At 38.7% G+C, this 144,179-nt stretch overlaps 3 protein-coding genes, 2 long non-coding RNA genes and 1 other non-coding gene across 11 annotated transcripts; 3 read left to right on the forward strand and 3 right to left on the reverse strand.

Moving 5' to 3' along the window:
• Positions 1 to 33,260: 33,260 nt before the first annotated feature.
• LOC131240920 (uncharacterized) lies at positions 33,261 to 56,803 on the forward strand. Of its 5 annotated transcripts, none has more exons than XR_009168899.1 (4): positions 33,261 to 33,397; positions 33,657 to 33,902; positions 35,407 to 35,486; positions 56,422 to 56,803. It is a non-coding gene; the product is annotated as an uncharacterized LOC131240920 (long non-coding RNA). The 5 variants fall into 5 exon arrangements; XR_009168901.1 differs by lacking the exon at positions 56,422 to 56,803 and adding an exon at positions 52,171 to 52,344; XR_009168897.1 differs by lacking the exon at positions 56,422 to 56,803 and adding an exon at positions 45,773 to 46,055.
• Positions 55,884 to 55,990, forward strand: LOC131241798 (small nucleolar RNA R71). Its single transcript, XR_009169365.1, has one exon. It is a non-coding gene; the product is annotated as a small nucleolar RNA R71 (small nucleolar RNA).
• Positions 56,804 to 57,435: 632 nt separating the features above from the next.
• LOC131239109 (alpha,alpha-trehalose-phosphate synthase [UDP-forming] 1-like) lies at positions 57,436 to 83,207 on the reverse strand. Its single transcript, XM_058236666.1, has 20 exons — positions 83,020 to 83,207; positions 82,749 to 82,871; positions 80,730 to 80,947; positions 80,562 to 80,569; positions 80,155 to 80,358; positions 79,561 to 79,952; positions 74,859 to 74,973; positions 74,370 to 74,471; positions 72,515 to 72,665; positions 69,805 to 69,893; positions 68,351 to 68,399; positions 66,384 to 66,484; positions 64,010 to 64,197; positions 62,560 to 62,677; positions 59,321 to 59,500; positions 59,120 to 59,242; positions 58,939 to 59,026; positions 58,702 to 58,832; positions 58,142 to 58,240; positions 57,436 to 57,953 (listed from the first exon to the last, which is right to left on the reverse strand). Exons 1-20 carry the CDS (start codon positions 83,205 to 83,207, stop codon positions 57,624 to 57,626), a joined length of 2,997 nt encoding a protein of 998 aa, XP_058092649.1. The 3' UTR covers positions 57,436 to 57,623.
• Positions 83,208 to 98,277: 15,070 nt separating this feature from the next.
• LOC131240921 (uncharacterized) lies at positions 98,278 to 101,557 on the forward strand. 2 transcript variants are annotated; one of them, XM_058239457.1, is made up of 2 exons: positions 98,278 to 98,838; positions 101,356 to 101,557. In XM_058239457.1, exons 1-2 carry the CDS (start codon positions 98,347 to 98,349, stop codon positions 101,404 to 101,406), a joined length of 543 nt encoding a protein of 180 aa, XP_058095440.1. In that variant the 5' UTR covers positions 98,278 to 98,346; the 3' UTR covers positions 101,407 to 101,557. The 2 variants fall into 2 exon arrangements, with proteins under 2 accessions (XP_058095440.1, XP_058095439.1); XM_058239456.1 differs by lacking the exon at positions 101,356 to 101,557 and adding an exon at positions 99,249 to 99,889.
• LOC131240922 (uncharacterized) lies at positions 98,678 to 106,459 on the reverse strand. The gene is made up of 3 exons (XR_009168902.1): positions 106,326 to 106,459; positions 104,726 to 104,958; positions 98,678 to 98,836 (listed from the first exon to the last, which is right to left on the reverse strand). It is a non-coding gene; the product is annotated as an uncharacterized LOC131240922 (long non-coding RNA).
• Positions 106,460 to 119,617: 13,158 nt separating this feature from the next.
• Positions 119,618 to 119,983, reverse strand: LOC131239110 (vacuolar protein sorting-associated protein 32 homolog 1-like). The gene is made up of 2 exons (XM_058236667.1): positions 119,859 to 119,983; positions 119,618 to 119,773 (listed from the first exon to the last, which is right to left on the reverse strand). Exons 1-2 carry the CDS (start codon positions 119,946 to 119,948, stop codon positions 119,618 to 119,620), a joined length of 246 nt encoding a protein of 81 aa, XP_058092650.1. The 5' UTR covers positions 119,949 to 119,983.
• Positions 119,984 to 144,179: the final 24,196 nt, after the last annotated feature.

Here is a 144,179-nt window from a genome sequence, read left to right on the forward strand (position 1 = left end):
AAACACTTCTGGGTCTAACTAATGTGGCACATCTGATGGTTAGATTGATCTGAATATTAAGGCCCTTGTATATTTTGGCCTTAGGGATCATATGATCCGTACAGACCAAATCTAATTTGATCAGATGCACACCAACTACAATTACATAATTTTAGGTTCACCTCACCTTTAAAGGGCCTCCACTCATAATCCAATACAATGAACATGTAATCAATCCACACCGTTCATTGCATTCACCGAATCAAATTATATTAGATATATAAAAATACTAAAATGAGGACGATATACATACCCGATGTAAGCACTCCAAAGTTTTCTTTCTCCCTTTCTCTGTTGTCGCAGGTAGCCTTTTTGTTAATATTTAAGTTTAATTAAAACTCTTTTTATCTTGAGAGATGCAGGGAGGGTTTAGAGGTACATTTATATTAAACGAGTTAAAGATTTAGATATGATATGAGATCATTAGATTTAAAATAAATAAATAATAATAAAAATAAGATAAAAATATATATTTTTTTTTATTAATATTATTAAATTATTCACGGCCCTTACAACCTTTGTAACGCCAACTGGCCGAATCTCAACTGACCAGCTACCTTGGACAATCTCAACTACTGCATTTGAAATTGGGCCTATCCATAGATGCTGCAGCATATCCCTTACTTGAAGCCTTCCAAACCCATAACTAGGGTCAAAGGAAAAAGGGAGTATGTATACTGTTGGAATTTGTGCTGCAGAATTACACAGATTTGGATCTAGAATAGCAATCCAAGAGCATCAAGCAATCACAAGAGAACACAAAGATTTAATGTGGAAAACCTTTATGGGAAAAAACCACGGCACAAAGTGATAGATTTTCACTATGAAAATAGAAATTATAAAGAGAGATGACTTACCCGATTCGAAAAACCTCGAATCTCACCCTTGTTACACCCTTTAGAAACCCTAAAACCCTTTTAAGAACCTTTAAAACCCCTTTATAAAGCCTTAGCATTACTTAGAAAGACCCTAAGGACCCCTATTTATAGTTTAGGAAACTCCACTTACGCACATTTGTAAAATCGTCTCAAATTTACATAGTCCGCACAAAATCCGCGCAGCATCTCGTAACCCTCAACTGGTCAAAGGAGGGCTTCGACTGGTCGAATGACCCCTTCGACCGATCGAGCCTGACCTTCGACTGATCGAGCACCACAGAACTCCAAAAAACTTGTTCGCTGGACTTTGAGTCGAACGGGCCTTGACTGGCCGAGCAACCCCCTCGACTAGTCGAGCATTAGAAGATTTTAGACATATTTTTCTGACAACAATTTCTACCATGTCTTCAATCTTCAAACGTGTAGCTTCTCAACCTCTTCTCTTATCTCTACATTATATTATAACTTTAATCAATACTTCTCGTGCATACTCTATCCTCCTTCTACGCCATCGCTAAGCCCAGAGAAGTTACACAGAACTTGAACTTCGCTGCAAGAACGTTCTACGTGAGAATGTTTGCCGTATCAGAATCCATGTGCCCAACCACCTTTATTCGTATCTTCACAAAAATAAAGACGTAGTCTTCTTATCATCTCACCGCTGCCCAATATTGTTTACCGGGGTATTTGCTCACAACACCGATAGCTTGTGAAATAACTGGTCTAATACAGACCATGACATACACTGTCAACCGCATTCGAATAAGGCTCATGAAATATATCCTATTTTTCCTCATCTGTTTTGGGACATGTCTTAAGGAAAACTTGAGGAGAGACGTTTTCACACCCCAAGTATAAGGTTGTAATGTAGTAATAAACTCGGTGAGACCGAGGTCGAATCCCAAGGAACTGAAACCTGTACGTAATCTGAAAATAATCAGAACTAGAACTAGACTAAGATGAAATCTAAATCGAATGAAATTGAGGGAATACTTGTGAAATATTTATCTAAAACTTAGAGAAATCAGAGGTAGGAAACTAAGGATTCAGAGGACTCACTTGTAGAGATTAGGGAGATCTTTATGCTTAATTCAAGAACTCAACTGGACTTAGAGTCCCATCTTCATCCAGTTGAAGGATGTAACAATGAATATCAAATTTGAACTTTCTTTGATCTAGTTTTCAAGAGATGAAAGGTATAAGAATTAGAATGGATTCCATCACCAAACCATGCCCAGGAGACAAAGTAAACAATGGAATTAAACCAATTAATAACCAATCAACAAGATATATGAAGTTTAGGAAGGGTTTTGTCATCCAACCATGCCCAAGAGACGATGGTGAACAACAAAGCTTCCTGACGTCATAATCAAAATAAGGAAAGGAACATGCTCAAAGCTATCACAGACCCATTGTAATTTCAGTCACAACAGACCATTAAAAACTGAAAACATTCCCCATAATTAAACTAAATTCAAGATCCATTCAGTCTAAACAAAAAGTCTCCCCATCACGCTACAAGCTTCACCTCTTAGCCCTAACTAAGAAGTTTAGCCCAATATGATTGGACTAGATCTCATATAAAAGTAATAAATAAAAACAAAACACTAACTAAACATAAAAAATACTCTATCTTTCCCTCACTGACGTTCCCAGCACTGGATTGAATCTCCCAGCCGTCAATTGAATGAATGCTCTCTCTCACATCCTTTCTCTTTATAAAAGACGGAGGTCGGTGACTGCCTGTAGAAGCATGCAGTCGGTGCTGTTTACGCACAGTGTCGGAAGTCAATGCGGAAGTTCTACGCACTCCCTGCGTAAGTCAATTTACGCAGTCAAGAAGCCAGTGCACCCAACTCCCTTCTTTCCTTGCCGATCAGCGAAACAACTTCCAGTTCTTAATTGAATTTTCCACTCCCACAAGATGAACGGTGCAAATTTTCAATTACCTTCGAGATAGGGGCCCACAGCGATCCGCAATCACCGACACCCGACCATAACGCGAATCGCGCAGACAGAGTGCATAGGTTTTGCGTTGGGGATAGGTTTCCGTCTCTGTTGATACAGATGGTAAAAAGAGCCACCGTCCAGTTGGTTTTTCGTTCTGATCAAGATGGATGGAATGGATCGTCTTGAAAGATCTTGTGAGTGGCCCACAAGGATCGTCCGCAGGCTCTGCTGCGAAACAGACCTCGCGCAGATGCTGTGCTGGGACCCATGTGTGAAACTTTCTACGAAATCCAGACCGTTCATTGGGTTTCCCTTGAAAATTGGGTGAGATGGACGATTTTCGGTTTGAATCAGTGCGGCCCACAGGAATTTTCTTTCCTGCCGTCCGTCAGACGCAGTGAACAATTGGGACACATCCTGGTCTGTTTCAGACTGAGTCCGGGCAGGTCTTGGACGGTCTAGATCATCCTGTTGAATGATCGTGGTGGCCCACATCGATCGTCAGCAAGTTCGTGTACAGGGACGTTCACAGGCAAGAGGAAATTTTTTAAGATGAGTCGGGTCAGTGCCTGTTGACTCAACTTGGTGCATTCGGTGTACGGCGCCCCTCGTGTACATGGTGTACACACACCTCAACATGGGGTCCACTGAGATGTTCGTTAAAATTTCGATCCGTCCATGTGTTTTTTCACCCCATTTAAGAGGTTGAGCCTTGAATTGAAGCATATACAGGTATCAGTGAGCCCCAGTTTGACAATTTGTGAGTTGATCTAACTTTTGGGACATTTTCACAAAGATCTAATGGCTGATTTTTGACATGTACGGTTAATTTTTGGTCATTAGGCGATATATGAAGTTTCGCACCGAGAAGATGGTGGGAACCCTATGATCTTGCATTCTGGACTACTTTCAGGCCTCTTTAGCATGAAACACATGATTTTCTTGAATCTCGGCCGTATAAAATCATCGTTCTCGGTCCCCTAGAGTCCTTCCCTTGCTGTGGTGACTTCAGAGCATCAAATTCACACATTTAGTACCCTTTTTCAGTCCAAGCTCCTAAATACACCCTGCATCACAAACACAATTAAAATAGGCCGTTAAACAATAGCATGTTTGTAATTTCAGGAAATAACTAGGGTCTAATATGCAATATTCGACCCTCAACAAGAAGGGTAGGGAATACTTTCCGGCTTTGCATGGTCCATTACATACTTGATCAATACCTACATAAGGTATTCTACCTGTGATTACTAAAACCTGCTCCTCTTCCCGTCTCAATGCCGAGAACCATCTTTGCAGCCCCCGATCCTTCATCTTAAATGTCTCACTTAACCGATTCTTCAGTGCATGAATTTCAGACATGTCATGATTGGTGATTTACATGTCATCAACATACAATTCCTGACTCACCATAAAAGAATTAAATTTTATACTACTTCCTAGGCGACAGGTCGTATCAAGACCTCCTACAAACTCTTTTTCTCAGCTCCTTTAACTTCGAACCGTTCTGGTTGCTTCATATAGATCTGTTCTTCCAATTTCCCGTATAGAAGTGCAGACTCTACAACCATCCTTCCAGCTCAAGATCACATTGGCCAACCAGTGCGAATATGAATCTTATAGACACCTGTTATACAGTCAGCGTGAATATCTTTGAAAAGCTGATCCATTCTCTCTGAGCATGACCCTTCGCTATCAACCTCGCTCTGTATCTATGTTATATCCTCCTAAAGATCCACCTATATCCTACCACTTTCTGGCCACTGAAAGCTCCACCAGCTTCCATGTGTCGATCTGGTACAACGAATCCATCACATCGCCCATAGTTACCTTCCACTTCTCAACACCAGACTCACCTAGAGCCATTTGAATAGAGAATGGATCCCCTGCGATATCGGAGTCGTCCATGTACCTTGTTGATATCCTACGATTATACTATGTGATTATTCTCACAGGTAGCTACTCCACCTGCTTTGTATCCTTGTCCTTACGTCGCAGCCTTCATGCCCTGCTCGTTCATGTGACCATGCCTAACATGTCACACACATGCAAAGGTGGAATCCGCTAAAGCAACTGCAGCTCCACCTTTTGAAGTACTCTTAATTAACCTGTAAACATTGTCGAGTCATCGTGCTTTCATGATTAGCCATGCTCCCTTACATACTTTAAGGATACCATCAATACTTGTGAACAAGCACCCTATAGCCTCGAGTGCACCGAGAGAAATCAAGCTCTTCTTCATGTCAAAAACGTGCCTTACCCCAGTTAGGGTACGCTTTGTCTCATCAAACATCTTGACACGCACATTACCAATAGCCACAACATTACAGGCACTGTCATTGCCCATAAATACCTATCTACCATTGCACTCCCTATAACTGGTGAACCTACTCCGATGAGGAGTCATGTGAAAAGATGCCCCTGTGTCTAGAATCCATTCGCCCCTACGATCATCGTATGGGCATCTGATTGTAGACACGGACAAGACGTCACCATCACATCTACTCGATTCATCTGATATGACAGCATTGACTTCCCTATATGAAGCCTTAGATTCTTCTCTCTTAGATTTGGGATTTGTACAATCCTTCTTCACATGTTCATCTATCCCATAGTTTCAGCACTTTACCTTTCCTTTGCCCTTACCCTTGGATTTAGATATAGAACCTGAATATCATGTATCTTGTTCAGAATTCTTACCCCTTATAAATAGTGCATCAGAAGATGTCCTTATGTCGTCGTTTAACTTTCTCATGGCCTTCCCTTGAAGGGCTGAGATAACGATGTTGACACTCAGGGTTTTATTCGTAGTGCACATATTGTCCTTGAATGACTCATACAACTCCAGAAGAGAATTCAGCAACATACATTCTTATTCTTCATCTTTTATCACTTCCTCCATATCCAGCAATTTGCAAATCGATTTATTAAAGTTGCTGATGTGAGCCTCCAGATCTCCACCCTATGACATCTTGAAGTTATACCACTGTTGCTTCAAGTGTAGGTGATTTTTAAAGAATTTTTTCGCATAAACATCCTCTAACTTTGCTCATAACTTAACCACAGTTTTCTCCCTCATGACATTCTAAAGAACCTCATCCGCGAGATATAAACGGATTAACGATAAGACCTTCTTATCAAGAGTATTCCAATCATCATCAGTCATAGTAAACTTTTGCTCCTCAAGAGCATCATCTTCGCCTTTCTTGATTAAAGAACTGATAATCTTGATCTTCCATAACTTATAGTCATTTTTCCCTGAATACTTCTCAATTTCATACCTAGTGTTTCCCATTGATGCTTATCCCTCATATTCAGATTTGTGCCCCAACGATTGCTCTGATACCACTTGTTGGGATTTGTACCGCGGAATTACACAGATTTGGATCTAGGATAGCAATCCAAGAGCACCAAGCAATCATAAGAGAACACAAAGATTTAACATGGAAAACCCTTGCGGGAAAAAACCAAGGCACAAAATGACAGATCTTCACTATGAAAATAGAAATTACAAAGAGAGAGGACTTACCCGGTTCGAACAACCTCGAATCTCACGCTTGATGTACTCTTTAGAAACCCTAAATCCCTTTTAAGAACCCTTAAAACCCCTTTAAAAAGCCTTAACAATACTTAAAAAGACCCTAGGGACCCCTATTTATAGTTTAGGAAACTCCACTTATACACCTTTCTAAAACCATCTCAAATTTACGCAGTCCGCACAAAATTTGCGCAACATTTGCATAACCCTCGACTAGTCGAAGGAGGGCTTCAACTAGTCGAAGGACCCCTTCTACCGGTCGATCCTGACCCTTGACTGGTTGAGCACCACGGAACTCCAAAAAACTTGTGCCCTGGACTTCGAGTCGAATGGGCCTCGACTGGTCAAGCAAGCCCCTCAACCGATCAAACATCAGAAGATTTTAAACACTTTCTGACAACATATACAAATAAGACACCCCAACGAATAACACATAAGCCTAACACAAGTAGTATGTATGATCAAAGCAATGTGCTCGATAAGTCTATAAAAACCCACTGAAAGAGGGATCCCATCGCAAATTGTATATGCTTTGCAAGGCCACCCTACATAATCTTGTTAAAATGGGAGATCCTCCCAAAGATGATATGTGCTCTCGCAGTAATTACGAAGGTTTGAGAAGCAATTTTATATATATATATATAAAACAAAGAGAGAGAAGGAAATCAAAGACATCATAAAAAAATCCATATCCAAAGAGATTGATCCTGGACATAGATCTCTGCAGTCATGTTGGCAAGAAGATCTGAAAATCGTTTCAACCATAATCTCCTTGGATCTCTTTAGCCAAGCTGGGATGATCAAAAAACAATTGTGCACCATAATCACTAAGGATCCTGGACCAATAAGGAGACCTAAGGAGGATTTGTATCCTCTTAAGCTACATATATAAATATAAGAAGCACGCGATGAAGAGCTCGGGCTCCACGCCAAATGCAATCTCTCATATATAAACGCAACATTGCTTATCTTAGTTTAGATTCCTCCACTTTTATCCAGCCACATTGTTAGATGTTCGAAGTTTAAGGAGTATTATAAATATCCATGACCTACCGTCATTTGATCTTAATCAACTGAGTCCTTAAAAGATCAAACCACTAGTCACATCCTGCTCATCATCCACACCTCGATTGTTTATCCACATGGGCAATCGCAAGTATATCTTTTGTTTTTGTGCTTATTTTGTTTAATTATCCGTTAACTATACTATACTGAGCTTCGAATACAAATTAATAAAATTGTCATTGTTAGCCTTTTTAGTCTTTAAATATTTTATCCATTATTGTTCAATTGAGAAATACCAAACCTACTATCATTGTTGAAAGAAAAAGTTATTAATGCATGGTAAAAAGAATCCATTCGGAAGGACAAACATTAACACTACACTTCTAAAATCACCAAATCATTGTACCTATCAAAGAGGACCCTACACTGAAATCCCCTTTTTTCATTTCTCTTTTGATTTTTGAGTCTATATCGGCGATATTTCGTCAAAAATGATTATTTGAATTTTTCGCAATAAAAATGCCTACCTACCTATTCATAATTATAGCCAACTACCTCTTTTCACAAATTAAATTGATAAATATTAGGAGTTTTAACTAAGTTATCGACACAATTATCAAATGACGACTCTTTGTAAATATAATTAAAAAATAAAAATAAAAATTAACACCCTAGATTTCGACAATCCAACTTCATATCTTACTTGGGGAGTCGATTACAGCACGTCCATGTTTACAGGAAATGGTTATTACGGGAGGGTGCTTGAGGCGGCTGAGTTAGGGTCTTGAAAGAGTGCTTTCCTTGGGTGCTTTTTGTTTCTAACTTTACTTTGAAGTTTGGTTTACAATGTGAGTTTTGTACCATTAATAAAAATGTTCACCACCACTTTACATTAAAAAGCACTTTTAAGCTATCTTTTAAAGTGTAAGTTTTCCACCACTAATAAGAATAGTTCACCGCCTCTTGGCATAAAACCTTAACAATCAACTTATCTTTTACGTTATTTCAAACTATGAGTTTCACACTATTTACTTAGAACTTGTCACCGCCATTTTATATGAAAAATTTACATTTAAAAAAAACCCATAAAAAAAAATATTAAAAAAAAAAAGAAAAAAAAAAAAGAAGGATACAAGGTAGATAGATGGATGGCGTGGATATACAACACAATCATCATGGTGAGGGCCCAAGGCCAAGGTCGGCGTAACACCTAATCCGCTCCCTTTTTTATGACGTTTGATAGGATAAATCTACAGCCTACAGGTACATTGTAGCATACGAGTCAGGTTTTATCCTTTGGACATGGGTCCTCTTTGAATGATCCAAACCGTTTACATGGTGAGCCTTATCATGGTCAGGAAAAATCTAAAATATAAAATCTGACCTTTCGACTCTTCGTTGGAAAACGTACACTTAGCTTTAAGTAATCAAATGGTTGAAATATTTCAATGGGAGTTTTTATTTTTGTTTTATCTTTTCCCTCCATCATATGCTATGTTGTAAGACCAATCATATAAACGGTTGGGATCATTGAAATGAATTCCGATCGAATGACAAAAGTGAGTGGGACATGAGAGGTGGACCTCAACCAAGGAGGAAAGATTTCTGAAGGGGACTGATCATGCACAGTCGTAAAGTTCGAATGTTAGTTTAGAACAGGCTAAAGCCTACTTGAGAGTTAGACTCTTTAATCGTACACATGCAACAGTTGCACGGAAATCTGGACCATTCAAATCACTATCCATATCAATAAAGCATTACAAAAAATTACATTGAATAATATTAACAACCTGATTTTTCCTTTTGAATTTGGCACTAGATAATTACTTATAACCATGTATTTTTAGCCACTAAAAAATGGATGGTTAAGGCCTCTTAACATGCATGATTTTACATGTATGGTCCATCCACGATTGGACCCATGATTTCAGTGGTTTTCGTAGATTAACTACACGTGAAAGGAGGATGAGCCACCACCAATTTAGAAATGATGCAAAACTAACAAAGGAATCTAGACTACGAGGCAAACACGTGTACACGCAAAGGAAGGAATGCCGATTATGCAGTGAGGAACTCACTACACTCTGCGGTAGCCACCCTGATGTATGTGTCATCATCCACACCGTCCATCCATTTTTTTCAGCTCATTTTAAGGATGGAACCAAACTTGAAGTATATCCAAGGCTCAAGTGGAACACATCACAGAAATTTCAGCTTGATCCAAAATTTCTATGGCCTCCGACGAGTTTTCAACGGCAGGCATTCAATTTCCACTGTTTCCTGTAGTGTGGTCCACTTGAGCTTTGGATATGCTTCAATTTTAAAATTATGCCTAAAATGAGCTGGAAAAACAGATAGACGGTGTGGATAAGGACACATACATCACAGTGGACTACACAATCCTCGTCCCAAAGGAAGGTAACAGCGGGAAATAAAGTAAACGATCTAAGCCGTCCACATCATGAATATCCTATCCTACAAATCGTTATGCAATGAAATCGGGCACATCAGATCGTCGGATTGTCCTCAATTTGTAAAAAGAATCAATATTGAGAGCATGATTGTCAGAATTCTCCACGGGTAGCATCTCCATCCCTTGGCCCAGATCAGGTCAGTACATGAGAGAAATCGATTGCTAAGATTTTATTTTATTATTATTATTATTTTTTTTTTTTAAAGGAAAAGGAAAGGTAACGGCCAATAATTTCATGTACTAACATAACATAGTGGCCTCTTTATTCACTAATGCTGTTATTTCATTAAAGAAGAGAAAAAGCATACACCCAACCATAGTATTGTATTGTATGCTCCAAAGCATCAGTATAATTTGTAAGATTAGATGGCCCACTCCCACATAAAAAGCCAACCATAGATCCTATGAAGATGGGCCCACCAGAAAATTGATTCAACAAGTAGGAATGGGGACGTTGCATGCTTGGGACACCCTGTTGGCACTCTCAGGCTTGATGTATGCCTGAAGGCTAGGATCCTTGAGGTACTGGCAAAGGCATGGCTGCTGTTCCTTCAGCTTGCTGCAGCACGTATCAGATGGTGAGGCCGAGAATAGCATCGCTGGGGCACACGAGCTCAGCTCCGTTACATTGCACGTGACGTCCGACATCGAGACCGGTGCATGGTCCACCAGCAACAGCACCATGAAAATCGCTACTAGGTAATTAGACAGCTTCATCCTCAGGCGACGATGGCTAACGAGATGAGTCTCTAGAAGAGAAATTGGCACATTCGCTAGTGTGTGAGGTCCCAATTTATAGACACTGCTGCGTTTAAAAGGTACAAAAGTTAAGAGTGTGACACTAATGCGTTTGAAAGGTACATCAGTTAAAGAGTGTGCATTTGTCGGCACGGTTACAAATCTCGTTCTCGCCAATTTCTTGGCTAAGAATTTCTCATGAAATTTAGTTTTGATGTTTTTCTCCTGATATATATATATATATATATATAGAGAGAGAGAGAGAGAGAGAGACTCACACGCAACTAGTTGGACCGTCCAACTAGCTGTCGGAATTAAATGCTAATTAACGTTAATAAATGATGTCGTATGGAAAAGTTAATTAAAGAGGGAGAGGAGTTGCTGGCTTGGGATGGCCCTACTATACTGTTTATGTAAAATCCACCCCATCCATTAGATAAGTTACCGCATGTTACATCAGCGGCACGAAAATCATATCCATGACCACACCATCGAAAATAATGTGCAGGAAAGCTAACCTTCAAAACTGTTTCCTTTGGCATGGTCTCGAATCATGTATGGCCCTGTATTTTAGGCATTAGGCCTAGAATTTGGTGTGGCATATAATGGATGGAATGGATTTTACATGCTCATCACTTTGGGCCTGGTAACAATTAAGGGTGGACGTCTCTCTCAATTGTTTCCATTGGTATGGCCCACTTGAATCACATATCAGTCTGAATTTTTTTCCTCTGAGCCTTATATAGAATTACACACCCAATGATCGGAGTGGATCTAATGGTAGACATCACGATAGGCCCGGTACAAATATAGGGTGGGCATTGCTACGGCGGTTAGTTCTCATGAACGTGGGACCTTACCGAGAAGGTTCGGACTGGATCCGTATTACCCTAATGACAAATAGTGGGGCGCTTTCCAGCCTGTAGAGCCCACCTTCATGTATGAATTGTATATCCACACCATTCACCAGTTTTACCACATCATCTTAGTGTATGGTCTGGAAAATGAAACAGATGTAAATCTCACGTAGACCACACCACAAGAAATAATAAACATTGAGAGCCTGCCATAAAAAAAATTCACAATGACCATCATAATGATTTTTTTACCATCCAACTTGTTATTGATAAGGTCAGAGATACAAGGATAAGGGAAAACATAAATATCGGCTCCATCCAAAACTTTTGTAGCCCCTGCAATGTTTTTAATGGTTAATCACCCATGTTTCATTTCATGTGGTGTGGTCCACTTAAGATTTGGATCTACTTCATTTTTGGGATTATGTACTAAATTGATATGGAAAAACTAATAGATTAATTTGAAGCCCTCTCTAAGTTGAAGAGTCTATTAATTTCCATTCTTACAATAGAGGAGAGAGAACATCAAGAAAAGAGAAAAACATTTAATAGAAAGAGAGTAAAAAAAGGAAAATGATTCTTTCCAAAGAAAATGAAATGATTAAAAAATTGTACACATGTGATGTATTTTGATGAAGTACCACGTATGTAAAAAAATCTGATATGTTAATTAAGTAAGGTCTATTGTAAGCAAGTGAATACAATTTTTTATTTTTATTTTTGTGATAAAAAATGTGATATTTTTCTAAAAACATTTAAGCCATTAGAAATCCATTCCACTGGTCCATATTTAACTTACATTTATTGTAACAACCCTAAATTTTAGTGCATTAAAAAAATTAAAATAAATATTTAAAGATTTTATTTTTAAATAAAAAATAAAAATAAGTTAATAGTTGAGTTGGTAGAGACATATTTAGTTGAGAGAGAGGTTTATGGATTGATTTTGAAGTAGTAATAATAAAAAAAATTTATCAAATGTCAAAAAAAATAAATTCAGGATAAGGGAGGATATGCTCATCCTATTAAGTTTCTTTAAAAAAAGAGTTACGGAAAGGTTTCTTCTTAATAGAAAAAATAGGAAGCTCTTGAGAATAAGGGAGAGGAGATTCTAAGAATGCTCGATCAGGTAAGTTATAATCGTTAGATCTTTTTAATTTTTTATTATGTTGTTAATTTCTTCTTAATATATATAATGGATGGTGTGGATCATCCACATGATCATTGTATAGGTGTGTAGAGTCGATTTTAATAAAGTGATGTTTTTATTATTTCAAATCTGGTTAGTAATATTTTAGGAATAAATTGAATGAATGGAATCTGATTGTGTTAAGATAGATCTGTATACATCATATGATCCCTAAGGCCAAAATATATAAGGACCCTAATTTTCAAATTAATCTGACCATCAGATGGGCCACATTAGTCAAATTTAAAAGTGTTTAATAAAATATTCTTAATTTTAGTGCAAGTATTAATATCACTTAGCGTATAAGGTCAAGATGAGCTATCGGTGTATGTGTGGTTAGATCTACACCATCCATCTTATGTGTAGAGGCAAAACATGGTAACACCTCAAGAATCTGAATGATTCAATCATCCGGAAGGCCATCCCGATTAATTATTTGACATTCAATTTTAGGATCTTAAAAAGAAAATCTTTATAATTAAATTTTATATAAACATATAATTTTAATTATTTGATTATTTAGAGTTTGGTCACTTAGGACGTATATCAAAGGTGAGCCCCACCATGTAAAATAACTTGATGAATAATAATGTTGTTGATATAACTAATAGGATCTCTAAATTCAAAGCAACCCATTTATCTTGTGGATTCTACACTATCAGACTCAAGTGAGTAACCCAACTTGTCTCATAATTCATTAAAATTAAAATAAATCGTTTGTGATTGTTTGATTAATTGATATACTGATTTGAGTATTTTGTTATGATAATTGTACACTAAATTCATATGTTAATATTCTGATCAAGACAACTATGTCAAATATGAAAAATATGCATTTACATATCATCCATCATTCATTGCATTAGCATAATGCATAGTCGATCCTGGTAAATCGTTACCAGATGCGAGTTATGCTTAAGCCCACTAAAAGGTGGAAGCTTACTCAAGGGGTGGATGCGGGTTAACAACCTCCAACCCAAGCAGATGAACGATCATCCCATGCGATGCATTCATATATCATTTGCATCCATATCATTGTACATCCATTTTTATGTTATTTTAATTGTTATGATTATGAACTATACTGGGTTATTTCACTAAGCCTGGCCAGCTTACCTTTTTATTGATGGAAATATCGTACAGAGGAGTCATTCGCAGATGATGTGGCGTAAGAAACGGAAGGATCATCGTATCTGAACATGATTCATGTAAAACATGGCCATACTTATCTGAAGATGAAGTGGCGGCATTAGACCATTTCTGATTACTTGCCAGCATAGTTTGATTAACATAAAATACATATCGGTATTGATTTTGAGATTTTAAGAAATTATTTAGATTTATTTCATTGAAACAATGTTAATATAGAATAAACATAATTATAGTATGATAATATTATAAATGAATTATTTTTAAGGTTTATTTTATTTTAAGGGTTGTCAAAATTTACATATGATTGGTTGATCGGTGCTAAGTGTTATGTATATGTGATTGAGATTATGGTGGAACTTAGAATGAATATAATATCATTTCTGATTAAACTGATTAAGGAATTAAATTAGTACACTTTGTGTACAAGTTACGAACTGAAACTCGGGTCTGAGGGTGTACACTCTGTACCCGGATTTCGGGGCATGACATGTATGGCTGCAGATATGAGAATCATTTACTAATTTTTAGTAGATAAAATTTAATTAATGGACTTTATTTGATGAACGGACTGGATCTTTAACACACAATTTCCATTACACTTATGTAAGACTTGAGGTCACATAACCTCACGTGATGCATTCCATTGAATTGAAATAGAAATTTGTGATATTTAATGCACTAGTTGGACCAATTTAAATTTTCCAACTAGTTGTGTGTCTCATATATATATATATATATATATTATTGGACGTAGGCTAGTGGGGCCCACTGGTGAGCAATCACTAGTGGGTGAGTCCCACATGTTTAGGCTTTCTCCAGCCTTTTCCATTCGATTGAGATTTCAAATTCAACTTTTAATTTGAAATATGATAAGAGATAGGGATTTGACCGGATAATATGGTTTCATCCTATCTCATCCGATCTCTCCCTCCTTTCCTATAAAAAGGCATGTGCTCTCTCTCGCATTAAGAAATACGATAAACCGAGAGTATACAGAGAGATACTGTGTGCGCTATAGTTTGTCCATCTTAGCTTGTCCTTGGGATGATTTGATCCATAGATCGCAATTCGGGGCCACTATATACCGTAGGATCAGAGGTGTGAATAGCTCCATCTGCTCCAGTAGTAGATAGGCGGGCCGTTGGAGCACCGTTCTTCTGCTTTGTGAGGGTCCCAAAACTCGTGTAGACCGTCAGATCTTGAGGGCTCACCTTCTGCGCTTTCCAACAGTGGTATCAGAAAATATTTAACGGCGGATCTCCGATTATATTAATCTAAAAAGGTAAGTGACCCAACCTTTTTTTTGGATTGGAATCTATGACTTTCGAACGGTATTAGATCAGTATGTGTACGGTGGATTAGATTTTGGATACACGCATGAGGATACATGTAGCATATGCATGTATCCTGGCTTTAAATATAATCGGCATAAATGTATACACGTATGCCATATGCCTGTAAGCCCGATTAAGTTTCCATACACATTATGCATCATACCACATGCGTGTACATCACAAATATGCATCACAGATATGCATCATACCACATGCTGTGCATCTCACCAAAAAAATAAAATAAAATACAGCAATAGTTGTTGTATTGAACTATACCACTAAAATTATAGCTGGTGACGTATCTCACCATACATGAATGATTGGTTGATGTACATGCACGTGTGTTGGCTTCTGTACATACACGTGTCATGTGTCACGTGTGTTAGCTGACGTGTCACATGTGATGGCTGATGTACATGTACGTGTGTTGGCTCATGTGCACGTATAACACATGTGATTGGCTGGTGTACAGCATACCATAAATGATTGCACACTTGGGAATCAAATTGGCTAGTGTACATTAGTGACGTACACAACTAAGACACGTTATGTGTTTTATTTACGTTAACAGAAATGGAAGTTGTATTCACATGGGTTACTTGATATGTACCGTGATATGTACTGTATCCAATCCGACCATCCAATTAGACCCACAACATCGTGTTGGTGGCCCACCGAATAAGATGGCCCATTCACGTTGATAGGTGCAAAGAAGTGCATTCACATTGACAAGTGCTTGTGAATGTGGGCCCTATGGACCATGATCATAGCACATTAACGTGTCCTTTTTGAGTCTTTAAAAGAAACAGATATATTATTGCATGGACCATGATCAGACCGACAGGATACAAAAACATAGCTACTGTGGATTGGCTGATGTGCATAAAACTAGCCATGTAGTTGTTGTATTCAAATACACTGCTAAAATATAGCTGCCGTATGAAGAAGAAGCGGATTAGCTGCTGTTCAATCACACCAGCTATATTAACGTCAGCAACATATGTAGGTCTGATCACATGGTATGAGTAGTATCCAAACCGTCTATCCAACAGGCGAGCTCGGATATAGGTTAAAACAGGCAAATATAATTATAAAATGGGCCACATTGTACAATGAACATCTACCATTGTGGTGATGAGGGTGGCTGACTTGGGTCCGTAGGATAGAGTCCTGTCAGTGTTGCTGGCTCGGCTGTTCTAAAATGAGTGGTTGAGTCATGTAACTTGGGCGAAAGCCTAGGCTACTTGGTTCCTAGTGTGGACGGTACTACATTAACATGGGCTACGGGTCCGTGCTGGCTCAGGCCCAAAACGCCCAACGGTTTTGAATCAGGCGTACCACCATTTTTTTTAAAAGATGGCTCTGAGCCATATAAGCTAGAATGGTGTGGCCCACCTGAACTTTAAATCGATTTTTTTTCTCATTATTTCATGCTGCTACTTTATACTTGATTTTTAGATTTGATCAATTATACATGCAAATGAACATTTGTTTCTTTTATAAAATTTTCTTCATTGTTAATCAAGAGTTCATTAGTGATCGAAATGATCATCAACCATGATGATCAATGTTGATGAAAGGATCCATCATCAACAATGATCATTAACGGTGATGATCAAATCCATCACTAATGATCATGATCACAGGTGAAGAAAGAACTTTCCTGATATCTTAGCACTTCATTTTTCTTTCTGATGATGATGTTTATATATGAGAAAATATTTGGCTTGATGTGTTTAGATCTAAGCCCCATATTTATTTATTTTTTTATTGAAAATTGTAAAACTTAGTACTTAGATACTCCCTATACACATAAAAATATGTTGTGCCTAACCTGAGTGGGAGTTTATTCTCCTCCACCAAATGATGCATGCAACTAAGTAATGGTAGGTTGTACGTTACATAAATTTATTCTTATAAAAGCATTAAATCTCATCTTAAAAGGAGAACTTGATTGTTCTACACCAAACATTCGGGTATGTGGACTTTTAGATCTCATTAAGATGCGTTTATTACTTTTATACTTTGAAAATTTGTATAACACATAGAAATACTAATGATTAGTGTCAATACTTTAGATCATAGCTAAGTAGTGATACTCATGCAATGTACAGATGACCACCAAAGCGTTAATCGCTGAATAACTGAAAGGACAATATTTCGACAGTAACAACTACGAACACTGGTCCCGCGCGGTGCGATACCTTCTGGACGAGGATGACATATCTCACACACTCGATGTAGTTCAAGAGGAACCCATCTTAACTGAAAATAAGAATTTATAAGAACATAGGGTTGCGATGATTCGTTATAATAAATGGCGAAAATAAAATCGATCAGCCCGTAATGTCCTTCTTAGCACTATGCACAAAGAACTCATATCTACGTATGAAGTGCATGAAACCGCTGAGGGAATCTGGGAAGCACTGACAGATGCCTGTGCGCAGAAGTCAAATGCGAGATTTAGGGCAATGGAATTAGAATTCTAGGAGTACAGGATGCCTTTCAGCTGCCCCATCAAAGATCTTATTCGTAAAATGGAGCAAATGATAGATGTCATTAGGAATGTTGGGTGCAAATTGACTGAAAATCAAAAGATTATAGCCATGCATCGTTCCTTGCCTGAATCTTGGGCCCAAATCAAAAGAATTCTGAACCATACTGATTCTATCACTACGTTCAGAGACTTTTGTGGTCACTTGGTACGTGAGGTTGAAATGAATGCAATTCAGCCAGGTTCGGCCAAGGCCTTTGTAGAAGAGACCCATAAGCGAAAAGCTAACAATAAACGGTCCAAAGCTCACAAGAAGGCGAAGAAGAATAATCAACAATAGAAGACCACAACACCTCCTCCAAATCTCAAGAAGGGGAATAGAAAAAAGAAGTAGAAAAAGACAAATATAATATACTTTGTCTGTGAAAATTTCGGCCATTATGCTCGGCAGTGTGCCCACAAAAAGACGGTAATTTCTCAGTCACAAGATACTTTGTATGTAGGCGTTTGTTCTGAAATCCTTTCCGTTGATTCTATATCTAACGAGTGGATTTTGGATTCACGCGCAATAAAGCACGTGACACAAAGTCGTCGAAGACTCGAGAAATTTTAGCTTGTAGCCAAAGGAAGTTACAAACTGTACATGGGCAATAACGCTGTTGAAGACGTACTAGGGATTGACGTTCTCCATCTCCGTAGGCGCATAGGGCAAACAATAATCCTTCGTGATACTCTTTTTGCACTAGGGATGCGTCGGAATTTAATTTTTGTTTCTAGGTTATTATTTGATAGTTTTGATATTTGATTTTCCGGGACTAGAGTTTCTCTGAGACTAAATAACCTCATCTTTGCATGGAAAAATTTAATTTCAGATTTATTTATTCTAGACGTAGATTGTGATAATGCCCCTCTTGCTTTATCTACTATGTCGAATAAAAATGTAGTATCTGAATCTCAAAAATGGCACGCGAGGTTAGGCCACATCGGAAAGGATCGTATGACAAGACTAGTACGTTCTGATCTATTAGACTCCTTATCCAAAGTTGATTTGCCATTTTGTGAACATTGTGTGTCCGGGAAGACATCGAAGAAACCATTTCCCAAAGCGGCTAGGTCCAAGGGCACACTAGAGATAATCCATTCAGATATCTATGGACCCTTTAATATACATGCCAGAAACGGATGTCAATACTTTGTCACTTTCATTGACGATTACTTGCGCTATGGATATGTGTATCTCATCTCACACAAATCTGAGGCTTTTGATTGTTTTCTTAAATATAAAGTTGAGGTGGAAAATTAGCTTGAGAAAAAAATTAAAATCCTTCGATCTGATAGAGGTGGCAAGTATACATCTGAAACGTTTAAATCATATTGTGAAAACGTTGGAATTGTTCGGCAGTAACAATGGCTTACACTCCACAACAAAACGGTGTTGCAGAGAGAAGGAATAGGACACTATTGGATATGGTTAGATTGATGATGGCACAAGCCAATCTCTCTACCCCATTTTAGGGAGATGCACTGTTAACAGCCGTCTACGTCCTTAATAGAGTCTCATCCAAATCCATTCCTAAAACTCCATATGAGATGTGGTCTGAGAGGACTCCTTCTTTGGCCAACTTACGCCCTTGGGGATCTTTGGGATATGTTTTGCTACCTACTCAACATAGAGGTAAACTTGATAGTAAAATCATTGAATGCATGTTCATTAGGTACCCTATGCATTCAAAGGGATACGTTCTAGTTTATGAGGACCATGGACGATGGATTGAGATAGAATCCCGAGACGTGACCTTCGTTGAAGATAGATACCCAAGCCAAATGAAGCAAAAGGTTTCAATAGAACTTTTTGAAATACCCGATGTATCTCAGGAGAGTGGGAGTTCTGCTCCTCAAGATGAAGATGCTCCTATAGTTCACCAGGACAGTAGGAGGACATCTCAGCAGGCTCCTGAGTTAGTCGAAGTGAAAGAGGATTGATTCCCCGAAGATACTTCGATATTGAGGGGCAAACATTCTCTTGTGTTGCAGTTGTTGATGATGAACCTGATTCGTATCAGGATGCATTATTATCTTCTAACTCGGTCGATTGGGTAAATGCTATGGACGAAGAGATCGCTTTCATGGAGAAGAATAAAGTCTGGAAACTTGTTAATCTACCTTCCAATCGCAAAGTGATAGGTAATAAATGGGTACTTAAGATCAAAAGAAAGGCAGATGGTACAGTGGATAAGTATAAAGCACGATTAGTTGCTAAAGGTTTTACACAACAAGAAGGCATTGATTACGAGGAGACCTTTTCACCTATTAGAAAGTTCTCCTCAATCCGCATGATCTTGTCCATTGTCGCAAGTTTAAACTTAGAGTTATATCAGATGGATGTAAAGACCGCATTCTTAAATGGTGACTTGGATGAAGAGATATACATGCAATAGCCCATGGGTTATGTGGACAAAAAGCATCTAAAGAAAGTCTGTGAGTTGTTAAAATCTATTTATGGGCTGAAGCAATCTTTAAGACAGTGGTACATGAGGTTCCACTTGGCCATCACCACTTTTGGATTCACGATGAGTGAAGAAGATCATTGTGTATACATGAAAAGGTCTGGAAGATCTTTTCTGATACTATCTCTATATGTAGACGATATCCTGTTAGCTGGTAATGACATGCAATTGTTGATATTAACTAAAGATTGGCTATTCTCGAACTTTGAGATGAAAGACCTCGGTAAAGCCAACTTTATTCTTGGGGTAAAAATTATCAGGGATCGCTCCAATAAATTTTTAGGCTTGTCTCAAGCAACCTATATACAAAAGATCTTAAAGCGGTTCAGGATGAAAAATTCAAAAGCTGTTGAAACCCCTATAGATAAAACTACCAAGCTAGACAGAAAATCGTGTCCCCAGACTGAAGCTGAGAAATTGGCTATGTCCTCAGTACCTTATGCAAGCGCAGTAGGGAGCTTAATGTATGCTATGCTTTGCACTAGACCGGATATTAGCTATGCAGTTGGCATAGTCAGCCGTTATCAGAGTAACCCGGGACAGTCTCATTGGCAAGCCGTCAAACGTATATTCCTCTATCTCAGAGGAACAAAAGACCTAATGTTGTGTTATGAAGGCACAAGCCTCGAGCTTAAATGATATTCAGATGCTGCTTGGGGTAATGACGCCGACGAGGGAAAGTCTACTTCAGGATATTTATTCTTACTCAGAGGAGGAGCTATCTCATAGTCGAGTAAGAAACAGACATCCACAGCTTTTCCATCTATGGAGGCCGAGTACATTGCATGTTGTACTGTCGTTCAGGAGTGTGTATGGGTTCACAGATTTCTATTGAGTCTGGGTGTTGTACCGAGTGTTAGTCAGCCTATATCGCTGAAGATAGACAATACTTCTGTCATTGACTTGGCAAAGGACCCTAAACACCACCAGAAATCTAAGCACATTGAGATCAAGTATCATTACGTCCGTGATCAAGTGAGAGATAAAAAGGTCGCCCTCAGCTACATTCCTACTAAGGAGATGATGGTTGATCTCATGACGAAACCTATAGCTAGAGATCTATTTCAGGTTCACGTCAGGCAGATGGGATTGAGAAAAGTTTGACTGATGTATTTGTTTTGTAGTACCTTTGATCTTTCATTAATGAATATTATATTCTTTTTTATTCAGTATTGAATACTAATATAACTAGGTATGAAGATCATCAGCATTTACCTTGAAATCATGTAGGATTTCTATTTTTTGTCGGCAGGCCGGTCACCCACTCGCACGGGTTGACCAACCTTGAATGTACAAGAGAGGTACATTTAGCGTTATGTTTATACATTGAGGTATGAACTTCCCTATATTGTGAATAATAAGGGATGAGGATATGAGTGAGTCGTATCCGCCTACAATCTTATAAAGATTGAAGATGAGACTGATAAAGTCGAATAACATAATCGCACCATTCCGTTAGATGCGATCAATGTTATGGCCTGAAATTAAAGCCAGATTATGAGGTTATGAGGTTATGAGATGAGTCGTTCCTTATGTAGAATGACCTGCGTATTGTAGACCCGACATTCACCTAGTATTGTCTACTTTACGACTTGGATTGTAGCCACGTGCTGAGACCTATTACCTACAGATTGCTTTGATTCGATCTAATCATTGGGACATGCGAGTAGCCAGTCCCGTAGGTGACTCTTTGTGTCCTTAGCTACTCTCCTCTTATGTATATGAGGATGAGATTGAGTGTCATTACTTTAGTGTACTATGACAAAAGGTCCTTGATTGGCCAGACTCAGTTACGCTAGGAAAGCGGCTTGATTAATTCCAAATTACACATCTGCGTGGAGAAGATCCCGTGACAGCTACACCAAGTTTCTAGAACTATAAATACGCACTTGAAGACTTATCCGCCGGCAGTATCGAGTTGTTTTTATTAGACTTTTACAAACAATATTTTTCTTAAAAAGCATATATATATATATATATATATATATATATATATATATATATATATATAAGTATTGCTTTAAATTGGTTTCAATCGAAGTTTGTGAAAAATCAAGTTTTCAGAATAACTCGATAAGTTGGATAAGTGCGTATGTTGGCCGAGTACTCCAGGTCGGGAGTTAACTCTATCCGGTGTGGTCATACGGACTAGGACAGGCATTGCAAAGCTTGAGTTATTGAGTACTAGTCAGGTGGTCACTTAGTACTTAAGCACCTGTGAGAAGATTACGGTGATCCAGCTGGTCCCACGCCTCTGATTCTTTTGATCGCGATGTTTGATCTTTGATTGTTATTAGGTGAGTTAAATGGATAAATTTTTGTGCATATCCCACAGTGTGATTGAGTGGGAGATGTTGGACGTAGGCCAGTGGGGCCCACTGGTGAGCAATCACTAGTGGGTGGGTCCCACATGTTTAGGCTTTCTCCAGCCTTTTCCATTCGGTTGAGATTTCAAATTCAACTTTGAATTTGAAATATGATAAGAGATAGGGATTTGACCGGATAATATGGTTTCATCCTATCTCATCCGATCTCTCCCTCCTTTCCTATAAAAAGGCATGCGCTCTCTCTCGCATTAAGAAATACGATAAACCGAGAGTATACAGAGAGATACTGTGTGCGATATAGTCTGTCCATCTTAGCTTGTCCTTGGGACGATCTGATCCATAGATCGCAATCCGGGGCCACTGTATACTGTAGGATCAGATGTGGGAATAGTTTCATCTGCTCCAGTAGTAGATAGGCGAGCCGTTGGAGCACCGTTCTTCTGCTTTGTGAGGGTCCCAAAACTCTTGTAGACCGTCAGATCTTGAGGGCTCACCTTCCTTGCTTTCCAACATATATATATATATATATATATATATATATATATATATATGTATGACTCATTTTCAGGGTGATATGAGCTCAAAATTTGAATAGTCTGCCTGATGCAGCACCCCATGAAACTCCTAGACTCAACTTTTACTATGATCCAAAATTTTGGAGGGCCATGACGGAAGAGAGGCAAATTAAGGAAGGGAGTTATTTCCTTTTGTCATGTCTCACTGAAGTTTCAAATCAAAGTAAAAGTTAGACCTTGAGAATTTCATAGAGTGCTGCATTAAGGGAATGAATCAAATTTTGGGCTCCTATCACTAGAAGCGATATATATATATATATGGGAAGTTCCCATTAGGTTGAGCTGTGTGGGCCCCACCATGATGTGCGTTGAACACCAACACCGTGCATTTGATGGGTTCCCTATAGTTTATGGGATGTCCCAAAAATAAACTGTATACGGAACTCAAGTGGACCATACCATCCATAGCCATGTGAAGATATGCCTAAAACATATAAAAGCACTTGGTGGGGCCCACCTGAGTTTTGAATGTGGCTGAAACTTAGTATGACCCCTCATTATAGTGGGACACACACAATGGATGGGCTGGATTTGTGAACCATATCTTGGTGGGCCGAATAAATGATTATCAAGATTTTAATGGGAGGATAACCCCTCTCAACTATTGTATGTGGTGTGGCCCTCCCAAGTCATGGATTGACTTGATTTTTAAGCATGTGGGCCACCATGGAATGGTGGATCTAACTGATGGTTTTGATGTTTGACACACATCACGATGGGCGCACATAGCTCAACTTCATGGAAAGTTCCCATGAGGTCGACCTCATGGTACCATTTCATATATATATATATATAGTTGTAAAGTGAATTGCCCGTGGCTTTAGATGACTTTTTACATTAAAATATGATAATTTCTTTATAAAATCTCAAGAATTAATGAATTACCATAATTAAAAAATTTAGATTTAATTATTGCCATAGGATTCTCACCTCTCTAGTAACCTTGGTACTTCAAGGCTCAAAATCTTGGCGACGGATGGTTAGACTTTGATTAAGACATGAATGTAGAAATAATGATGATTGTCGGTATCTATCTATCAATGTAGCAAGTCTTTCCCATCTATTCTACATGAAAAGAGAGTACAGTGTTTCCTATTTCAATCCTGATATAAAGGTAAAAGTGCATACATCCATGAATGTAGAAATAATGATGATTGCCGGTATCTATCTATCAATGTAGCAAGTCTTTCCCCAATCTTTTCTAAATGAAAAGAGAGTAGAGTGTTTCCTATTTCAATCCTGATATAGAGGTAAAAGAGCATACATTCATGCCAAGTGGACCCCACACATCACGTGCAATAGAAATGGATGTAAAAATAAGAGAAAATCTCTCTTGGCGGTTTCTTTTCTTTAATTTATGCATAAGCAGTGAGGCTTTCTCTATAACATATCTCCTCCTTAGAATAGAATCTTATTTATGAGGTGTCATGTACTCACCACAATACAATTGTTCATATGCCCCACATCATTAAAATTTTATAAACCTACCTTATACATGCGTATACCAATGATCCAATATTTCCTTGCCATGACCATGGACCAAAGACCCATAGCCCATATAATTAAGTAGTAAACTATCAAATCTAGGCTCTTATATAATTACCAAGTGCGATCAAAGTAAATTTAAACATCAAAACAAAATTTTAATAGTTAAAAACTTTAATAAAACTTTTAAAACCATTTAAGTATTAGGTTTAGTAGAAAAAATCACTTAATGAACTTCTGATATTTCTCTTTGCCATAAATTAGTTCGTAAAAAACTAGTAGTTACCTTATTGGCCATATAAGGTTCAATGGATTATGACAGATGCACCAAGTACACCCACTTTCGTTGGCCAAGTGGGAGCCTTGTAAAGAGAGCACATATAGTCAATACTCTGGTCCTCACACATCCTTAAGTCTAAGGATTAATCAGATTTCAATGCATTATCAAATTTAATACAATTCAAGCTATGGGCCTTAAACTAGTGACTTAATCACAATCTACTAATGCAAGTGCCCAACAAGTCCATGAGGATTTTATGCTCATTACGCACCCACACTTCTATGTAGGATAGGGGAATGCATATGATACCCACTCAAGCCTAATGGTTAAGACTTTTCATCATGTCCCAAGTTAGCCCCCTCACACATGATGATTATACATTTTATTACATGATGATAAGGTTTTGAGATATATAGACCATAACTCTTCCTTGGTTAATGATTGTTATGTATAATTTTGAGTTCCCAAGGTCAACCAGAGGAATCACTCCTCTACTTAGCCCATGATCATATATGTTTAGCATAACACTATATATTAATGAAGGCATAGCAATCTATCTGCCTTAGACACCTTGTCATCAAGATTTATAGTTGAGATCATCATTGTTGCATCCACATGCCATTGCATTGGGCTAACGCTAATTTTTAAGAGCACAACTCGAACACTATTACTCTTTGACTTAACCCACTAAAATTCATCAAGCTCAACCCAATGAGACCTAACCTATTTAATTGTAAATAAGCCTGACTTGACCTAACTTGCTTCAACCGTACTCAGGTTTAGGAATGAAATATAACACTAAGGCTATGTATAATTTAGCCGACTAGCCCAGACAATAGATCCGTACATACATGAGAAAATTTATTTGTACTTTTCTTCTTAATAGAATGTGGTTTTGGGTTAGGTTTTGCCAATTCATCTAGGCGAGCTTACTGATTACTTGAATGGGTGAGTCGAGTGGGGTAGGGCTTAACCCAAGATCACTCCATTTACTTAAACATGTTACACTTATAGCCTGAGCCTGACCCAACTTGCTAGTCATTTAGTTTGACCTAATCCCACATTGAAAGCACATCAGGCTAGTTGACTCGTATGTGAAGTACCCCAACCATTGCCACTAAAAGTGGCTAGTGGTTTTCACTTTTAGGTTTGCTACAATGTATCCCCAACATACATTTATAGTTCAACCAGTGGATCAAGGTCTTTCTTTACAGTCAAAACTGTTTATATGATAGGCCTCGTCATTGATGGGATACACAAAATAAAATCTCATATCAAAATTGTTATTATTCAATTTGACCACACAACTATACATGTAATGAATGACCTGATTTTGATTAAATGTGTGTAAATAGATTAAGTTCGGATATGCCATGGTCGTGTGTGACTCGAATCAAATTGAACGCTTATGACCCTATGTGTCGAATTAGCCGGATCAAGACCAAATGTGTAAAGATTAGCATGATTATTTAGCCACCGATTGTTAAAAGCAATTAGGTAATTTATAAAAGGAGAGAGTTAGTCCTTTTAAACGAGCCATTTTTTCCCTTGAAGACAAGGATTTTTCTTTTAATGGTAAAAGCTTTGGGTCATATTTCTTCAATAAAAAGTAGTAAAAGATAGAAAAATTATAAATAAAGATAGAAAAATTATAAATAAAAGCTTGATTATTGGTTATATTAATTGGATTATGAATGCAATATAATTGACAATAAGAAATATAAATAAGTAAAAGAAATTACCAATGACTGTCTTTGATAATTGAATGGTTGTGGACTTGACAATATTTTAGACCTATATGGTAGTGGAAAATCTCAGACGGTTGTGAGACAATCATAATGTACGATCAACTGGATGCGACCAGAGGGTTACCATGTAGAACTCAATAATCTGGTGATCCAAAGATAGGTTTGTGGATATTTATACTAACCTACTCTCCTATTGTAGGAGTGAGCTAGACAGCAACGGAAACTAAGTTAAAAAGCTAAACTAAAGGCTTTAAGCCTATTGCAACATAGTGCTGGACAAAGGTAGATGAAACTAAAACAAGACTAATTTGAATAGATGTCCATGAAGGGCGTGTTGGAGTTAACCGACTCTTATCTCACACCACTATGATGTAATTTTGAGCCACAACAAATATGGATCAACCCTATCAATTAAAAATTTGGATCTAATACCACTGTCAATTCAAGCACTTTGTGGAAGCACATTTAACAAAGAACAATCACAATATTGAAATAACCAAAACAATCAAGCAAGCAAAAATAGAACACACCGATTTACATGGAAAACACTTGAGAAAAATCATGGCACAAAACAATAGAGATCTCCACTATAATCAAAAGCCTTAGAGTTTACATCACTCATCTTCTTTGATTACAGGATCACCTGATCTCCTTTTACAATGCACACTAGGAAAACCCTAGCTCATTGAGAAAAGTCCTTCCCAAGCCCTTACAAGTGTAGAAAATCCTCTCACATTGCAAAATCCTTGTCTTTAGAGAGAAAACACTCGCAATTACCAAGCACTAATCGTAATTAGGCTTAAATATCCTGATTTGTACAAAATTGTGTAACTTAATTGGGGTCCGTTGGTCGGACTGACCGCATTCTTGGTCAGACCACTTCAGATCGATAGAACATGCTCTGCTCTTGAGAAAACTTGCACTCTATTGGTTAGACCGATAAAACTCTAAAGAGTAGAATACAAGGCACTTCATACAACAATTTCTACTTTGACTTATATTTTACCAAGTTATCCTTAAGATCTCCCGTGCTAACCTCCACCTTGAGCGTAGACCACTCTCTGCATCTTCCACCTGGAATGCAACTCCATCTGTACCCCTATGTAAGGGTGTCAAATCTCATTAATGGCTAGTGACATTGATTAAGTGCAATCAGTGCTTGAACTTTTTTGTGGTTACTAGCTTTGTCAATATATTTGAGGCATTCTCATTTGTATGAATCCTTCTTAAAATGAATCTATCCTGAAACAATTAGTTCTCGTATATTGTGAAACCTCATGTCAATGTGCTTGGTTCTCACATGATACACTTGATTCAATGCTAGATGGATAGCAATGACTATCGCAATACAATCAAATCGCCTCTCGCTTCAACCAGAGTTTTCCTATCAGACACTTCAACCATAATACCTCTTTCGCAACAATATATTTCAACTCGGTTGTAGACAATGATATTGTAGATTGTAGCGTTGATCTCCAACATATTTGTTTGCCTGCTAATGTAAAAACATATCACGTAGTGGACCTCCTGTTGTTCAGATCAGCTGTATAATTTGCATCCACATAACCTACAACTCCACCTAAAGCTCAATGTCTCCCAAACATGATCCCAGTGTCAACTATGCCCCTAAGATACTTGCAATCCATTTAACTACTTTCAATGCTTTTTTCCTGGATTCGCCATATATTTGCCACCCACACTAATTGCATATGAGATATCCAGCCTCGTGCCAACCATCACATACATAAGACTCTCCACTACACTCGCGTACGACACTTGTGACATGTCTAAAATCTCATCTTCAGTTCTTGGACACGACTTGGCTAACAACTTAAAGTGACCCATTAGAGGCGTGTTAATTAACTTAACACCCTCCATGTGAAACCATTCTAGCACCTTCTGAACATATCCCCTCTGAGAAAGCCAAAGCTTCTCAAACTCCCTATCTTTGTGTATCTTCATACGTAGGATCTTCTTCGCAGTGCCTAGATCCTTCATGTCAAATCCCTTGCTTAGTAGAGACTTAAGCAAGAGTATTTCCTTCTTGTCCTTTGTAAAAATCAACATATTATTAAAAGAATGCATAAACCTGAATTGAGGACAACTGCAAGAATGCATCTCTTAAAAGAATCGTTTGTATTGGATAACGATCAAGTTCAGTATATGAGCATAAACTTGGATTATAAGTAAGAAATTACTGCTGCTAAGATTATCAAAACTCATAAGATAGACTGAGCTAAGATAAATTGATAGATTTGATTTGTTTGTTGGATTTGGTTGTGCATCTTCATTTATTTCATTCTTTATTTATAGACTCCTTTGCTACGTAGATGCTTTGTATCCATCCCTCTTTACTTCAAACGTTACAACAAATGAATCGTTGCCACGTCAGTCTTCCAAATTCTTTTGTCTTCATTTCATTGGTTATATCAGTTGAACCGTTGCTACATTTGGTTTTCCATATCCTTATGTCTCTTCTTTTCTTCTTGACAATTGGTCTTCTGTATCCTTTTTTTCTGACTGTTTCCCTTCTATCGAGTTTTATTTTCTGGTCTTCTTGGTTGCTCGACCGCACTTTCGAGCTTCTCGATCTCTTAGTAACACCTTGTAGATCTCAGCTACTCTTCGAATCTCTAGGCAGCTTGAAGGTTTTTCACTTCTAAATGTCTCGATCGCATTTCACTCTTGAATTCATCTAATGCTAGTTATACTTTCATGTAATGTCACATGTCCATTCCTTATTGGCCATCACTGGAAGAGTAAAAAATAAGGTACAATAGTGTGGGTGTCATTATCCCTCTTTTCCTATGGTGTAGCCCACTTAAACTTACAATCTGCCTCATTTTTTGTTTCATGCCCTAAAATAAGATTGTAAAATGGATGCACAATCACATGGATTACAAGCATAGTCACGGTGGGACCTACGGATTTTAAAGGCATCGGATCCTTCCCCAATTTCACACATTTTGAGGTAGTTTTTTGAGGCATAATTATTAAGGTATTTTTTTCTATATAATTATTAAAGTATTTTCCTCTCATTTAAAACACCCTTGAAATTTCATTATTATTTATTTACAATGGTAGTTGGAAATATAAACAGCCCTTATGTTTTGGTGTACCATCACTAAAATGGATATGTGCCCATAAAAATGCTCAACCTGTTTAATGAGAAGCTTTGATACTCTCGGTAGCGTGCGATGGGTGTGATAAATAGATTAGGAAGGATGATACATGGATACTTAGAAATTGCAAATCCAAATTAAACCGTCCAAATTATGCGCCTATTTTAATGAAACAACATTTATTTTATTATTTGACCATGGAAATTTCATGGATGGTAATAAATAAAACTACTTAATGGTCCTATTTTAACGAACAAGTGTCCACAAACCATTAGGACTATAAAACCATTTGGTTTTGTGACCGTGCCTTAGCAATAACGAGGTGCACAATTTAGCCGAAAACGGATTGTCTACTCCCCCTGCCACCAGCCAATGGCTAGTGGTCGATACTATGTGGGCCTCACCATGATGTATGTGTTTCATCCATACCGTCCATCTATTTTTCTAGATCATTTTATGGTATGAGACCAAACATGACGTATATCCCAATATCAAAGTGGACCACATTACAGGAAATAGTGTTGAATGAACCTCGACCGGTAAGAACTTTTTGGGGGCCATAAAAGTTTTGGATCAAGCTGATCTTTGTTTTTTTTTTATTTCCCCTTCATCTAGGTCTATATGACTTAATCAACATATTGGATGTCAAATAAACAGTACAGTGGGCCTTAGGAGGATTTTAATGGTGGATATCCAATCACTATTGTTTTCCTGTGGTGTGGTCCACCTTATATTCATATCTCTCTCATTTTTGGGATCAAGCCCTAAAATGATCTTTAAAAATGGATGAACGGAATACATCATGGTGGGCCCACAGAGCATCGACCACCAGCCACCGGGTTGGTGGCAGGGGGAGTTGGCAATCCGTTAGATTCATTTCACTCAATTTTTGGGTTGAAAGTGACGTTGGGTGTATCCAAACCCTGCATCAAGTGATCCGGCTTGTCGGCCTGGAGTGTCTATACTCCACAGGGGAAAAAACAAAAGTTAATGTTACGTTAAATCCTCACAATGTGGTCCACTTTAGCCTTGGATCTAGCTCATTTTTGTGCCTAAAATGTTATTTGAAGAATGGATGAAAGATGTGGATAAAACCCATACATCACTGTGGGGCCCATCCACTTGGTGTGCAGCTCTAATTGTCCAATGTTCTGATAATGGGACGTGCAATGGTTAGATTCGTTCGTTGTAGGAAAATCATTGCTACTCTGATGGAGCATAAATGTCTATAGCCTGTACGCAACTAGTTAAGGCATGACACATACGTGGATGAATCAACATCATCCAAAAGACACTTTGGGCCAAAATAGTATGTTAGTTGATCGGTGGGCCACAAGCATCTATTCAATTTACAACATTTGTCGAGTTCTATTAAATACTTCTTTCTTTTCCACGCATCTGGTATGTGACGATCAAATTGATTTGTCTTTCGCCAAAGTAATGCTGATGGCAAGCACGCATAATGAATGGCATGGATCTCCTATACTTGCATTGACAACACGCATGAGCGTTGGTTTTCAAGAGAGGACATCACATCCACGTGCCTAAAACGGCCTAACAGCTGTTTCCATGCTCCGTATCCCATCTCGTATCAAGTTTCCTAATCGAATTAGCTGGTGTACAACACACTAGTAATATACCTAGTGTAATGATGTCAGCAGGTTTTGTGGGTCCCATCAAGAGGTATGTGTTATATCCAAACCATCCATCCATTTTGTGAGCTCGTTGTAAGGCTTGATACGAAAAGTAAGACGGATATAAATATCAAGTGGACCACATTGCAAAAAGTAGTGGGGAATTGATTGTCTACCATTGAAACTCTTTTAGGGGTCACTGGCTTGATACGAAAAGTAAGACGGATATAAATATCAAGTGGACCACATTGCAAAAAGTAGTGGGGAATTGATTGTCTACCATTGAAACTCTTTTAGGGGTCACTGAAGTTTTGGATCAAAATGATATATTTTTTTTTCCTCTTCATCCAGGTCTTTGTGACCTTATGAATGGATTGGATGGAAAATAAATGTCATGGTGGACCCTATGGATATTTTAATGGTGAAAATCATTATCTCGTTGCTATTTGTGGTGTGGTTCAGTTGACCTTTGGATATGATTCATTTTTTTGGCTCATGCACTAAAATGATCTCAAAAACTGAATTAACAGTATGGATATGATAAGTACATTATTTTGGCCATGCAACTTTGATCTCATTTGAACTTTTTTGTACAACTTGGAGATTCGAGGAGCGCCTGCGCTCATCTTCGCGGACAGAAGCAGATTGGCTGCTGCACCACACACCAGCTATATAACTGTTGCAGGTACGTGTCGTGGGAAGACGAGCTCCGGGTTGTACGAACGGTTCAAACGAGATCAAAGTTACATGGGACCCACAGTGATGTATTTATTATATCTACACTGTTTATCTATTTTAAGAGATAATTTTAGAGCATTATCAAAAAAAAGAATTATATCCAAAGATCACCTGGACCACACCGCAAATAGCGGCAGAGAAAATGATATTCATTGCTAAACAATTCATATGCCCACTGTAACGTTTATTTTCCATCCAATCTGTTCACAAGGTTATAAAGAAGGAAATAAAGACGAAAAACAAATTTCATATTGATCTAAAACTTTTAAGTCCCCAAAAAGGATTTTAATGGTAGACGTTTAATCCCCCGCTGCTTTTTGCAGTGTGGTAGATCTGTCCTATTTTTCGTCTCAAGCCTTATAAGACCACACCTCGTCAAGCCTTATAAGACCACCTCGTAGAACAGATGGACGGTTTAGATATAATACATACCTCGTGATCAGACCCACGGAAGTTACTGACGTCCATACCGCAGCTATACAGCTAGCGTCACGTACGTCAGCCAATCCGCTTCAGACGCGGATTAGACACCGACAGGTTGAGTACCGCGACTGCGCAGCGAGACTAGCTACTGAAGTAATGTCACCCAGTCCTGTGGATCCAGTATAATCTACGTATTGCATGCACAATGCTCATTTATTTGGAGATATTATTTTAAGGCAAGGCAGATCTAAAGTATAAAAGAATGGAAATATTGATGCCCACCGTCAAAACCATCCCAAGGCCCACATGATATTGAAATCCAACCGGTTCAAGAGTTAAAAAAGACGTTAAATAAGCGAAAACACAAATATCAGCTTGATCGACAACTTCTATGGCTTTTAGAAGTTTTTAATAGTGGTGTCACTCTCCCCACTGTTTCCTGTGGTGGGGTCCATTGGAACTTTGGATATGACTTATTCTTTGAATCTTACCTTAAAATGATCTCTCAATATGGATGGACGGCGTAGATACAAAAAATACATAACGGTGGGGCTTATAGAACTTAGTGACGTCACTTCAGTATCACTCTCGCAGTCTCGCTACCCAACCTGTCCGTAGCCAATCCGCGGCCTCAGCACGACACATAGATACACCTAGCTACATAGCTGGTGGGTGGTACAAGCCAATCCGCGTCAGGATGCTTAAATGACTAAAATATCCTTAGCGGCCGATATTTCGAGGTCGGTGTCATTTTTTGCGAGTAAGCAGCCTCTCTCTCCCTGAAAACCACTCCTTCCTCTCTCTCTCTCTCTCTCTCAGAACCTCTCCTTCCTTCTCCCTCCCCCTCCCGCTCTCTCTTAAAACCTCTGTCTCTCTCTCGTCGCCATTGGAGGAATGTAGGCGTACCATAGGTGCGTAGAGCATCAGTCTCTGTTGAAATCTTCACACGTTCTCGCCTCTCTCAATTCCTCCTCCTTCTGCTCCTCCTCCTTCTACTCCTCCTCCTCCTCCTCCTCCTCCTCTCTCTCTCTCTCTCTCTCTCTCTCTCTCTCTCTCTCTTCTAGGGTTCTAGAAATTCTCTCCATTTCTCTCGTTCATGTGATTATCTCATCCTCTTTTTTTTTTTTTTTCTCTGATTGCAATCCATTTCATTACTTGTTTTGTTTGCAGACAATGGAACCGATCCTCTACGGTTAGGATCGACCCTCACCACGAAGGGCGTGGGGCATCTTGTTTAGGAGAGGTACCGGCAGAGGGTCATCTGTTAGGTACGACAGTCTACTACATTTTGTCAATGAAATCCCCCTTTGAATCTACAAATGTTTGCTGAATCCACGAACCCGTGTGGGGCCCTGCCCTCTCACTCAAACACACGCCAATTGGATGCACATGTGCGAGAATCGAGACTTCCATCAGGTGGGACACACTGATTAGACCTTCTGTCTCAAAGAGATGGCTAAAATCCCCTTTTAGTTTTTTGTTTGTCTATGTGTAGCCCTTCATTGATTCTGTCTATGGTATGTTTTTAAGAATCGGATGAGTCTGATACGACTTGTATGTGTCGACTCAGTCTCTGTCAGACCCAATCCGGTTCGTTACCACGAGTCAGCCCCCATGAGTCACCCCTGACTTGGGTGAATCAGGCCTATTCAGCCCCGACTCAGATGAGTCGTGACTTCACTCCGGGCTGAACGGGTTGGGTTAATTCACTGAGTCTTTTAACCATGCTCTGTAGCCTACTTGAGTGAAACAACCAGATGTTTAGGCAATGTTATCTAAACAGTGTGGCCCACCTGAGCTGATGAGAATCTCGCATGCCATACACATGTGCCATATTTGCTCGTGCATGAAAACAATGGTTGGTTTAAAAATACTTGTCAACAGTCCACAGTCTAATGTACATTGTGTCCATTTTGTATGGTCCTAATTTTTGGCACAAGGTCAGCTCCATAGTGAGGGCTATGGTTCAAAAGTTACACCATTTGGCATACTGTCCTATTCATGGCCTTTTTTAGATGGTCAATATATCTATAGAAATGGTCCTCAAAATTGTTTATGGATTGAATAGTTGTGAAAACACCCATTTGCTGCATTTTTTTTTTCCGAGAAATGGACCATCCACGAGGTGGACTGAATTGGTTTGTCCAACAGTCGACAGTCTAATGTACATGTGTCTCCATTTTGAGGAGAGTATGGTCCTGCTTTTTGGCACCAAGTCATCTCCATAGAGAGGGCTATGACCCAAAACGTACACCATTTGGCATGCTATCCTATATATGGCCTTTTTTGGATGGTCAATAAATCTAAAGAAATGGTCTTGAAAATTATTTATGGATTGAATGGTTAGAAACACCCATCTGCTGCATTTTTTGAGAAATGGACCATCCATAGGTGGCCTATGAATCAGTCAGTCCAACAGTCAGTCTAATGTACATGTGTGTCCATTTGGAGGAGTGTACAGTCCTATTTTTGGCACCAGGCCATCAAAATAGTGAGGGCCATCGCCCAAAAGTCACACCATTTGGCATACTGTCCTACTCATCACCTTTTTTTCTTTTGAATGTCAATAAATTTAGAGAAATGGTCCTGAAAGTTGTTTATGGATTGAATGGCTAGAAACACCCATTTGATGCTTCTCTTTTTTTTTTTTTCAAGAAACGGACTATCCATAAGGTGGCCTTTGAATTGATTAGTCCAGACTGATTCACTTAATTTTCCCTTATTGGTTATAAGGCCGGCACCATTTATTGAATGGTGCTTGATGTACATAGAATGGATCTGCCTCAAAAGATTTATAGGAATAGGTTAGGATTTTCCTCCATTTTGGTTTTCTTATCTATTTTAGAGCTTTTGATTTTGTATTTTAGTTTTTGTTAATTTTTATTGATCTAATTCAAATCCTGCATGTCCATTTTGGCAGTGGCATTATTGCGACTTTGTTTGGAACTTTGGAGCTACTGGGTGTCTGAGTCATTATGTTGTACAACAGCTTGGCAAGTGGTATTCCCTTTTCTTTTGTAGTTTGGTTTTGTATGGAATTTATTCTCTTTTTCCCTGGTAATTGTCTGAAGGATTTTTAGGTGGTGAGCACTATGTATACACTTCTACTTTCATTGGCTTGTATTGTCAACATGAAAAGAAAAATGCTTTCTTAGAACCTTTATTCTTTGTAATAATAACAAATTTTATTAAAGGAAATAAAAATTCAAGCTAAGAGAATACAAGATAAAGGAATTACAAAAGGGGAATTCAATTCCCAATGACTAATATACCACCACCAACTTCACAAGAACATCCACTTCTTTGTTTGCATCCAAAATAACATGACTTGTTTTGATAACTATGATATCATGAAACCTGATCTCTTCTTAAGAATGCCCCTAGACTATCTCAATATAATGCCCCTCCTAGACCTCACTAGGTCAGATGCTGATAATTAGCTTAGACAACCATGAAAATGCTGAAAATAGTCCCAAGGCGCTTTTCAAACCAAATATGATATGATCTTCTTAGAAAAATAAGAAACTCGATGGAGTAATAGTGAAAGGTAATTCCTTTTGCATTTAACTCCCAACCTTTTCATATTATTAATATTTTTGATGTTCGTCATCATCTAAGCCCTGTATTTTTTATGTTGTGATAGTATTTAATTATTTATATCATTGAAAATTCAAAGCTTTTAATAACTACTATCCCAGCAAGAGGGTGCATAGAGTTTGTTGAAGTGCTTGTTTTTTGGAATCTTCTCATGTGTTAACTTTCGACAGTCGACATCCCAAAAATTACCTACAAGCACTAGGGAAATTAGAGTAATAAGGCTCTCGAGTATTACAATTTATTAGGGAAATTAGACTAAGGCTCTTGAAGTATTATGACTTACTATTAAAAAAAAAAAAAAAAAAAAAACTAGGGAACAAAGGGATTTTCTTGGTTTAATTTGTCAAGAGACTATTCCCAGGGAGACCATTGGTTGTATTTCATCAAATAAAAAAATAAGAAATGGATTGTGAAATCTTACAAGGCTCATGAGATCTTTGCAACAAACAAGTTGTTCTCTTGTGTTGGATGTATATCGCCACAGAGTGATTATTCAGAAAACCGGTTTCACTGATTCAGAATTCACGAAATTATAGATTTTCTTCTACTCCTGGTAATAGAAGTATCAGCTCAGTGAAACACTTATCCGATCACCACAAGAATTAGATGAAGCAAGAGTAGTGGATCTACCATTGAAAGAAGCACCTTCCACCATAAAAGCTTGATTAAACCTTAGGAGTTTTCCATGGATATTCCAAAAGAAGTCCACAATATGATTTACAAGGCCACAATGAGTACACGTATGGTCTCCCCTCAACCACCACGATCACTTTTACCTCCACCTAGGAATCTACCACCTCTACCACCATGGAGAGCACCATGCCCAACATGTCCACTACGAGCTCCACGTGAATTAGAATAACTGGATGAAGAGGCTAACATTGTTTTATCATATGCATTAGCCTTAACATTGTCGAATTTACTTTCCAAGGCTCTTATTGAAGCCTTGCATAAGCCTATGGTACTAAAGGAATTGAGGCTCCTCCCAAAATCTAATCCTTTGCTAGTTGGTATTCTTTTGGCAATCCAAACAAAAGCCCCAGTACTTTCTTATATTCCATTGTTTCTTTATGAGGGTGACATATGAGGTAATAGAATGATAGATGGATAGTTCTTCCCACATTCCAATTAATTTTGTGAATACTCACCAATGGGTTTTTTCACCCTTTCGAAAAGAGAAGATCTCGTCACAATATTCCAGACATCTTTTATCGTGTTTAAGAGCACTAGATTAGAGCTCACTTCATATTCCATACTATTCCACAACCACGATCAAATCAAGGAATCCCCATGCATCCACTATTGTATTTAGGGTCGGATTCCTTCTCTTTAGGATTTGTGAGGAACTGGTTTTTTTCGCGGGCTAAGAGGAATACCTTGACAAACTTAACCCATAGAAGATATTCTTCCCATTAACTTTACATAGGTTATTGACGGATTAAATGATGGTCCTGCATTTCTCCAAGACATGAGGAACTACTAACCACACTTTTTGGGTTCCATAGACATTCCATGATTAACTTACTTCAAAGCCAAAGAAGAACGTTGATCTTAGAGGAAGCACAACTACACGTACTAACTACATGGGCTCCATAGACATTCCATGATTAACTTACTTCAAAGCCAAAGAAGAACATTGATCTTAGAGGAAGCACAACTACACGTACTCTAATCTTCATCAAAACCATTCCTACATTCCACACAACTTTAAGGGTAGTAATCTTCAATTAAAAAAAAAAAAAAAAAAAAACTGCATTTACATAATACAACCAATATAAACGAACAACTTTAAATTTCACCTTGAAAGAATCAGCAAGCCTTCATTATCCGGTAGGGCATCTATGCTCGTTGTGAGCGTTTCCTTATACTTGAAGAGCAATGCAGAAAGCAACATGTTTTCTTCACAAAAAAGAAAAGAAAAGACAAAAAAAAGCAGTGTGCTTTCCCTCAAGATCCGATTAGTCCCCTACATTTCTAGAAGATCCCCGAAGCTAGATATGGCAACTTGGGGTGGAATGGAGAGGATTATAGGGCCTGAACCACTTCTATTCGAGTTTTGCAACCATGTAGATTGTGTAGAGGTGAAAAAGAGAAGAAAGAAATAGAAAAGAAGAGAGATGAAAAGGTTAGGTTAGGGATGCATGCCCCCACCCTCTATTTTTATATTTAAGTATTAAAAAGAAAAAGTGGCAAATTTGCCCCTAACACCTTAAACACAACAACATATTCAAAGACTAAAAAGACTAAGAAATTAGTGGGCCATAAGCCCATAACAAAATCCAAGTGGCCATACGCCCATAGCTATAACCATTAACCAACTTGGGGTGGAATGGAGAGGATTATAGGGCCCGAACCACTTCTATTTGAGTTTTGCGAGCATGTAGATTGTGTAGAGGTGAAGAAGAAAAGAGAAAAGAAGAGAGAGAAGAAAAGATGAGAGACGAAAAGGTTCGGTTAGGGTTGCATGCGCCCACTCTCTATTTTTTATATTTAATTATTAAAAAGCAAAATTGGAAAAATTGCCCCTAACACATTAAACACAACAATATCCAAAGACTAAAAAGACTAAGAAATTAGTAGGCCATAGGCCCATAACCAAAACCAAGTGGCTGTAGGCCTATAGCCATAACCGTTAACGCAAACTATTATTTGAGTTTTGCGACCATGTAGATTGTGTAGAGGTGAAAGAGAAAAGAAGAGAGAAGAAAAGATGAGGGACGAAAAGGTTCGGTTAGGGTTGCATGCCCCCACCCTCTATTTTTTATATTTAATTATTAAAAAGAAAAATTGGAAAAATTGCCCCTAACACATTAAACACAACAACATATCCAAAGACTAAAAAGACTAAGAAATTAGTAGGCCATAGGCCCATAACCAAAACCAAGTGGCCGTAGGCCTATAGGCATAACCGTTAACGCAAACTATTAATATGATTGGTCTGCTTTTAGTTATCAAGTTCATATAACTATACCCATACTCATTGATCCAAATTGTTAATATGGGTGGGTCATCTTTCAGTGATCTAAATCATTCATGTGGTTGGGCCTATTTTCAACAATCCAAACTGTTCTTTTGACAACCTATTTTTTGTGATCTAAACCTTTTCTACAATTGAGCTCATCTAGATGATCAACTGTTCATAATCTAAATTGTTCGAATCACCAAGTTCATTTTAAATTATCTAAACCATTCATGTGACTAGGCCTGTACTTAGTGATCCAAATCCTTAATAAGGTTGGCCTAGTTTTCAGTGCCAAAGCCGTCCATGTGATTGGGCATATTTTCAATGATCCAAACCATTCATTTGTCTTGGGTCATCATTTGTGGTCTAAGGCTTTTGTCTGATCAAGCTCATTTTAAATGATAAAAAACATTCATATGACTAGTACATACTTGATGGTCCAAACGGTTAATATGGTTGGGCCAAGATTCAGTGATCTGAACTATTCTTACAATTTGTACTATTCCAGTGATCAAGTTTATATCATTCCAGCCATTTTATCTGATTTAAACGTTTGTATGACTGAGCTCCTTTTAAATAATCATAAATCATTCATATGATTAGGCAAGTAGTTTGTGATCAACTTGTCAATGTGGTGGGGCCAGTTTTTAGGGATCCAAATCATTCATATGAATTGGTCTATTTTAAGTGATCTATATTGACCATATTACTCAGCTTGTTTGCGTGTAGTCAGTAATCCAAATTGTTAATGTGATTGGGCCAATTTTAAATGACCAAACTGTTCATATGATTGGGCATATTTTGGTTCACTGAGAACTTGCTCAACCTGAAATTAACCTTCTTTTATTGCATTCCCAGACAAGAAGAAATCTTTATTTTTATCCCTAATTGAGTCTGGATCATTTTGTTTCTACACTACATGGAATCTCTACTTTCCATAAGATATATCCTAGTAAAATGTGAGTAATCTTCAGCAATTGAAGATAAAATATTTATACCAGATATTGAAATAACAGGTATAAGACCCCACACATCATAATGGATAAGAGAGAAGCAACAAGATATTGAAACAACTAGAGCTCTTTTGTTCATGTTTGTACCATCCATTTGATGGGTATCATCATATTTTGCAGTTGCACATGGTTCTAAAGAGTCTCAGTCATTAGAGGATCCTAACTATCCCATTCAGGGCCTGTAAAATGGATGGCTATAAAAAAAGAAGGCCAACTTTTGGATGGATATGATTACCTGATTGGTGTTTTTATGCATTCTAGCACATGGAGCATTATTCGACCTAATTGTCAGGTTATATTGCTGATTGGACTTTCCATGTGTCCTTGTCCAACTAGGAGCTCAAGTGATAGGGCAGTTATAGTGGCTTTGGAAGCATTGGATTATTTCTCTTGATTATAGTATTCTGCAATTTTCTTCAAGACCAAGAATGACTTTAGACTTTGAATTTGCTGTTGGCTTATTCTCCGTATGCACATTACCAATCATTTTTACACATTCATCATTTTTCCTATATTCCATTTTTCTTTCCTTTTCGCCACGTAGGCATTTGGCATGATGTTCTTGATAGTATTTTGTTGAAAGTTTATATGGTTATGATTTGAAGAGTTTGTAATCTCTATTAAGATTTGTATTCTCCATTGTAAGTATGATTCTGATTGTTAGATTTCTTTGATTTAGTTACTGCTGATCATTATGTTTCTCTGATTTAGTTCTTTCTTTCTCAATGATTCCATATTAGTTGGGAGTAGTTTTTATTATCATGCCATCATGTTTATTGCAGCACCATTATAAAAACAAAGAAAAAAAGATTAAAATATTATGGTTTTGTCAACATGTTGCAGAGATGACAACAAACCTGCTCTAAGACCAGGTTCTAAGGATACTTGCTGATTATTACCAAAATTTCTTTAATTTTGGGTTTCATTTTGTTTTGTTTTGTTTTTTTCATTTGTTTGTTTGGTTTTTTTTTTTTCCTGGATTTCTTTGTGACATGCTTGCTTTTCTCGATATTGTAGAAAATTATTCGTACTTCAAATGATGACCAAATATTTGCTTGTAGTGCGTCCACTTTCTTTTTTGCAATTTTTTTTTTTCTGTCATTGAGTTATGAAAGTTGAATTAAAAGAGTAGGGAAAAAAGGAAATTGTTTTGCTATATAAGATTAAAAAAAATGCAAGAAAAGGGCTTTGAAGAGCTTTGAAGCTTGGTGTTTTTACTTGCCAAACTTGATGGTTTTTTGGAGTTTGGTACTCCTTCTGTGGGAATTAGTTTCACAGACCTAACTAGGTGCTACTGACACTTAAGACTTGTACTCCCACTCCCACTTCTGCTTCCTAACTGTTTATACATGCTAACATTTATTTTTTTTGAAAGATAACAAAAAATGTATTTTCAACCCACAAAACAAGGAAAGAATACAATGGAAAGGGCGCAACCCCGCACAGCCAAGGACATTGGAAAGACGAGCCTAAACAAAAGTGGCCCGACCGGAAACCATCCCTTTAACCCAACTTATGACATCCTCAACTCCCATCTTCTCATTCCAAAAAGAACGACCATTCTTAATTAGGGTTGTACACGAACTGAGTTAGCTCGGTTAGCTCGCTCGACTCGGCCCGAAAAAGCTCGATTTAACTCGGTTTGATACTGAGTTCGAGCCAAGTCGAGTTGATTTTTTGAGCTTGAAAAAATTTCGAACCGAGTTCGAGCTTGCCCGAGCTTGACTCGACTCGACTCAGGTTGAACCCAACTCGAATTGAACTCGGATCGAAGCAGTTCGGTAACTCGGTTACTTTGATATTGATGTTGCTCACCAAGTGTTTGATGAAATGACTCAACAAAGTGTCGGTTGATGGCAAGGTATGTATATGAAACAAATACCCCTTTTTCTTGATTTTGATGTTGCCTACAAGGTGTTTGATGAAATACCTGTAAACAGTTGCTGTTATTTTACATACAGTTAGTGTTCGAAGTATCGGTATCGCTACAAGTTTCACTAGCTAGAGATACGGAAACAATATCGATATCGCCGATAATATCACTGATAATCGGAAATGAGGGGAAACAAGAGGAAAATGGTGGAATTTTCAGCGAAACTTCAGGAGATGTTAAAATGTACATATTTGCATATTTAATTTTTTTTTTAAAAAAAGTTGCAAAAAGAATACACACATAACAAGTTTCCATTTAATGGGGCCTTAAAAGCACGTGTTGTAGTAAGAAATCAGTTCAATCATCCCATCTAGCCTATTCAACTATCCAACCTTCCATCCAAACATCCATCGATATTGCAAAATATCAACAACACATGATATTTCACTAAGAAATCATCAACAATTGGAAAAGAAACAAAAGATTGTGGTCTCAATATCCCGCATGTTGCGATATTGATAATATCGAGATATTATTAATATTATCAATGGTAAATTGAACAAGACATACAACCATGTGCCCATGAAAAAAAAATTGAAATAATTTTTTTAAGAAATAAATTTATAATGATATTAATACATTGGCGATATTATTGAAATATTGTCAATACACTTATGATACAAGCATTACCTAGAATTTATATAGTTGAAAATATTGGTGATACGTTGCCGATATTGATGCATTGGCAATACAAGCGACACCTAGAACTTACATAGTTGAAAATATTGATGATTACATTAGCAATATTGATACGTTGGTGATACTTGGCGATACATTGCTAATACCTGAAATTTCTGATACTATAAGCAACACCTAGAGTTTACATAGTTGAAATTATTGACGATTACATTAGCGATATTGATACGTTGGCAATATTTAGCGATACATTGCTAATACCTGAAATTTTTGATACTACTAGTGTTATCGGTATCGCTACCAGTGTTATCGGCATCGCTGAGCTGGAGATAAAGATAATATCAGAGATATTTTGATAATATCGGAGATAATTCGAACACTGCATACAGTAAGAAATTGAAAGTGCACTCTGTGTTTGTGAAAATGCTGCATAGGCTTGATCTTGGCTCAAACTCGGCCTCGAACTGGCCCGAGCTGCTGACCAAACTGAGCCGATTTCGAGTTGGGGTCAACCGGTGGCCGAGCCGAGTTGAGTTGTGCCAAGCTTGACTCATGTACACCTCTATTCTTAACCCCCCAAATAGCCCAACAAAACCCCATCAAAATCAGCCGCCACTTAGATTTCTCCAATTTGCCCACTCCCCCACCATGCCAATCCCACATGAAATCTTCTACCGACCTTGGCATAACCCAATCCACATGAAGCAACCGAATAAAATGAACCCACACTTTATACGCATAGGAGCAATGCAAAAACAAATGATTTATAGATTCCACATTCTCTTCACACATTAAACACGTATTCGGCAATATTAGCACTCTCCTTTGAAGGTTATGCACCCCACCAACTAAACAAACATTGCTACTTGTGGAGGGACTCCATAAAACTAGCAATGAAAAGGATGAGAGGCCATCGAAGAGGGTTTATCCATCTGATAGAGCTTAACCAGGGAATGCATCGAGGATTTACCAGAAGGATACCCCAACCAAACTAGCGAATCTGAGTCTGAGATGCAGGGATGGAACTTTGACAGAAAGGCCAATAACTAAAGAAAATTCTTTAAACTCCACCACGTCCGACAAGTTCCTCCTACAAGGGGGATCCCAAACCACTACCCCCAAGCATTGAAAAACAATTCACAACTAAAACAAGTTTGGAGCTGGTATTTCCATTCTAGGAAATACATCTTGAAGAACTCTATCTTCACACCATCTATCAACCCAAAAAATGAATGCGACGACCTTCACCCAAAGAAAAAGCGATCTTTTGAAACACAAGCTGCTCCGTTGAAGCTATCGCTTTCGAAACATGAGAAGCCCTATATAGCGAAGATCTCTTCACCAACCATCCAACTCTTTGAACCCCATATTTAGAAGCAATACTTTCCCTCCATAGTCTTCCCTCAGTCGCGAACTGCCATACCCATTTTCCAAGAAGAGCCAAATTCATATCTTCCGAACCTCTAATCCCAACCCCTCCTCTAATCGTCTTACATACTTTGGACCATTTGAGGAGATGAAACTTCCTAACATCCGAAGCCCCATTCCATAGAAAATCTCTCCTCATCCTTTCTAAACTCTCCAAAACCTCCTTTGGACATTTGAACAAGGACAAAAAATAAACCAACATATAGGAAAAAGCAATTTTGATTAATGTGAGGCGTCCCCCATAGAAATATATCAGCATTGCCAAGAAGCCAATTTCCTTTCAATCCTTTCTAAACCCTGATCCCGTAGGCGCTTAGCCGGCTTGCCGCTACACAACGAAAGCCCTAAATATGACGATGGAAAAGACCCGATTTTGCGGCAAAAAATACCCGCCAAGCATCTCAGGTCGTCATTGCACACATTTATCCCCAACAATTCAGATTTACTGACATTACTCTTCAATCCCGACACAGCTTCAAAGAAAACAATTAATTTTCAGAGATTATCTACCAAGCGAAGATATGCACACAGAAAAGAAGCGTATCATTGGTGCACTGAAGATGACTAATCCAAGAACCATTTGACGAAGTCTTGAACCCATTGAAAAGCCCATTTTCCTCTCCCTTTCGAAGCATCCCGCTAAAAGCTTTCCCAATCACCACAAACAGATAAGGAGAAAGAGGATCCCCTTGGCTAAGGCCTCTCAAAGCCTTGAAAAAACTTTTTGGCGAGCCGTTGACCATCACAATAAAAGAAGCAGATTGAACACAAGACTTCATCCAACTTCTCCACTTGGGGCCACACAATCTGCCATGCATATAATCTAGTAAACCCCAGTCTACATGATCATATGCCTTTTCCACATCCAACTTATACACCAGACTACCTATCTTCTCCTTGTATCTTGAATCAATACATTCATGGCCTAAGAGCCCACTGTCCAAAATCTGTCTACCTACTACAAAAGCAGCCTGAGAGTCAGAAACCACCTTAGCAAGAACATTTTTGAAACGAAGAGTAAGAACTTTTGCTAAAAGTTTGTAAGGGACACTTATGAGGCTGATCGGTCTAAAATCTCTTAGTTGACTTGCCCCTTCAACTTTAGGAATCATAACGATGAACGAAGCCCCAAGCTCAGTAGATAAGAGACCACGTCGACAGAACTCTGCACAAAACTCCATAACATCGCCTCTAATAATATGTCAAAACTACTGGTAAAATAACATAGCAAAACCGTTGGGACCAGGCGCTTTATCCCTGCACAGAACTCAAAGCCACACGAACCTCTTCCTCCAAAAAAGGCGTTTCTAAAGAAGAAACGTCAACTGCAGGAAACTGAGTGAAATCAATACCTTGTAATTTCAGCCACGTCCAATTCTCCTTAGAAAGAAGACCAGAAAAAATTCGAACAATCACTTCACAAATCTGATCCTTCTTTGAAAGTCTATACCCGTCCACCACAAGAGAAGAAATTACCGATGCTTCTCTGATGTTGCGCTTTGTGCAACTATACGAGAGATACATCATGTACTTCTTACAAGTTTGTTGAAACCTTAAATAATAGTTTTGTGCATGTAAATAAAAAAAACACTGTTCATTTTTGGTTTTCTTTTAGAATTTACTTTTGTAAATTCAGTTAATGAATCTTCTAAACAAATTGACTAAATTGTACTTGTTTTTGGTGAAGTGAGTAACCTTGTTTGCATGAATTTTACAGAGACATCTGGCGGAAGATTGCTAGATTAGCCTTGTATTATTGTATCTAGCAGTAACACTTATTTGCTCCCCAACTTGAGATTGTATCTAGTCATTGATATTTAGCAAATATCCTAAGAATGCTAAACAAGCCTTTTCAAAGTGTATCTAGTCATTGATGTCAGAAATGTAGTAATAAGTCACGTAAGGAACTGTGAGAAAGAAAAAGTTTATCGTTATGTCACTAAACCAAAACGGAATCCACAATTGCAATAGGCTGAAATTTCAATCTCCTCATTTGCATAGAGGTATTTTATTGATGAAGAAGAGGATTTGGAGATAAAGTGTTTGGTTGTTCTTCATTCACACCTTAACAAAAGAGAGAAATGCATAATCACAACAGTATCCTGAAGTCTAAGAAAGTACAGGTAATAAAATGAGGGGGTGCTCCTGGTGGTACTGGTACCACCGCAAGCTATGGTTGTACTGGGCAGAAGTGGGGTCCAAGTGATGTCCATCGGATGCTTTGCCTTTAAATACAGGACCCAAAAATAAGCCCAAATGAAAGCTCTGGTGGGCCACAGAACAGGAAACAAGTTGAGAGAAAACCCACAAAATCAGGTTGTTCTGCAACTCAGTTGGACCCCTACACTGTATGTGTACGGTGGTACCATACTACTGGAGCACACCTCTTAAAATGATGGGTAAACTATGAACACTGTGATTTCAAGATCAGAAACATAATCAATTTAGCTTGGAGGGATTATGATTTTGTAGTGCGAAGATGATTTATCTTGCAATCATTTGGTCTCTTTGCTTGTGAGACAATACTGCTGTAACCCAATGAAGAAATCAGATCAAGAATAAATGACAAAGGAAGGAAATTGGATGACAGAATATTTTCTTGCTACTAATTAAAGGGTTTTGGATTTTCCCATCAATGAGATTTTTGGGTCATATCATTGCTTTGGATTACTAAACCACAGGCCCCACTTGTTCAAACTGAAAACCTGAGAACTTTCGAAATTCTTAGGTGGAACCATGTACATATTTTGTTTGTGTGCATGCATGCATGCATGATGGAGACTAAGGGTCCATGCATAGGATCTACAATGGAGCTTCCTGATTCAAGTTCGTTCTCAAGTCAATTGCCTTAGTCTCTATTGACATGAGGCTCAAATTCTGCTGCCTCTGTTTGTTTATCAGTATGTAGATGATCTTTTGGTCTTTAATAGAAATTTAGAAGTTACCAAGACTTCTTCTTTCTTTCTTTCTTTCTTTCTTTCTTTTTTTTTTTTTTTTAAAAAAAAAAAAAAAAAAATTAATGTTTTCAATTTGACATGAAAGACCATGGAAATGTCGATATTATTCTAGGAATTAAAATCACTCAAAGTGAAACTAGTATAACATTGTTTAAATTTGACATGAAAGACCATGGAAATGTTGATATTACACATTTCATTCCAGCAAGAAATCAAATTCGTCAAACAGCTGGGTTATTAGCTCTACGATTGTTTAAATAGGTGTACCATTTTATATATCTCTTTATATTGTTAGAATCCATACCATTATTTCTAACAATTACTCTGTTACCCTTCTAGTCTTCAAATGTTTATCTGCCTGTGGGGCTATAAATACTGATAGGATATTGCTGCAATATCCGTATCAAATCATCCCCTTTAGAAGATACATTTGAATCCGATTTTCCTGAGCCAGATACGTCAAGTAAATCACCTAATTTTCCAACCGTAGGTGAACCATGACCTAGTGTATGTGGTTCCATTTTATTCAAGTGGGACACGGAATTTCATGATCCTCGGTGTAGTGATCTACACTGTTGATATGGTGGGCCTTACTGTAGTAGATGTAAATGTGAAACACATGTATGACATCTGAATTTTCCTAATATTCTAAATAATTATTAGATATTTTGCCTAACAAATTAATAGACAATAGGTATAGATAATGCATGTATTTTTGTATGCATCCACATATTGGACAGTGATGAGCCAATACCTTTAGCCACGTTTTACATTCCTGAACCCAGGTCAGCTCTTGCCGAGTCGGTCAAGCCCAACCAAGTTACAATCAAAAGGGCTGGGTCGCCTGTGTTTGGCGTGCAAATGCATAGAGGATCTAGTGATCAGATGCATCGGATTTTTTCTATGAAAAACCTTGGGTCGTTTGGCACCATTAATTTGGGGGGATTTTAAATCGCCTGGGTTGTTTGGCACCGTAAAGTAACCGGGGGTTTCAAGTCCCCTCCGCCAGGGGTTTGAAATCCAAGGTCAGACCTTGGATTACATCTAAAATCATTTCTACATGTGCATGAGTAACATGTGTATCACTAGACTATTAATCTAATGGACACATGGCCCACTAATGATATCCTAAAATAATTGGATTATCAATTGCATCACTATAATTACTTTAATACGATGATCAGCACCATTCAAACATTGTCCATGTAAATCAACGGTTAAAAATCATTAGTTAGTCACTCAGACGTGATCTTGTGCTTGTGGCCCATTCGAGAGTTGGAATTTCATCATTTTTTGGCAAAGTATATATTTCAGGGGGCTTATTTTAACCACTGTGTCAAAAATTACATAAGTTCACTAATTAGAAATATTAAAGTTGATTTAGTAATTAAATTCAATCCCTGCAAATATACTAGGAATAGGTAAGTTTGGATTAAAGTTGATTCTCAATCTGGATTTCAAAGCGAGGGGGTTCCGAATCCAGGGTTTTCATATCCACGCTCCCAAACAGGCCATGGACCCATGGTTCGACGATCCAAACGGTTGGTATAATGTCTTTCACCGTGGATGGCTCATTTTCCAAAGATCTCTCAGATTGAAAGATCCTAGCCATGTTTATATGAGTTTCTTTCTGATCTTTACAATTTTTGGTGCATGGGCCATCCATGGTTATCCTCATCATATCAACCGTTTGAATGAATGCATCCTATCCACATGCACCTCTAAAGCAGCCATATGTGCCAAACTGGCTTACGTGTGCAACATCTAAACGGTGGGACTCACCTCTTAAGATGATCTGGCTCAAAATCGGTAATCAACAGTCTGGATCACTAAACCATGGGCCCCCCACTTGTACGATCTGGAAATCCTGATGATTCTATGCATTCCTTCTGGTAGAGGGATAAGATCTTTCCTTTTCAGAGACAGATATATAACCACAACCGCACATTTTATTATAATACATGCCCCACCACTTACGCTATTGCGTAAGCAAGGAAACAAAGCATGAATACACACAAAACTACCGTATACTAGCGACGGGTTTCATGAGACATCAGCAACCTATGTGGCCACTGCCTATCAAACCACTGAGATCAATGGTTAGATGGTCCACCACATTTATTAGAGCATCAATCCAGCCAATTTCAACAATTCGGATAGGGGACGTTGCATGAGCGGGCCACCCTTCTAGCATTGCCAGGGTTGAGATATTTCTGGAGGTTGGGGTCCTTGACGTACTTGCAAAGACATGGTTGCTGTTCCTTCAGCTTCTTGCAGCATGTAGCCGTTGGTTGCGCTGGCGTCAGCAAGGCGGTTGCACACGAGCTTAGTTCGGATGCGTTGCAAGTTACAGACATGGTGATGGGAACATGGCCCACCATAAGAAACACCATGATCACACACACTAGGAAGTAGGAGAGCTTCATCTTGAATTGAAGAGAGGGAGATGAATGAGAAGATTGAATGCATTTGAGAGGCATAGAAGCTGAATTTATAGATATGGAGTGCACATGAAATTACTTGGCATTTGGTATGACCGATGAGTCATGGGCGGCTCATGTTTTCTTTGAGCCACACAGTTATGGGTGGGGCCCAGTGGAAAACTGGCCGTAGTCGGGGTTGGAAAGTATTTACTATTCTTATTTTATACAATACGTGTCAATAAAGCATCTGAGCCGTGAAAATAGTGACTCCCGAAAACTTGTTGTAGGCAGTGTGAAATCCTCTCCGTCCATATGATGAACCTTCTTATTTTTACTTTCAATGTCAAAGTTGAGCCTGATACAATACTCAGGTGGGCCACACCACTGTGAAACATGAAAAATTATGCCTAAAACTTCTTGAGTTCATGTGGTGTGGCCAGCCTGAGTATTAGATCAGGCTTAATTTTGGAGTGAATGTTCATCCTAGTGAGGCTCATCTGATGAACGGATTGGATGGAATGTAAATACCATGATTCAACCCAGACTAAAATAAAGGTGCGAAAGTTGAGTGGATGCCACACGCACAATGCAGTGTACCCACATGGCTTGATTGTTGTCGGCAACAGAAATTGGATTGCGTAGTCAGTTACTTAGTACGCTTTTATGGTACTGAGTAAACTCTGTTGGGCCCACTGTGAATGTGTGTGGTTCATCCACGCCGTCCATCCGTTTTCCTAGCTCATTTTAGGGTTGAGCTTAAAATTGAAGCATATCCAAAGCTCAAGTGGACCTCTCCGCAGGAAACAGTGGGAATAATGATTTCCACCATTGAAACCTTGCTATTGCCCACAGTGATGTTTATTTGTCATCCAACCTGTTAATAAGATTACAAAGAAATGGATGAAGTTGATAAAAAAATTTCTGTGGCACCCAATATTTTTTCAACGGTAAGAGTTCAATTACAACTGTTTCACGTGGTGTGGTCCATTTGAGCTCTATATATGATTTTTTATTTCTCCTAAGCCCTAAAATTATCTGGTAAAATGGATGAACGGAGTGGATTAAACAAATAAATCACGGTGGACCCCACAGAGTTTACACAGTACGCAATCCGCTTCCTCAAGTAGTCTAGTGACATGGGGTTTCTGTAACTCTGTTGATCACCTTCTTCGGAATAGGCCGAGCAATCTGGCTGACATATGATGGCCCCATCTCATCTTAACCGTTCGATTGCGATCAATGGAAATTAGGCACTTCTATATTTATATTATATAACCGCAAGTGATGTTTGGACATTTTTGCTCTATGGACCCCACCATTCATCGGTTTAGGGTTTCTTCCTTCCTCTCTGCGTGCGTCCCACGGAAGCGGATTGGCTGGTGTACATCTCATCAGCTATATAGCTGCGGTATTCACGTCAGCAAGTCATGTGGGTCTGATCGTGAGGTATTTATTATATCCAAACCGTCCATCAATTTGGCGAGCTTGTATTAAGGCTTGAGACGAAAAATAAGACATATATAACTATCAATTGGACCACACTGTAAAAAGCAGTGGGGGATTGAACCTCTACCATTGAAACCCTTCTTGGGGTCACTGAAGTTTTGGATCAATATAAATTTTTTTTTTACCCTTCATTCAGGTCTTTGTGACCTTATGAACAGATTGGATGGAAAATAAACGTTATGGTGGGCCCTACGAATTGTTTAACGGTGAAAATCATTATCTCTGCGGCTATTTGTGGTGTGGTCCAGATTATCTTTGGATATGATTCATTTTTTTTGCATAATGCTCTAAAATTATCTCTAAAAATAGATGAACGGTGGAGATATAATAAATACATCACTGTGGGGCCATGTAACTTTGATCTCCTTTGAACCGTTCGTACAACTCGGAGCTGGAGGAGCGTCAGTGCTCGTCTTCGCACGACACGTACCAATCCGCTTCCGCGTCCCACGGCCACTTTCCCAGTGACGTGTATTGCAGGGTGATGTGTTGACGTGAAAAAGTTCTGTAGACCCAACTATGATGTATACGTGATACCCACAATGTCCATCCATTGTAAAACTCCTACCGTTGAAAACTCTATGGGGGCACAGAAGTTTTGGATCAAGCTGATATTTGTGGTTTCCCTTCATTCATGTTTGTGTGACATAATGAATAGGTTGGATGGAAAATAAACATCATGGTGGCCCTAGAAAGGTTTCAACGGTGGATATCATTGTCCCACTGCTTTCTGTGGTGTGGTTCACTTGAGCTTTGGATTTGCCTCATTTTTCGGTTCATGCCCTAAAATGATCACGCAAAATGGATGAAGGGTTTGGATATAACACATACATCACGAAGTGTCCCACAAAACTTTGCCACGTCAACCTACCGCCTTTCCCAATGGATTGGTACGACATATACATCACTTATCATATACTTTCAGATTGACCCGTATTTTGAAGCATCTGTAGCACATAAGAGGTGTTGGGAGCCGATTAGGTGCTACGGGGATAACACATCAGTAGGTGTTAACCTTACCCTGTGGGGCCCACATTGATGAATTTGTTGTATATCCATGCCGTCCATTCATTTTTCCAGCTCAGTTTAGAAATTTACCCCATAACTTAAGAAAATCCAAATTTATGGTGGACCACACCATTAAAGAAAGTAGTGAATGACTATTAAAGACTTTTTGTAAGCCACAAAAGTTTTGGATCCAGCTGATCTTTGTATTTTCCCTTATACAGGTACGGTTGAACTTATCAATGGGTTGGATGGCAAATAATATCTGCTTACGGTGGGCCCTGAGAAGTTTTTATTGGCAAGCATTCAATGATCAGTGCTTCCTGTGGTGTGGTTCAATTGAGATATGATCTGCTTAATTTTTGGGGCCATGTCATAAAATGGGCTAAAAAAATAGATGGACATGATGGATATATAACACATCAAATAGTGGGGCCCATGGAAAGGGTTGTTACCCCTTGTCGATAGGCTGGTTTTCTGGTCTATGAGGGGTGGATTTTTTCTGCGGTACATGACTGAGATTGGATTTAGATTTCTCTTTGTCAGAACTACCCGCCTTCTATGACTGTGTTGCCGCATATCTGGTAATTCGATGGGCCAAATGATAAAATGGTCCAAACCTTAGTAACTAATATACACCACTCAAAAACATCTAAAATCACGCCTAGTCCATCTGGTGATTGGATTGGCAAGATATTTTGAGTGGTGTGGCATTTATGAGAAATTCTCTCTTATTTGAGGTTAGGATTTCAAATCTCGCGTGTTTTTTGGCTTCTTGTCACTTCCTTTCACAAATAAAAAGAAGAAAATTACAAAAATAAATAATAAAAATAAATAAATACTCTTTTGTTTGTTAGCAGGTCTCAAGTCCTATTAGTTGGATCACAAGTTACGGTCCACTCACCTTATAACTTCATGTCTATTAAGTTCATGCGAAATCCGACCCATCCAATAGCTTGGATCCACCATGATGCTTAACTCATAAAAAATCATCTCTATCCACTAATCAATTTGGCCACACTATAGAAAACAGTATATACACATTGATAAATATAAAATACAAGTGTGGCCTATTCAATGAGTGGATATTAATGATTTTTTTTCCTAAGTGATCCTTGTGATTTGGGTAAGCTATTGGATGGGTTAGATTTCACATGAACCTAACAAGTGGAAAGTTATCAGATGGGTGGACCATAACTTTTGGTACAACCAGTTGGACTTGAGACCTCTTATGTGGCACAACCTCGACCAACCAATCAAGGCTTCCTTATTTCCTTGTTATTTCCCTTCATTGGTATTGTAAATTAAGATTAGGCGACTGAAGGTGATAGATCTTACAAAGACAAATCCAACGTCTGTCGTGTAGTGAGGAAGTCAGACGAAAATTCCACACCACCAAGGAAGGTGCCGCTGCCCCGGTCATGGAGTGAGAGGAAGGTGGGAAACCGAGAGAAAGTTCGGCGGATTTTTTATTTTTATTTTTGAGGTTTTTTGCGAATAAAATAAAATTATTTAAAGACTTTTGTAGGTGAAATCTAAGCCGTTTAAAAACTTTTGCAACTGAATTGTAACTTGTTTATAAGGTTATCAGCACTGGGATTAATCAAAGTCACAAGTTCCAGCTTGATCCAAAACATTGGTTGCTCCCTAAAAATTGTGTTCAGTATTTAATTTCATTGTTTCTTAAGGTATGGGCCTACTTAAGTTTTGGATCTACCTCTATTTCGAGCTTGTCTGCCAATATGGACCATTGATGCTGTTCAACAGAGTAGATGTCACAAGATCATTATGATGGGCCATAACTTCCACGAACTCTTGGTGAAATCTCAAGCATATGTTGTGCATATGTTTGGCTAGTGACCTGATCTTGAAGGGTTAGGGCTTGGGCCATTAAATTTGGGTCGAGGATTAAACTTAGGCTTGAAATTTAGGCCTGTTGTTCAGCTTAGCCCAGCTAATGCCAATGATTAATAGCCTAGACCAACCCATTACCTTGGTGTATGTCAAACAGTACATAGGCACTATATACCATTATAGAGTATGGTAGATAATGACACATGGACATTATAAATAATTTAAATTATGGACCCTAGTTTAAATAATGAATAATATATTGATGAACTCATTTAAGTCCATGCATATAATGAATAATTGGGTTAGCTATGTACTTGAGTGATGAATGATTTTATTTAGCATAGTTGTACCACTGAAAAAACCCGACGGCATACATGTAGCTTAACTCATAGGGCATGCCAAATGGAGAAAGGGCTAGGGGAGGAGCCTCTTTAGGCCATAGGAGTTGGGCTCAAGTGGTCTATAGTGAGGTCGTTTAACTTTAGGGTTGGGCCAAGGATGACCCTAGCCTGGCTACCCTTGGCCCAACCCTACTTCCAATTTTTTGGGGTCATTTCGCACCATGGATGGGGGAATTTCAAATCTCTCGGTATGTTTGGTATGTTTGGTATGTTTGGCACTATCAATAACTTGGGGTTTTAACCATAGGGAATTTCAAACTCCTCATTAAGAGGGTTTGAAATTGAAGGTAAAAGGTAGGATTATATATAAAATCCTTTTAAGAGTCACATGTGTAACATGTGTGTTATTAGGCTACTAATCTATTGGGCACATGGCCCGCCTATGATATTCCAAAACAATCATATTATCATATGCATCACTAAAATTATTTTAATAAGATGATCCGTGCCATGTAAATCAAAGTTTAAAAATCATTAGTTAGTCAATCAGATGTGATCTTATGCTTGTGGCCCATTCGAGACTTGAAATTTCATCGTATTTAGCCAAATTATATATTTCAATGAGCGTATTACAACTATTGTGTTAAGCATTACATACGTGCACTAATTAAGAATATTGAAGTTGATTTAGTAATTAAATTCAAGCTCCTATAAATATATTATGCATAACTACTTTTGAATTACATGGGATTCTGAATCCAGAGTGCCAAACACAACCGGAAGATTCCTAATCTAGGGTATTTCAAATCAAAGGGATTTCTAATTCAGAGTATTTCAAATGCACAGTGCCGAACGAGGCTTAAAGTTTCCCGGCCTAACTGGAGGTGGGGGCATAGATTTCGTCCACCTGTCTGAGCATTGGGCTCATTGTGGTGTATCGAGTATCTAATCGATCCAGTCAAGTTGCCCCACCATCAAATGGACTCCCAAACAATCAGGCCTATCAAATCATCAGCTGCACCACATCCTACAAAACAATGGAAGCCACTCAAAAGCCTTCAAATTCAGATGGTTTCCCATTTTCCACCTGGTGATTGGACGGGCCTGATTTTTGGCGTTTTCCATATTGAAGGTGGGGCGACCCTTATAGACAGTTTGGATGCCATAAAAACACCACGGTGAACCCCACAAATAGGTAATTGTACACACGGCTCCTCGCTCTATCCGCTAATTACCAATATAACACATATATACAAACACAAACACTAGAATTGTACGTGTTTGAGATGGGAGCGTTGAACGGCTTTTGATAATTTTTCATGACATTGCATTACTCATATAACTTCTGAAACACAGGAATTGTAGAACACTCTCATGTTAAGTGTATGCTACTAGTGCAAATACCACAAACAATTTCAACGATCTCGTCAGGTTTGATTGTTTTTACTATTTTCGGTTCCATGGATTCGACCTTTCTCGTAAGGTTAGCCACCCTAGAAATCACGTCATCCTTCTCCCTTAAGACATACATTCCTCCTTTCTCCTTGGATTGAGCTGATTTGGGATTCGTGGGCTTAGATGAAATATCCCATGATTGTGCATTTTCAGCAAGTATATCAAAATAATCACAAACATCATTGGGATCTTTGTTCATAAACTCCCCATTGCACATCATCTTTATAAATTGGCGCATGTGCGAAGTCAGTTCATTATAGAAAAAGCTTATGACCCGCCAAATTTCATAGCTATATTGTGGGCAAGAATTTAAAAGATCCTTGAATCTTTTCCAGTATTGAAAGAAGGTTTCTTCCTCTTTCTATAAAAAATTCATAATCGCTCCTCTCAGGGTGTTGGTTTTATGAACCGGGATGAACTTTTTAAGAAACTCTCGGATCATCTCAACTCATGTCTTAATTGATCTCGGTTTTAAGGAGTGAAGCCATGACTTGACTTTTTCTTTCAAAGAGAAATGGAACAACTTTAATCTTAAAGTGTCATCAGACATGTTAGGGAAGTGTAGAATCGCTACAATCTCATTGACCAAATTAGCCATTTCTTTGTGTTAGGATGCCATCACCATCAAAGCCTCGTCCCACCTGTCCATCTGCCACATGGACTTGCTGCATTAATATAGTCTTCAGACTAACTTCTCGCTAATTAGCACTCTCTCTCTCTCTCTCTATTATTATTATTATTATTATTATTTATTTTAAGAATCAAGATCCTTACATGCTTTTGATGGGCACATGCACCGCATTGACCCATCATGGCATGTATCAGGTCTGGGCCATCAACAATCAGATGTGGACCGGAATGCTGAAAGCCGCTGCTGTCATACATTTCAGTGGCCCTGCAAAGCCATGGCTCGAGATTGGGTCCCCAAAGCTGCGCAGCTTGTGGAGCACATATGTTAATTTCTCTAGTGAATATGTACAGAGTTGTAGACTTAAGGAGTGAATAGATGACCAAAAAGAAAAAGAAAAGAAAAGAAAAGCTGTTTGTTGTAAGTTTTGTAAGCAGGGATATACAGATGAGCAGAGGGAAGAAGGCTTGGGATTCAGTCTCTGGTCAATGTAGCACTGATACTCCTCAAAAAAAATATCCTTTTACTTCTATAATGTATATTATTAATTTCCCAATGTAGACTTGCTAACTAGTACCATATTGTTCGAGTTTTCAGTTTGTCCATTCACGCCCTATCATTTTTTCATTAAACCGTCCATATTACGGGACCGAAACGGGATGGCCCGTTGATCTTGTGCCACCACACAGATGCACCATGGCCTAGAAGCATACACAATCGACCTTTATCTGTGGTCAGTTGAGCTTGCCCTTTTATGCCATCGATTGGGCAGCTTGCCAGTCCAATTGCCTTGCTTTAAGGGATACGATCCACCCAAGCCTTGATGTGCCAAATCAACAGTCCTGATCATGGAACTCCACAATCACCAACGTAAGCTCATATTTCCAACATTAAGCTGTCCATGGGTCCTTACTCTGGCTCGGGTTGTAGACTCTCAGGAGTTTCAACTCCCGGTCAAGGGTTCGAGTACCCATAGGTGGTGATATTCCACTAGCGTGAGTGTGTGGGGTGTGTGTTTTTTTTTTTTTTTTTTAGATTACACCATGTAAATGCCCTGGCCCAAAAATCAGGCTGGCCCACTATCAAAAGAGCCACAGGTATCCAGAAAAAAAAGAAAAAAAGGGTGGTCATTCCATATTCAGTGTAAACTCATATGCATTATGTCAACGGAGATATTCCTCATCTGATTTATTGTTTCTTTTTGGAAAAAAGAATGAGATCAATGCAACACCTTTCTAACATATTCGAGTCAGCAGTTAAAGAGTTCTATACTGCCAACTCATCTAGAAAGAAAGGGAAAGAATGAGAGAATCTCAAGTGAAGGAGAAAAAATGATATTCACATCCTCAAAAGATCAGTCATCTGCACTGCTGCCGGCATCCAGCATGTCCTCGCCTTCTTACTTCTCATCAGAGCTCAATGCAGCAGCCATCGCCACCAGTAATGAGACAACATCTTCCGACGATTCCATCAGATAACGTGCTTTTGAATGGCTCCGTCCAACCGCACAAGAAAAGTAGTTATTGCTGTTAAGATCAAGCACTGATGGTCCCTCATTGTTCCTGGCAACAGACGTACTCTCTGCGCTTGATGTGGTCCTCCACACCTCATGTGGCATCTTTGACACCTTAGGTGAGGACCACCTGCTAGAAGATGTCCTGACAGCATCAACTGTTGGCTCATCAGCAGTCGGAAGCACTGGCTCGAAAAACTCATAGATGTCTTCATCCTGAAACATTGACCATGCATTATAAATGTTGAGAGAGAGAGAGAGAGAGAGAGAGAGAGAGAGAGAGAGAGAGAGAGAGTTATATCTCTCATTTGCTACAACATTCATATGTTGGGAAGAATGTATGAAGACTGGAAATTTAAATAATAATCATAATAATAAAACCAACCAAACAAAAGGAGACATACCTTCCCAAGAAAGTGGCCAAGGCATAAAACGTAATCAAATGGTGTCACCATGGATTTTGCATGAGCTATTTGACCAATGATACTGTCAATTGCTGTGCCCTGCCATATAAATACTAGATAAAATGTCAAACATATTTCTTTGAGGAAGGAAAATATTATAGAGGAAAACAAAAGAGATCATTTTCTAGTAATTAGGCATAAACTTCTTAGAAAATTAAAACATTTTACATAGTATGACTAATTCACTCCATGTCAGCTTCCTGAAGTTCATGAGCATTGACATATGTATGAAAACATACCCCGCATACACAGAATGCACTCTGATATGATTTTATTTTTATTTTACTTAATTAGTGAGAATAATAACATTTTACATAGTATGAAAAATTACCACTGATAATACAACATGTACTGAAAATGTTCCATTTTATATTACTGAGGAGAGAAAAGACTCAGCTATCGTATAAAACTTATTTTGCAGACTTGGAAATGAGATTGCTAGTACACAGAAAAAGATGCAAAAGATATCAATCCCTTTATGATGGAAAGAATTTCACCACCTTTGTAACACCAACTGGCCGAATCTCAACTGACCGGCTACCTTGGACAATATCAACTGCTGCATTTGAAATTGGGCCTGTCCATAGATGCTGCAGCATATCCCATGCTTGAAGCCTTCCAAACTCAACGTCTACAAGTACAACCATAACTAGGGTCAGAGGAAAAAGGAAGCAACACAACTTGACACTAAGCACAACTGAAGAATTAGGAAATGGGACCAAATATTACACCAATACCTGCATACTTGTAGTTCCATGAAAGTAGAATCTCACGAAATTCCAAATAAGATCGAGGTGTCCTTACTTTGAAATATTCCAAAACAGCCTGGTAAAGTGGACCAGATGAAAAAACCATAAATAAATCAAATTCAATGTTTACAATGAAGAACCAAAAAGCTCAAATATACATGATAAGCACCTTCACACTGTCAACCCAGTCCATATCTAGAAGGTCTGGCATTGTTGTCATCCATTCTCCTTTAGTGGAGCGCAGAAAGATTCCATGTTCTGCTGCCAACCACAGGTTGTAGTCTCCAAAGTTCTGTAGAGACAATTACTAAGTTTGCATTATGAATGACATAGAAAAGATAGTAAGACTAGACATGCAAATGAGGAGTACATCATCTAGCACAGCTCTGCTACTTCCACTGATGACAAGGACAGTCGTCTTTGGATCGTTGCAAATAATTGCCAAGGGCTCTTTTAATTCTGAGTGCAACTTAAGCTCCATCTCTTTTATTTGATCATCCCTTCTTTTCCCAGGGCTAACCACAGGTTCTGTCATTGTTGCATTGAAACCCTATAGTTTTGAAATAAAATCAGTATGAGCCAAACGAAAATGGTGGCCAACTTCTGAGAGAAAAAAAAAGGAATTAATGAAATTGTTAAACCAAACTACATTGTGGAAACTTTTAACTTGTTTATTTCTCTGAGAATAACATAAATATATAGAATAGAAGGGAGATCTGTAAAGATCCGAAGCGATCTTAACAAACACCCATCTTAACAAGTATGGAAATATCCTAAACTAGAAGATTACCCTAATATACTCCAACACCCCACCTCAAACTCAAGGTGTTCTGAACAAAGTATCTTGAGTTTGAAAGGTACAGTAAACATTTACTCTAATAAAAGAATTCAATCTTAACGTAGCAACAAAACAACGAATAGCATGAGCGACGAATAGACACTTTTTATGACTTTTAGGATGTGACCCAATGATACTTTCAACGAGACTAGTGAATGATCTAGCGGCACTGTTGGTGGCTGGGATTTCACCTATTGCTCCTGGTGGAAGTGGCTGGGACTTGAGAGAGTTCAAGAAAACTCAAAATAACAACACTTGAGAGAGATCAATAGTGATGCCCTTTGACTAAAAGAATAAGAAGAAATAAAGGAATTGGTACCACAAACAAGATGCTAAAACAGCGACAGCAGCAGCAAAGGAAAAAATCAGTCATCTTCAAACTAGTAAAGCCCCTAGTGTTGTTTCCCTCCAGAAATGGGGTTACTAATCAACAGACAACAATTCAAACTACTGATTAAGTATCTTCCATTATGGTAGTAGAAAAACATTGTGAACAATAGTTACCCATGAGAAGAAAATTTGAAGTGGCTCTCCATTTCAAATTTTTATAACATTGTCGACAAGCACGAATTGTGGTTGATTTAGGGTTACTAATGCATAACTTGCTTTCTAGGCACGTGACTTGCTGTTTCTAGATTAGTCTCATCCAATGTTTTAAATAGCAAATAGTGTGTAGCATAGCATTCACCCCTCTAAAGCGTGAAGCTTAAGCTACATGGTGTGCAGCGTAAGCTACCTGCTACTTTTAGATTTTTAGTTAAGGTTGTGCTTGATCATGCCAAATGTCATGAAATTTCATGATATTTTGCACCAAATTAGTCTGATTAATAATGAAATTTAACAAAATTTAATAACATCTGGTGCAGCCAAACACAGCCTAAAATAATAGGAAAAATAGGCAAAGATAAGTATAAAGGTAAACTGGGTCCTTACTTATGGCTTAGTGGTAGACTCACAAGAGTTTCAACACTAAGGTCATGGGTTCGAGTACCCGCTGTGGTGTGTGTGGGTGTGAGGGTGGGTGTGTAAAAAGAAGTATAAAGGTAAAGAAAGAGCAATCTAATTGATTTAATGCTATTACTTATATTATCTTACTAAAATCACTCACTGATAAGATTAACTAATTTTTTTTAATAAAAAATGAAAAAAAAAAAAAATGTAAGCTACATGCTACATAAAGAAGCTATTTAAAACATTGTTCTCATCACTGCAATCCCAACAAGTCGTACAAATTGCAGCTTTTGCACAAAACCATGGCTGAAAGGTTAACTGCTCACTAGCAGTTTTATTATTCTATATTTCATACGTAGAGTTTTCATGTTACAAACAAACAATTTTAGTAAGGATTATTTGTATGGGTAATACGGGTCCACAATCAACAGGTAATGTTCATTGACCCAATAGTCGGGATTGTCTCATTGCGGATGCTTTTGGATTGATCACCACATGGATGGTCTAGTCACCATATATGGAGTGAAGAGGCAGTGTCAGTAAACCTTTTCAGCAGCAGTTCTGCCTATACACTAAACAGTTTCATATGCGGCCCTCTTTTGGAAAGAGTGCATTCCCCTTACAACAATCTCCTTTTATACATAAAATTAATTTTATGAATAGAATCTCTTACTAATATTTTTGTTATGCATAAAAGAGTATTTAGTTTACACTTTTCCAGTTTTAAATTACATTAGTCAACCTTTGGTTCATTCAAACCTTTCCAACTGAACAGGTAAATGTCTGGCCCAGTATAGACAGCCCAACAGAACCAGTGACTTCACTGGTTTTGCATTTTGTCTAGTTTCTAAAACATTGCCTGCAGACACTTGCCACCTATAATAGTTCCAATCTTTATGCACATTTCATAAGTGAGGAGCAGATTCCATGTAGGAGCAAGGATATGGCTGTTTTCAAATTTTCAAGAAGCGTGAATGACTAGGAAGAAAGTAGTAGTATGCCAAAGCCAAAGAGCAAGCAGCAATGGTACCATGTAGAAAGTTTTTGCAAGTAGGGTTTCATCTGTTGCATTATCCATTATTGATACTCGCAATTGTTTTTCCGTTAACACTATTGTTGGAAATTTTTGCAACCAAAAGATGGTTCAGGATTGGTAGTGAATGCAGTAAGATGGCAGACCCTATTAAAACTTTAAGAAAACAAAAAAAATTGAAATTAAATTTTATTTATTTATTTATTTTTTAAAAAAAACGAATGAAGCAACATGCAAAGCATTATGGATGTCAATGGGCCCTGTCAAGGCCAAGAAAATTGAACAGGATCAGCAAAAAAGGCATGACCTAGCAAGAAAATTGAACAAGGTTTTCATCATTAAGAATTGAGCAAGGTTTACTCATCAAATATCACCAGAGACGATGAATCTTGTGGCTGACTCAAATGAATCATGTACTTCTTTTTATGAAGTATGTAAAACAGAAACAAGAATTTAATTGCAAGCAAAACTCAATTTGATTCGTCTCAAGTTAGTCACTATGCATGATGCAGTTGTGTCAAAGCACCACATCAGCCCTAGTTTGTACAGGTTCTGGGGTTAACACTTGGTTTAATCTATCCTACGATTTTGAAGGATTGGCTTGGTGAGGCACAAGTCAAACAGGTAAAATTTCAAACTATGACAGAGATGCATGCCACAACAAACAGCACAAAAATGGACCTAAAAGGCAACAGAGATACAAATTACGTGGAATGAGTTGTCATATTGAACTAAGCTTTTATCAAAGACCAACATTGTGATAATTTTCAGGTTCTGGTAAGAATACCAGTATGAGAAAGTGGTTACTCGTCTGCAGAAAACATTCAACTGTGGCCTTGACTGGAAGTAAAGGTTGAACTCGCCTTGTCCTTATTTGGGCTTCAGCAATGGTATCATTTAGTTCACTACATGTAAAACAAACAGTAACTACAATCTGAAAATGAACAAAATGACATGGTACACATATTCCAAAAACATCCTAGAAGAATCTCCGAATATTATCATAGGAAGACAACCCACCACCATAGATTTCTCTTTTAATTCATTGCACAATTCATTCATAAAATGCAATGCACACGGAAATGCTTTCATCGTAATAACAATCGGATTAGTCATTCATTGTACCCTGCAAGAACCCTAATCACAATATCTCCATGCCATTGTGTTCCTTTGTTGAAGAGTTTCAAAATGGGTGTAGAAATTGACAGCAGCAATGATAACAACACTAGAGATCTCAACCAAAAAGCCAAGGACTAGACCTAATGAGTGTTTGCTACACGATAGAGAACCTTAGCAGTACGCAATGATTCCTGCTAAGATGTACATCAATCCAGACCATTGTTTGAAGTGCCGCCAATATTATCGAATTATCCCCGATATTATCCGTATCTGCAGTTTGGAGATACCAATACACTGGTAGTGACACCAGTATCATTGGTAGTATCAGAAATTCTAGGCATTGACGATGTATCACTAAGTATCGCCAATGTATCGATATCACCAATGTATCACTAATATTTTTTACTACGTAAATTCGAGGTGTCGCTTGCATTTCCAACTTATCGATATCGCCAATTTTTGATTGTGCAAATTCTGGATTTTGTTTATATCGCCAGTGTATCAACAATATTTCAATAACATTGCCAATGTATCAATATTGCCAAAAATCCATTTATTTAAAAAAAAAATTATTTCATTTTTTTATGGGCACATGGTTGTATGCAATGTTCAATTGGTCGACGATAATATCGATTGTATCACAATATTATCATTATCGCAGCATGGGCGATATCAAGACCACAATCTTTTGTTTCCTTTTTAGTTGTTGACAATTTCTTGGTGAAATATCATGTGCTGTCGGTATTCTGAAATATCGATAGATGGGATGAATAGGGATGGTTGGACTGATTTCTTATGATAGACATGCTTTTAAGCCTCTATTAAATGGAAACTTATTATGTATGCATTCTTTTCACAATTCTTTATTCCTAAATATGTAACTTTGTGTATTTTAGCATCTCCTGAAGTTTCACTAAAAAAATCAGGCGCACATCATTATCGAAGCCTGATGCCACTATTTGGAGAAATTTAGAAGCTAAATTCCATACATCTTTTTGGCTAACCAACAATAAGAACTGATTTGAGGTTAACCATGTCCTACATATACATTTACTACCTATTTTAATAAGAAGGGATCAGAACAAGTCAACTTAGAATTTCAAGTCTGCAGCTCTTACCTTACAAACATTTCTGTCCACTCTTGAGAAGTGTGGGTAGTCACATGTTGAAAGTTATGTTGATGCCGTTTTTCTCTTTCATCAGCTGGCATGTTCAAAGCATGACCAATTGACAAAGCAACTTCTGTAATATTCCATGGGTTCACAAGGATGGCACCAGCACCAAGAGATTGTGCTGCGCCTGCAAACTAGAAAACAAAGCCATCGCACAAAATTATAACTGACCAAGTTTTTCATCATTGAACATGGTAAGCAGCATAAGAAAGTAATATATAAAACATTTTAGGTTAGTAGAAGTCATATGTCAAAGAGAACAGACACAATTCAGATCTTAGTTTACAATATGGCAACTTATGTTACATCCTAAATATCTTAGTTTTTCCAGCAACTAGTCCCCATTGACATGATATTTTCTTCATTTTTCGGTAATAGATATTTTTTTCATTTGTTCTCCTATTTATATTTTCAAGCCAATTCATAACCCTAAACCCTAAGATTAAAATTTAATTTAATTTTTTTTCATGAGTTTCACATAACATGACAAGTTTATTATGTAATTTATAAAAGAAAAGTAAATGAGTGTAGATTTGCAATCGAATAATTAAAGCATCACCACAGTCATTTCGAGAAGTGACCATGGCAAACTAAAGGCCCATTGTTGAATGTTTTTCTTTATGTCAGGAAAATTCTCTGATAAAAGGATGATAACAAAGGCTGCCAAAGCAACATTCTCAAGTAACAAATGCATAATTGAAGACTCAATGCATATACATATTGAGATTCATACATGTGTGTTTTTGATTTGTTGAACAAGTAGATCTGAAAATGAATTTATGAGATTCATCAGACGAAGTATATTTAGTAAATATATTTTAATAGTAAAATAAATATGACCAGCTTGGTTGACAATCATGGGTATGCATGTGAATTAAAACACAGGATGCACTGAAGCCCTGATCACATGAGTGACCAGAGTGGGCGTCATTTTGATCATGTGTGCAGGGGAGATGTTAAACACTAACATGTTGCTGAGTTACATGGTGTGTTTAGGACTGTCAATGGGCACCCGGTTCGACAAGTACCCTAGTTAACCAATCCAATTTAAACATGTCCAAGTTGAATATCCTGAACAATGAAAAGAAAATTTCAGTTCGGGTTTGAGTTAACCATCTTGGACCTGGTTAACAATGTACACATCATATCATAGGTAATCAAATTTAGAATGATGTATCAGGGACATGATTGCATTTTCATGGAACCTAGGTCTTCTTACTGAAAAAGATTCAGTATCCAACTTATCACAAACTTGTGAAGGCATGGTTCAATAATTAAAAGAAAAAAAAAAAAAACCCCCAAGACCAAGTTCAACACATAACACACACATACATATACACATAGTTGGGGCATGTTACTATGGTAACATTTTCATCACAGCTGAGGAGCAAACAGGTTTTTGACAGGTCCATGTGGTATTTTTATGGCATCGAAACCATCCATAAGGTGAGAGCCACCATGATGATGGGATGCTAAATACAGGTTGGCCCAATCATCAGTTAGCCGCTTGGCCCAAAGCCTTCAAATTCAAGTTGTGGCCTACCTGATGATTGGATTGGCCATATTTTTTAGGCACTCAGTATCATGGTGGGGTCCACCAATTGTGCATGTTGGATGTCATGCACATACTAGGCAGGCCACAACACATATTTTGTCATTCTTTTTGTGCTTTTTTCTATGATGCAGCCCACCGCATGACTGGATTCAGCTGATTTTGGCATGAGGTGATCTTCATGGTGGGAAGCATCTTTTGGATGGGTTGGATGTCACACATACAAAAACACACACCATGTGGGCCCCATAAAAGCCCAGTTTCACTGCAATGGCTCAACATTCCCGAACGTCCTTTTTTCCTGCAAAGTTTACATAAATACCCTCAAAATACTACATTGCAATGAGTCAATACTCAGAAATCCAAAACACTTGCATGTGTGGAACGCTAACCAAGAATCTGGTAAATAATTTAACAATTGGCCATCATGTTTTCAGTAGTTCAGATTCTAGATAAGATTGGAATCAGATTTATTTATATTTAACTTAGATCAATTCTTATATTGCATGGTAAGTAAATAAACACACTTAAATGACCTAAACAGTACCCTACAAAAAATCTCTCTATGGTTGAAGTCGTTTTGTGAGGCAAATGCTTGGCATTGCACGACCTTAAAATTGCTGTCGATCAAAATTTTTGAGTCATGTTTGCTGTTTGAAGTCTATTTGTGATGCAAATGAGAGCCACATCTTATTTTCTTCTATGTATGCAACAGGGATTAGGTTTCTCTCAATGATGAATCAATGAAATAAAGGTTATCAGGATTACCTCGCTAAGAATGAGAACCCCTTTTTTTGAATCTTGGCATGCCACATACTCATAGCTGGCAAGATTCATTCCATCCCTCAAAGATGTTAAAAGAATCACATCTGAACCCAACCAAAAAAAAAAACATGCATCAGCACAAGAAGACAGCACTCACAAAACACTCTAAACCCAAACGTAATAAAGAAAAAAAAAAAAGAAAAAAAAGAAAATCATCAGACCTAGTAAAAAAAGATGTAGTACACAATAGTCACATTAAAATCATAAGCTTCACAATCGAAATCGTGCCATTGAAGTTTGCTAATAGATGAAAGGATTCAATATTGACTAAAAATGTTCAGTTACCGACTCCAAATTTCAATTAACTCTACAATACCTTAAACTAATTCATAGAACATAATTTGTGATGCTAAAAAATGCAGAGCTTCTGGAAGATCTACTGCTTAGATTCCTAATACTGAAGAATATCAAGATTTGTAAACCTTCTTTCTAGTGCAGTTTTTATGTTTTCCAGTCGGGATACGGCCTAGATGATGATGATGATGCAGAGCTCTATGGGCCCCACCATGATGTGTGACAGACATCCACCCCATCAATCAGATGCACCCTTCCACGGTGGGCCACAGGCCTAAAAATCAAGAGAATCCATGAATTAGGTAGGCCATACCATAGACAACAGTTGAGAGTGTATGTCCACCCATTGAAATCTTCATGATTGTTTATAGGCCCAGTGAGATGTGGTTTAGAAATCCAGCACATCCATTGTGTGTCCCACTTGTATAAGGGGTCACACCAAGTTTCAACCGAATCCAAAACTCAGGAGGGCCCCAACAAGTGCTTTTAGATGTTTGAAGCATGATTTCAGACTGTTTCAGATGGTGTGGTCCACTTGAGTTCCGGATACAGATGATTTTTGGCATATCCATTAACCTAGAGGGGCCCACTAAATGCACGGTGTGGATGTTCGATACATATCACAGTGGAGCCCACACAGCTCGACCTCATGGGAAGCTCCCACAAGGTAGACCTCATAGTACCATTTCCCAGTATGTGTTCCACCTTAGATGGAAATCTCTGTCAAGAATCATAGTTATCAGATTATCCTAACCACTTGATGAATGGCTTGGAGAATAGTTGGTCCATATTGATTATACTAGAAAAGGCTTTACCATAAGCATAGACTGTCCATGATTTGCGTCCCACCTTTGATGGCCTATCCCTCTCAAAGTCACTTTGGTGGGTTGATCCTAACCATTCAATCAGTGCCTAGGGGAATGGACAAACTATATTAATTATCCTAGAAAGTAGGTGAGAGCTGAGGAATCGGAGGTCAAAGATTTTCCTTGTTGGTTGATCCTAACCATTTGATCAATGCCTTTTAATGATGCCCAATTAAAAGGCATCACTTTGTGGGGCCCTCAATGAAAAGGGCAAAATCATCATTTCATGTAGGAATATTTGTTTTTCCTTGCGCTACGCTAACATGGGACCACATCTGTGGATACAGGTAATTTGCTTCACTTTCTTTAATTTTAGTTTTCACCAAAAAGTAAACTCCTAAACAGTGAAAAGCATCATTTTCTTTCCAAATATATTCCTAGCTCCCAAATATGCCCTAAAGCTCAATTTTTCAATAGCCATGTTATCTCTAAGAGTTTATAGGGTGGACAAAGTAGTCCCCAAGAATCCAACCCTGCAAGTTGAGAGGGAAACTGACATTGCTGCCAAAAAACATAAAGATGGAGACGATCAAGTACCATTCATGGGAGGTGATTACAAAATAAGTCAAGAGAGTCTTGCCAACATTGTTGATTTGTTTCCATCCATCGATGCATTCCTTATTTTATTGATGAAAAAAGAACTAAGAACTCACCCTTTAGAAAATAAAATGGTCTCAATTCCAATATAATCCAAAAAAAAAAAAAAAAGTGAACTAGGTAAGTACTATACAATCAAACAGAAAAGAGTACCGCTGAATGCATATAAGGCACATAATGAGTGAAAGTCAATGGAATAGTCCTGAAAAAGAGAGAAAAAAAATGAGTTTCCCACAGATTCAGATTTAGATTCTCAATCTTTCGAAGAAAAATTGTAACACTCAAAAGGATATTAAAAAGTATGCTGTGGACAACTTCAAAAGTTACGTTCTTTTGGAAAAATGTGATGGCAATTAACCAATGTTGGCAAAATGTGATAAAGGAACATGTGATGGCAAGTAACCATTGCTCAAATCATGATCACAAAAGAAAAAAAAAATCATGTAGATAAGAAATGGACACCCCACCAGAAATGGGTATGTGACATCAGCAAATTTTGCTTTTTTAACTATGCACATTTTGTGCATGCATATTCATCATATTTTGTAAATTAACTAATTAAGTTACCATCTCTTATTCTATACTAAAAAGAATTTTTTTTGCTTTTCCCAGTATTTGAAATTAAGGAAATATTTTCTGAATTAGCATGTGCATTTCATTTAGACAACAGTTGAAGCATCCTAAGTCGCCAATTATGACATTGTATGTTTCTTGGGAAAATTAAGATGACTACAAGACATCGCCATGCCGTGGACTACACCTTTATAAAGCATAAATGATTAAGAATCCATTTCAAGTTTCAAGCATCAGTTGTATAGCATGTAAATATCCACTTGCACATAATGTCCATGAATTTATTTTATTTTATTATTATTTTTTTTAAGAAGGAAAGAACAGAAAAGAAATAGCACACGTTATTAATAGCAATTGTTAGAACAATGGTCCATGTGTTTAAAGCAGTATAGCTTTTTGGCACATAATATGGAACTTATGGCTCTGCAATGTAATGACATTGTTGCATCATTCATGCTACCACATGGAGAACACATTCTCCAAAAAGTTCATTTCCCACACTCCAGGTCAGACCATGCCAAAAAGCTTTTAAGAAAACAGCAACTCCAAAAAACTTTTTCTGATATGTCATCAGTATTTTGAGAGTGTATCACCAGTTGTGCAGGTAATTTTTTCCGATATGTTATGCATATATGTACCAATATTTATAAATGAATACAAATTTTCGATATCGGAATCTTTGTTGCCAAGCAAGCAGGAGAGTTCATGTTTGAATCTTGAGATAGTTGAGTCATGTGCAACGAAGACCACAGACTATAGTTGCATTTAGCATGTGTTAAATGTTAAATAGTCCCACAGTTAGACACTTTGGGCAGTTGGGCTTTATTTACATGTTTGGGTAGTATTTTTTTTTACAAGAAATGACAAGATAAACCTCCACGTGATTCAAAGCGCATGGTTATTTAAAGTTCCAATCATTCATCAACACGATGAGTTCTTGGACCCATTAGATTAATTCAATCTGAATATATAGTCAGGCAATTTTGAGGGTTCAAGAGATTATTGAAGTCATAAGAGCAATGGTAAAGACAGACCAGGTGATGTATGGGAACAGCAGTTAATGTTCCAAACCGGCCATTAACACGCCCAACAATTTCATGAACCTGGCTCTTAAGCTTTCGATCTGCAAAGACAAAAACAATGTAAGGACACCTTCCTGTGGCACGCTTCACAAAATAGACAACTTATTTCTTTAATGGAATAAATTGCCATTCAGGATAGCAAGAAAATACAAACTAGACCAAGTTGAACTACAAATTCATAACTACGATGAAGCAGATCATGATCACTCTATTGATCATTCTATCAGATAACCAGACACATTTATTGAACAAGTTGCCAAAATGGATCTGTGCATAATAACATTGACATATTTTTGTACATATTTCTATCTAATGTAAGAGAACAAGAAGTTGAAAGATCTCTGCAGTAAGAATAGGATGTAAAAAATAGAATGACAGGACCTGGTATCACTCCCAAGTGCAAGAACTACACTAGCAACGTGGTTCTTAATTACACAAATGTGAGATATTTCCAGGATTCATTATTTGTGTCCCTTCTATACAGTTGATCATTGCTGGTGGTGGAGTTCGATAACTGAATTGTAAACCAACAGACTGGGGGAAATTTCACTTGGAAAAATAGAAAAAGAGAGTGGTTTTCAACAGGGAGAAGTTGGTGTTGGCAAATTTGAAGAGGTGGAATTCTCTTGCCAATGTATATCTTCAGGGGTGAAATCCATGTAATGTGACTGCTACAGAAGGATAATATGTGGGGAAGCATCTTGTCCAAAGGAGAATGTAGAAATGGAAGCCGATTTAACTCTTATAATATTAAAGAAGGTTTGCAATGAGGTTTGAGGGGATGAGGAGATGTTGGGATTTCCGATTCAAATATGGGAGGAATTGAACTTCATTCTTTGAAACATGTTGATTTGTTGCCCACTCACCCATAACCATGGGATACTGGTCAAAATTTTCACGGAAAGTGAGTTACAAGAAAATGAAGTCAACAGGTTGGGGATTGAATGTTGCAATGCCAGGTATGTGGGAAGCAGAATGTTTTTTTAGGGCTCAATAGAATTTACATTGTCACATACTCATCCCAACATAATTACTGAAGTAAGTAACAGAACATTTTCCAATAATTCGATGGAGATCGAAAAGTTTGTTTCGTAGCGAAGAGAGCTGGGAGATTCTGTAGTGGGAGAGATTGAGAAGTTGCCATTGAAAAGAGGTTTGCCTGATCTTGTTGTGTTGTTAGAACTTGGAGAGGAAGTTGTGAAATTATCTTATGATGCTTTGATTGATGATTTGGCTCTTGTTGAACTTCTAAATGTTTCAAATTTGAAAAGCATGCTTACATCATGGGGGAACTAGAAAGGGTTTGCCAAACTTATCTTATAATGTTTTGGTTGATGATTTGATTCTTGTTGAATTTTCAAATGTTTCTAATAAGAAAAGCATGCTTACATCATGGGGGGAACTCAAAAGGATAGAATACTGTAGTGATACATCTTGATTCAAGGTTGGATGAAGTCAGTGGATTGAACAGCTCCTTTTTTTCTTTTTTTTTTTTCTTTTTTTTTCTTTTTTTTTGAGGAAAAACCTTTTGAATGCATAAAATTTAAAAATAGAATCATTTCTAGGAATATTAATGAAAATGTGTCTTCTAAAACAATGATCAACATCGTCTCTAAAACTTTCGTCAGAAATGAAGGTCTATTTCCATTAATAACACTTGGTTGAAAAGTCCATTCTTATTTATCAAATGAATGGTATAATTTCAGAAAGCATGGTGATGAACAAAATAACAATTACTTGGAATTGCCGGTGCAATCTCTGGTGGCTTGCGGATGCATTTTTTGCTGGTCATATGGTTGCAGATCTTCATGAAGACCCAGTTGTGGTGTAGCAGAATTGATTTTAAAAGCTAAACTGGCACCTAGAAAAAGATACTAGTTGCCCAAAAAAATGGTATGATCCAATATACTATGTTAGCAAGCCCAGTATCTAAAGAGAATCCCTAACACTAAGACCCAACACTAAAGAAAACATAAAACATTAACAATGCTTACTAATTAAGGGAATCTAGGGCCACCAAAGTTCAAAGGTTATGCTAAAATTTATAGTTTCTACTGGTATGAACTTCCACATCTATCATAGATTGAAAAGCAGGCAGTGTGGGTTCACACATCATCCAATGGGATAAAATGCTCCCACCACCTAACACCTCGAACAAGTTTTACAATAGAAGCTATTTCACTCTGCATCAATGTAGCAAAGGTGTCGCACATGTTCAACAAGCCAAATCATGTCATACAAATTCACTAACAGGGAGAATTGAGAATTGACATTTGTATATAGGATGCTTTACCAGAACTCTCTTTCATTGGCTATTGAGATTTCATGGCTCTAGCCATCTCACACTATAAACATTATCATCATACATCATGGTTCTAGCCATCTCTTTCTATTAAATGTTATCATTATTATCATGGAAGGAGACACCTTGAGAAAGCTTTCCACCTTTATAAGCTAAATCGATAAACCAACATTTAAATTATGCCATACAAAATCATATGATCATTTCATTGCAATTAAGGAAATAATTTTACTCATAGTCCATCATCATCTAAGCCTTATCCCAATTTGGAGCATGCTACATGAATCCTGTTCCACCATTCAACTCTATCAAGGACCACACCTTTAGTTAGACAAATCCATGTTAAGTTCAAGGGCATACACTCAGGAACCTGGTCCCTTGTTGGAATAGCAATTTGGAGCAAAACTAATTTCTCCTGCCACTTGGGATTGTCTTCAAGGAACTTTTCAAATGCCAATAGCTTTTGAGGAATCCCTTTAATCATGTCAAGACGGTCTACGCCCAAAATTACCTACCAAATGGAACATCAACCATCACAATCAGAAAAAAAAAAAAAAGCTTGACATCAAGAAAAATCTATGCTAACAAAGTAAAAGATCCAAACTTTATCCACTCAACATCAAAGAGTAAAGTAATCACTTGCGTATTCAAGGGTTCGACTAATCAGACATTCAAAAGTAAAGCATCATCATCATCTAAGCCTCATCCCTAGTCCCAACTAATCGGGATCGGCTACAAGAATCTTTTTCTGCCATTCCACTCTATCAAGGGTCATAACTTTAGTTAAACCATAGGTCATCGAGTCTTTTCTTACTCCTACTTGGCGCAATTCTTGGTCTCCATTGCACATGACCAGACCATCTAAGTCTACTTTCCCTCATCTTATTACTATTGGTGTTGCTCCTAGATTCTTCAAATACATTCATTTCTAATTCTATCCATCTTGCCACTCATCCATCTCAATATCCTCATTTCAGCTACACATCCTATAAATATGGTTTTCCTTAACTGCCCAACATTCTGTCCCACAAAGCATGGCTTGTCTTATAGCCCATCCTATAAAATTTCCTGTTCAATTTGAGTGGTATACAATGATCACAATAAGAAAGAAAGATTAGAAAGAAATATATTGTTAACATATGTACACAAAAAGCTGTCATCATCGTCAAAGTTAGAAAAGTCATGACCTGGAAGTAATAGAAAAGTCATGACCTGGAAGTAAATAGCTTTAGGCAAACTTTTTAAACCAAAAGAGTTAAAAGTGATGAATCACTCAATTCATTGCATTATTGATTTTTTGTAAACTAAAAAAAAAGAAGGAGAAATTATGAAAACCTAATAAAAAGGCCTATAAAAGATAAAATACAATTAAGGGAAAATGGAAGAGAGAGAGAGAGAGAGAGAGAGAGAGAGAGAGAGAGAGAGAGAGAGAGAGAGAGAGACTCATGTATCGTGTTAGACATGTATAGTATATGCGTATGAGAGTATTGAGGATATTTTTCTATTTTTCTTATTTGTGTAAGGGTGTCTTTAGTCTTTTTCATAGTTTTATAAAAGGACCGGCTCCTGCTCTCTCTCTCTCTCAATATATATATATATATATATAGCTATCAAAATATGTATGAGACTAAGAAAATAATAGGATTTATTTCAGCATTTGTTCAATCAAAGGGAGCTAAGCTACAGTGCATCAGAAGACATGTAACCATGTATTAAATAAAAAAGAAGCAGCTTTAACATGAAACGGGATATATATTTAATACCTCCCAGTTGATGATTTTGAACCAACTTTTGACAACTCAATCAGAAGTAAAAGGAATATCCGAAGTATTCAATGCATGCTAATTCATTAACTATAGAAGTATACAACTCTCTTCAAATTATCTAAAATAGAGACTAAAAATCAAAGCCAAAACCTAAAATGTTCTCCAATCAAAATTTATAGAAGGGAAGGGGTTCAAGTATGGAAAAGTGCGTCTTGCTAGGCCCATTGTCTATGTGACTGGTCCACACATTTCCAGTGGGCCCCACAATCAGATCATGCTGTTCTTTTCCCACTTGGGTTGGCAGCAAACATGATCAATCTTTTATGAAAAGAAGCCCCATCATTGGCCATGTAGTGGCATCTTGCAGGCATGGCCCACTGTATGATGATGGTGATGATGCTTTTTTTTTTTTTTTTTACTAAATTAAGATGTGATTAAGAAAATACTACCTTTTGGCCTGCAAATCTCTCTGTCAATTCCTTGATGTTATCTTGGACTTGTGGAAGCTCTAGTGCTTGGAGAAACCGATCAAAGTCTATCCCAACTGGAAACTGAAGGATCCAGTCCAAAGAGAAATAAAATAGCAATCAATAGCATAATAACTAAGGGGCCAGTGAATAATTCAAATGGCACAATTACCAAGGCCCTGTTTGGTAGACACCTAAAAATCAGTTCATGTCATTTTAGTTCACAGTAATTACATGAACTCAGTATGTATTAGAGGCCAAGATCTCTAATACATAATTAATGATAACTAAAATGAGATTAACTCACTTTTAGGCAGCTGGCAAAAAGGGCCCAAGTATGCCGCGTGTTAACAAAGCAAAAGTATGAAAGTAATGAAATCAGGAAAGTGTGAAAAAATTAACAAGACATGCTACAGGATGACAGATCCATATCAGTGAATGAAGTGATGCAGAGAATAGTTTAAATTATACCACAGACACCCGAGTTAGCTTTCCTTGATTCTCTACACCTTGGTGTGTGCCCTCAAATCCAAGGATACGGGTGCAAGCACTGACAAAGTGCCTTGCGTAATCGTAAGTGTGGAAGCTGAAAATTTGAATATCCAACAATTGAAAGCATTGAGTCCTGGCAACTATAATAAATTATTCTTGTGTTGGAAAAGCAGTTACACAACATAAGTTCAGGCACATTAAACCCAAACAAATCAAACAATTTCACTTCAGAAATGCATTGACAGAGCACCTAAAAAACATCAAATTAATATATTTAAGAAATAAGAATAAAAATGGCACTTCGACACAGATAAAATAAAGTGAAATTTTCAGGATTTTTACTTCAAATCATTACTGAATAAACAAGAAAACATAATGAGGTTCACTTAGAGGTCAAACTACTCATGTTCCTCATGAGGCCAACAAGGTAGTGGATAGATTAGCTATGGAGGGAGTTCTTAGGTCAGTGAGTTCAGTGAGTTGTGCTAAGAATCTCCGTTCCTCTCTCAGGTTTCTCTTGGTTCATAAATAAAATTTAACATCCAACGAATAAATAGGATATTGGTACTTCTTTTAATGTCACATGTATTCATGTTCCTTTTGATCGCCCAAAAAAAAGTTCCTTGTGAAGCTTAAGGAGGTGATCGACAGATTAGCTAACAGATATGTTACGTCGGCATGTTGTATTGAACAATTTATTTGAATGCCTAAAAAATAAATGAGAGGAATTTCAGTTGTGTAAAGAGAAACCAAGATGGATCCAGCATCACAGCAAATGATATTGTTATTTTGCATTGCCTATTAGCAAAAAAGTTAAGGTTAAATAATTCATCGTCCCAAAAGGCAGAGTAAAACAAACGTCTTGAAAAAATGGAGTTGTAAATGAGGAAAAAAAAAAAAAAAACAACTTTCAATCAGAGTGGGCTAAAACAATAAATATACAAAATAGAATTCCCTACCAAAAAAAGAAAAAAAAAAATTGACCAAATTTTGTATGTGTTGTATTTATGTGTGGATTTTGCTAAGTTCACCATAGCCCATCAACTGTATTTTTTCTGCAAGGGATTTTGGACAAAAATACCCTTTATATAAAGAAAAACAAGCATAAAAAGTGTGATGTGATTGGAAGTTCTAAAAATTCAAAAGGGCCTTCTCATAAATAATGTCAATGAGAGTGACAAAGAGCTCTTGACTCTAAAGAAGAATCTTCTGATTTGTCTGTGAAGAAAAAGATAGGCTTGATCTTCTCAAGATTGATTACAAAAGGAAAGTCAAAGAGAAGAAAATTATATGGTGTCAAAGATTGCACACTGTCTAGCTAAAGGGATAAGAACACTAAATTCCTCCATGGTATTGCAAATGCTACGAGGAGAAAATTGAACCCATAGTCTTGTGGTGGATGGATGCAGAATGGAGGAAAAAGAGGGCCAACTGTAAAGGTCAAGCGACTCAGACTCTAACCTTCTTAAAAATGAGAGTTGGATCTGGCCATCCCTTGATAATTTTTAGTTTGATCATATTTCCGAGGAAGAATTGATGAGGACATCCACGCACCATCCGTTCGAGTGTACACAAGGAGGAGGAGAGCACCAGTGTCCTTATGGTTGGATGACCCGTATATGGGGCATGCATCTTTGTGAGCATCTCCTGAGGAGAATCGGGCTGTTAATTTTCATCGACATATCATTCTAACCGTTGGATCGCAATCGGGGTGATCATCACCATTGGATCGTGATCGTGACCACTTGTGGGGCTGATGGATGATACATAAGCCATTCGATGGCATAGGATTATCTTAGGACTTATTTTATAGTTTGATTTATGTTTTAGACCATTTATGAGAGATGTGTTATGTTTTTCTCTTATAATAGGGGCAATTTAGTGGAAGTGGGGAGTGGATTATTTTCTTCAAAAAAACTCTATTGTTTTCTCTCTTCAAGTGATTTGGAAAGAAGATCAGTGCCAAGCCCTTCTTCAATCACAGAAGTGCGAAGCTTCCCACCATCGACTGTAGTTCATCTTCTCCATCCAAGGTACTCCTTTAATCTTTTCATCTTCTTCCATTCCAAAACCCCCAAAACCCTTCTAGAAACCTTCCCCATTCTTCCCCTTAACCTATTTCCATCTAAACCCCATCTATGAGAACCCAAAATCTAGCCTCCAAGCCCCACATGTGTGACCATATGGCCACACGTGTGAAACCCTAGGCTGGTCTGTACAGTTTTCCTCTTCCTCATTTGCTTCCCTTTTTCTATCACACCAAAACCCCTTTACCCCTTACCCTAAACCCTAATCCTAACCATAGATTCCCTCAATTCCTATTTTCCACAAATCCCCCAAATGTTAAATTCATAATTTCCCTAATTAACCTAAAATCCCTAACATCCTACCACCCAAAACCCTAATTCCCTTCAATTAAGACCTAAAGCCATAAAACCCTTTAACCAATCAAGCCAATTAAACCCAAATTTTGCCATTTCCCCAAATTCTCTAAACCCTAGGTTTACCTACATCCTAATTGAACAAGCCCCAAGTAGTATTATGTCTTCTTTTTAGAATAAACTTGTTCCTATGTTATTTGGATGTTTTTACATCCATTAGATCCTTGTTTCATGCATTTAATGCTCATGCAGGGCGTTGTGTGTTAATTTTGGCCTAGACTATTCGTAGTTTCTTATTGGAATCTTAAGATGTTTGATGATTTTGGCACGTTTTGTGATTTTGATTAATTAATTTAATTTGTTGAATGATCTCACCTCAATATTTAGTCCCATGCATTGGTGTTGCATCAAGAATCATCTTGGTTGGAGAGCCCTGTTGAGGAAAAGGAGGTAAAGCAAGTTGTTTATTTGTTTTTATCTCGGGTGTGACAAAGTCCCTGGTCCAAATGGATTTTCAATCTAGTTTTTTAAAGTCTTCTGGGAGGTGAAAGGGGCCTCCTTCATCACTCTTATCCCTAAAAAATAAGGTGCTAAGGAACTCAAAAGATTTTAGCCCCATAAACTTATCGATAAACCATATAAGGCATGAGAAGGTGCTTGGGGAGATCATCTCCAAGTCTCAAGGGGTGTTCTTGTTGGCATTGTGTGCCATGAAAAGCCAATATTGACCATGACCAATGATCTTAATGACCACCTATGTTTGGCATATGCATTGGATGCCATAATTAATGTGTGGTAAAGTACATTAGCCATGACTTTATGGGTTAAGAGGGATTCCTCCAGTTGTCCAAGGGGAAGGTGAGTATGGACACAATGGCCACTGTCCAAGGGAGAGTTGTGTGACATCAATCTCAATACCTTGAGTGTCCATGAGCATGGTGGTGGGATTGGGCAACCCATTGGGGTGTGTTTGGCTTGACGCATTACATTGGCTTAAATTGTAATATTATAATGATTACACTAACCAGTATTTGTCTCCCGATACCATGGAATTTTGACCAACCAAACCAGTGTTTGGATAGCAACTGCTAAGAGTGGGAAAACCTGTGTTGCAGCTAATGCATTGTTTGATTGGGATGGTATTCAGCCACAAATACCGCATATTAGTTATTGTGCTCTACACCTATATATCAGCAGCATGTCAAAATCGAATAAATTAGAGTACGGTTTCCCATGATGTTGCAGTGCCGGTATGCTAAAAGGTTGTGGTTCACCGACCAAGGAAGACAAGTTTCATCACTTTGTTCAATTAGGTTACAGTAAATTTCTTGTTCGTTCATTGCTGAAAAGAGAATCAAGGAAGTGTCTTATAGTTTTTTTCTTTTTTATTTTTCATCTTGTCCTAGTTTCTTTCTTGTTTCCATATGATGAAGGCCATTCTCCTACATTACTACAATACAATAGTTTGTAAGCTTGTGAAACAAGTGTGCCTTAAATGACACAGATAACCTCATAGAAACTCAAATAATTAATCCAAAAATGAATACTAGTCCAAATAAAGTTGACACTGCACATGGTTTTACTGGGTTGATATCTAACAGGAAATCAAAATGCCTGAATTTTCTTGGTTATTGGACGGAAACTTCTGAAGCTCATCCTTTGCATCCAACTATAGGATTTTGATAAATCACAGATGTAACACTTCCTGAAAGATGTTTGGCAAATAATAATGCACAATCTGGCCCACAAAACTAATCAAGGCAGCTCTTTTCAACCTTCCCTTATACTTCATTCCCCGCCAAGTGTAGTTCAGCTTTGTGTGTTCTCCTACAAATCTTCTTGTAATTTGTCTCTTAACAACATTGTTTGCATCGGTTTGGGAAGTACAAACCGAATCCCAAGCACAAAAAACTTTTGCACCATTTAAAATGCTCTCAAGCATATCAGTTACAAAAGAATAAGCTGAGAGTAGCAACTAGTGTGATCTCTTTGACTTCTGTATTTTCATTTGAGTGGTGTAGACACAGCATTCTCTCAAGATACATACAAAAAGTAACATAATAATTTGGTTTGACATTCCTATTCATATTGATACACATATCCACATGTTTTTGCTCATTTGAAGTTTTCAGCAAACATTTATTTCATGTATGCAGTAGCATTTAGGCCGAAAGGAGTAATACGGGTTGCCTTTGTTAGCTTCTAGGCTTCCTATGTGTACCAGGACATATATGCCTAAAGATCAGGACATGTGTTGTGCAAGCTATTCAAAACAATGGTAAGAAATACAGAGGTATTACCCAACCAAATCAGCTGCAAGAACTGAAATCAGCAACTCTGACCGAGACGGCAGCATCCTGTGGACCTCAGAAGAAGGAAAGGGCGTGTGGAGGAACCATCCAACTTTCATTTTGCTGTTATATTCCTTCAGGAATTTTGGAAGAAACATGAGATGGTAATCATGGCACCAAACAACATCCCCATCTTCATAATGCCTGGCCACCATATCAGCAAACATTTGGTTTGCCTTTTTATATGCATCAAACTGAGGCTGGAGACTGTGGGTCGTTGCAGGCCTACAATCTTCATGCGGAAGCCCAAGGTAATTGAAAAGACGCCACAAGATATTGTTACAATAGCCATCGTAGTACAGATTAACTGTCTCCTTATCAAGGAAGATCGGAACGCATTTCTGTTTGCAATGAGTGAAACACACTTCAGAAGGCAATCCAAGACCAGAAATGTTAACATTGACTCTTCACAGAGGAAAATCTATGTCAACCCATAAAACTAATGTATCAAACTCTTAATGCTGGATCAAAAGGGAAACAGCCTATATATTTATAAATTCAAGGCCAAAGACAAGTTAATAATGAAAATTACATCTCACAAACCTTTTCTGCTAGTGCTTTGGTAAGTGATCGCTGCCCAATTTCATCCGGTACATATAGACCAGCCCATCCAATCCATTTTGCCTCAAGCTCCTTCACACCTTTGACAAAATGTGAGAAAAGTGAAGTGATGCTCTGTCTTATCCCGTTATGTAAAAAGGTATATATGCCAAAATATGAACACACATTTAGACGACAAACTCCAAGCTTCATATTTATGAGTCTATATTATTATAAAAATAAAAAATAAAAAACAACAAAAAAAAAGAACTTGAATTATCATCTTTCCATATGGAAAACTAGAAAAGCAGTATGGAAATCATAATTCATAAATTACATTTGCGACTACAACTATTTTCATGAAAGATGATTGGCAAATAAGAATGCACAATCTGAGCCAGAAAGAATACAGAATCTCCTGACATGGCAAAGTATTAGAGCACAGAAATCTGGATTGTTCAGTTAATTTTTATTTTTATTTTTTAAAAAAAGAGAGAAATGAGAAATTTTATGGGTAATCCAACAAGGATTACTGAGTGGAACAAAACCGTTGAATAAAGAGTTTATTTTCCACTTACCAAGAAGAGCATTTACTAGACCCCCAGAACAGGTCTCTAGTGACCAAGAATCATCACCATTCCTAACAGCAGAGAATGGAAGCCTGTTAATCACCATCAATATTCGCTGTTTTAAAGGCCTTGTGTCTTTGTTTTTGCGTCCCATGGTGAGCGTGCTGGCTACTGTAGTTGCTTCTGTAACTTCTTCCTCGTGGAGAACTCCCAAGTTATTACCCCCTCTTAAATTCAATTCATGCTCAGAGAAGTCCTATCAGATCTCCTTAACACCCTTCTCTCAACAAGCAAAGAAAAAGTTCAGATACTCAGCAAACAAAAGATAATTAAAAACATGTGTGCATGCTAAAATTACTAGAATCTCTTTTTGGTAACTACTAGAAGCTCTTACTGCTTTCTATTAAACCATTCAGCTTCAGGGAGCAAACACAATTTGTTTTTATACTTACCAAACTAAAGAAAAGATGAGCATTTCTAATTTTCTGCCCCCAAATCAAACTAATCCAGTTATGTGAAGCCAATTTGTGAAACTGCCCTTAGTACACATAAGCAATGAATCAGACTTGCAGGAACTTAGCGACTGTGTGGGGAGACATCATACACTGATCTGAACATCCTCAATCATCCCAGTATTTGTTAACCCCACTATCAAATCTCTCTCTCTCACACACACACACAGAGAAAATCCCATTTCTAATACTTTTAGCTAACTAACAATGAGGTCTTTCTTTTTCTTTTTCTTTTTTAATAAGTTGACTAACTAATGGTGAGTTACTGCCATTAAATCATGAAAACGTCTCGAGGGAACAGGAAAAGGAAACGAGCTTCAGAAGAATTGCTTTGGAAAAGAATATTAATCAAAACAATAAAATTTCGTAAGTGGCAACTTTATCATCATGTAGAGTAGATGGAGTTTTGCATCAGCAAAGGAGATTCAATTTTCTTTATTCAAGTGCTCATAGGAAAATGGGAGTTGATGTGGTAATTTAGAGATGGTAAATTATTGTAACAATGGAGAAAGAAACAAGGCCTTGAGCAATTTTTTTTACCATATTAAAGCTAAGCATACAGGCAGGCATTCATAGTTCTGCTCACTTGCGGTTCCTTTAAATCAAGACAATGCGTATGACAGCAAATAAACATTCATTCACAGACAGATAATAACTAGTCAAAAGCTTGTGCTGGAAAATGATTCTTTCCCTGCCTCCCAAAATGGAAGCATCAAGAACCAATCAAGATCTTCTGATACACACTTCAATTTAATCAGATCATATAAAACAAATCCATCATAGAATAACAGCCATGTGATACAGATCAGAAATCCTTTTCAAGCGACACGCAAGGCAATTCTAGCTCACGATCAAAATCTACCACTAGATTTCACATCAATCTATTATATGCACACTGGGGTAGTCAATATCATATCACATTCATCGAACATCACCAATCTCTCAAAATCCAGAAAGAAAGAGTGAACTAAACCATACAATGCAGAATAAACACCACCAATCTCTCTGATTCCAACAAAATCAAAAGTAAAATCACAATCCATGAGAAATGCATGACAAAATCCTAGCTCACTGGCCAGATCCAAGTTAATTTCAACCAATCTCAACTGTAATTCAATCAATGCTAATAATCTGACATCGTGATCCTAATCAAACAGCCTATAGCTGAAAAAGAAGAAGAGAAGCCTATCAGATAATCATGTCCTCGATTTCTTTAACCAAGAACAGCAATCTTCCAGAAATCTTGAATGGAATCGAGAAAATTTTCGATTTCAAAAGAAATTCAATCAAAACAAGAACCCAAAAAAAAAAAAAAGATTAATTCTACTTGTAGTAGGGGCAATGCAATGCGAACCTTTCAGAATTGAAAGTTCTGAACTGCGTTTTCATGTACTTCTTCGGTTGCTTTTCTTTCTGCAAGTTAAGGAGATGAATGAGAGAGTATACGCCTCAAGAAACAGAGAGAGAGAGAGAGAGAGAGAGAGAGAGAGAGAGAGAGAGAGAGAGAGTCGCTTACCCCTTGCCTGGAGAAGGAGAGACAGCGAGCGGTTTTGGCAGACTGTCCCGCCAAGCTCGCCTTTTATAGGGTTGCTTTGCTTCGGGCTCGGCCCGGTTATTTGGAGGGAATTCGTTCCGCATGCTTTCAGTTTAAAAAAGGCGGAAATAACAGAATACCGAAACCCGATACCGAATCTTTTTATTTGACTAAATTACCCCTTGTAACGGCCTACAATTATCTCAAGATTATTCAAAACCTGAGACCAAAATTTTTTATTTGACGAAATTACCCCTTGTAACCGCCTACAGTTATCTCAAGATTCTCCATTCGGAGAGTTGGCGCGGCGTTTTGTGCCAAGAGCTTGAGGGCATTTCTATAATGTTCAGTATGCGTACGTAAGCGTACGGTATGCGGGGCGAATACGTTTCGGAAGACAGAAATACTGTATGTCAGAGCAGAAGCAAGATCGCGGGACATGGGAAATAACTACGAGTATACCCTTTTGGAACATGCAAAATGGTGGCCCCCGGGCAGCAAATGGAAATGGGACGACAATCCGTCGTGGAAGAGGCTTGAGCGATGAATTTGCCAATAGAACTGTTAGAACTAATAACCGTGGGGAGCAATGTGCATCCGATCCAACGCATCCATCGGGTGCATTGCCTCATTTTCACCCGATGGTTTGAAAATCAGTCTGGTTAAGAGGTCAGGTGGGCCACACCGTACGAAAGACTTGGAATGGAACGCCTAGCATTAGCTGTGTGGGGGTCCACCACAGACTATTTCTGTCATCCTGCCCATTCAGATGACACGAATCACGAGGATAAAGTGATGATCGAAAAACCATCATTTGGATCAGTCAGCTAATGGTTGGTTTCCCACAGGAATTTAGAAGTTTTACACATAAGTTTACACTCTCTCCTATGAGGCCCACTTGAGTTTCGGATCAGTGTGATGTCCAGCTTGAAGGCCAGACGCTAGGTAGCGCACCTGATGGACGGTGGGGATCTCAGCCATATAAAGTACTTCACCCCATAGAAGTTGTAGGCACGCCCCTACGTGACTATGCGCAATCACGCCGAAGTTTTCCTTACTAACCGGAAGTTATCATCTTTAAGCCTCGGTGGGGCCATTGTACAGAGTCCAAACCGTTGATGCGATGGGCCCCATCTTCCATCATCCATACCATAAAAGGTCCTAGATTGGAACATCCTAGATGGGGTGGCATCCATCATTTTTAGATTGGTAGTACATCAATAGAAAGTCGTTCCAATTTTGAGTCCGGAGGATATGAATGGCTGTGGCATTTTCTTTCTCATCTTTCCTTGGAACGGATTAGGTGAGACCCCGGCTTCACCCATGACGGTGCGGCCCTTACCGTGGGACGTACTTTAATGTATGTACTCTGTATCCATTTGTTTTTTCATATCATTTTGGGGCATGATCCCGGAAATGAAGAAGATCCAGATCTCAGGTGGACTATACTCCTTGAAACAGTGCTGATTGAACACCCTACCATTAAAAACTTCTTAGGGTGCAACTCAAATGTTTAGTAGTGTTTATTTTCCATTCAATCCTTTGCTAAGGTCACATAAGCTACGATAAAGGGGAAAAATAAATATCAGCTTGATCCAAAACTGTTGTGGCCCACTAATGGCCAATTACCACTACTTCCTATGGTATGGTCTGCCTAATAATTGAATTTGCTTCATATATGAGATAATGTCCTAAGATAATCTGGAAAAACTGATGGACCGTGTGTGAATACAGAAGACATACATATAGGTGGGCCCCACAGTAGGGAGTACCGTCTTGGGTGAGCCCGGGTTCTCACCTAATCTACTCCCATCTTTCTTTTACCACGTATGGGGAACGTGGAAATATGATGTAACCATGTTATTGTATTTGATACTGAAGGAGCTTTAATTGCTTCCCTCTTCACACATTAATGGCTACCCTAGCTTCTGGTTTTACTGAAAAAGTAAAACGATGCTCTGGCACAGTGTGATGGATGATATGCAGGTAGTTAGAAAGTGCATAAATCAAATTTAACTGTCCAAATTATGGTTCCCAGTTGATTTGATTATCTGACTATCAAAGTTAAATACGAGAAATATTGGATGGTCCTATTTCAACCAAGAAGCATCCACAAATCAGAGATTTTTTGCACCAACCTGATTTTGGGTTCCTAAGCTTAGTTTAATTTGAGTTAGGATATGGCACGCGTATAATTGTAAGTGCTCGTGTATCAAACACAATGCGCTTCCCTTCCCGAAAGAAAAGTTCATAATTTTGCTATAGGAGGTCTTTTACCGCAGGGCCATCCAAGCTGCTGAGGTCCACAATACCAGAAGATTCGACCACTGAAGCAGTACCGCCTGCTTGTACAAACTGAAAAGGCCAAGTGATCTTAGCCAAAAGCCCAAGTGATGTTAATAGGAGATGATACGGTGGAACCACAAGAACCATAGGTAGAGCCATTTCTCCATGGGACAAGTGGCAGGCGATGGGAATATTAATTAGTTCTGCTCATATGCTGGGCCAATGGCTTGTGTCTCAAATATCACGGTTTAAGACTATTCTTACACAATCCTATCCAGACCAATTAAAGAGATGAGAGAAAACGAAAACAAGTGAACGACCAAATATGCATTGGGTAAGCTGATGTATAAGTAATGGATTGGATTGTCCCGTGGGTGTTATTTTAGAACATAAGCCGTCCATCCCAGTGCTAGTAGATGGGCGGACCATGTCAGTACATCGATCTGCCATGATCCATGCGTCCCGTGGACATATGGCTCTACCATCTTACGGTTCTTCTGGCTCTACTATATCATTTACCTGCGTAGCATTGTGTTCGGGTGCTGCAAAATGCCTCATCACGCACACTTCAAATGTGGTTTGGGCATGTGGTCATGCACATGAATTCCTACCAGCCTATTTGTTTTTCAATTTATACTGTAAATGCATCATAAATAAGTAGTGATGACTTCTCACCAGAGAGGGATATAGCCGGTTAATTACACCTCAAAAATTGTGGCCTGTATATGTGGAAATTATAGAGGGGGATTGTGCCTGAATATGTGCAAAATGCCTTATAGAGGGGGATAGGCCTGAAGATGAAATTTTATTTATTTATTTTTTTTTTTAAGGGTACATATACCTCTGCACCGAGTTCGAGCTCCAAAAATCAGCTCGACTCGTTTTGAACTCAGGTTCGAGTTGAGTCAATTCGAGCTTTTTCGAGTCGAGTCGAGTCTGTTAGAGAAACTATTTTTGGATACACCGAAAAATAAATAATAAAATAAAATTATCACTAAGCTGAATCACGTATAAAATACGCTGTCCTTAAAGTATGATTCGTCCCCTTATCAACTGCTGATGGGTTACAGGCGAATTGCTTCCAGGATAAGACAAGCCTTATCTGGATCCAGCGTACAGCAATCATGATAGGTCCACTATGGAACAATTTTAATGCAGTCGATTTATTCTGGCAGACTTAGACTATGGAGATGACAACAGTATTCTAATTTGAAGCTATGGACTGTATCTGATTTGATGGGGAGATGGTGTGTTGAGATGATGAAATCGGACTGGAATGGTCCAGTTTATATAGGCCTCAGGTTTAGACCCGTTGCTGTGTGGTATTCAATGGTCCAGAACGTTTGAAAAACGTTTCTGGCCGTTGTCCATTAATCTCAGACGTTTCTGGTCATTAGATCTGTAGATCTGACCGTTGGATCATCCTGGCCCGTCCGTTTTCGGACCGTTGTGGCTTTTAAGGTAGCTATCCGTTTAAGAAACGGCTGGACGTTTCCGTGCCCGTGCCCGAGCTCGCGCAAGCGTACGTGCGTGCGTGTGTTCCAGTGCTTCGCAACCAGGTTTCATCTCTTCCAAAAAAGCTCCAAGTAAGAATATCCTTCTCAACATCTCATATAAACCACAAAACTTTTCTTTGTATTTCCGATGTGGGACAAAGCACACACATTGCACTTTTTAATTTAAAAAATTCAAAAAGGTATTTTGGCGAGAAAATCCTGAAATTTTGAAAATTTGAATTTTCATTTTTTTAATTATTTTTTAAACCACAAAAAGGCAACAATCCCCCACTGGTTTTTAAAATAATGAAAAAATTCTGCCAAAATAACAGTTATTATGCATAAAGAAAGATATCTTGTGATTTGAATCTTTCCTTAGTGTAAGCATTTTAAAGTTATTTTGAAATTTCTGGTTGCCGCAACATTGAACCAGTTATTCCTTTATGATATAACTGAAAATACTACACACATAATAACTTATGCGTTAGGTGTTCCTTTATAATCTCGCTTAGCACTTTTAATGGTTATGTGCTTATCTTGTTTCATGAACGATCCCGAGATAACTCTAAGTTCATGAGAAGCGGCACCACTTCTACGTTCACATAGGTGAAATCCTTCCAGTGTTTCCGTTTAAAACACTTGTCTTGTTTGACTGGATTTCATTAAGAGTTCAATACTCATCCCTCTTTATAACGACCAGCACTATCATCCTGGATGAGGTTATCAATTTATTTAGTGCTGAAACTTTTCACTTATCAGTGAATTGTTGTTACCCATTAAACCCAATATTTAGAGATTTTCTAATTTAGGATTGGATTTCTTTTACTGGTGAAACTTTAAGTAAAGATTTTCAACCCCATCCCTCTAGATGTTGTCCTTACTACCTCTCTCGTTAGAGATTTAGTAAAAGGATCAGCCAAGTTATTACTTGATTTTACATATGAAATCACAATGATTCCATCTTGAATTAATTGTCTTACATAGTCATGCCGCAAACTTATGTGCCTGGACTTGCCATTATAGGTACCACTATAGGCTCTTGCTAGAGTAGCTTCACTATCACAATGAAGTGAAACAGCCGGTATAGGCTTCGCATAAAATGAGATTTCTAAAAGAAGATCCCTTAACCACTCAACCTCTTTGCCTGTAGCAGCTAAAGCTATGAACTCAGATTCCATAGTTGAGTGCGTTATGCAAGTTTGTTTCTTGGATCCCCAAGATACAGCTGCACCTCCTAGGGTGAATATCTACCCTGTAGTGGACTTGTTGTCCCCTGCACTCGATATCCAACTTGCATCGGTATATCCTTCCAACACTGCTGAAAATTCTGAGTAAAATAGCCCTAGTTCTTTGGTTTCTTTAAGATAACCTAGAACTCTACTAATTGCTTTCCAGTGTTCAACACTTGGATTACTTGTAAACCTACTTAGTTTACTCACAGCGTATGCTATATCCGGTCTTGTGCATTGCATCGCATACATAAGACTACCTATAGCACTAGCATACTCTAGTTGTGCAACTGCTCTTCCACTGTTTTCTTTTAACTTGATACTTGGATCAAACGGGGTCTTTGCCTCTTTAATTTTCAAGTGATTAAACTTGTTTATTATTTTCTCAATATAATGAGACTGACATAATGCAAAACCCCCACTATGTTTTTTAACTTTGATACCTAATATGGTATCCACTTGTCCAAGATCTTTCATTTTGAAAATTGAAGAGAGAAACTTTTTGGTTTTAACCCTTCCATTTTATTACTGATTATTAACATATCATCTACATACAAGCATATGATTATAACATAATCATTATATACTTTTGAATATATGCATTTATCAGCAATATTGTGTTCAAAACCATAAGACAGAACTTTAGAATCAAATTTATCATGCCACTGTTTTGGTACTTGTTTTAATCCATACAAAGACTTAACAAGTCTACATACTTTTCTTTCATTTCCTCGTAGAACAAACCCTTCTGGTTACTCCATGTAAACCTCTTCATCGAGATCACCATTCAGGAATGCTGTCTTCACGTCCATTTGATGGATATGAAGATGATGTATGGAAGCAAAAGCGAATAAGATCCTAATCGATGTTATTCGAGCTACTGGTGAATAAGTGTCAAAATAATCAATTCCATCTTTCTGTCGAAAACCCTTAGCAACTAATCTTATTTTAAAAGTTTGAATTGTACCATTTGTGTGATATTTTTTCTTAAATACCCACTTACAACCTATTGGTTTAGAACCTGGAGGTATATCTACCAATTTCCATGTTTGGTTAGATGTTATAGAATCCATTTCATCATTAATGACTTCTTTCCAAAAAGCGGAGTCTCTTGAAGACATAGCTTCACTAAAGGTTTTAGGATTATCTTCTATAGTCAAAACTATAGGTATTTTCCTAATCACCTTCTCTCTATCACCCTCAACTAGATGAAAAGAGAGTCGTTGAGAGTCTATTTGATCAGGATCAAGACTCTTTTCTACTCTTGCTCTTTGACTCCTACGAGGTTCACTAGGAGTTTTCTCTTCTATTTGTGGTTCTTTTATATTTTCATTAGGAGATTGAATCTCAGCATTCTTTTTCTCCGTGAATACAGAATTCTCAAAGAACTCTACATCTCTAGACTCTATGATTACATTAGAGTTTAAGTCTAGAAGTCTATAGGCCTTACTATGTTGTGCATATCCTACAAGGATGCACTTGATAGCTCTTGGTCCTAATTTAGTTCTTTTAGGTTCTGGAGTTTTGCAATATGCAAGACACCCCCACACTCTAAGATACCCTATGTTTGGTTTTCTTCATTTCCATATTTCGTATGGAGAGGTCATGATTTTCTTAGAAGGAATTCGGTTTAAAACATGACATGCAGCTAACAGCGCTTCTCCCCATAGGTTTAATGGCAACTGTGCTTGTATTAGCATTGAGTTGACCATTTCTACTAACGTCCTATTTTTTCTCTTTGATACACCATTTTGTTGTGGTGTATAAGGTGTTGCGCACTGATGAATTATGCCGTGTTCTTCGCAATAGTTAGAAAATTTATTAGAGAAATATTCTCCTCCTCGATCGCTACGAAGGATTTTAATATTTTTATCTAATTGATTTTTTACTTTAACTTTATAGATTTTGAATGCATTAAATGCTTCATCTTTCGATTTTACAGATATATATATATATATATATATATATATATATATATATATATATATACATATCTTGAACAATCATCTATAAATGTTATAAAGTACCTTTTACCTCCACGGGTAAGAACGCCGTTTAGTTCATATATGTCAGTATGCACTAGGTCTAATATTTGAGAGGATCTCTCAACGCTAGGGAATGGTTTCTTTATTATTTTAGACCGTATGCATACTTCACATTTATCTTTGTTACTATCATTGTATGATATTAGGCCGTTCTTAGCCATGAGTTTTATGGTACTGTAGCCAATATGGGCTAGTCTACCATGCCATAGCGTTACAGACTCAATCATGTAAGCAGAAGAATTCTTTTCATTTAAAGAGAGTTTAATCATCTCATTACAAGCATATCTCTTATCCACAAAGTTCCTATTCTTAGACAAGATCAGCTTGCCTGATTTAAACACAACCCTAATCCCAGGCTTGCTCAAGAGATTCCCAGAAACAAGATTCCTCCTTATGTCTGGGATATGCAGTACGTTGGTCAGGATTACCTTTTTTCAGAGGTAAAGAGTAATTCCACGGTTCCTTTGCCTATAACTTTCGATCGTCCTTCATTTTCCATTTGAACCTCTTGACCATTGGTCTCATTTTCATAGGTTTTGAAAGCAGATCGATCATTGCATACATGGACTGTGACACCTGTATCGTACCACCAACCAGGGATTTTCTCTTGAACTAGGTTCACTTCTGTGACCATGGCTACGATTTCATCGTCTACTGCATTAGCCTCTTTCTTAGGCTTTTTTCGGTCCCTACAGACTCGGGCGAAATGTCCGGTCTTGCCGCAGACATAGCAAGCTCCCTTAGGTTTGCCGTTTTTTTCTTTTGGATTTTCTTGAATTTCTCTTTATCTTTGTTAGGTTTAAGGGAATCAACTTTCTCATAGGTATTATTTTGGGATGTCTTTTCTACTGCGTTCACCTTGGATGAGGATGCACCATTAGCGTCATCTTTTTTGTCTCGGTTACGAGATTCTTCTTCAATACGAAGATACTTCTGGATTTGTTCTAGGGTGAACTCTTTGGATTTATGCAGTAGTTTCTTCCTGTAATCTTTTTAGCTCGGAGGCAACTTTGCGATTATAGCTCCGACTTGAAAGGATTTAGGAAGATCGATTTTTATGGCTTTTATTTTATTTACAATAAGCTGCAGTTCTTGGATTTGGGCAAGCAGCGGTAGATTGTCTACCATCGTGAAGTCGAAATACCTGGCAATTAGAAATTTCTGTGTACCTTCCTCTTCAGCCTTGTATTTGTATTCCAGTGCGCTCCAAATTTCTTTCGCTGATGTGGTCCCTGTGTACAAATCGTACAATTGATCAGAGAGAGCATTGAGGATGTGGCCACGACACAACAGTTCATCTTCTTGTCGCTTGATCCTAGCAGCGATCTGTTCTGGAGTGTCAGTGTCCTTTGCTTCAGGCAGAGGTTGGAGAGTCGGGTCCAAGATGTAGAAGATCTTCAGCGTGGTCAGTAGGAATTTCAGCTTGTCCTGCCATCTAGTAAAATTTGAACCATCGAATCAGTCCAATCGGATCAGATCCTGGTTCATCAGTTTGATTGATGCAACACTTTCGGTGTCCATAATCACGCTTTAAGATTGTCAGAGAAACTATTTTTGGATACACCGAAAAATAAATAATAAAATAAAATTATCACTAGGCTGAATCACGTATAAAATACGCTGTCCTTAAAGTGTGATTTGCCCCCTTATCAACTGCTGATGGGTTATAGGCGAATTGCTTCCAGGATAAGACAAGCCTTATCTGGATCTAGCGTGTAGCAATCACGATAGGTCTACTATGGAACAATTTTAACGCAGTCGATTTATTCTGGCAGACTTAGACTATGAAGATGACAACGGTATTCTAATTTGAAGCTATGGACTGTATCTGATTTGATGGGAGAGATGGTGTGTTGAGATGATGAAATCGGACTGGAATGATCCGGTTTATATACGCATCAAGTATAGTATCGTTGTTGTATGGTATTCAATGGTTCAGAACGTTTGAAAAACGTTTCTGGCCATTGTCTATTAATCTCAGACGTTTCTGGTTCAAATGTGGTTTGGGCATGTGGTCATGCACATGAATTCCTACCAGCCTATTTGTTTTTCAATTTATACTGCAAATGCATCATAAATAAGTAGTGATGACTTCTCGCCAGAGAGGGATATAGCCGGTTAATTACACCTCAAAAACTGTGGCCTAATATGTGGAAATTATAGACGGGGATTGTGCCTATAAAATCTATGGGGCCCACTATTATGTATGTGTTTGATTCATGCCACCCATCCATTTTACTTAATGAGGCATATTTAAAGCTCAAGTGGACCACATGGGGAGATAATGACGTCCACAAATAAAAGATAAAATGAGCTAGGGGCTAAAGGGATTTGTACTTGTCATCCAACATGTTCGTGAGGTCACAAAGGCAGCCTGAAAAGTTACTGATTTTGGTTTCAGAGTTCTAGCCAGAGGCTTAAACTATTGTCAAATGACTTAATAGACTCCTTGCTAGTAGACCATGTTTATTCCATATTTAGAAATTTGTGTATTGCAGATAGGGGTGTACATCGAGCCAAATCGAGTCGAGCTGGCCTCGGCTCATCTCGGCTCGGTCACCAGGCACACCTAGCTTGAACTCAGCTCAGCTCGGTTACCAGGCACATTCAGCTTGAACTCAGCTCAGCTCGGTCACCAGGCACACTCAGCTTGAACACTAGGCACACCCAGCTTGAACTCAGCTTAGCTCGGTCACCAGGCACACCCAGCTTGAACTCAGCTCGACTCGGTCACCAGGCACACCCGGCTCGAACTCAACTCGGCTCGGTGACCGAGCCAACATCTCCATCTCGGCTCGACTCGGTCAACAATCGGACCACAGTTTTGAGCTTTCAAGCCGAGTTCAAGCTGAGTGTGCTCTACTGTATCATTTTTCTAAGGAGTTGCGGCTTACTAGCGAACTGACTGTACTGGATAGGGAACGTGCGATCTGAGTGTGCTGGACAACGAGGTGGGAGCATGCTGGACAGGGACAGGGCGAGCTAAGCGCGCCGGACAGGGAACGGGTGATCTGAACATCCAGGTAGAGTGAGGTGAGACTTGAGAGCGTGTCGGACAAGGTGAGCCGAAGAGGAGGGAGAGACTAGAGAGAGAGAGAGAGAGAGAGAGAGAGAGAGAGAGAGAGAGAGAGATCCAAGTAAGAATACCCTTTTCAACATCTCATATAAACCACAAAACTTTTCTCTGTATTTCTGATGTGGGACAAAGTACACACACCGCACTTTTTAATTTAAAAAATTCAAAATGATATTTTGGCGGAGAAATTTCAAAATTTTGAAAATTTGAATTTTTATTTTTTTAATTATTTTTTAAACCACAAAAAGGCAACAGAGTCAAGCAAGCCAACCGAGCTAGCTCGGTTGGTGTACACCCCTAATTGCAGATACTAGGAAATGTACTAAGTGTGCTAGAAATCAAAAAATTGTGCTGGCTATCATCTTAGACGATCCGTGCATAATATCCATTCCTCCGGAACAATAGTTACAAGGCAAGTTACAAGGACATACTTCCGCATGCGTGCTGCGGTTTTCTTGTTTGAACGGACGTCGATTGCCTGCCACAGGTCTTGCAGGAAGTTCCTGCACTCGAAAGCTAGGTGGGGCCAAGTGTGATGTTTAAGAGAAATCAACCCCGTTCATCCATTTTGAAAGCTCATTTTAAAATAAGAGATAAAAAATGAGGTGGATCTGAAACTCAAGTGGGCCACACAAGAGGAAACAGTGGCAAAAGAAATGTCTACTGTTGAAACATTCATATGATCCATCTTAATTTTTATATGACATCCAAACCGTTCATAAGGCCATTCCAACTCGGATAAACTAAAAACATAGAATACTTAGCCTCACGCAAAACTTTTGTAGCCCTACGAATGTTTCAATGGTGGTCATTCAATCCCGACTATTTCCTCTCGTGTGGCCAACTTGAGTTTTGGATCTGCCTCAATTTTTTTCCTTATCCTAAAATGAGCTGCAAACTTAATAGATGAAGTGGATTTCTCGCAAACTTCATGGTGGGTCCCAGCTACCTTCCAAGCGCAGTAACTTCCTACAACAGCCTATCCCAGGCGATCCCCATCCAACTGCCATCATAGCCTTTGTATAATCGAAGGATTAAAATGTTCAGCTGAAAGTTTTCGTTTGGGCGTCCCCAGGCTAAAGGAAATCCATGCAACAGAAACATTTTGGGTCATTGAGGTAATCCATTTCCAACAACTAACCAAAAGGCCACTGAAGTGACGTGGAAAAATGTCAGTGGTTGAATACCAATGAACTATTTCTTGCAGTGAATGCTCCTACACTGCCGTTCCTATAGCCTTCGTGAAAGGCTTCCCCATGAAATGGGCATCCACTTTAGTTAATGGGAAACGGATTGGCTACTCCCCCCTCTGTGGGCCCCTCCATGATGAATGTGTTTCATTCATTCCGTTCATCCATTTTTAAAGATCATTTTAGGGCTTTATCCTAAAAATAAGTAGGATATAAATCTTAGGTGGACCATACCACAGGAAAACAATATTGATTGTCTATCCATCATTTAAATCCTCCTAAGGCCCATTGTACTGTTTATCAGACATCCAATCTGTTGATTAGGTTATAAATACCCAGATGAAGGGAAAAAACAAAGATCAGCTTCATCCAATACTTTTGTGGCCCCCAAAAAGTTTTTAATGGACGAAGTTCATTCAACACTGTTTCGTATCATGTAGTCTAATTGAGACTTGGATATACCTCATTTTTTGTGTAACATGTAAAATGATCTATAAAAATAGATGGACGGCATGGATGAAACACATGCATCATGGTGGGGCCCATAGAGCACCGAACACCCCAGCCATTGGGTGGTGGCAGGGGGAGTAGCCAATCCCTTTCCGGTTAACTAACTACGACAATAAATTCTGACCATGGCAAGGCTTTCACGTGGAAGCTATGGGATGCCCGTTTTTGATAAACAATGAGACATGGTACACGTGTCATACCTGTTTCTTGAATTAAACCCTAATTATGGGACCCATTTTACAAGTGGAAAATTGATTACTTTTGTTTTTCAATGGTCTTTTGAATTCACACCAATGATCTAGTTAAAATCTTTTATTTAGTATCTAATTTGGGTTATGACCCATCTATTGTGGGACCCACTAATTGGACGGATTTTGATGAACTACTTACATGACTTGTGATAACAATTTCTACGTGCAGGAGTATGGATTATCATACTCTGCTAGTTTATCCGTTGGTGGCCGAAACGGAGGATAACGGAACTGCAGTGAAAGAGCATTCATTGCGAGAAACAGTTTATTGGTATTCAACCAATATCTTGCCACGTCGCTTCAGTAGCGTTTTTGGCTACTCAAGCGTTCTACATGCACATGGAAAGACGGGACCATGCCCACTCTTATCCATTTTTGTGGATCATGTAGTTTTAGAACTCTCTCATTTTTGGGTTGGTGCGTCCTAACCTCTGAGGCGGCTCAGCAAATATAAATAGCATATCACATGGTTAAGATAGTGGTCCCACACAAACTTTGCTGTGCACAAATGCAGAGAAGAGACATGCACTTTTGCTACTTGCATGAAGAATGAGCAGTAGAGGATTGGGTAAAATCCAAGCCATCGATTTATAGGCAAGCAGACACTTTAAATTTCATAAATACCCCTGACCTATATTGCCAGTTTTATTTACTGTCCTATATAGAATCTCAAAGGTTATGACTTTCCTAAAGCTATAGGCAAAAATTGTCCATTTACTACTCACGCAATATATGGTAGAGATTAAAAGTCAGGTCAATGCAGTCATCAGGTGGGCTGCATTTGTGTAAACCGAATGAACTGTTAAGAGAAAATGTACAATAATCAAATTATTTGCACGTGTTTGCCCATTTAATTATTGTATTTGTCTGATTTTTGATGCATGGAATTTACTGAGCCGAGGCTAGCCAGAAAAGTCAATAAGATCTTACACGTACGACTCATTTCCACGCGTGAGTCAAGCACATGCTTTCAAAGTGCACCCAAGTTCAAGATGCAGAGTAAGAAATCATTCCTTTCCCTTGTCTGGAAGTATCTTCTTGTCGTCCACCTCACCTTCCTTGTATTTTGAAATGAGAGGAGTTATTCGAAGGCACTCAAAAAGCATAAATCCTGCACAAAAAGTAAACAAGCAAGATTTTAAGATTTAACATGGATAGTTCATCATCACAAGATCAGATGAAATAGGGTATCTTAAGCTCTGATTAACAGGCATTGTTTGTTGAATACAGGACCATTAACTGTTTTCAATTACAACTGCCAATTAAATGTCCACTGATCTTCTAGTTAGGAAACAAGTCAGTTTAACTATAGACTTTCTGATCTAAACAGGCACTGGTTGTTTGACTGTTTGAGTTTTTAATTTTATGTGACATAAACAATTCCTTAATGCATGACATAGCAACCAACACTTTTTTTTTCCCAAAGTATCTAACTTAATCTTCTTATCGTTAAGCGGCCATCTTATCACCCGAGGTTTTGTAAAAAGGTGCTGGTACGAAGATCCTCCAGGCAAATTCTCTTATTATTTAATTGGACTTCTTTTGATTTTATACCATATTAGAGTATATTAGACAGATTTAGGTAATATTCATGAATTATGTTATTTATAAATTGTTAGAGTATATTAGGTAGATTTGGGTAATGTTCATGAATTAGTTTATGTCCATATATTATTAATGTTTATAAATTGTTGGGTAATCTCAAGCATGCCCATTCATCGAAAAATAACATTAGAATATCAAATATGAACTATTTGCAAGCATTATAGTTATCAAGATTGTGCATGTGGTACATTGTGAATGAGTTACACGGACCGACTGCACACTAATAATGCACGGTTATAATAGATAACTTCATATAATAGAATTGCCCGAGATGAAGCGGCTATCATAGCTTTAGAAGCTTTTCTGCTCACCTGTTTTATTGTGTGAATGTGAAACTCATGGATTAATGATCTGAACCATCTATATCATAGGCCCCACCATGAGCGGCGGAAATTATGATATGTTTACAACTTGAATACCACATATTTGCCAGTTTGCTCGGATACATCCTAGATCCAATCCACCCATTAGAATGACACCATGGTATTATTGATGCCCTTGCTTAGGAATCAGATTGATCCATTCATAAACTGGTCTACAATTTGTAGAGCAAATGTATAACTTTGAGAAAGTTGGATGAAGCTCTTTTTCCAACCCATCCACCTGTTTCCAATATTCGGGCTTCTCGTTGACAATGTTACTATTTAAATGGAAAACATGGCCACATGTATAACGAATGACTTGATTTTGTACGTGTGTGTAAGCATGTATATATAGGATATGTTTGAGTTGAATTTGAATTGAATGGAACCCAATGAGTTGTAACATTAGGTATCGAAATAGTCAAATTAAGACCCGATGTAAAGATTGGCCACTGATTAATAAGATGATCAAGCAATTTATGAGGGGGATGATTTGTCCTTAAGATGAAATCTTTTTGCCTCGAAAATGAAAACTTTTATTACACTCACACACCCACCCACTCATAACACACGGGCACTCTATCCATGGTCTTAGTGTTGAAATAAGGTCTGTCTATCACAGGCATGGAGCTTCCGCTAATAAACTGCACATGTGGGCATCTTAAGCAAATCCTATTCAACAAACGACCGTCATCCATAGAAAAAATGATCATTAATCAGAGATTAGGATAATTTAAACCGTCTAAATTTGGGACAATCACCTGTCCACAGTGGGTCCGGAAATTTGTACACAGACAATCAGAGCTTAGGGCACGCCACTTGTACAATTTCTGGGTGCCTGCGTACAAACCAGCACACTGCGAGAGTATCAAAAGCCTCATGTAAAAACCGTCAAGTTACAATCTCCAACCCCAACTCATTCCTTCTCTCCTAAGTCTTCCACAGAAAACACACGGTACCTCGCGCTCGGTACCTATCAGGAGTACTTCCACTAAGGTGGGAGCAAAGAATTATAGGGCATGAAATCGTCGCTGTCCATCACGTGGATGGATTGGATGGCATATAAACACTATAGTAGGATCTACACAAAATTAAGGGCATATTTTATGTGATTTGGCCTACCTAAGTTCTAGATGTTCATGATTTTTATGTTCAATGGTTAAATTAGGGCATTGTAGCTGATATTTTGTTTTCCCTTATTAGTCCGCGTTACCTTATCCACAAGTTGGATGGCAAATAAACATTACGACGTGTATTAGGAACTTTTCAACGGTGGACGTTCAATCACCACCGTTTCCTGTGAAGTTGTCCACCTGCAAATTGGACGTGCTTCATTTTTGGGCATGAGTTGAAAAAGCGGATGGACGGTGTAGATATAAAACACATACATCACAGTGGGCCCCGCCAGTCTTTCCACTTTCCGCTACCCTCTCAAAATCTCGGCTTGCAGACTACCATTCTCTGCTCATCCTATCATTTACCCCAAAACATTTCCTCGCATCAATCTTTATTCCGAGCCGTCCGATCAAAATGGCCACGAAACGAGTCGCCCTCTGTAAGATTTCTCCTCCGCTTCTTCTACTCTCACTTCTGCTTCTACCCTCACCTCTACCAGTGGAAGCAGTCCGAGTCGGGCAATGGCGAACCCTGTTATCTCTCTCTCATTCGCTCATGCAGCGAGTGGCAAACGCTCGTGCTTCGCGAGGGGATTTATCGGGGGCGGACAGAGCGAGGAAGATTGCCGAGAAGCTCGAAGGAGGGTTCGGGTTTTGGAGAGGGGTTTGGTCGATGGGGTGGGATTACGTGAGGAATTACGCGTGGCAGGATATCGTATCGGATTGGCCGCCCACCGAAATGCTTGGTGCCGTTTCGGATATGAACGAGCTTTTGAGGGCTCTGAGCGAGTTGACTCGGATGGAATCAGACAGGGATCGTGGGAGTTGGGTGCTGCGGAATTACCAGAGGGTTTTGGGGATTTCGAAATCGCTCTTGAGAAGGTTCCTCGTCGTGTTCTCCCGATCTGTAGGTGCTTTAAACCTCGTGGCTTATTTTAGATATTACATGGCTAATTTCGCTAGCATGCGCCGTGGAATCGGAAAACGCTAACCTACCTCGCGTGGTTACCTAACGTGGGGGAAACGACTTTACCTGCATGAAATCCACGCCGTCCAACAGGTGTATCATCACTTGTTTAGCATTGATCCCTAAACTCAGGCTGATTTAACACTCAGGTGGGCCACACCATAAAATTATACCTAAAAACTTTTAAATTCACGTCGTATGGCCCACCTATTTTTGGAATACTACGATTTTTGGGTATATCTTTCATCCTGGTGAGGCACATCAGATGAATGGATCGGATGGCATATAAACACCAAGGTGGGCCCTCTACAAAAACTAATGGTCGGTGATCCATCCCAACTTTTTCCTAGGGCGCGGACTACCTGTATTCTGGATGGTTAGGATTTTGCGGTTCCAAGGTGAAGGCGAGGCAACCTACCTGATGGACGGGGTGGATCCCATGAAAGTTCCACCCACCTGGCTCTCCATGTGCGAGGTACGCGAGCACAGTTCTAAAGTAGTATGTGGACTCACTTTGGAATTGGTTGAAGGGATGGGTACTGTCAACGGGCCGGTCCAAGGTCTGTTCAAATCAGGCCCGCAAAGTAAAACCCTAGTCCTGAACTCGGCCCATGATTATGCGTGGCCTGGGCCCGAGTCCAATCAATTAATTGGCTAATATTTTATGCCCAGGCCTGACCCTTGGGCCTAGTATGCCTAGCCCGCAGTGGGCCAAGCCAAAAGCCTGTGGGCCAGCTAGCCCATTGATGGCCTTGTGGATGGGCCCTCCGGTTTATATCAGACACATGCTCCATGCAGAATATGGTAGAGCTTTATCTCCACAGTACACGTGAATTATGTATCAATTGTCTGTCCATCTAGTGGGTCCATTAGGGATGGCTATTGTTTCAAATCATGCCCACAAGACAGTGGTATCCATCAGTTTTCTACAATTCCCTTCAATTGTTTGACCATTAACTATTTTTGTTTTATAATGTTTATTTGAGTGCCACTTATAAGGTGTCTTGAATTACCTGATTTTTCTGTAATTTTAGTCATTTTCCATCCAGAGAAAGCACAGTTAGTTGAAAAAAGGAAAAAAATAAAAAAGAGAAAGAAAAGATAAGGAAAGGAAAAGAAAAAAAGGTAGGGGTAGATGGATGGTCCTAAATGATAAGCCATTATTCCACGTGTGCTGTGGAGAGCTGGTTTTACTATTTTCCTGCTCTACAACATCTGCCCTGGTAGGGTACGGTCACCTTAAAACCAAAACACATGGGGATATCTATATTGTAGAAGTAAGAGGAATGATCACATGCAGAGATATATGTTAACTTATAATTAAGTTTTGATTATTTGCTTAACATCCTAGCCCTGCAAAAGGATGACTGCATCATGGTCCAAGAGGAGTTGGATGGAGGTAGTAAGAAAAGACTTGATGATCTATGGTCTAACTGAAGGTCTGACCCTTGGTAGAGTGGGATGGCGGAATGGCATTCATGTAGCCGACCGCATTTGATAGGGATGAGGCTTATATAATGATAATGGTGTGATTCCGAGCGCGCTCCAAAATGTGGCTGCTTCATAAACATCACTTAGGATCAATGTTGTCAAAATCCTTCGATTTACAATTTACGATTTACGATTTGATTCGAATCTAGAGCAAAATGATTTGAATCCCCACTTTGAATCCCTTTTTTATATGAATCTTATGATTTTATAATTTGAATCCTATGATTCGCGATTCAAATTATACTTGTTTTCTTATATTTTGTTCTTTATAAGAGATTAAATGATATATATTTTCTTCAGCATTAAATCATAGGTTTTTTATTTTTTATTTTTTAAATGATTTCTTACTTCTTAACTCGTCGAAACACCAAATCAATGTATGACTTATCAAGAATGTTTTTGTGGATGGTTACGCCCTTGTTGACTTCTATGTTTTGTGGAATGATGGTTAGAAATTAAAAAATCTTTTTTAGTCGATCTACATAATCAAATGCCACTTTTCCAATGTGATTCTACATTCAAGAAAGGATCTTGAAAGAACACAAATTATTGAAGGATCCTTGTATGTTTTTTTAAGAAAAATTTCTTGAAAGACAAAAAGAAAGGAAAGATAAGAATTCTTTAACACTATCATGGCATGGTATTATTACATGGTGCATATTGATGGCAAAAGGATGATTTGTAAGTTTTTAATTAATTTTTTTTTGATGATTTATTTATATTTTTATATTTTTAAGAAATTCATACAAAATCTTATGATTAACGATGTGATTTGCAATTCGACACGATTCAACCCCTATTACAATTTGCGATATGATAACAATTTTGATAACATTGCTTATGATCAAAACTAGGATGGTCCATTCATTAGGAGGTCTACACAGTTCAAATGAATGTAAAGCTGATGGTCTGACTTAATGTATGTGTGTGGCCCACCTGATGAGTGAATTGTTCCTACGTTCGCAGGTGATCTTCATGGCATGGTGCCACCTTTTCATGGATCAGATGTTCGACTGAAGTGACACATTAATAAATAAATAAAAAAAACTTTATATGTTATCTACAGTTGTATATGGTCATCTCTCAAAGAGAAATGAACTGTTGAACCCATGACCACACTAATAGCAGATTAACTTTATTCTCTCTGTTTTCTATTATTTTACATGAAGCAGATTTCTGGGCTAAAATGACCCAAGGATCTGAATGGTTGCACTGAACTGCTGTAAAGTTTTAAAACATTGATTTAAGGTCAATAGACTGGGCCAAGCATGTCTCGAACACATGGTCCAATCCACCCTCATTCACACTTCCATTGGCTGAAGCAATGGTACCCATTGAATGTGGGTTCCTATTCTGTGAGTGATTGATGCCTAAAAATCTCATCCTTTGGATAATTCTAGCTATCCAAGTTTTCTCAATCCAGTCCCATCTAAGTCACCTGTGCGCTTGTGGGTTGAACATATGTAGAAGATCACACTAAATCGGTGATCCTAACCTTTTAGTTGGTGATGGTAGGAGAGAAGTTTGCTAAACCCAGTCAGTTGTGCAGTCCTTCCCAGTCACACGCAAGCAGCATTCATGCCTATAGCGTATGTGTGTACACTCGAGCTTTTCATTATGTGGGCTAGATCTTCTTGCCCAAAATCAGGCCATTTCACTATATATATATATATATATATATATATATATATATATATATATATATATATATATATATATATATATATATATATATATATATATATATACATATCGGTGTTTTAAATAGCGGTAGCGTGATGCGTAGTGCTCGGCCCTCTATAGCGTGTAGCGTAAATACATAGCGTGAAGCATAAGCTACACGATACTTCTATTTTTTAATTTAAAAATAGGACAAATATAATAAATAGTGAAAAAAAAGGAAAAAAAATATGAAAATGTCTAAAAGATGATTCATTTTATAAATTATAAGCATGGTCAAAAAAGTTATTAGTTATCATTTATCAAAAGCCAATCCACATATATAAGCCAAATTAAATAATTATCATATCAACAACTTTCTAAGCAAACCACTTTAATTAATAATGTCTAATTGAAACCACAAGTCACAATTACGAAAAGAAATAAAAATCCTATAGGTTAAAAGTATCAAGGACAATACAAGTGTTACATTCCTCAACATTAGAAACAAAGAAAATGTGAAAAAAAAGAATAAAAAAATAAAACAGTAAAAAAATACGTTGTGGCTTATGCTACGGACGCTATGCGCTACATAGCTGTAGCGTACACTACGACCCTCGTAGCGTACACTACAGGGGATTTACGCTATTTGGGACACTACGTAGCGCTATGGCCACGGTACGCTACAGGCGCTATTTGAAACACCGATATACACACACACACACACACACACACACACCGGAAACGCTCACCTGCGAACCAGTTTGTACGTACTACGTACGAACTTTTTGGAGAACCCATCATACGTGATGTGGATCCAAAATTTGAACTGTTCATGTGAAGCAGCACCTCCTGAAACCCCCCGGAACCAAGTTTTACTTTGATCTAAAACTTTTATGGGCCATGAAAAATGAAAACAGTTTCCTCCCTTGATTTACATTTCTCTTTGCTATGGCCCACCAGAATTTTAGATCAGGGTGAAAATTTGTCACATGGGGTTTTATGGGATTCCACATCACATGGACCGTACAGATTAGACACCCATGACACGTGTGCAAAGGTTGCCCTTGTGATGTAGCAAAGAGAGGATTTGGCTCTCTCTCTCTCTCTCTCTCTCTCTCTCTCTATATATATATATATATATATATATATATATATATATATATATATATATATATATATATATCTATCTATATATATATATATATAGCGAATGGTCTTCACCGTAGGTTTGCTCCCTATAGGTGAGGGTTCGATTCCCCTCCTTGGCTTTACCCGATACACGTGGTTGTGGGGGATTGCGTGTATCCGCAGGGATTAGTCTCATTTCAAAAAAGAGGTGGGGACACCTTGTGTCTTCAAATATATATATATATATATATAGCCATCTGTTTATTTTGTCCAGGGTAGAGGTCCGTGGCTCGCCTTGTGGAATGTTTGATCTCGCACATTTGTGCCACATCACAGAATGTGTGCTTACATGTATGCATGGGCAGTGCTCCCCAAAGCTCAAGGGATGTTTTCAATGTTTCAAATTCAATAGTTGCCATCAGATGGTCAAGTTCAGCTGATCAGTGTATTTTTTGGGATATGCTCATCCACAATGGGCCCATAATTTGGGTAGTCAGAAATCAGAATGGATTTACGTGTGCACTGTGGATGAGTCACTACCATTTAAGAAATGATGAAGAACATGATTGGTGGCCGAAGAGAACCAAGGTTTTTTTTTTGGATGCATGGAACTCAAACACAGATGAGAGTTCCACAGAAGAGAGGGCCATGGAAGGGACTTACTCTTTTGAAAGAACTCGGGTGTTGTGGGAGTCAGTTTCATGTTATGTAGAGTTCTTAGGTGGCTCTGGGCATCCAAATATTGAAGCCTATAGTTTCATGTAACTTTTAGAGTTTTGTTGAAGAGAACCATGCACCCGAACAAACTTGAGGAATTACAGGATCCTTGAATGGAGGCTTTGCATGTTTTACTCAGTTCAGTTCTGACAAGTTGGGGGCATGCTTTGATGATCCAGACGATCGGTCTGGTGTGTTCCACTGCTGATATACCATGCTCCAAATATCTCCTTGGTAAGATGATCCTAATCTTTTGACTTTTGGCCAACAAATTGCGGGTAAGAAGGAAAACTAATATATATAATAAAAAAATAAAATAAATAAAAAACAACTATCCAGATTCAAAGTGAAAAAGGTGCCAAGATTAGTGGCTGGGATCTTCCAAATCTTGCAAGTTTTGGCTTGTGATTATCCATGGTGAAAGGCAAACAGACTAATGGACTAAATTAATGGACCATGGGGCCCACTTGTTACAACTGAAAACCAAAGTATTCTACTCAAAGCCTTAGGCCAAAGATCCTATAATTTCTCAGAGAGCTACTCTTTCAAGAAAAGAAGTCAACCATTGCACCAAGCCAATGGCTGGTCTGATTGGTGTAAATTATCGGACCCACCGGTTACAAGGTTGCCTGTCCATCATCTCCATCACGGGGGAGTCCGTGGGAGTTAATCTGTACTATCCTGACTGTTTGATTGGTGGCCATCCAATTGATAGTTTAAAAGAAAATATTCACTGGATCAAATTCAGTGGGGAGCTATGCCCCATTAATGATGCACCCCACAATATGGATAATCTGGATTGACATGCATGGATGGGTTGTCAATATACAGGGGCCTTTGCGGGAGTTGGTGTTGATATTGCAAAAGGAGGCAGAGGGAGGCTTGCTCCGAGATTGCATGGAACTTGGGGCCAATGACTTGAAAGGCTTGCTTCAAGTGGCTAAAGACATTGCCTTGCAGTTCATGTCTTCCTCTGGTGCACACCGTCCATCAGATGACCTCTGACTGATCTTAGTCCACTAGAACAAGGAAAAAACATCAAAGAAATGTATGTGTACTCTCCTTTACTGATTTCCTTTATTTGATCATCATTCTGTCCCAAGCAAGATGAAATTTGTTCTGCTCTTGTTTTAGTCCAGTTGGGTCATAGGTGGTGTTTGGTTGCACAAAGTGAACTGAATTGTAAGCATTCAGTTTGAACAAGAGGAATGACCAAATTTTAATTGCATATTTGAGTATTCATAATGAGGAAGAGGCCTCAAATTGCACTTACATTCTATCACTGTCCAACTTGAAAGTAACTTCGGGAAAATTCCCCCTTTAGTGCTTGCGAAATCCCCTAGTGTGACTATTTCCACTTGGTTGGACTAGTTATTGCAATTCAGTTCGACTTTCCAACCAAATGGGCCTTTCTTGATTCAGCCGTGCATATGGATGTGCATGGAAAAGCAGGCAAGCTGGACTCTTGTACCCAAATTAATGTGTATACTGTCCAAATCAACAGCCCTTTTGCTTCAGGTGCTGATGCATCTTTCCTATCCACTCAGGATCGATCTTCCATACAACAGCTCCTACATTGCTCTCAGATTCTCAAGTCCCTGGCCAATAACCTCCGATCTGATCAGGCATCCTTGTAATTGAAAACCCCTCAACTTGTCCCACACCTGTCATGGTCTTGGTGTCATTGACCATGTCACAGAGAACTGTTTCTGCATCTTCAAGCTTTGTTTTGTTTAGGGCCCTACCGTAGTTCTAAAACTCAGTGACTTGACTCAGAACTTGGCCGCCATTGTTTAGGGCCCTTCCATAATTAAGCAACCGTTGCTTAATTATCCTTATTAATTGTATAATTAAATATCGAGTCGAACTGATTCAAGTCTTTGAGTTGTCTTAACCCCGCTGGACATAGAGTCGAGTTTTCGGGGTTTTGAGCTATGGGCCATACTATGGATGACCCATGGAACTGAAACCAATCTGATTGAAGAGCCTTGCTAGGTCTACATGTGTGTGCAATAAAGCTTATATACACACCACACATGTGCAGCATAGCACGATAAGCTGGAGATCTAATCTACCCAACAGAACTGGGCCATCATATTGTTGCCCTAGCCCAAGAAACAGGTTAATCCACTAGTCAGGTGGGCCACAGTTAGCAAAACACATGTACAGCTCTGAAAAACTGGGCTAAAGTTTTCTAACCCATCCACCTGTTTCCAACATTGGTTCCCACATGCTGAGTGGACCTGATTAGTTTTTGGGAAAACATGTAGGAGGTCGGACCAACCAGATGGATGGATTGGATTGGATCTCACACATATGTGCCTTGCTGGCACATGTCGCATGTACACTCCTGATTGACTAATGCCAGCATATCGTCAATAGACTTTCCCCTTCCAAATATGAAACATTGACATTTTTTTTTTTTCCACAGCCTATTTGAAGGCCACAAATCGATAGCAGGGATTTGTTGTTGTGGAATTTCACAGCAGGGCCCATCGGATGGATGTCTTGAAATCGCCAACCATACAACCATGTGTATGATGGAGGAGCAACCAACTATCTACAGTTGACTGCATGATGGGTCAGGGACGGCTTCTTCATGTATGGTAACAGTGGAAGGGATGAATGTGCTGAAAGTTCAGTTAGGTGCAGACGTAGACATGACTACATTGAAAACCATGAGCAATTAAAGGTGTAAGCCATGTCCTTGGCAGTTGTTTGAGGGCACATTTTGTGCAAATAACAAAGAAGGGGGCTTCATCACGGATCATATACAACACACAACCACATGTGCCAACCTGTTATATGCATGGGATGTCTGAGCCATGCATCAGTCTGTAGATGAACTGGCCCAAGATTAGGCTGGCCAAGTCATGGAGGCCACACTGTTGTCTGTTGAATGTGTTAACATTGGCAAAATTTTAAACCATCCATCATATCTTTGTGTAGTAGCGATTCTCTGATCTGTTGTATTTCGAATCTGTAGAACAGGATGACGAGAGATATAGAGCGAGTTGTGCGTGCATCCAGTCTGAAGCATAGATTTTGGTATTTTTGTGTACAAGCACCAACGTTTTCTGGTGGTTTCCAACATAAGAAAAGGCGAGGATCCAAATCATAGGGAAAAGCTTTCAACCAAAACCAAAGCCCCGGACGTGGGGATGTGTTGCATGCCAAGGGGACTGTCTTTCAATGATAGATTGAAACATGTGTTTACTCATTTGGCAGCCGAAGCATATAATCTGGTAGGCCCTGCCAGCCACATAGTTGGGGTCCATGAATTGAACTAGGATCACACCACTCCCATCCCCTGTTTTCTTTTGTTTTGCACCTACAATTATATGGCCAAAAAAAAAAGAAAAAGAAGTTTTGGATGACCCAAGTGCTCTGCATGTGGTGATGACGCACCAAGGTCGAGTAGGAGTTGCATCCTAAGCTCCCAGCCATCCGATTGGTGTGAGTATGATTGGATTCATACACTAGATGTCATGCTAAGGATTGTGGAGACCAAGATAATCTCATGTTCTCTTAAACCATTAGAGTTCCTTTTGCACCCGTTCTGACACAGGATGGCTAGCATCTGTGCTGGATCTGAGATGGTCCGATGATAGGAGTCCCTCCATTTTATGCATGCCACACACACACACACACACCCCTATGGTTTGTGATATCTCTTTCATCACTAGAGCGCAAATTGGTATCTTATGCACGGGTAATCTGCACCAGTTTGGCTTGGGGTGGGGCCCCAGCCAAGCCATTTACATTTGGGCCTGAGTTTTAGCCGAGGCCAGAAGACGGGTGTGGAAAACGACTTGTGCCTGGCCAATTGCTCTCTCAAAAGGCACTTTATTCAGTCTCAGCTGGGCCTCGAAAGAAGTCATTATTGATGTATAATTCTGAAAGAGAGCATCTTTGGATCAAGAATTGAGACCTGAATCGTTTCATTGTGGGCCCGCAATAAATGGCTCCAGTGCTCTCCTTGATTTGTAAAGGGTAATCTTGTGTGAGCGGCTCTTGAGCTAAACACCAAGTAGATATGGCACCTGCAATGCACACGGGAGAAAGGCAACTGGTCAAGGCGTGGGGTAGAGGGTGGGTGAAGCGTTTGAAATTGTGAGATAGAACCAAAGTTCAAGTGGCCCACACTACAAGAAACAGTGTTTGTAGAGCTTCCCCCCTTGAAAGGATTTTTCTTCCTAGGGTCCATAATATCATTTATTTCTCATCTAACCTGTTCATAAGGTCACATGGGCATTGACAATGGGAAAAATACAAATATCAGCTTGATCCAAAACTTCTGGGCCTCTCAAGAATTTTTTAATGGTACGCATTCAATTCCCACTGTTTTCTATGGTGTGGTCCACTTGATCTTTGGATCTGCCTCATTTTTAGGTTCATGCCCTAAAATCAGCTAGTAGAATGGATGGACTGTGAGGATAAGACATATAAAACACAATGGCCCAACATGAAATACGGTAATAAATAATTGTTACAAATTTCCTTCTATTTCTGATGGTGAATTAGAAAACAAACAGCCCTTCCTAAATCTTACAACAGGTAGCAAAGAAATGAAATCAAAAGAATACCACAAGAATTCCCGTTCCACCAATAAAAGTCCAAATGTTCTATTGCTAGGTTATTTGAAACTGGGGATTTTTGGCGCATGCGCCATCCAGGGGAATCGGATCACATCAACGTCCTGGATCCCCTTACAATGGGTCTCACTTGTACGAGGCCGAACAATCCCTTGGTGGGCCAAGGTACAATGCATTGAAGTTTAAAACCTTAAAAAGTCACGTGAACATCCACAGTTGCATAGAGCCAGATTGAGTCGTGAGGAGCTCACCACCCACGTCGGTGATGAAATGACGTGGTGAGATTTGATAGGTGAGACTGTATACTGTCAGCAATGGGCTGAATACATAGACGGCCTGGTCCGTACACCGTCAGAATGGGCTGAATATGTAGTCAGCCCAAAAACTTTAGAAAAGGCCCAGGCCCATCTTTAACAGCTTTTGGTCCCACCGATAAAATCTGGCTGACTCATTTCACCACCAAGGTGGGTGGTGCGTCCCAGTATACGGGGACTGGACTCCTATGCTAGTTTTTCATCATTTAGGGCTCGATAATTGTAGAGCAATCCAATCCAATCTAGACTGGGAAATTTGATTACACCTAGAAAGTTATAATCATCTTTCCCATCCAATTTTATCCAGTCACTATTTTATTTTTAAATATTCATTTAATAGGTGATTAATTAGATGGTTAGGATTACTTGATGGTGTGATTTTCGATATAAGCTCTATCCACAATAGTACCCACAATTTAGATAGTTTGGACTACTGTACAATGCCATACGAGGATAAGTCCCCACCATTTTTTAAATGCTGATATCTAACATAGGAATCTAGCCCCACAAAAAAGTTCACGACTCAAATCTTACTAACGTGTACCTATTCGACTGGACCCGGCAATTTAAAACATGTTTTTACGTTGGTCCCATTTCTAAGAGAAACTTTCTGTCCAATCAAATTCTATCACATCAGGAACGGATGAAGCTCGGTCCACCAATACGGCAATACCCAATCCACATCGCAAACCAAATATCAGCCGTGCCCAAAGAAACGTTTGATGTGTTGGAGTTGCAAACCTAAAACTCATTATCCAGTTGACTGTTGATCTTTCAAAGCAACAATTTTCATGGAGTTGTTTTGGAAGATGAAAAGGCTACGTAGTTTCTTATAAACATTAAATGATGGAAGCATTCAGAAAAGGTGTTGTAGTCATTTCACATATGTTGCAAATGTCCATATAAAGGTGTTGTGTATCTGGTTGTGAAAGACAGTTCGAAAAAACAAAAAAAAAAAGGTTTTATATTCTTTTCTCTCTTCCTTCCTCTTATAGAAATAATTTTCAGAGGCTTAGCAAAGTTAATAAGTTTGTTCTTTTGAAGCAAAACAAACCTGGCTTGTGCAACACAAACTGGTATCAGAGCTATGATAAGTTTTTTTTAGAGTTCCTTGGTTGAAGTTGCCGGTAGTTTTTCAGCTAGGAAAAAAAAAAAAAAAAAAAATCTGTTTAAGAATAATAATAAAAAAATCAGATTTCAGCAGTTTTTTAGCCAAGAAAAAAATCTGTTAAAAAAAAATCAGATTTCTATTTTATCCCTCTCCCTTCTTCAAAAAAATTAGCCATTTCTTATTTTAAAAAATTAGATTGTTTGGGTCGTCTTAAGGCTTAGTAAAGCCAATTTGTCTAACCCATAAAACTTGTTGGTGTAAAGATGACCACCACAATCCAGCCACAAGTTCCTAAGTTGTCAAAGGACAACTATGAAAATTGGTGTATCCAAATGAAGGCGATTTTTGGATTGCAAGATCTATGTGAGATTGTCACTAATAGGTATGTAGAACCCACTATAGAGGAAGAAATCGCTTTCACCAATGAGGAAAAGATCTCGCTAAAAAATTAAAGGAAGAGAGACAATAAGGCTTTGTTCCTCCTCTATCAAGGGTTGACTGAATCAACCTTTGAGAAAATTGCGGAAGCAACATTAAGCAAGTAAGCTTGGGATATCTTTAGCATCATCTTTAAAGGTGTTGATCGAGTGAAGCGGGTTTGCTTACAATCTCTTAGAGTCGAATTCAAAGCAGCACATATGAAGGAAGGTAACATTTACGACTAATTTTCAAGATTACTTGTAGTCATGAATAACTTAAAAATAAACTGTGAAAAGATCGAAGATATTCGTGTAGTTGAAAAGGTGTTTCGATCTCTCACAACCAAGTTTGAGCACGTGGTTGTGATGATCGAAGAATCAAATAATTTGAAAAAATTGTACATTGAAGAGTTGATGGAATCATTATAAGTGCATGAGTAATGAATGCAAAAGAATGCAGGAACGATGCTTGAACATGCCTTATAGTCTGAATTGACTCTAAATGAACAAAGATGTGGCCATACACATTGTGGAGGCCATGACACTAACAATCGTGCAAGAGGAAGATGGTGTGTATATAATCCAAGCAATTCACAAAATCAACAAAATTTTACCAATTTCCGTGGTAGAGGAAATGGTAGAGGCCGATTCACACGAGGTCGTGAAAATATGAAAAATATTCAGTTCCGAAATTGCAACAAGTTCGGCCATTATGTATCAGATTGTTGGAGCAAGCCAGTGGATCAAGATGAACAATCCAACTATGTCAAAGCATCAAATCATGAAGAGGAAAAAACCACACTCTTCCTTGTATAAGAGAAAGTCTGTGATCAATTAGATGTGTAATATCTTGACATGGATGCAAGCAATCACATGTGTGGCGACAAAAAGCTCTTTATGAAACTCATAGAAAGAGTTCATGGTGATGTGACGTTTGGAGAATCATTAAAAACTCCGGTGAAAGGTAAAGGTAAAATAAAAAAATTTTGAAAAAATGATGAGCCGTAATTCATCTCTAATGTATATTACGTACCCAACATGAAAAGTAACATTCTTAGCATTGACCGACTACTTGAAAATGGGTATGTGATATACATGGGAACTCAGTTATGTCATTAATAGATGCATGCGGTAGACATGTGGCACGTGTCTAAATGGCGAAAAATCGAATGTTCTCACTCCATATAAACACATGCCTCGAAAAGTGTCTTTATGGACATGCCAATAATGAATCATAGAAGTGACATCTTTATTTTGGCCATCTGAACTTTAATGGCCTTAAGCTCCTGCCCTCATCAAGCATGACGCATGGCTTACCTTCTATTGAAGCTCCATAACATGTGTGTAAGGCGTGTACACTTGGCAAGCAGCGAAGGAACTCCTTTCCAGTTGGAGTATCCCGAAGATCAAAGGAGCCATTGCAGTTGGTTCACACAGACATCTGTGGACCATTTGAAACACCCTCTCTTAAAGGTAATAAATACTGTATTACCTACATTGATGATTTTAGCAGAAACCTATGTGTGTATTGTATAAAAGAAAAATCTGTTGCTTTTATTATCTTCAAGAATTTCAAAGCTTGTGTTGAAACTGAAAGTGGTTTCAAAATCAAAGTTCTCGGATCTGATAGAGGTAGGGAGTACACCTCAAATGCTTTTAGAGACTATTGTACGGAACATGGCATTAAGAAACAACATATTGCAGGTTACACATCATAACAAAATGGAATTGCGGAATGAAAGAACCGCACCATCCTCGACATGACGAGGACCATGTTGAAGGAGAAAGCCTACCGAAGAGCTTTTGGGGAGAGTCAGATGTATGTACTACATATTTGCTCAATCGGTATCCCACCAAGAGCGTCAGGTTCATGACACCACAGGAGGCATGGAGCGGCTTGAGCGTGGCGCACCTTAAAATCTTTAGGTGTGTTTCCTATTCTCAAGTTCCATAAGCAAGAAGAAATAAACTTGATGATCGTGGTGAGAAGTGTATTTTCATTGGCTACAACGAAGAATCAAATACATACAAGCTTTACAACCTACTAACTAATGAGGTGGTGGTAAGTAGAGATGTGATATTCTGTGAAGAAGAAGCCTGGAAGTGGAACTAGGAAGATTCGACCAAAGAAAATCAGGTTGAGGCCGAAGAATATGAAGAAGAGATGCATGTAAATCAGAAGCAGATACCCACATCAACCCCTTCGGATTGTAGAAGTACAGAAGTATGTTCCATCTCCCCTAAAAGTATTTTATCAACTCAGAATTCAGCCAGTACATCTTCATCCAATTCTCCTTCACCCTTGGCTCATATAAAAATGAGAAGCATCAACGAGATTTATGCAGAAACTGAGGAAGTAAATTTGCTCTGCTTGTATGCGGACCATGAGCCTCTCACATTCGAGGAGGCCATGAATGAAGAATGTTGGAAAAAGGATATGGAAGAAGAGATCCATGCCATTGAGAAGAATTATACATGAGAGCTGATCTCACTCCCTAAAGGCCAGAGGACCATTGGTATCAAATGAGTGTATAAAATCAAACGGAATGCCGATGGTAAGATCGAATAATATAAGGCGAGACTTGTACCAAAGGACTACAAACAGAAATATGGGGTAGACTATGAAGAAGTTTTCGCCCTAGTTGCTCACCTTTATATTGTGAGGATGATTATCTCCCTTGCTGCTTATCACAGTTGGATGATCTACCAACTGGATGTGAAATCCGCATTCTTAAATGGAATACTCGAAGAAGAAGTCTACGTTGACCAGATTGAAGGCTTTGTCATGCAGGGGGAGGAACACAAGATGTATCGGCCGAAGAAAGTCCTGTATGGGTTGAAACAAGATCCTTGTGCTTGGAATGCATGGATCGATGATTATCTTTAAGAGAATGGTTTCGTCAAATGTCCCTGTGAGCATGCTGTGTATATAAAGAAGAATGCTCATGGTGATATATTTATAGTCTGTTTATATGTTGATAATATGCTATTCACTGGAAATAGCCAGGCGATGTTTGAAAAATTCAAGTAGGATATGTTCAATGAGTTCGAGATGACTGATGGTGGATTGATCTCCTTCTTTTTTGAGCATCGAAGTGAAACAACAAGTTGACAAAATCTATATATCACAGAAGAAATACGTAAAAGAACTTCTTAAGAAGTTTTGGATGACCGACCGACTGTAAAGTCGTGAATACACCTGCTGTAACAGGCACTACAAGAAATTTCACTTTTACCTACGAAAAATTTCGTAGGTAAATGATATTATTTCGTAAGCAAAGAATTTTACCTACGAAATATTTCGTCGATACATTCGTTGGTAAAAAGCCGTGGCTAAAGACTTTTACCAACGAAAAAATGTCATCGTCGGCAATGGTAAGACTTTTACCAACGAAATTAAAAACTTTGTTAAGACTTTTACCAACGAAGTGTTAAGACCTTTACCTACGAACGTTTTCGTAGGTAAAAACTTTGTTAAAACTTTTACCCACAAACAGTTTCGTAGCTAAAAACTTTGCTAAAACTTTTCCCTACGAACATTTTTGTAGCTAAAAACTTTGTTAAAGCTTTCCCCTACGAATTTTTCATAGGCACAAATGGTGTTAGGACTTTTACCTATGAGCATTTTCGTAGCTACAAGCTTTATTAAAACTTTTAACTACGACATGTTTCGTAGGTACAAACTGTATTAAGACCTTTACCTACGAATGTTTTTCGTCGCTAAAAGCCTTTTTATTGTAGGCAAAAATGTTTACCGACGAAAAGTTTTGTCGGTAATTTCGTTATTAAAAGACCGTAGGGAAAAGATAAGACTTTTGCCGACGAATGTCTTCGTCGGTAAAACCTTTTACCAACGACTTCTTTCGTAGGTAGAAATTATTACAAAAATTTTACCTACAAATCTTTTCATTGGTAAAAAGTACTATAAAACTTCTTCCTACAAATATTTTCGTAGCTAAAAATATATATAGAAGATGATGAGACTTTTACCTACGAAAAGTTTCGTGGGTAAAAATGCATTCTTTTACCTACAAAAATTCTTTTTCTGTTTTTTTTTCCAATATTCCAATGAAAAATTCCTGAGATACACCTGTTACAATATATTTCATCATATTCTTCCTGATATACACCTGTTATGTAATATATTTTATCATATTCACATTCATTCACGCTAATGGGCTCAACTTGTAAGAACTGAGATATTACATAACATCCTCGAGGTGCAGATCATACAATTCATTTGTTCCCGACACTAGCTAACAAGTAATGAGACTTCATAAGCTACCTGTACCAGCTGAGCCCATGCTTACTTTATTTCTACATCCCCTACCACCGCCAAAACCACTACCGCCTCAGCCGCCTCCAAATCGGCCACCACTATCTCTGCGACCTCTACCACCGCCGCTCCTGCCACCACCTTCACGGTTGTCACTTCTTGGCTCAAGGCGTAGTCCCCAAGTTCTGAACCGTTAAGTTCCAAGGCCATGGAGAAACTATCACCGTCTGTTAAATCTAGGTAAGCTGACCTGCAAACAAAGGTGAGGCAAAAGTTACCTAACAAGCAACAACCAAACAGATATGGAAAATCCCCAAATTATTTGCTCAAAAAAAAAAGATAAAAAGAATATGAGTAGGTATGTCAGAAGTGGCAATATTGAAAGAAATGGCATCTTCCCATTCAAACGGCAGTAGTATACATGGGGCCAATCAGCACATTTCTTAGGTTGACTTCCACAGAGCACACAACTACACTTAGCATACATCTATACACATTGGCAAAACAAACCGCAAGAGCCTTTATTTTGAAAGGTGTAATAAAATACAATAGCTTTTCTCAAAAGATGTCAGAACAAAATCGCGAGCATACCTACGCACATTTGACATTTAGCAAAACAATTAGCTTTTTCACAAGACCTCTTGTCACAAATAGCTTGGTCTAATTAAAATACCATCATCCTGAATAGCCTGGTCTAATTAAAATACCATCATCCTGAATAGCTTGGTCTAATTAGAATATGATGCAACATGTATGTATCTTGGAGCTGAGCAAGCTACAAACATAGACTGTTGAATAGTTTGAAAAAGAAAAGAAAAGATATGAAAACCATCATCCTAAATAAAACCATAGTGAAGGTAAAGGACATTCTGTTAGCAATATAAAGATGGAAATGGGCATGCAGCTTCAAAACATTCTGTTGATTCTCCCTTGCTAATGGAAAATTAGTAACCTGCATTGCCAGAAAAACATGAAAGAACACCACCAAGAAATCCCTTTTAGAAAGAAGAAGAAAACACACGCATGCATGCAACTAGCTCAGGCAAGTAGTTAGTATATGACAAACCATTCCTTCCATCTACAACATAAGTTGGCCGCCCCATTGTTGCTTCAGCTTAGTTAAAAGGCTTTGTTCATAGTCAACATTCATGCTCCTGTCAAACAACAAAAGATAATCCAGAAACCTTCCTTGACCAAGGAAATCATTTACTATAATCTAAATCATTGAAAAGTCTTTCAGGAGGGACAACCTTTTGCATTTTGACAGTTAAAAAGTTCAAACGTTCAGATTTCACAATTCTCCGCTTATTCTTTAGTAATTCATATGCCTCAAACAGATTTAGCAAACCATATTATCTGTGATTTTTTACCTTCATTACAGTTTCTTTCCTTCCACAAATCAAATCCCTTGAAGAAAGACCTTGAAGAAGTACCTAATACATACATTAAAAAAAAAAAAATTTTAAATCAATGTACAAATAAGCCCAATTCAAATTAATGAAAGCCAAAATAAAAATAAAAAGTCAACGAACTGTCAACCTGAAACATATTCGAACAGCCTTGGGTCAGCTTTGATGGGAATAAGGCCCAACCTAGCTATTGGCTAGGACTTCATCTTGGACCACGATGTGTTGTCTAAACCAACCATTCAATGCAACAAAAAACAACTGAGCCAACCATCTCAAAAGATGGTTATAAACAAAAAGGAAAAGTCATGTGCTATACAACTGCTTTTCTCTGTAAACATCAGCAGGTTCGTTCCCAAGTACGTGCTATACAACTGCTTTTCTCTGCACATATTGAATACAATTAGTAAGATTTACACTTTAGAAAAGGACAATGAGAACCTAATTACCCTATCATTCAACTCGACTTGGCAAGATTTTGAGCTGCGTCTCTTCAAAACTCGTTGGAGATTAACTCTTTAAAAAAACTTGCTGGAGATCCTGTCTTGATCCGGACTCAACAAGACTAGAAACATGAAAAGAGTTCTCGCAGGAATCCAGTTCTAAGTTAAATCTTCAATTACACTACATCAATTAAGTTTACTAACAAGTAAACAGGCACTTCACCTTTACTATGTGTGCTTTCCAACAAAGCAAAATGGGACGAGATGTCAATTGACCTTTCAACCAATCATGAAAAACAATTTCCCTGGATCCTTTCACAACCACACCTTGTCTTGGCAAAAACTTGAATCATGGATGAAAGGTTCACATTCTTATATCAATGACATGGATAATTTATATAAACCAAGATCACTGAAATATAAATACTCTTAACTAAAATGAGATGAACTAATTTTAATTTACATTGCAGGTGGATTGTTAATGACAACAATGATGGATATGCATGGCAACATCACATTTGCTGATTGAAATGGAACAATTCAGTCAAACCCATTTCTTAAAAATGTTTCTCTTAGCATTAGGAAGAAAGGGGATCCGTAAAACCAGATCAGGCCGGTTGGTAGTAAGATAGAAAAGCTCGATCACATTTGCTGATCTCACTTAGCACCTAAGGTTGGGAACTGACCTGGATCTTCAATGGAAGAAAACTAATTCTTCTGTCTCAGAAATTGCACAGAACTGTATAATCATGAAGAACATAAAAACATCCTATACTCTAGGATGCACAGATGGACTTTGTCAACATGTACCATGAGGACCCCTTAAGAAACTGCCACCGCTAATTATGCACAAACCACAATGAGGCTGTGTTTTGATGTACTCCAAATCACTGGTTATTCATATATTTTGGCAACAAGAACAGCCATCAACTCGCCAAGCATTTCAGATGGAGTAAGAAACCAGAATCACATTATATGGGATATGGTGTCTCTACCTTCTCTGCACAAAATAATATCCAAAGTGTTTCATCCTACCCAAAACAGAAAGGTATTAATATTGCAGAAAAGCATCCCATCCCACCTTTCTAAGAATATCCAAAATCCAAGTACAGTTATACCCAATTGCGAAGTTCAGGAACAACCAAAAATGTTGGCTTCTCATTCTTATATCACTATTCTTTCCAAAAAATTGTATAAAGCTGTAACAAACACCCCAAGTACGTAATGTGCTTATTATAACATACACCCCAACCACCCATTTCCCAATAACTGGCATTGATACCGCAGAAGCTACAATCATACCCACATTCAGATTTATTTAATTTTTTTCCTTTTTCTTTTTTGCCTTTAATACCCTCTAGGCAGTTTAATTTTAGGCAGATGTGCCATTTCTGAGTGCCAGTGTATCATCCATCACACCCTGCCAAAGTATCAAATCATATACAGTAGCATGGGGCCCACATAAACTTGCCCCTAATTTTATTTGTCCTGAAAGTTGCGGTTGCTGATTTACTTTCTAAATCTGTTTTCAAGAATCCACCACTTGTGCAATTATTCATAGTAAAGTAATTCATCAACAAAACAGAAATACATAAATGCAAAAACTGTGATGATGCACTCATTCCATCCAAATGGAGCAAGTGATAATCCACACTATAAATCCAATGAATCTCAGTGTGGACGGAAGATGCCCTCTGATAGAGAGGTTCCTGATCTTTCGATCAATGTCCCTGGAGTAAACAGTTAAGGAAAAAAAATACAGCAATAATCTGTAAAAATGCCAAAGAGTGGATGGTTAGGAACTTCCACTTGGTTCAGGTTCCAATAAAATGAGAACTTGTGAGATTGTTGACAAATTACAAATGCAAATCAGATTTTATCCTAGATATGAAATCACCATTTTCTGTTCCCCTTTTATTCTTCCAGGTGTGGGGATTGATTGGAGATCGACTGAAGCACCTAGAGAGATGGGGAATTGACCATCAAATATGGTACTTCTTGCTTCTAATTTTATTTCAACCCTTGGGCTACTTTAGTACACAAGCTGCATCCATGTTATACCAGTGCCTTATCCATGCCATATCTAGTGAAAATAGAACCTGAATTTCGAAATCCACTCAGGCACTTGTATTAAGCTTTTACAATTCAAGCAATGAGAATATTAGGAAGCTAATAAGCATGTAAGTAATGAGTGTACATAGAATGGAAAACTAAACCAACGGCTACACTATGTTCACAAAACACTAGCTTTAAAAAAACCTCCACTTTAACATAGAGAGTTCTATTAAAACATGAAAATGACAGCTTTAAAAGAAGACTCCGAAAGAGTACCTGAATGACAGCAACACCACCAGAGAGTTTTGCTATTCTTTCGTTAAGCTTCTCTTTCATAATCCTGTTCAGCATCCTGCAAAAACCCAAAATATATATGCCACTAAGGATGCCATTTGAGGTAGTATTCATCTTGCATTATTACCAGCTACTCCATTGCCTACATATTTGATAATACCCTGTGTGTATCTCCATCGCACTCCTAAAGCACAATAATCCAAATGATTCAAGTCTACAAAGAGTAGATTATGCATTTTTACAGAAACAAAGAAGTAATTGAGCATGAACCTGTATAATGTCAGCTGGAACATAAGTTTCTGTCCGTATAATCACAAGACAGTTTAATAGGCCAACATGTATGCCATCATAGTACTAAGTGAATACTAATTTCACTTAAGACATAGGTTTCCCACACCGCTCCCAAATCCATATCGAAACATGTCAAATGCAATTCTTCTCATGCATAGAAGAATAAATGTAACATGTTTATTAATGGATCAAAAATGTGGAAGGCAAGGAGATAAAAGCAATGGAAGGGTCAAAGGGAAGAAAAATATAAGACAATCATCCATCCTCCCAACTTGCAGAAGTTCAAAGTAAAACATGCAGAATAAGAAGGTTAGGTAAATGCAATTCTCCTCAAAACACAATTTATTGGTCATGCAAACTTTCTTAGGGAAAACAAAAACATGATTCACAAAGATAACCCAATCAAAGATAATGCTTAGAAAACATCATGTAACACCAAAAATATTAATGCCATGTGAATTTGTAAATTTAAACTATAAGAAACATTCCTTAAAGTGAAGCAGGCAGAGATGTATACTTATAAAAAGTTTCCATCCAAAAGGCATTTCCTGTTGGAAGACAACCCAGAAAGAGAAAAAAACAATGTCAAAATTTCCACATGATGGAAGCAATCAGTAAGATGTTCCTCCAACTCAGCTCCCTCCAATTCCTCGAGCTCTGCCTCCAGTTCATTCTAACATGGTGAAAAGATTATATTCAGAATCTCCAGCTAGAAAAAGTAAATGGACAAATGAAGATTTATGCGAGGATGAACGTACTTCATCAAAATCAGCTGCTGTGCCAATAGGAGTAGACAGTGCTTCCTGAATCTGTTTCATGTTCTCAGTCTGCTCGTTGATCTCATCCATTGTCTTGTCCACATCATCAATGTTTCTGTAAAATAAAACACCATTATGGAATTATTGAAACCAGTTTTGCAATAAACAAGTAGAGTGAAAATTTTCATTTAAAACTAAGAATGGGAATTCACATGTGTGCAAAGTGCTGTCATCTCAAAACACCATCAGGCCATAAGAAAGTGATTTCAAATGCAATGGGGAAATGGTTGAAGAATCCTAGACTGGATGTTCGTGTATCACAATTTTGCATTGGAAGAGGAGAAATTTTTCACTAGAACTAGGTATCATTGTGGTATTTCCTGTGCAATTTTTGTAAAATATGGTATTAAGATCCAAGCTAATACAAAGCTCACATCCTCCACAAGTGTTCCATTGTGGCAAAACCATTGCCCAATCCATATGATTTTGTCCATGAACAATACGGTTGTATCATCCACGTCACCGGATAAGGGTGATATGGCCCATTTCTATTGGTGACATAAACAGCCCACCAAAACCAATTTTCAATCGTCCACATTTTGATATAAAGACTTGATAAAATTATAATCATTGTTCTCTTTGTTTAGTAAAAGAATATAACTAACATGATTATTATTTTTTTTTCAGGTATGGACATTGGATTTTTCAAATATCTAGCTCATTGCCAAGCATTCAAACTTCAAAATGGCCGTTTGAATAAAATCAGTCTGAAAAAATGAGTGACTAGGATATTACATGGATGAGAAATTTGTACACAAGTGTGGGGTGTGCTGCTGGTGCCGCTACAAGGTTACACACATGTCAAAACACATGTTTTTTTTAGATGTTTATATGTAATTCCAACCTAGAAAAAGACGTGAGCTCCATGCATGGTTTTTTTTTATTTTTTCAAATTGAATAGATTTTTGGGGTCCTGTTATCATGGTGAGGCGATGTGGATTGGCAGGTTAGATGCCATACAAACAGGAGGGTGGGCCCAACAGAAAGCTAGTTGCAGGATATTCTCATCCACAACAGCTGTAAAGGAAGTGGCCTCAAAGAAGAAAAGGGAGGTGGAATTTGATTAGACTAGTGAGTTATAGTAAGAAACAGAGTCACCATCAAGAGAAACACTGACAAGAAGAAAATTGAATGGAGAGGTGCAGCAAATCAGACAGGTGCATCAAAGATGATAAGGGTTTTCAAAAGTTGTTATTGAAGACTGTTGTATTCTTCAAGTTTGTTGCAACAATTTTATCATATACACATCCACTTGTTTATACAAATAAAGCAATATTTTCTTCTACAACTCTAATTCATAACTCAAATGCCCATAGTCAAAACATCCATCTGCCAACATCATCTGCCTGAACTGAGAGAACTGGATTTCATAAAAAACTGCCAGATGATGTGGATAGAGCATGATATTTTAGATCGCATATATCTAATGCTTCATGAATTCATATTATGAAACTAAAGTCTATAGGATTTTTTGTCATTATTCATATTATGAAATATATTTTCAATTTCATTATATATCATTGTAGGTGTGCCAGCATATCAGGTTTTCCAAGGTTCCAATGTCCAGCACCTGGTGTCTGTATCCAACACGGACACACATGTCCATGTCCAAGTTACATACAAATTTTCACGAATGCAATATAAGGCTTGAAAGAAAGCATTCACCCAAAAATTCATTCTGGATATCGACGGACAGTTGGAACAGAAAGCATTCTGTTAATGTAGAGGCCACTGCTTAAGGTTAATGTCTTTTAACCAAAAGAAGGAAAATGTACTACATCAATAGCATCAATCTCTATCTAGAAAGGAAGGAGAAAATGAATCTGGGTGTGCTAAAAAATATTTGAATAAAAAGGAGAGATGTTTCGAGGAAAGTAGCTGGAAAACTCTAAATGCTATCAGTGCCGTTTGTCAAGCAACTTACGAACAATTCAACAACAAACTAATTTAGGAATAATGAGCAAGAGAAAAGTAATTACCAAGAAGAGAAATTATATGACTCATACAAACTAGTGGAAGCAAAGTAATCATCAAAAAGATACATGCACATAGCTGGATCTAATAGTCTAGCACCCGTAAAAATCATATACCCATGATTCAAGTAATCATAATCACTACAATTGCGGTGAAAGCTATGACATGTTTAAGATAAAATACAATAACAACTACAATAGCATTAAATGAATCGATAAAAAATAGCTGAATCAAATGGTAGTAGTAAATGTTAGAACGAAGCATATATCTTTTTTTTCTGAAAGTGCTTGCAATGGCGCCTCTCAATCTAGCAACAAAGAGGGAAACCAGTAGTCCCAGATGCACCGAGACAAGTCAATGATGGAACTCCAATCGAGATGATGAAGGGTCCTCTGAGGTTTTCTGAGGTGATGAATCTGATAGAGGGAGAGGGAGCACGACACAGGGAGAGGGAGATGGAGCAAGAAACGGCGAGAGATGGAGCACGAGATTGGGGAACAGAGATTGAGAGAGAGAGAGAGAGAGAGAGAGAGAGAGAGAGAGAGAGAGAGAGAGAGATTGGGGAACGAATAGAGAGAGGGAGGAAGATGAGAGAGCTGGAGCAAGATCGGGAGAGAGATAGGGTTAGGGAACGGAGCGCGCGCGCGCGAGAGAGAGAGAGAGAGATTCAGATATTTGGGGTTTTTTTGGGTGGGCCTCTTTTTGAGAGCGCGCCCAAATTTTGGGGTTTTTTTTGGTAGGACTCTGTGGGCCCCACCATGATGCGTGTCAAACATCTACCCCATCAGTCAGATGCATCATCACATGATGGGCCCAGGGATTAAAAATCAAACCAATCTATAACTTTTGTGGGCCACACCACATACAAAAGTTGAGAGGGGTTACTCTTCATTAAAACATTCATAATTATTTTTTGGGCCCACAGAGATGTGGTCCACAAATCCAGCCCATCCATTATGTGTATGCCACTTGGATGAGGGGTCATACCAAGTTTCAAACGCATCCAAATTTCAGTTGGGCCCCACTAAGTGCTTTTATATGTTTTAGGCATGTCTTCACATGATTTTAGATGGTATGGCCCACCGGAGTTCCATATATGGCTGATTTTTGGGATATCCCATAATTTAAAGGGGACCAATCAAATGCATGGTGTTGATGTTTGACACACGTCATGGAGGGGCCCACATAACTTGACCTCATGGGGACGGCATGGATTAAACACATACATCATGGTGTGGTCCACCTGAGATTTATATCCCGAAAAATGGATGAACAATGTGGATTGATCCCAAATTTTCAATAAATCCAAAACTCAAGTGGACCATGCCACACAAAACAGTGTGGAATAATGATTTCCACCGTTGATACCTTCCTTGGGCCCATAGTAATGTTTATTTGACATCCAACATGTTCATAATATCACGAAGATATGAATGAAGAGAAAACACAAAAATATATGAATTATTATAGGCCAACTATGATGAAAGTGTAAAATCCACTCCGTCTATCATTTTCTCTGAATCATGATAGAATGAGATCTAAAAAATTAGATAGATCCATTGTTAAAGAAATGGAGAGCAGATACCATCATTTGTACCAAAGTAGCCCATGGGTGCAAGATCTAAGTCGTACATCAGGTGAGTCCCACCGTGTACATCTCTGATTCCAGCTTACTACTCAAGTGGATCACATATTTATCTTCCCCGACCTTCAAACAGCCGCCCCAAACATATTAGCTATAGAACCATGCATCACCCATATGCCCCTAGTTTCTTGAATTGCAGTTTTTTTTTTTTTTTTTCTTTTCTATTGGAAGGTATAATCTCAACAAATGATTCAAGAAGACTTCAACGACCTTGAAGCAGAGACTAGAAAGTCAGATCTTTTGGATCCTCAATGATCTTCACTAGAGTTTGCAAGAATGAAGCCAAATCAACACCATATATAACACGATGATCTGCAATAACATTCACCTGCAAGCATTCACAGTTTTGCCCAGGTGAGTTTGTGGAAGGCTCAAGACCGGAGGTTCCAGGCTTCCAAATAACTCACCAAGCCGAATGTTTCTCACTTGCACATCTGACTTTTCACACCAATCTGCCCATCCTTGGTAGCAACTACAGTTGGTTGGGATGCTCCAATGGCCATAATTGCACCCTGCAAAACAGTCCATTACAAATTTGGCAGTCAGACTCTCATTTGTGTATTTGAGAGTCCCCTTGTTTTTTTTTTCTTTTTCTTTTCTCAAAGTGGGATTGTGTATTTGATTTACGTGGTGCAGCATCCAGGGAACTTCCTGAAGACACAAGAGTCAGGAAATTCAATTTTCACCCATGGCATAGAATCACAAGGGTTCCCTGCACTTGTTAAAATTAAATGACACTAGCAATGCCACCGGTCCTTGGGCCAAGACATGACCCTAACTGCTTATTGAGTGGACTGCTACTAAATTAGTTTAGTGGGTGTTTACACAAAACTATGCTGACTAATGAAGAAAGTTCATGATGCAACCAAATGCACCATTACCCAAAAACAAACACCAATTGGATTATCCTAAATATCCATATTATGGGCTGAAAATGGATATTTAAAAACAAAAATCACCACCACATATAACAAATAAGAAGAAAATCAACTCTGATATGGTCAGGATTGTTTGATTAGGGTAACTTATGTAGCTATTCCACAATGAGACCCACCAAAATAAAAGGTTGAAATTACAGGGGAAATTAAATCATTTCCCATACACAATATAAGGATAAAAGAAAACATGAACTCTGTTGTAAGTGACTAACTAGTGCATATACCAAGTCATACTCATCCAAGTGACTAACTAGTGCATTTCTGATCACCCTTTGTGAAAAACTACAATCATGCGGATTTTCTGTACTCTGAAAAACTACAATCATGTGGATTTTCTATATTTGTTAAGAGGAGTTTCTTCAAGGCATATACCAAGTACTCAAGGTATCGGTCGGCCTAGTTTCTCATCTTTGTTATGCTCTCTCTATGAGGTTTTCTTGCGTTATTTTCAACTGTTCCGAGCCCGTGCCAACCAAAATCATAATGTTAAACAAACCCGGCCCTAGTGTGGGGCCCACCTTGAAGATGTGTTCTATCTACATCGTCCATTCATTTTACTAGTCCATTCTAGGACATGGTTCCAAAAATTGAACAGATCTAAATATCAGGTGGGGCTCCTAGACTTGGTAACTGGTGTTGAACATCTACCCCATCAGTCAGATGTACCATTCCATGATGGGCATGAGGCTTAAAAATCACTCTAATCCGTGACTTTTTGGGCCACACCACATACAAAAGTTGAGAGGGGTTACCCACCATTAAAATATTCATAATCATTTGCTGGGCCCATCGAGATGTGGTTCACAAATCTAGACCATCCATTTTGTGTGTCCCACTTGGATGAGGGGTCAGACCAAGTTTCATATGTATCAAAATTTCAGGTGGGCCCCACCAAGTGCTTTTATATGTTTGAGCCATTTCTTCACATGATTTTAGATGGTATGACCCACTTAAGTTTTGTATATGGCAGATTTTTGGCATATCCCATAATTTAAAGAGGTCCCATCAAATGCACGGTGTTGATGATCGAGATGCCATAAAAAAAAAAAGACTTTTACCTACGAACTATTTCGTAGGTAAAGGTTTAATTTATGTTTTTTAGAAAAGTTTTTACCTACGACAATTTCCGTAGGCAAAAGTCTCAACGTTTGAAATTTAAATTAAATATTATATTTTTACCTACGAAATATTTTGTAGGGAAGAGACTAATAAATGTTTTTTACCTACGAACAATTTCGTAGGTAAAGGTCGAATTTTAAGTTAGAGATTAGATTTTTACCTACGAACCATTGTGTAGGTAAAAGCCTCATACACGTTTTTTAGCTACGAAATATTTCGTAGGTAAACGCCTCATCTACCACTATCTCTTGTTTGTAGTATGGAAAACACTTTTTACCTACGAAAATATTCGTAGGTAAAGATGACCTTTACTACACGCATGTGTAGGTAAAAGTCTCATAGACGTTTTTTTACCTACGAAACCGTTAGTAGGTAAAAGTAAACTTTTCAATTTTTGATTTTTCAAAAATTTAAAACACCTTTACCTACGACAACTTTTATAGGTAAAGATGGGTTTTACCTACCAGATTCCATTTGGTAGGTACAAGTAATCTTTCGTTCGTTTGTAGTTTGAAAATATGAAAGAAATGGAAAACACTTTTTACCTACGAAAATATTCGTAGGTAAAGATGACCTTTACTACACACAAAACAAACGAAGTTGAAACTTTGAAAACACCCTTTACCTATGAAAATTGGCGTAGGGAAAGATGACTTTTACCTACAATAGTTAAATTTGTCAGTTTAAGTTTGAAAATTTGAAAACACCCTTTACCTATGAAAATTGGCGTAGGGAAAGATGACTTTTACCTACAATAGTTAAATTCGTCGGTAAAAGTAAACTTAAGTATAGTTGTTAATATGAAAACACCCTTTACCTACGAAAATTGGCGTAGGAAAAGATGACTTTTACCTACGTTAGTTAAATTCGTTGGTAAAAGTAAACTTAAGTATACTTGATTCAAGGCACCTTTTAGCTACGAATATATTCGTAGGTAAAGATAGCGTTTAAAAATATTTTTTTGTATTAAAAAAAATTGAAAACACCCTTTACCTACGACAATTTTCGTAGGTAAATATGACATTTACCTACGTCTGTACCTTCCGCTGGGAAAAGCGGTAAAAATAATTTTTTGTATTAAAAAAATTTGAAAACACCCTTTACCTACGACAATTTTCATAGGTAAATATGACATTTACCTACGAAATTACCTTTCGTTGGTAAAAGTAAAAGTTTTTCGGAAGGAAAAATTGAAAACACCCTTTACCTACGAAAATATTCGTAGGTAAAGATAACTTTTACCTACGAAATTTAATTTCATCGGTAAAAGTTTACTTTTACCTACGAAAAGTCATATTTACCTACGAAAATTAATTTCGTCGGTAAAAATTTTGTCGGTAAAAACCATATTTCTTGTAGTGAGGTCTAAAGCTCACAAAAGATTGCGAAAAAAGAAACGTTAACTCAATTTTATTTAAGAGCCTAATTGGAAGCCTAAGGTATCTCATAAATACTAGGCCATATATAGTCCATAGTGTTGGGCTTCTAAGCCGGTATATGGAAGCGTAAAAAAAGTTACATTGGCTAGCTGCGAAAAGAATTCTGAGGTATATCAAAGGGACTATTGAATTCAGTCTCTTTTATCTATACGATGATGAGACGATTCTGTATGGATACTCTGATAGTGACTTAGATGATGACCAAGATGAAAGAAAGAGTACCACAGACTATGCTTTCTATCTTGGATCAACAACATTCACATGAAACTTAAAGAAGCAGAGTACGGTAGCATTGCTCACATGTGAAGCCGAGTATGTATTAGCTTCGTTCATTATATGTGAGGCGATATAACTAAGGAATATGCTAAAGGAGCTGAAGCATTCACAAGAAGAATGTACTGTCATATATGTGGATAACAAGTCGACAATTAAGCTTACTAAAAATTTAGTGCAACATGGAAGGAGCAAGCACATTAATACAATATATCATTTTCTGAGAGATTAAGTGAAGTAGAAATCAGTGAAGCTAGAGTACTGTTAGAATATTGAACAAGTGATGAACATCTTCACTAAAGCGTTGCCGACTGATACATTCAAGAAACTTAGATTGATGCTTGTAATGAAACCTGTTTTGATTTGAAGGGAAGTGTTAGAGTTGCAAACTCAAAACCCATTTTCTAGGTGATTGGTGATCTTCTAAAGCAACAGTTTTCATGGAGTTGCTTTGGAAGATGAAAAACCTATGTAATTTCCTGTAAACATTAAATGATGGGAGCATCTACTAGGGATACCGTAGTCATTAATAGATGTTGCAAATATATATATATAAATATAAAGGTGTTGTGTATGCGGTTGGGGCAAGTGTGAAGAGTACATGACAGAGAAAATAAGTTGGAAAAAAAGGTTTTCTTTTCTTTTCTTGATCCTTCCTCTTACATAAATAATTTTTCACAGGCTTAGCAAAGTCAATAAGTTTGCTCTTTTAAAGCAAAACAAATCTGGCTTATACAGTCAACACGAATGATGGGCATCCCTGTCCACACTTTTCCGTACAGTGAGTGGGCCCACTGAGTTTTTGGAGCGGCAAATGTTGGGCTCAAACGTCGTTAAATGATCTGGCGCAAACGATGGACGAAGTCTATCACAACCATCACAGAGAGCTTTTTGGTCGTCCACATGTTTGTCTTTAATTGAGATCGTGGATGACGCAAATATAATAGAGTTGTATTACTTCCGAGTAGGTGATGTTTTCTGTTAAAAGAAAATGAAAAAAAAACAAAAACAGTAGGTGATGTTGATTAAGCAATAATGGCAACCGTCCGTTTCTGTCATCCTCAGTCATGCCAAAGACTTCCATCACAAAATATCACCGACATTACCACGTGTTCTCCGTGTCTGCAAATTCCAAATACTCTTGTTTCAGAGTTTGACACGTATGTGAGATCTGAACTTTTAATCAGTTGAAATACACTATTTAAATCTTCTGCCATTTCACGCCTCATGTGGGCCATAGGATATCAAAACAAATGATTCGCTAGAAAATTTGTTGACCGTTAATTTTCGTTGCACGTTTTAGCTTACCCGCAGAGTGAAATTGTCTAATCTTTATTTCCAATCTTACGGAACGCTCGGATCTCTCACTCGTGTTTCGTATTTGCACGTGTGCCCGCGTATGGATGTGTACGGATCTACGCGCGTGTGGAATTGGCAAACCTATCTAATCTTCTCTTTCATTCTTCGTAGCAAATAAGGCCGACACTAGCACATGTTGTGACGGACCATTACCAACCTTGATACGTTGCCGCACGACTGCACATGCGGGGAGTAATGGGTCATCTCTATGCTTCCTGTAACTTGGGTCATCTGTAGTGTAGCCAATAGGATTCACCGACTCCACAGGCATGGCATTTTCGTGCTTTTGTTTTTTTTTTTCTGGGTTAGCTGGTTAGTACACACCCATGTGTGTACACACACTCCATGTTAGCCACTCCCACTAGGGATCGATACCAAGACCTCAAGTGTTGAAACGGGGTATCTCCACTCAGTCTGCCAATTGAGCTATGGATGTGGGTGTTGATCGAACTATCTTAACCATATAACAAATGCACCTTTCTTGATGAGTGTGAACCATCACTGGCCACTTTTTTTTTTTTTTTTAAATTAATTTAATTTTTTTTTAATTTTTTACTGGGAGTTTTTCTGCCACCAATTAAAATTTTTAATTCCCCAAATAGTGAGAATTTCGCAATATGGCCCATCCCTTATTTTTTCTATCAAATAAACGGTTTTGATTTACTCAATGTACGCCGCGCGTGCATGTAGGCACGGTATCTCCCGCGCCTCCACATGTACTGCATCCGCGCCCTTAACTGCGTTTTGGCTATCATCTGTTAATGGATACCGGCGGTCCGGCGGATGCTCCTGTATGAATTGTCCAGAGCACCAGTTTTACCCAGCGCATAGAACATCCAAGCTCCATGTGGCAACAATGGTAGACGTGCAAAATCTACTCCGTCCGTTACGTGAGAACCTTTATATTCACCGCACGTACAAAAGATCTGCATGGTGGAAGACTCTGCTGCGCAACAGAAACAGCAACGATGCATTGTGCAGTTCACTTGAGTTTTGGATGAGGGTGATTTTTGTATATTCCCTTCATCCTAGTGAGTTACACCAGATTAAAAGGTTTCGATGAAAGAAACGCACCATGATGGCTCCACACACAAACTAATGGTTGGCATTCCATCCCCATCATTTTCTGTATTGTGGCACACCTAAGTTGTGTATCTTAAGCCTAGCATCATGAAAAGCTCCAGATGGATGGATTGCATTTCACATATAGAACATTCTGTGCGTGAAACCATTATTGTGGGTAGAGGTGGGCATTGACTCGAGTCGGATCGGATTGAGTCCAACTCGATTCGATTTGATTTTTCAAGAACCTGACTCGAACTCGATTCGATTTGTGACCGAGTGCAGAAGGGCTGACTCGATCCGATCCGAATCCTTGCTGGCCTGACCCAAACCGAGTCCGAAACCGAATTGAGTCGGATCGAGTTGAGTCTGTCCAGTCGATTCGGACTGGGCTGAATGAAGATCAGGAGAGAGAGGGAGGGAAAGGAGGAGAGAAAGAAGGAGAGAAAGGAGGAGAGAAAGAAGGAGAGGAGGGAAATCGGGAGAGAAAGGAGGAGAGATAGGTGGGTGCGGCGCCTCGTTTGGGTAGAGAAAAAGTAGGGAGGGATTAGGGTTTCGTTTCGGTAAGGTGGGTAGTAAAAAAATGAAAATAAAAAATTAAATATTATTTATATAGTACTTGACTGAATCGGATTGGATCCATTCGTATTGGGTCGATCCAGATTGACCACTGATCTGAAATCGACTCAATGTACGTTTGGATTTGAGTGTGCCTACTCGAACCGACCCAATCCTGGCCTTCGTTTCAGATCAAATTGAGTCAGATCGAGTCAAATTCTGACCAGCTGTAGTTGTGAGCAATTCCGTATAAAAAAGAATCATCTGTTACACTTGTTTTCATTGCCTAAAATACAAGGCAAATTGGCTGGTGTACCACACACCGGCTATATAGCTGGTGTATTGAGTCAGCAAGTTCTGCGGGTCCCATCATGAGGTATGTGTTATATCCAAACCGTCCATCCATTTTTCGAGATCATCTTAAGGCTTGAGCCGAAAATTAAGATAGATCTAAAGATCAATTGGACCACACTGCAAAATGCAGTGGGGGATTGAACATCTACCATTGAAACCATTTTAGGGGTCACACAAGTTCCGGATCAATATGAAATTTGTTTTTCATCTTCATCCATGTATTTGTGACCTTATTAACATGTTGGATGGAAAATAAACGTTATGGTGGGCCCTTGAATTTTTTAACAGTGAAAATCATTGTCCTCACTGCAATTTTTGATGTGGTCCATTTGAGATTTGGATATGATTCATTTTTTGTCTAATGCTTTTTGACGGTGTGGATATAATAAATACATCATTGTGGGGCCATGTAACTTTGATCTCCTTTGAACTCGGAGCTCGAGGATCGTCGTCCTGGCACGACGCGTATTTACACCAGCTATACAGCTGTTGTGTGGTACACCAGCCAATCCGCTTCCCTAAAATACCCTACCTATCTGGGTTCCCCATGTTACATATATAAATGCTAGTCCCTTACTGTGTGATGATCAGGACCATTCAGATGGTGGGCCCCACTTTCGATGGCTAAATTAAACCCAAAAGCTGAGCATGTATGATGTGTCTAGTTATTGCGCTAGTGGACGTTTCGAATTGAACTTTATCCATGATAGACATTCTATATGGTAAGCGTGTAGGTTAGAAATATGGACGTACGTCCATATCCAATTAAAAATCATTAATAGAATAGATTGAGCCAAGACAAGAAATAGGGGATACAAAGTGAGGCGCGGCCCCTGCCACATTCTGGCATATCACTGCCGGCTCCTATTGGCTTAATTGATAGGACCCACGGACCCTCTCCGATTAGATCGGACAACGAGGTCTGGTAGAACACATTCCGACGTATTGCAATGGGACTTTAGCTGTTGGACTACCCCAAGTATATATGATGATCAAGGTGAGGATATCAGAAAATTAAAGACTCTCAGCTTAAAAGATTTCAACTCCTTTATTATTAAGAGGTTAAGTAGACCTTTATACTCATATGAATAAGTTTTAAATGGACATTTCAATCTAAGAGTTTTTAGTCTATTGACGATCCCATGTCTAAGGTTCGGTTCAGTTCATATGAACAACGGTTTGGATCATTGAAAGATGGCACAGATCCAGAGTCTATATTCTATAGTAGTAGATTGAAATGTATTCTAGAAAACCACTTAGACAAATACTAATTCAGACGGGTCATGAAACATTGGCTTCGTCTATAATGTTGTTGCAATCATTGTTTAAAAACTCAGAGAGTTTATTCTAGAATCAGCCCAGTTGACTCAGATCCGAACACCAGCAAATGAGTCAAATTAGCCAATCAAAGTTATGTATAACTTGAAATTTTGAAAAAAAAAAAAGAAGAAAGGATTTTAACTTAGGCGCCCATGGCAAATATATCATTACATAATGTCGCATTCCTTTCATGTGATGAGGAGAATCCCCTACACAACTTATTTATAAATGAAAGAAACTCTAACCTTAATGAAGCCCTAATGGACCTAATGGAGAGGCCCAATCGCGGGCTCAATAATAAAACCCAATCTCCAACGCTCCCTATCAAAGTAGAAGGTAGATATCTCGCATGCTTAGCTTGAATACAAAGTAAGTTGAGAAGAACAAATTGCTTTTGTAAGAACCTCAACCAATTGATTTGGTGATAGGATGTTGGACAAAGTTATAATTACTTTTGGCAAGTTTTTTCACAAACAAAATGGTAGTGATCAATCTCCATATGCTTGGTGTGTTCGTGAAAGATAGTATTGGACGTAATGTAGATTGATGATTGATTATCCCAAAAGAGAGGAAATGGTGCTAATGCTAAGATGGGAGAGAAGCGGTTGAAACTAAAAATTTTGTATGCAGTATATCTCATAGAGCCATATTCAGCTTCAACAGATGAGTGAGTGACAATAGATTATTTCTTACTCTTTCATGAAACAAGATTTCTACTAAAAAATATAATAACAGTTGAAGAGTCGCGCTCGTGTGAGGACCCTACCCAATTAGTTTGATGGTGCTTACATATGCTCATGGTAAAAAAGACAAAAAAAAAAAAAAAAAAAGACAAAGAAAGAAAAGGAAAATAAGAAAACCTTTTTTTCTGGAGAGGAATTTAAAAAGCGAATAATGCAACAAATTGCTTTAAGATGTGTTGGGGAGGAGACAGAATAAATTGACTTACATGACTAAGCCCATGAGCTATATGACTAAGCCCATGAGCTATATAAGGCCATGTCATTGACAGATAAATCAATTATCCACAAGCTAGCATTGATAGCGGTGAGAGTGAGCAAAAGCAGATTCTGTGGAGTGAAGATGATGATTGACTTTGACAGGAGTTTCAACTGGACGGGAGTCAAGCAAATCGATTTCAGGTAAAATGTCAATATTGTACTTTGTGCTGATTAGACTCCTCTTTGAGATCGTATGCCTTTGATGTTGAGAAAATAATACAGTTGATCAAGGTACTTGATTTCAAATAGTAATATAAGAAAATCCTTGACAGCCTGAGTATCATATGATTTATCTCCTGTAATGATAATTTCATCAACATAGACAGTTAAAATAACTATCCTAGAGACCTTCTGGATGAAGACTGAGTAACCATAAGAGCTATAAACAAACCCGATGGAAGAAACAACTAGGCTAAAATGCTTGAACTAGGCTTGGGGAGACTGTTTTATCCCACACAACACCTTTCTGCAGGTCACCATGGCAGAATGTACATCTTTTTTTTTTTTTTCTTTTTATGTCCAACTGATGTAACTGCCTGTAACGATGATTTGCAATATAAAAAAATAACACGGATGGAATTTAATTTTGCCGTGGGTGATAATCCACATCATATTGATGAGTAAATCTCTTGACAACCAATCTAGCCTTGGACAAGCAACCATGTTGTTAGGATTATACTAAAGGTATGGACTCATTTACAACCAACTATTTGAAGTTTGTAAGGCCTATTTACCTGTGTGTGCCGATAGCTAAAGGTAGGGTCAGAAAAGCAGTTTTCCAACCAAGGATGGATAAATCGCGGCTCAGGTCAAAGGCCAGAATGCTAGATACCTCTCTCGGTCTGGCAGGGCGACCTTGGTAAATCACATGCTCAGCAGCATTTCTGTCCACACCATGGTAGCGACCACCTTACCTGTACAGGCCCGGCTAAGATGGAAAGGGGGTTCGCAAATTTTTTTCTGGGGATGGTCAAATGGTAAGAAAAAGCTGCACTGGATTAATCGGAAGAAGATTGCAAGATCGAAGAACGTACGAAGGGGAGCCTGTGCAACAGAAAAGTGAAGGAAATCATGACGGCTCTTCGGCTAAAGATGGCGTGGGTTGTAAAGCTCGAAAAGGAAGATAGCTTGTGGGCAATGTTCATGCGCGCTAAAAACAAGTGCGACTGGTCAAGAACTGGGGCTAATGAATCTTCGATTGTCTCATCCCCTCTTTGGAAAAGTATCTTAAGGCTGCTTCCGTTGATAGATGACAGAGTGCGATGGCTAATAGGCCAAGAAAACTGCAGCCTAAGGCACGTGGACTGGTCTGGGCTTGGCCCACTGGAGCTTCGGGCTGACGGGCCGATTCCAGAGGAGCTACAGTTGCTGAAAGTATGAGACTTTCTTGGCTCGGAGGGTCCCTTTCTCCTATCATCGGTTCCAGCTTACTTCCCCCATGAAGTGTTGGGCTACATCTTAGAGAGGCTTCTGTACATCTGAAGAGAGGGACTCATGCATATGGCCCCTCGAACCTTCTGATATGTTCACGGTGAAATCGGCCTGGGAGATTTGCAGAGTAGGGTAGTGCAGGGGATGGGCAAAATGGGTGTGACACTTCAAGATGCCGCCTAAGATCTTTAACTTCATTTGGAGGCTGATGCAGGGGGCCATCCTAGTGGACGATATAGTCTAGGCTAAAGGGGTGCACCTATTGTCAAAGTGTGCTTGCTGTGGGGATGAGTTGGATCAGCATCTAGCCATGGAAACGCCGAACCACCTTTGTTAGCGATAGCATGGCTGGAAAGGTTTGGCCCCACTTCAGTGTAATTTTTCTAAGAAAGATTGAACCAATGGTGGTTGTCACTGTCTCCAGGGATCAACATGGTAGTGCTAAGTGGGCTGGCCCCTTGTCTGATTTTGTGGGAAATCTAGAAAGCCAGAAATGCCATTAGATTTGACAGAAAGAAGGTCCCAGCTGCGGCCCCAATTGCAGGAGTCAAGTGGTTGCTGGTTTGGCTGAGCAAGGGGATTCCCACTCCTAGAAATCTGTCGATGTTCCATTGTCTATCCCTTAGGGCTTGTTTGGCCGGGCGGATTAAGAGGGATGGGATGGTAAAATCCCGGGATATGCCAAAAGAGCCAAACAGACCCGATGAACTTGTCCCGGGATATAGCAAATCCATGGATCTTAAACCAATCCACAGACATCACCATCGTTACCTTAAAATTGATCCCATCCCTCCTAATCCCATTCAATCGTGCCTGGGGCATGTTTGGTTTAATAGATTGGAAGGTAAAATCCCGGGATATGCTGGGCGTGCCAAACAGACTCAGTGAACTTGTCCCAGGATATAGCATTCCCATGGATCTTAAACCAATCCACTGACACCACTATCATTACCTTAAAATCCATCCCATTCCTCCTAATCCCATGGGATGGATTTTAAGGTAATGATGGATTGGTTTAAGATCCATGGGATTGCTATATCCCGGGATAGGTTCCCCGAGTCTGTTTGGCACGCACGACATATCCTGGGGTTTTACCTTCCAATCCATCCAACCAAGGGATGGGATCAATTTTAAGGTAATGATGGTAATGTCATTGGATTGTTTTAAGATCCATGGGATTGCTTATATCCCGAGACAAGTTCATCGGGTCTGTTTGGTTCGTCATGCATATCCCGGGATATCGCAATCCCATCCCTCGTAATACCATGGGATTGGTCCGGCCAAACAGGCCCTTAGGGACTCTGGGATTGTGGTATCAAGTCATCCAAGGAAAGAGTACGCTATTGTAAAGTAGATAAAGCTAGACAGAGGTTAGGTAAAATTAAATGTGGATGGGTCAGCTAGAGGGAACCCAAGGATGTCGGGAGGTAGAGGAATTTGAAGAGGGGAATTCGGTGATCTCATTTTTGCTTTCTCTAAAGGGTATAGGGTAGGTTCTAACAACAAAGTAGAGCTATGAGCGATGTATGACGGACTTGTCCACTATTTAAACCAAGGCTTACCTCAGGTGGTGGTTGAATAAGAATCGAAGCAGGCGGAGTCTTTAAATTGCTTGTCCCAATCAGCTTGGAAGTGGAGGTATTGGTTAGCCAGGATAGAAAGATTGAAGAAGAGGAGACTGATTCGCTTCGGTCATGTCCTAAGATAAGGAAATGCCACAACTGCCACAACAGAAGGAAGCACACTCATATAATTAATCATCCAGACAAAGTAAGGAGTATTCTTAAAAAATTATTAGTCATCCAGACAAAGTAAGGAGTACTCTAAAAAAATATTAAATTTTTTGACACAAACTTTTGTCTTGTTTCAAGGCGAAAATATTTATAACCTTTTTGAATGGAAGATTACCTTCTTCTTCTTCTTTGAAAAAAAAGAAAAGAAAAAAAAAAAAGAAAACCTTTTTGAATGGAAGATTACCTTCTTCTTCTTCTTCTTTTTCTTTTTCTTTTTTTTATTTTTTCTTTTTTCTTAAAAAAAAAAAAAAAAAAAAAAAAACAAAACACAAACAAACAAACAAACAAACAAAAACCTTGTTTGATCTGATAAGAATGGAAGAATACCTTAAGAACACACTAGGCAGACCAATGTCCTAACTTATTCTGATGATTATTTTAACAGTAAACAAAGAAAATGGGGCAAACATCCCTAGGTAAAAGATCACTCAACAGCAAAATACTCTAGGAAAAAGATTGAACAAGGATGCCTTTGACCCTAAAACTTGCTGGGGTAGTTATTATCCGTTACAGGAGCAGGCATGCATGGTGTGGCTTATTATTTCAATGATGTGAAGTGTGAGTTTTGATTGTATTATTTGAATTGATGGCTAGGTTTAACTCAATATCCAAGGCTGCATCGTTGATACAATGGGCCACGTCATGGATCAGGTGGTATCAAATACTCATTTGAAAAATCTTTACCCTTGAGGCTACATCATTGATATGATGGGCCTCGTCATGGATCTGGATGTCACAAATACTCATTTGGAAGATTTTAATCCTTGAGGCTCTCTTTGGTAACCTCGTAAAAAGGGTTGATCTCATTTGTATTAGAAATCATTATCTCTAATATATAGTGAGTCATTTTTTAACAGATACATGACTGAGCTCATTTTGAAGTGTTTACCAAACAGAGCCTAATGAGTGACCTAATAATAAATGATCTTGGAAGAAAATTAATACAACAATGATTGAGAAGAAGAGGCCAAATTACTTTTGCCAGTTGGAATTTTATAATTGAGTGTGGATTGTCTGAGTTAAAAGCACCGGAAAATTCAGTGCCATTGCTTCTCATTCGTCCACAGCATTGTCATTGTCAATGACTCGCTAACAAGATACACAGGATTTCTCTCTCTTAAGTAGATTGCGTACTTCACAACATGACTTTTAATGTGTGGAATTTTTCTGAGCTCCAATGATTTACTTTTTAGGTGGGGCTGACTTTAGATGGGTTGGGTCATTAATCAGGATCATCCACTCATTAACTGGGCTACAATGACGTGAGTTAAATAGATGGTTAGAAATAAAATCAGTGAGTGATCTATATTCAATTGACAGGAGTGGACGAACCAGGGACTCAAACTTAGCTCAGTGGACCAAAGATTCAAGATTGGAATGATCAGTCTGAAATTTTGACGGAGTTTAATAAACATAATAGAAAGTAAAAAGAAAAATAAAAAAAAATATAAACTAGTCTTTTATATAAGAAAAATAGTGAAACCTTGTTATATTGGTTTAAAATAAGATATAAATAAAAATTAATAATTCTATAAAAAAGGCAAAAATCGCTGAAAATGATGGTGGATTGACATATGATTAATTAAGAAATTGAATTAACATGTAATTAATTAAGAAATTGAGGGTCCTAATGAATAGGATCTAGATGTTCTTATTTTGTTGAATTGGAATCCTTGTTCTATCAATCTTGACCATTGGCATGATGGCCCCTCATTGCTGCCAAAAGGTATTTCAAATCGGGATCCCACCTGTCGCAATTCACGTCTTCACTCTCTCCACGGTGGCAACCCTTTTTCGACATTGCCAAGTCAGTTGGATAGCGACTAAAATCGACGCTAGAAGCCTAGAACGAAAGTCGTTCAACTACCAGGACCGTGCACCAAGTTGCAGAGAGGGTCACTAAAGCTAGTCATGGCCTGAACCAACGGAGGAGATTGATTTCGGATAAGATCACCGACAAGTATTTCATCTTTTCGATTTGCATTAAGTAGCATGGGTGTTGGTGACCTGATACCACACCAGCTATATAGCTGGTGTATTGACGTCAGCAAGTTCTGTGGGTCCCATCATAAGCAATGTGTTATATCCAAACCATCCATCCATTTGGCTAACTTTTTCTAAGGCTTGAGCCAAAAAAATATGACAGATTTAAAGATAAAGTGAACCACACTGTAGAAAGCAGTGGGGGATTGAAAGTCTACCATTGAAACCCTTATAGGGTCACAGAAGTTTCGGATCAATATGAAATTTGTTTTTCCCATTCATCCCGGTATTTGTGACCTTATGAATAGATTGGATGGAAAATAAATGTTATGGTGGCCCTACGAATTTTTTAACGGTGAAAATCATTATACCCACTACTATTTTTAGTGTGGCCCATTTGAGCTTTGTACATGATTATTTTTTGGCTAATGCTTTAAAATGATATCGAAAAATTGATGATCAGTGTAGATGTAATAAATACATCATTGTGGGGGCTCATGTAACTTTGATCTCCCTGAACGGTTCGCACAACTGGGAGCTCGAGGAGCGTCGGCGCTCGTCTTCGCACGACACGCATCTACACTAGCTATATAGCTAGTGTGTGGTACACCGGCCAATCCGCTTCCCTTCGCTGGTAGGACGGTGTGGATCTAGATCGTACACCTAGGCAGTCTTGTATGTAAATGGGCCATGTTTCATGATCAGGATGAACCAAGCGGACAGTCCTAGCCGTCAGTGTTTCGGAAGCAGATTGGCTGGTGTACCTCACACCAGCTATATAGCTGTTGTATTGACGTTAGTAAGTTCTGTGGATTTGATCATGAGGGATGTGTTATATCCAATTCGTCTATCCATTTCGTGAACTCGTCCTAAGGCTTTGAGACTAAAAATAAGACGGATCTAATTATCAAGTGAACCACACTACAAAAACTAGTAGAGGTTACAGAAGTTTTGGATCAATATGAAATTTGTTTTTCCTCTTCATTCAGGTATTTGTGACCTTATGAACAGATTGGATGTAAAATAAACGTTATGGTGGGCCCTATAAATTGTTTAACGGTGAAAATCATTATCTCCACTTCTATTTATGGTGTGGTCCAGATGATCTTTGGATATGATTCATTTTTTGGATAATGCTCTAAAATGAACTCTAAAAATAGATGAACAGTGTAGATATAATAAATACATCACTGTGGGGCCCATGTAACTTTGATCTCATTTGAACCATTTGCTACAGCTCTGAGCTCGAGGAGCGTTAGTGCTCATCTTCGCACGACACGTATATACAGCAGCTATATAGCTGGTGTTGGTGTGAGGTACACCAGCCAATCCGCTTCCCAGTGTTTCCTGTCCACATAGTGGTAAATACAAACGAGACTACTGCCTAACTCGCTAGTTATTTAATAGCATCAGGAAGGCATTCTGAGTCTCTCACAGTTAGCTTAAGGTTTCCCAATGCTATACTGGGGAATTCGTGTTGCCTCCGTCGCGACTCAGAAAATAGTCCGTATGACTGCCCAATAAGGCCCACAGGCTCAGTAGTTCCGTGATAGGAACTGTTTACTTTAAGAAAATTAAGAAGAAAAAATTATCATGACCGTCATTCTCCGTGGACGATTTATGACATAGAAAAATGAAAAATTTCAACGGATGAATCTGAATAGGGTTATCATTGGACCTGAATTATTGAATTATCGATTATTTATAATAGTAAATATAATATGAACGGTTCAAGTCATTGTAATTTCTGATAATGTGGGCCCCATTGGTTGGTGATGGTGATAGACGCTTGACTCTGAGTCGCGACGGAGACAAAAAGAACTCCAACTTGTTGCCAAGTCAAAGCCGGAACAATCATGGGGCTTTAAATGGGCGGCTATGCTAGTTGCCCGCTTGTGACAAAAAACAACTCAATGTGATTGGACAGAACGTACACAATTTGTACTGGGGAAATAACCTCACAAGACCGGACGCGTATTTGCGGGTAACCTCTATACTAGCTGTTGGGGGCAAAAATACAAGTCCGGGGACTCGGACTTAATGCCTCGGGACTCGGACTTGATACCTCGGGTCGCCGAAGGATGCGTCAAATCCGAGGCATGGTTCGCTAAACCGAGACAATGGTTGAGTCGGTTCGACCGACTTATCAGCGTTCCGGGCATGTGTCGGCCAGACCGCCTTGCAAGACCGACCGTCGCTAGGTCAGATCTCATCCCGGATATCTTGGGATAAGATCTCCGACCCCGAAGCTCACGGGATCGGATAATGGCTCAAGATGGGCACGATCCTATCTCCGTGATACCCGAGAAGATCCCGCGCTCAATATCAGGAGAACCCCAGCAGCTATAAAAGGAGGATCCTTGTCACCTTGAGAGGTACGAAAACAAATTCCTCCTAAAAATCTTCCAATACTTTGAGATCCCGAGTCCAGGCCTGACTTTGGCATCGGAGGGTCCCCTGCTCGAGCCAGGGTCTCTTTTGTTTTCTTTCTGTGCAGGCATACAAGGGTCCAGGAGGACGAACCAGACAATTGCATCAACAGTTTGGCGCCGTCGTTGGAAATTGCAAAAGCCATCTCGTATCTCTATACCGAGTCCAATGGTGATGACTAGAAGGACGGTCCGAAGAAGATTTGAATGAGAACGCGATTACAGGGCCACCGGCTCCAATCGCCGCAGCCCATAACCCACCTAACAACCGCCGACGAGGGGCGACCGGAACAAGCACAATCAGCGGGGTCGTGACGATGGGCGGTTGGACAAGGAGGTTCAGAAAATCCTCCGATATGAATACGATGAAGCAGATGCTGGAACGAATGTATTCAGCAGCAAATGCACCCACTCCCGCATCTTCAAGGGGAGACAGCACATACCGACGGCGGCGGTTGATCCTCAACCTTCGGCGCCAGTCCTTCCGGCCGAGCCAACCCCAAGGCGGGTCAGAACCATCTCCAGCGCACAGCCAACGCCTCCCTGCCCCCGACCGATCTTCGGCACGAAATAGAACGAAGAAGGCGCAATCGCCCTTCCATGGAAGGCACCGCAGAGAACCTTGGAAAGCCGACATTCAAAATTTCAAAAAGAAGTGCGGGAAGAGATGGCAAAAGAGATGGCGAACATAAAGCACGGCCCGTATATTCAACCGGGTCCGAAGCGAAAGCGTCCCCCTTTGTGGACTCGAATGAAAGCCCGATTGCCCGAGAGGTTTCGATTACCTCAAATCACTCCTTTCACCTGCAAACACGACCGAGCATATTGAGTGCTTGAACCTATATGGAACTCCATGATGCCTCGGATGCAGTAATGTGTCGTGCCTCTTCTCTTACATTGACCGATGTAGCTCGACTGTGGTTCAAACAGCAGAAGCCAAAGTCCATCAGTTCATTCGATGAGCTCAGCAACGCATTCCACACCAACTTCAACGTCGGAAATAAAAAATTAAAGCCCCCTGCACATCTGAATAACCTAGTAGCAGGGAGAGCTATTGAAAGATTACATCAAGCGTTTTAATTTCGAATCCCTTCAAGTTCGAAAACATTCAGAAGAACGGCCCTCAATGCACTCATGCAAGGAGTTAGGGATAAGTCATTCCTGGCATCTCTAGACAAAACTCCGCCCGATACTCTGGAGTTTATGGCACGGTCCGATAAATATGCCAACGCCGAGGAAGCGCGAATCCTGCGTGAAACTAAAACCTCGGCCAAAGAGTCGGCCAAAAAAGAAGCCGACTCGGCCGGGGGAAGGAAACACAAAGAGGCCGGATCGAAAATTTTCCACATATACTCCCTTGAATAAGACTGGTACTGATGGAAATAAAAAACGAAGGCTTTGTTAGCTGGCCCAGTAAGCTCAGGAGTAATCCTAATCGGCGGGATAAGGATAAGTACTGCCATTATCATCGCGATCACGGGCATAACACAAGTGATTGCCGTCACTTAAAAGAAGAGATCGAAAGACTAATAAAAGCGACTCAGAGAACATATGGTCAAAGCTGGGGCATCTGAGGCGCACCCGACCGAGAGTCATCCTATGGAAGAAATCCGGATGATTATCGGCGGTCCACAATGTGGGGGCGACTCAAACAACGCGCGAAGGAATCATGCATGAAAACTTAGTCAGCCTCAGTCCGAGCTCATGATTATAGATCAGCCATCAAAGGAGAAGAAAAGAGAAAGATATCGCATCTCGTTCACAGAAGAAGATGCCCGAGGCATCTATCACCCCCACGATGACGCATTGATTGTCACCTTGACCATCGCTAACCGAAAGGTGTTTCGTATACTCGTCGATACGGGGTCATCTGCAGACGTGTTATTTACCCAGGCGTTCGACAAAATGGGGATCGAACGATCCACACTGCGCCCAGTTCGGACCCCGTTGATCGGTTTTTACTCACTGCTGGTAGTGCCCCATGTCAGACGACGATGATGGTAGACTTCCTGGTCGTCGATCAACCATCGGTATACAACGCAATACTCGGCCGACCTTTGTTGAGTCTCCTCCAGGCCGTGGTGTCCACTTACCATCTTTCCATGAAATTCCCGACCGAATCGGGAGTCGGGATTGTCAAAGGAGACCAGCAGGATGCGAGGCGATGCTACATGATAGCCGTAAAAGGAGCCGCCGACAAAAGTCCGACCAACATATTAACGATCGAATCGTTGGATCCTCGGGGCGAGAATTATGAACGAGGACGGCCGGTCGAGGATCTTGTCTCGGTCCCCTTGGTCGAGACAGATGGATCCAAGACGGGCAAATTGGCTCGCCTCTGCCCCTTTGAAAGAAAAGGATAGCCTCGCTCCGCAGTACACCGACGTTTTGCCTCGGGGTCACGAGGACATGCCCGGGATCGACCCCTCCGTGGTGACTCACCGACTCAACATCGATCCGTCGAATCGACCGATCCGGCGACCGCTCGGCCCCGAACGATACGCTATCATCGAAGAAGAAGTCAACAAACTCCTCCGGCTAATTTCATAGAAGAAATACACTATCCGAGTGGGTCGCGAATGTCGTGCTTGTAAAGAAATCCAACGGAAAGTGGCGAGTCTATATCGACTATTCCGACTTAAATAAAGCTGCCCCAAGGATAGCTTTCCGCTCCGAGGATAGACCGGTTAGTAGATAGTACCCGGACATGAGCTCCTTAGCTTCATGGATGCATATTCGCTATAATCAAATTGTAATGCACCAAACAGATAAATCAAAAACTACCTTTGTCACCGACAAAGGCCTTTATTGTTACCGAGTGATGCCATTTGGTCTGAAGACTGCCGGCGCAACTTATCAAAGGTTAGTTAACAAAATCTTTGCTCGGCTTATAGGCCGGACTATGGAAGTATACATCGACGACATGCTCGTCAAAAGCATACACGCGACAGATCATGTGAATAATTTGGAAGAAATGTTTCTAATCCTACGGAAGTTACGGATGAAGCTGAATCCAAGTAAATGTGCTTTTGGAGTAGGCTCGGTAAATTCCTCGGTTTCTTGGTCACAATGAGGAATAGAGGCAAACCCCGAGAAGATAAAGGCTTGATTGATATGGAATCCCCGAACCATTAAGGACGTCCCAAAGATTGGCGGACGAGTCGCAAAGACTCAATCGGTTCCCCCGAGCAACGGATAAGTGTCTCCCTTTTTCAAACAATTGAAAGGAAGACAAGCGATGGGTTGGACGGAAGAGTGTGAAGCAACATCCAGGAATTAAAATTATATCTCGGTTCTCGCACCTCTCTTATCAAAACCTGAACGGGGGAGTCGTTGCTCCTCTATCTAGCTGTATCCGCAGCGGTTAGCTCGGCTTTGATACGAAAACAAAGGAAAGCAACTACCGGTTTACTACGTCAGCATATTGCCAGAAGAAACGAGATACCCAAGCTTGGAAAAAGTGGCCTTGGCTTTAATAACTTCCTCTAGGCCGTACTTCCATGCCCACACCATCATTGTAATGACCAACCTTCCGCTTCGCCAGGTACTGCAGAAACCAGACGCTTCCGGGCTATCGAAATGA

Source organism: Magnolia sinica, chromosome 3 (assembly GCF_029962835.1).
Source record: "Magnolia sinica isolate HGM2019 chromosome 3, MsV1, whole genome shotgun sequence".
Classification (NCBI taxonomy): Eukaryota; Viridiplantae; Streptophyta; class Magnoliopsida; order Magnoliales; family Magnoliaceae; genus Magnolia; species Magnolia sinica.

Coding starts and splice junctions, on each gene's coding strand:
- LOC131239109 (XM_058236666.1), bottom strand. CDS start 83,207: ATGTCCCGCGATCTTGCTTCTGCTCTGACATACAGTATTTCTGTCTTC. Junction 80,948..82,748: donor TCTCCTTCTCCAGGCAAGGG/GTAAGCGACTCT, acceptor ATTGAATTTAAG/AGGGGGTAATAACTTGGGAG. Junction 62,678..64,009: donor TGGACAGAAATGTTTGTAAG/GTAAGAGCTGCA, acceptor TTTTACATGTAG/TGAACTAAATGATACCATTG.
- LOC131240921 (XM_058239456.1), top strand. CDS start 98,347: ATGGCCACGAAACGAGTCGCCCTCTGTAAGATTTCTCCTCCGCTTCTT. Junction 98,839..99,248: donor TCGTCGTGTTCTCCCGATCT/GTAGGTGCTTTA, acceptor ACTTTTTCCTAG/GGCGCGGACTACCTGTATTC.
- LOC131239110 (XM_058236667.1), bottom strand. CDS start 119,948: ATGGATGAGATCAACGAGCAGACTGAGAACATGAAACAGATTCAGGAA. Junction 119,774..119,858: donor CAGCAGCTGATTTTGATGAA/GTACGTTCATCC, acceptor TCACCATGTTAG/AATGAACTGGAGGCAGAGCT.